Here is a 144,179-nt window from a genome sequence, read left to right as displayed (position 1 = left end):
TTAGGCCCTCCCCCGCAAATGAGGTCATCTTAACTATAACATCTGCAAGGCTATTTCCAAGTCAGGTTACATGCTAAGGTACTGGGGCTTAGGACTTCAACATATAAATTTTGACGGGATAGAATTCAACCCATAACATCACATATTGTATGATTCCATTTATATGAAATGTCTAAAATAGGTAAATCCATAGAGACAGAAAGTAGACTAGTGGTTGCCAGGGCCTGGAAAGAGAAGGAATTTGGAATGAGTGCTAATGGGTGTAGGGCTTATTTTTGAAAATGCTCTGAAATTAGTGATGATGGTTGCACAACTCTGAATATACTAAAACAACCAATGACTTGTGCACTTTAAGTGGGTGAACTGTATGGCATGTGAGATATCTCCAAAAAGTGTTTTTAAAAAGTAAAAAATAAAAATAACCAATGTACTGTATGTATCCTTGAAACTAATAATAAAATGCTTTAAAAAAGGATAATATTGGCCACTTTTTTGCCAACATAACCATATTAGGGTTATGTAGGTCATGTGACATATGGAAGTGAGTGTGTCTGGAAAACTGAAGACAACAGGTATAACCTTTGCTCTTTAGTTTTTAAATACCTTCAGCGTTTGTTATGCGTATGCCATGCTAACTATATGGTGAATTCCGTATTTATTCCGAACCTTTCTAATAAGGAAAATTTGAGCTCTCCTTCATAGCTAACTTCAACAGTCACTACAAGCTCACTCCCATATTACTCAGAAAAATATTTTTCCTAAACCTGCCCTGTGATTTCCACGACATGGTCATCCTTTCTAAACGAACATCTCTCTTTTACCACTGAATTTATCTCAGTGCAATCTCCGGACAACACCTTCAAGCCTTCGCATTTGAAGAGACAAGTTATTTTTTTTCCCTGCATCTGTGCTTTTGCCCTGTTGGATCACAGCTAATTCTTTCCCCAGAGGCCAAATAAAAGTTCATGAAACAGTCAGGGTTTCAGTGGCTAACAAAATCTTATCTCTTGTTCTCTGAGATGCCTCTGGGCATCTCTGCCCATCCCTTACCCCCTGGAGGAGCTGCACAGAGCCTTTGTATTCCTTAAGCATCATCCTTAGGGGCTACTATGTTTGTGGCCAGTCTGTTCAGCTGCCTCTGGCTACAGGAGCAATGGGTGTCCTCCCCTCCTTACTCATGATCTTGGCCGAGTGCCTCACGCCTGCCTCAGGAAGCCTGTCTCCTGTTCCGTGGTGTGTGGGACTGCACAAGAGCAATAGATTAAGTTCAGTTGCCGAATCCAACTTGACAATCCCTCCAGTGGCCTCTTCTACCTACCTACCAGCTGGAATGTATGCTTTGGGGCCTGATCAGACTGGGTCCCAATCCCGGCTCTCTGGTTGCTTTTGCTGTATGTCTTTGGCCGAGATGCTTAACCTCTCTGGAACTCAGTTTCTTTTAGTCTGAAAAAGGATAATGTCCCTTTTCTCATGAGGCAGTGATGAGGATAGAATGAGATTTGTCTGGTACCTACTGAGAGCCCGACTTAATTTTGGCTCTCTCTCTCCCCTACTCTCCCCCAGCCCTCAATGAATCTGACCTGCGGGGTCCATCTTAAATGAGAATTAAGAGACAGTGGAAAGAGCACTGCCTCTGAGATCAGACACACCAGCTGGAGTCCCAGCTCTGATGGTGACCTTAGGCAGACTGGTCTAACTCATACCTTCCCCTGTCATCAAGATTGGGGCAAGATAAGGAACACATGGGATCATGGACAAGAAACAGCTTAGAAACCCATGGGGGGCTGTGTGTCTGGGAGTCTGTCTTCGTGACTGCCCTCCTGGCAATCATGTGACCTGACGCCTTTCACACCCCTGACACCCAGGCTGCTCGTCACAGGGCCCCACACTCAGCTCCTCTAAAACTCCACATCTGAGCCCTGGTCAGTTTCCTGGCTCTCAGCGGGGCAGGCCCCAGGCCCTGCTCTGCAGCTCTGTTTGTTTTCCTTTCTCCCCATCCTCCCAGCAGACCTTTTCCTTGCCTGAGGCGGCTTTGAGGAGCCCTGAGCCAGCTGATGGTCATCTGCCTCACCTTGCTCCTTAGGGACCTGGCAGGGTCCTCTCAACCATTCCTCCCTCAGCCACTTAGAGCTGTGGGACCTTAGGCAGATCCCTCAAGTCCTCTCTGCTTTAGATGCCTCCTCTGTAAGTTGGGGATCACAGTAGCATCCCCATAAGTGGCTGTGGAGATTGAATAAGTCGTCACGTTTAAAGAATTTAGATCAGAGTCTGGCGCATAGTAACCATTCAATAAATATTTGATATTATTGTTGCTTATTCATTCATTTATTCTCTTACTGGACAGCTTCTCCCTGCTGGGTGCCAGGGACACAGATGAGCCAGATGGAGACCCTCATGGAGCTCCCAGCCCAGAGAGGCAGGTAGACAAGGCCCCAGGTCATTACTGTGCATGATGATACTGGGGTGGCTGCTGTGCGAACTACAGTATCAAGTGATAAGAGAGGGCGGGTGCTGGGGGCGGGGGGGGGGGGCAGGACCAGAGAGGCACTGACTCCTCCAGGGTGGGGTCAGGAGAAGCCTCACAGAGAGACACCATTTGGTTGGGTCAGGAAGGGGGCGTAGGTGGGAAAGAGGGCAGTCAGGGATGGGAACAGCATGAGCAAAGGCAGGGAGGCTGGGAGAACAGAGCCCACATTTGGAAATGAGACTGAGCAGTTGAGCAGCCCCTATCACTGCCCGCCCCATCCCCTCCTCGCTGGGAACCTGCCCGTGGCTCCTGCTGCCAGGAGCTATGACTCCCAGACTGTGGGCCTCCCGTCAGCCCAGCCGGGAGCAGGCCTCAGGTGCCCAGGAGTAAACACCCTGGGAGATGCCCTCAACCAAAACCAATGGGAGGTGGCAGGGAAATAACGCCAGCGTCCTTGTCCCTTGGAGAAGAACAACTCTAAGTGGCGTTTCACCCCACTTCCCAGAAGTTCCCAGCAAAATGGAGGCCCAGTTGCTTGGAATGGCACCTGCCCATATTAGTGCCTCTCAAATGCGCCAGTTAGACCCCAAACCTTTCTCAGAGTCTGCTTCCTGGGGAACCCAGCCTAAGACAGCAAGCTTCGTAAGAGCTGACCAGACAGGGTTACTTGTCCCGAATCCTCTGTTATCCACTGTGCTGGGCACTTGATTAGTTCTGGCAATTACTGAATATCCAATCCAACGCCAGCACTGGGCTAGACACTGAGGAAGATTCAAAGAAGTGGAGAAAATAGTCCCTCGAAGAACTATTTGAGGAAGTGAGACATATCTGTGGAAAAGAGTGAAATCAAAAACCGGAAAGGCAAAGTTCATTTAGGGAAGAGCAAGAAGTTGGGTCGGTGCCTTCGATCCCAGGCGAGTGCCACGGAGAGGGGCGGAATGCCGGCAGAGCAGACGCGCAGGGCCGGGGCCAGCACGTGGACACGGCAGCCTGGAATGCCTGGTCTGGATGCTTCTCTAAACTCGAGGCAGTGGGGGCCCCGGAAGGATTCTGAGCAGTGGAGGCTGAGGCGGTCTCTGTGTTCGAAGGATCCCTAGGGCTCGAATGCAGGAAGACACGGAGGGGGCGAGGCCGGAGTCAGGGAGGCCCAGGAGGAGGCTGTTGGAGTGGTCTAGGCTGGACTCGGCTGTGCTTCAGACTCCAGCTCAGTCCTGTCTCAGTCGGCCCAGGCTCCCCCGGGACCTCCCCCAAATTGGGGAGGGCCATCTTTTCATAAAAGCTCAGAAGGCTTCCTGCCTTCCCACCCTTCCTTTCAGACCTGTTTCCTGCTTGGCCTCCAAACCTATTCCCATTCCTCCTACCTTCTCCCATTATCTCTGACTCCAGAATGTTTGCTTTGGCTCCCACCATCTCCTGCCCGCGCTCCCCTGCAGCTAGTGGGGGATACTCAGCAAAATCGGCCCCTCCTGCAAGCTGCCCAGACTCATCGGGGCAGAGATTGTCTCCTCTCTACTTTAAGTAAACGGAATTGGAGCAACCTTGGCCTTGGGAGACAGACTTTGTCTTCTAACGACTTTCCTTCAAAACCACAAATGCATTTTGTCTGGATTTGAGGTGATGCTCGCCTCTCAATTCAGCAACCTCAGGGTGAGTGTGAAGCGGCATCTGGCAGCCTTAAGATTTCACAGTGGATGCTGTGCTTTTGTGAGAAGCCAGTTTCTCTGCAAACCAGCAGAGAAGGCAAAGACAGCACAATTCTCTGTCCATTCAGTAAATGCTTATGAGCCGGGCCTTGGGCTGCAAGTCAGTAGGTGAGACATCTGCTCCCCGGATCCCCAAGGCCTGGTGGGGGAGATAGACAGTGAGACTGGTCACGCGAAAAGGTGGTACCAAGTTCTGTGGGGGCTCAGAGGACGCACGTGCGGTCCACTCTGACCTTGCACGTGCATAGCACCGTTGCTCTGCAACCTTGGCCAAGTATCGTGCCTCAGTTACCTTTTCTACAAAATAGGGATAATGCGAGTTCTCCCTTTAGGGTTGTCACGGGGATTAAACGAGGGAATACGTAGGAGTTTAGCACAGAGCTTGGAGGATTAAGCACCAAGTCAATGCTAGCTTTTCTTTTTTTATTTTCATACCATGACATTCTCCCTTTTAAAGTGTATAATTTTAGTATATTCACAAGGTTGTGCACTCATCACCACTATTTCCTGAACTTTTTCATCACCCTAAAAGACACCCTGTACCCATTAGCGATCACTCTCCCGACTTCCTCCGCCCCAGGCAATGACTAATCTACTCTCTGTCTATGGATTTGCCTCTTCTGGATAGTTCGCATAAATGGAATCGTACATCTATGTGGCATAATGTTTTCAGGGTTCATCCATGTTGTGGCGTGTAAGCGGTCCTTGATTCTTTTTTTTTTTATGGCTGAATAATATTCCACTATCGTAAGGAGGTTTCGTTTATTCATTTATCGGCTGATGGACATTTGGGTTCTTTCCACTTTGGGGCTGCATGAACAATGCTGCTGCGAACATGCGTGTACATACGTCTCTATGGACACGCACTTCCACTCCTCGGGGGTGTTCACCTAGGAGTGCCATAGCTGGGTCACCTGGTGACTCTATGTTTAGCTTTTTGAGGAGCCGCTAGACTTTTCCAGCGCGGCCGCACCAGCTATTCTCGACTCTAGTTCTCAAAGCTCTTTCCCACATGCCGTCATGCCTCAGCCCCAGAGGGAACTGCTACAGCACCAGGAGGAAAAGCGTTATGCCCGAAGTCCCAGGGAAAATTAGTGGCAGAGCCAGGACTGGAGCCAAAAACTTTGGGGTCCAGATTCACCATGTCACCTCAGCACCCAGGCTTGACCACCTGGATTTTATTTTGCTCCCAGTGAAGGAGAGGTGGTAGGAGGCATTGCTCCTGCTCATGGCAGCTCACTTTCTGTCCAGTGAACTGTGATAGCCCTGGCTTATCTGAGCCTCCCAGACACCAGAAGGCCCTGAGCCCCACACCTCCACCCCTCTCAGCAGACATAGCCCTACCTGGTCCCCGAGGCCAAGAGGAAAAGTGGCAGGTATGATGTAGGAGTGGCTGTGCTGTACCAGACAGGTAGGTGTGTTTCTGGGGTGAAGGGGAGCCCTGGAAAGCTTCCCTACCCAGCTTTCATTTTTCCTGCCAGGATTGGAGCCCAGCCCTGGATCTCTGCCTTCCTGGTGGGGACCCTAGCCCCATTCCTCACCCACACCAGACTCTCCTCTTTTGTGACTCTCCTATTCATCCAGTGCCTTACCCAGACCAGCATCTGCCCATGGCCGGGCTCTCAGGCCCCTCCGATGTTCTGCTGAAATGACCTTGAACCATGCCTTAACCTTGCTGAAACTTGGTTTTCTCATCTTTCACACCTATCCCATAGGGTGGTTGTGGAAACAGCCTCAGGTACCAGTTAAGAGGGTGAGGTTGGTACTCAGACAAGGATTGGTTTGAGAGGAGGCACCATCCCTTTCTTACTAGCTCTGTGACCTTGGGTAACTCACCTTACCCCTCTGAGCCTCTCTTTCATACTTTGGAGAATGGAGATGCATGTAAGAGATGAGTAAAAACTCAGTAAAGGATGGCTGTGGTTATTATTATGCAGATAAAAGGGGATTGGCATGTGAAGCACCTATCAGAGTGCCTAGCACAAAACAGATGTTTCCTAGATGACAACTTAATCATCCCCGACCTCGTGCAGATGATTGGTGAAGGGCTTGAAGACCAGATGGAAGATGGCCTTGCTTATTACCCAGACACAAATGCAAACAGAGGGTGGACTCCAGGGCACAAGCAGATCAGTGGTCAAAGGTAGGTGAGCCCACAGGATGCTGGGAGCTTTGGGACAGAGCCAAGGGATTAGTGAGCTGAGCATGAAGAACTGAGTGAGACTGGTTGAGTGGAGAGTCTCCCATGAAAGCCAGAGGCAGGGGCTTTGAAGGCTGCTGGGCTAGTAGGCACCCAAATACTTGCTGTGTAAGTCACCAGACTATTTAAAGGATCAGGGACTGAGTCGCCCCTTTGGAGATGTCTTATGCTTCCTGGGCTGATAAGCAGCATCCCAGCATGCTTTGGCAGCATTACATGACACAGTGACAAAAAGCTGAGTGTGAGCTAGGGAGCCCAGAAGCCAGGAGAGATCACGGCAGGCTTCCTGGAGGAGCTGGCCTTGCAGAATACACAGGGTTTGTGGGGAGTGGAGAGGGCAGAGATCTGGGAGGGAAGAAGGCACAAAGGCAGGACCACAAAAGTTGCTTCTGGGGGAAGAGCAAGGAGCTAAATCTCCTTTTAAAAATGTAATATAATTTTGTTTTATTCAAAGAGATGAACTTTCACTGTAAGACATTTAGCAGGGGGTGGGATTGTGAAAATACAATTAAGTAAAGAAGGCAATGAGGCAATGAAGAAACTTCAGTAGTCTCACTCCCCAGAGGACCTAGTACAAACATTCTGGTGCGCTTTCTTCCACCTTTTTACTATGCATGTATATATTACATATATTATTTTTTAAGCAAAAATGAACTCATATAATACATACTGTTTGTGACCTACTTTTAAAAATGCATCATGAGCTGTGTTCCCTGTCATTAAATATTCTTCTTCACCACTATTTAATGCCTCTAGTGTACTCTCTCATATGAATGGAACATAATTTATTTAAGTAATTTTCTATTTTTGGATATTTAAGTGGTTTCCAATTTTTCAATATCATAAGCATCTTCTAAATGAACATTGTTGTGGCTGAAACTCTGTGCACGTCCTTAATTATGTCCTTGGGATACATTTCCAGAAAAGAAATTGCTAGGATAAAGGGATGCAGATTTGAAAGAATTGTAATATGCATTGTCAAATCGCTCCCCAGAAGCCTTGTACCAATTTACCCTCCTACTAGCACAGAACAGAGTGCTCATTTTCTAGTGTTTCCACCAACATTAGGTATGAATTTTCTTCTTTGTCAGTTTGGTAAGTTCAAAACCAGGATCCAAGTTTCCTGAGATATAAATTGGAGCTGATAATAATGATATCTATCGTGGGTTAATTGCGACAATCAAAACACATAGTGGGTATGATATGCTTAAAAAGACAATGCAATTTGCAGTTGTTGGTAATTATTCTAATTCAGTTATTCCTGGAATGAGGAAACTCTGTGAGTCGAGTTTGGAAAGATCACTGGAAGCCACCTTGGCAAAGAGCTTTATCTTCTCTTTATCTGCAAAATTGACATATCCTTGTAAAAATGAAAACAACCCACAGCTTTGATTGTAAAAATTCTCTCCCTCACAATTCTCCTCCTTCACAATTCTCTCCCCTCACAATTCTCTCCCCAGAGATTAGGTGTGTATCTTACTAGATCTTTTCTCATACCTTTATAAAACCTCTGTGTGTGTACATCTATGCATAATTTGTTGTTTTGCAAAATGTAATCCTACATAGGATTTCACTGTCATCTCATAGCATGCAGATCTACCTTATACTTTGTAACACCTCCTTGGATTTTACAGCTGGATAAAGCGTAATTTGCTTATTCTTTCCCCAAAATGCAATAACAGCCCATCCTCATACCCATACCCTCATACACTCGAGCTGGTATTTCTATAGTTTGGGTTCTTAGAAGTGGGATGTGAGGTCACAACGGTTGAACATTGTCATACTGTCAAGTCGCTCTCCGAAGACATTATATCAATTAATTTGTTCTCCCACCATCACTGAAGGAGCGTGTGGAGGGCTGGGAACGCCAGACATGGGAGAATTAGGGCAGCCCCTTAGGGTCAGAAACAGCACCTGTCTCCTCTAACCTGTTAACTCTAAACGTTCTCGAAGAAACCTGAAGCGAATCTGTTTCCAGCCTGGCTTCTTGCTGTCTTCTGCTGTGAAGCAAACCACAGAGGAATCTTTTTCTTGTTAATTAACTGGGGTTTTATTAAACACCTTAGCAGCTAGCCAACTGCTCTGACCTAGCTGTTCCTGGGAGACATTTTGATGAGAAGTGTTGCGTTTTAACTTGTATGTCTTCAATGACAGCTTTGGTGTCAAAGCATGTGCTCAATTATCTGAGAGAGACACAGCTCTCGAACAACAAGCACGTATGAAGCCCTTCCTTTCTGCCAGGCACTAGTCACTAGTCCGGGCGCTGGGGAGGTGGGTGTGAGTTCTTGCTGCTAAAGATGCAGAGTAGTGGAGTTGCTGGGAACTCATGCAGTGACAAAGAGGCGTGAACATGGTGTTATGAGGGCACAGGGATGGGACCCAAGCTCTTTTTCTTTGGAGAATTGGGAAAGTGGACATTAAGCTGGACCTCAAGGGCTTTGGAGGCCTTTCCCAGGTGAAGAAGGGAGAAGAGATTCCAGATACAGAGAACAGTCTGGGTAGATACTCTACATTTGAATGGAAAACAGCAAGTAGAAGTCTGGGGTTTATTTCTCTGTGATATAGGAAAGCAAAAAAGTGGGAGGAACTTAATATCTAAATTTGGGCAATCACTAAGTAATTTATGCTATAACTACATATTACACATATTAAAACGTGTTTTTAAAACAATACCTAATAGCATAGGAAAATTACTTCTCTAGTCTACAATGCATTTTAAACAGTATATAAAGCTATATAGAATATGATTCTATTTTGTGTTTTTAAATATGTGATTTGTTTCTAACCCTCTCTATCTGGGAAAAATCCACAATATTGTTAACTGTGGGTATCTGACTAAATTTTATTTTCTTCTTTACATTTATTATTTTCTAAATTTTCTGCAATGAGGATGTAGTGTTTTAATAATTATAAAGAGCAATGAAATTATGTTTTACATTAAAAAAAGGCAGAAGAAATCCATGAAAGTAGAAATGATGTAAATGTCTAATACACATGAAAAATATTCGACCATGCTAATTATTAAAAATGCAAACTTAATGCAGCATTGTGCTACTGTGTTTTAACTGAGCAACTTTAGAAGGAAAGTCTACTAGGATACAATACGTATTGGCAACAGTGTGGTTAAGAGAACAATTGTATACTGAAAATTTGAATATAATTCAGTTCAGCCTTTCTGAAGAGCAATTTGGCGATATATGTCAAAATCCTTAAAATGTGTCATTTCTCAACAACGTTGATTTTAAAGATGTGTAATTGTAGTCCTTGGATATATTGAGGAAATAATTAAGGGATTGTGTACAGGTGTATGAGCAAGAAGGCCTATCACAGCACTTTTTTGAGTAATGAGTTGTTCAAAATAATGTTATAGAGCTATATGGACATGGAAACATGTGTATAATATGTTGTTAAATTTTAAAATATAGATCAAAACCTGTACTTGGTATGATCTCTTAAATATATATGTATATATATTTAGGCATAGAAAGGGTCTTCAAAAATATACACCTGTTAAACAAAAACAATTAACTTCCATGGCTAAAAGTCTTTTCAAAAGAATTTATTAAGCCATTGCTAACAAGAGAAAAGACCGGTCTTGGGACATGGAGTCAAAAACACCAACGGCATGGCCAGGTCGGAAAGAGGACATGCCCCTCGTCCAGGAAATTTGCAAGCATTTTTATACATCAAATAGTGGGGAGAGAGATGTCAGCCATTCTGAAAGGATTTACATTAGCTCTGGACAGAGGGGGTGGGAGAAGGTGAGGTGGGGCTAGTTCTGGGATAGGTGCAGAGTCCAAAGAGGAAGTATCCACCCCTGTGGATTAGCTGTGGACAGCAGACTGGACAGTTCACGTGTAAATAAGAAGCAGAGGCTCCCGGGGTTCTATGGCACCTGGCTATTCTCTCTTTTAGATAATCGTGGAAATAGCCACCTGGAAAGTAATCCTAAATTCCAGCAGAGGTACAGGAATGTGAGAAGTCTTTTGCCGGAGCAGGTCCACAGCTATTAACAGGCTAACTGTTCTGTCTCTCACTCTCTGGCCACTGTAAGTTTAATTTTAATTTAGGACATCTCAGAATTCTTTTCTTGTCACAGCTAAATGCTGATATGGGTCATATCTGGGTAGGTGGGATTATCGCTATTTTTAGCTACCTTCAAAAAAATAATTTTAAAACCTATTTTTAAAATCTTTACAGATTTTAAAATACAGATTAAAAAAATTAAAACCCACCGGTTAACAGGCGGGCTGAGTGCTCCCACGGCTTCTGCAGGGTTAGCCTCTAGAAATAGTCTACAGCAGCCTCCCTGCGTGAGGGAGAGCCCTGCTCTCTTGGTTGATGGAAAAAACACTTGCTTCTATTTGCCTTCATCCTGGGGACCAGTCTGACCGGTAGCAGGATGGGGAGGCTGGGAGAGGCCTAGACAGCAAGAACGCCCAGGGCAGGCTCACAGTAATCTGACCCCTTGGAACTGCTTCCACCCCCTTTTGTCTGCTCCCCCTCTTCAAGTCCCAATCCTGCACTCCAGCAGTTCAGAGCTTCTTTCAGTTTCTCAGCTGAAATTTGCTTTTTCTTTCCATAGCTGGAAGGGTTCCTTCTCCCTGAAATATTCTTCCCTTCTCAGTCCCCCATGACCTGGCAACTTCTGGTTCACGTTTCAACTTAAAAGTCACTACTTACTTTTGGAGATGATAGTTGTGATTATTATCTTGATTGTGGTGATGGTTTATGGGCATAATATACATCAAAATGCATCAAACTGCACACTTTCAATATATGTGCATTTTAATGCATATTAATTACACTTCAACCAAGCTGTAAAAAAAAAAGTCACTTCCCCAGTGAGATGGGTCTTGGACTCGCCCTGTCCTCACCTCCAGCCCCCCAGACTGTATTAGCGTTCTCTAGTATGTACCATCAGTATGAATAAATGATTCATGTTCTGCATGGTGATGAATGAATGAATGAGAGCAAAGGAGGTTCAGCAGAGTCTCCAGGAGTGAGGAGGGGGCTAGCCAGCAGGGAATCTGGAGATGGCATCAGAACAAGTCTAGAGAGGTACTCAGAAGTTGGAGATCAAGCCAGAATCTGGGTGTCCCATCATTTGGAGGGGGCAGGTACTCTGCCTCAGTTCCCCCAGTCTTAAAATTGAGAATAATAATAATATTAATAGCTCTTGTATTGTTGAGGATTATTTTTCTGGAGGATTAAATGAGTTAATCCATGTACAGGGCTTAGAACAGTGCCTGACCTATTGGAGGTGCTAAGTGTTCATATCGAATAGCCTTGGTGATCAATAAGTCTGGGAGCCCGTGGCACAAGCCTTTGGTTAATCTGGATTCAGGTTGACAGTAGGTGGCCTCAGGGGTTGTCTCTTCCCCCTAAAAAGACCAGTCTTATCCCCTGTTCCCTTTCACCCAGGTGCTGGACAGTCTCCATGCCTTCAACCTTCCCTGCCCTGCTTGGAACCCCTGCCAGCTTCTCTACATTATTTTGCAAAGCTGTCTTTCTAAAGCCTCCTCTCCCTGAACGACAGGGAGGCACATATGTTGCAGCTTATGCTTCTATTTAGAGTTAGGAATTTGAAAAGAGAATGTGTGTACACGCAGATAAGCATTTGTGTGCATGCTCCTGTGGGCTTACGGTTGTGAACATGTGTGTGCCTGGCTGCATGTATGTGTTTGCATGAACCCTCAAGGTTGTGCATTTACACAGTTAATGAGCACGTGAGCTTCTGAATGACTGCCTGAGCATGTAGATGAGTATGTTTTTGGATGACATTTTACATACATGCCCATGACTGTGTGTGTTTATGTGTGTCTGACGTGGTTTTTTATGTGCATCTAGGTTTGTATGTATGTTTTCAGATGATGCTTTTGTGTATCTTGTGCATATGGTCTGAGTTTGCCTCTCCTCACACCCCAGGAGGCACCAAAGCAAGTGCAAACTACAAGGAACAAAGGAATAATCTGCATAATTTAGCCTTTGATCTCTGCCACCCCAGAAACATCCCTTGCTCTCACTCCAGCTGCCAAGCTGTTTCTCCATCCCTGTGGACTCAATCTTTGAGCTTTGTCTTCCAGAAGCCTCAGCCTCTCTTTGCCACCCCAAGAGGGGAACAGGGCTAGAGGAGAATAATGAGCATTTATTGAGCACCTGTGGTCACCAGGTACCTGGACCAGGTGCTTTACATACATTCTCAAATATTCACAGCAATCCCACAAAGTATAACCATTGTTCCCACTTGACATTTGAGGAAGCTGAGAATCAGGAGAATTAAGCCACTTGTCTAAGTGACGGAGCTAGAAATCAAACTCAGGACCCCAAAGCCAACCCTCTCTCCACTCCACCAAGTTGTCTTCCTAGAGCATACATAGCATCTAGGTACTGAGAAGTGAAAGCTGCAGCCAGAATTCCAGGGGAGCTGCCCTGGGAGACAAAGACAGTCTAATGTAGGACTGGGGGACGGGGTATGAGCAGGGAATTAGTCAGGTCCCCAAAAGATAGCATTTACTCAGTTTTTATAAGGAGGGCAGGATGGAGAAATCCCAGGTGTCAGAGTGGTCCAGGGATGGAGTGGGGGAGAGCAAGGGATAGACCAATAACAGAAGCAGCAAAGATGAAATAAAATGCATCATTTTTGCCACCCCTATCTTTAGGACTCTGGACAGGTGACATCAAATCTCTCAGTGTTCTCATCTGTTCAGTGTGTGGGGGAGATGGGTTATAGAGGGTTTTTGCAAGCTCTTGTTAAACTAGCATTTGTTGCTCTCTTACTGTGCCAACTCATGTAACCTCACACTCATTCCATAAGATAGTTACTATTATTTCCTCCTTTTACAGATGAAGACACTGGGGCTCAGAGAGGTTACATTGCTTGCCTAAATGGCAGAGCAGAACACAAACCTGGGAGCTTTCTGACCCCCAAGCCCCTATTAGGCTTCTCTGTTTTAAAATTTTAAACAAATAGTATGTAACATACGAGAAACAGTAGGCACTCAACAAATGGTAGCAGATGATGATGATGGTGGCTACAATGATGATGAAATTGTGCTTTTCTGAGTGTTGAAAAGGCATTAACTTCCTCAAGTGTCAAAAATTCTGGAAAATCCCACACCGTTAGTGATTGTTTTTAGAACAAAGATTGCTTTCCTCAGGGTGAGCAGTGATGTCTGTTCCTGTGACCGCCAGACCAGACTCAAAGCCCAGGCACCACTTCTTAGCTGTGTGGCTCTGAGCAACTTAACCTCATTTCCTTAACCATAACACAAGGGTAATAATAGTCTACCCTGTTCCTCAAAAGGTTAGACACAGAGTTACCGTAGGACCCATTAATTCCACTCTTAGGTGTTTACCCAAGAGAAATGAAAACGATGTCCACACACACAAAAAAACTTGTACACAGATTTTCATAGTAGCATTATTTATAACAGCTGTAAAGTGGAAACAGCCCAAATCTCCATCAGCTGATGAATGGATAAACAAAATACAATGAACTTTTATATTGCAACAAAAGAGTATAGTACTGATATGTGCTACGACATAGATGACTCTTGAAAACACTATGCCAAATGAAAAAAGCCAGCCATAAAAGACTACATATTGTATGATTCCATTTTCAGAATAGGCAAATCCATAGGCAAAGGCCACTCCAGAATAGGCAAATCCACAGAGACAGAAAGTAGATTAGTAGTTACCTGAGGAAAGAATAGAGAATGGCTGCTAGTGGATATTGGATTTCTTTTGGGGTGATGAAAATGTTCTGGAATTAGACAGTGGTCATGGGTACACAACTTTGTGAATACACTAAAAAACACTGACTCGTACACTTGAAAAGAATGAATGTTATGGCATGTGAATTATATTTCAATAAAAACAGCTTGATCTTGTAGGGCTGTGAAGTTTAAATGAAGTAATTTATGTAAATCTCCTAGTACAGAGCCGGCCTTGCAGTAAGCACTCATTAAGTGCTAAACAATTCAAATAAATGCTAGCTACTATTACTAGTATCATCATTATTATTCTAGCTAATGATTTTAGTTCCTAACCTCCCCAGAGCTTCAGACTCCTGACCTGTAAGCAGGAATAATGATACTTCAGTTAGTTAGGATTTCTTAGTCACAGGCAACAGATACCCACTCTGGCTCATGAATGGAAAGGGAATTTATTAGAAGGCTGCATGGCAGATGACTGACTTAGAGGGAAGGACATAAATCCAGGCTCAGAAAGAAAAGGTCCAGGGGACAGAACCTAAGGAAGACTATAACTGAGAAGCTATGAAGTTACTGGTGACACATGTGGTCACGGAGTGGGGCCGTCTGGGTTTGGCTCTTACTCTGCTCATAAAGGCTGTATGGCCTTGTGCTGTTGCCTCAGATTGTTCATCTGCCAGATAGAGAAGGTAGAGAGTGTATCAGGGCCTACTTTATAGGACTGTTGCAAGAATTAAATGAATTAATATCTGTACAACACGTATCACAGTGCCTTGCAGTCTAAACTCTCATCGAATATTATTGACAGGGCCTTGTCTCTGGGAGGATGATTCAGTTATACTCAATTTTTCTGACTGGGCCTGGCTCTGTTCGAAGTTTGTATCCCTAGAGAATGTGATGGGCCTAGCTAGGGTCACTCACATGCTCCTTGGCCAGGGGAAGGTGGGGCGTCTTGATTGACACCTAACCAAGACTTCAAGCTATAGGACCAAGGTGATACCCAAAGAAGAATCCAGAAGAAAGAGGAGAGAGCTTAATAGCAAAACCGACTCACATCCCTTGCAAATATCCTCACACAGGTTTTTAGGAGGCTCAGAGATAATATGTGTGACGTGCTTGGCACATAGTGGGCCCTCAATTATTGGAATTCTTCTTAGCTGATGATTGTTCTTTACCTGGGGCTCTGAATTTTTCGTTACCATTGCAATATAGGTTTGGGACGGATTGTGAAAGGCATTGAACGCCATGTTAAGGTACCAGCCCTTCATTCTGAGGAATAAGCAGGGAGGACCATCTCTTGACAATCCCGCAGCATGCTCAGAGTCCCCGTGGACTGTAGTCACATGCCGCAAGCCTCCCTGCTGGGTGACCGTGGGCAACTGACTTAACCTCTCCAGCCCTCAGCTTCCCTGAGCATAAAAGAAGGTCACGTTTCAGATTGATGAGGCTTAAATGAGATGGTATTTGCAATGTATTTAGAACAGTGTCTGGCCCAAGGTAAATGCTCAATAAATCGTAGTAGTCATTATACTTTAAGTGAAGTTAAGGAGCTCCACTCACCAGGTTGATGGGAGGATCAATGGGGATCAAAGAGGCTATGGCACTTTGCACACGCACGGAGCTCTCTCCGGGAAGGATGTTTTCTTGCTTGTGATCGCCAGTGACAGTAAGACACACTTTTAATCTAATTATTGTTTTTTTCTTTTTCATGAAATAAAGTAACATTAAATGGACACATGTAATAATAAGATGGAGCCCGATTTCAGAAACATTTAAATAGGAGAGGAGCGTGTCTTAGAATTGCGGAAATAAAGTATTGATAGTTTCGAATAACTAAAGAATGTTCTCATAGAGTCTATTACCAATTTCCCAAAACTTAGAACATAATATTGCTTACTTAATGCTAAAAGGGCACTGAGTATAATTTAATCTTTCCTTGAAGCTTTTGAATTTCCTTGAAGGCAAGATCAGCAATTTTAAAATACACTTTTAGATCCTCTGGCTCAATGGTTCTTAACCCTGACCACACATTAGCATCTCCTCTGGGAGCTTTTCAAAAATACTGTTGCCTGGGTCCCATTTCAGACCAATTGAATCTGAGTCTTAGGGAGGAGCCCGAGCACTGGAATTTTTTCAAAGCTCCCCAAGTAATTCTGATGCACAGAGAGTCTGAGAACTGCTCTTCCCAGCAGGGACCTACCCCACAGAGGGTGTCATCTGCATGTGGTTGAAGAGGTCTGCAGAGGCTGGATCATGGAGGGTTGCATATAGTGCAACACGGAGGCTCGGCATCATCCTGGAAGCTGGGGAGCTGCAGAAGACTTTTAACAAAACTGTTAATCCAGTGTGACTTCAAGTTAGACTGACCACTCTGGTGACCTGTGGAGTGGAGCTGGAGGAAGAGAATCTAGAGTGGAAGCCCCTGCAGCCATCCAGATGGTATCAGTTATCTGTTGCTATATAACAAAACAGCCCCCAAATCTAGTGGCTTAAAGCAATGATTTCTTTCTCTTGCTTCTTGCCTACGTTCCTTCATGCAGCTGCATTCGTTTGGAGGGCTGGCTGGGGGCTAGGCTAGCTGGAACAGCTGCACCTCTCTCCGCATGGTCTTACATCCTTGAATTCTTCTCAGCATGAGAAGAGTTCTTCTCTGCAAGAGACTGGTGGTAGAAACTGCGAGGTCGCTTAAGGCTTAGCCTTGGAAGTCATATAATGTTACTTCTGCCTCATTCCATTGGCCAAAGCAATTCACAAGGCCAGCACAGATTCAGGGGGTGGGGAAATAGGCTCCACCTCCTGACAGGTGGCATGGCAAAGTCCCATCGCCAGGGAGATGCATCTGATAGGAGGAATTTGTAGCCATATTTTGCAGTCTGCCACACAGATGGAAGATCCCGAAGCCTGGCCTAAGGCAGGGGCACTAGAGAGAAGTGAACTCATCCATTCAGTCAGGGTGATAGTCATTTATTCAATAATGTATTGAACACTTCCTGTATACCAGGCACTTTTCTAGGCACTGGGGATAAAGCTGTAACCGACAATGGCAGAGTAGTACTGCTTTTGTGGAGCTTACGGTCCAGAGGGTAGGGAGGTGTACAGTAAAAAGCAAATCAATACACCATATAATGTGAAATTCAAAAGTGCTGTGAGGAAACATAAAGTGGGATAAGGGATTAGAGAGGGCTATTTTAGGCCCCTTTATTGAATAAATAAAGGCTGAATGAAGTGAGGAAGTGAACCATGCAAATGTTTGGAGGGTGAAAATAGCACGTGCAAAGGCCCTGAGGCAGGAGCACACTTCATCTGTTTGAGAAACAGCAGGGAGTGTAGTGTGGCTGGGGCAGAGTGAGTGAGAGCGAGAGTGAAAGATGATGACGGAGGAGAGGCAGGCAGGGATCAGAGCATGTGGGACTTTGTAGAGCAGGATAAAGACTTGGGATTTTATTTCGAGTGTAAAGGGAGAAGCCATTGGGAAGTTGTGTGCAAGACTGAGCATGATCCTTTGTTTCAAAAGACTCATTCTAGCTACTAGGTTGAAAAAGATGGAAAGACCAAAGGTTGGAGACCAACTAGGAGGTCATTGTTTCAACAACTGTTGTAGAGAGAAAGTGGTGAATAGATGTCAGATTCTAGGTATATTTTGAAGGCACAGCCAATAGAATGTACTGAAATATTGCATATGGGTATGGGAGGACAGATTAAGAAGAAGTCCAAAGCTTGTGGCTTGAGTAACTAGGTGAATTTTGGTGCTTTTTACTGAGATATGGGGGACCCTGAGAAAGAAATAGATGTGTTGAAGGGAATCACGAGTTTGGTTTTGAATATGAGATGCCTTTTTGATCTTCAAGTGAAGATGCTGGGTAGGTGGTCAGCCATTGAGTCTGGAGTCCAGGTTAGGGTTGCAGACATAAATCTGGGTGTTTTATTTATTTGTTTTTCTTTATTTTTTTTTTTTATCGAGGCCTACATCAAACCTTAACACTGGATGGACCACTTCGGGAGTGAGTTTGATAGTAAGATCTGAAGACTGGGCACTTCCAACATTGAGAGGTAGGTCGAGGATGAGGATCCAGCTCAAGGAGATTGAGAAGGAGTGACCAGTGAGGCAGGAAGATGGGAAGGGGGTGTGGAATCTTGGAAGCCGAAGAAGAAAGGGTTTCCAGAAGGATGAGATCGCTGGTTTTGAACCGCGCCGAGCAGTCAGGTAAGTCGAGGCAGAGAAAGAACTGATTGGGTTTGGCAATTCGGAAGTCACTGGTGATCTCAGGATTAAATGGAGCAGAGTGGAGTGGGTTGAGGAGAGAATAGGATAATAGCAGAGAAATGAGGCTCTATGTGTGTGTGTGTGTGTGTGTGTGTGTGCGCGCGCGTGTGTGTGCACATGTGTGTGCGCACATGTTGAGAAAAAGTACAGAGTACTTGTATGTTGGTAGAAATAATTTACTAGAAAGGGAAAATAATCACCGATGCAAGTGAAAGAGGGACAATTGCAGGAACAAAGGGCATGTGATCTGGTGGACACAGGGAGCAGCTGGCCTTGGGTAGTGGGGAGGACAGTTCTTCCATTGTATCCAGGGGAAGGCGGAGCATATGGGCTCAGACGCAGGTGGATTGAAAGATTTGGCTTAGGAAGGTGTGGAAAGAGTCAGGAGGCATTTGCAAAGTAGAAGTGGGGAATGAAAGGATTTAAAGCTCTCTCAGTGACACCATCTCTTATCAACAACCTCTCCCAACATCCCATCGGTGCCAGGCACAGGGGCTCACAGATGATTCACGCAGCGTCCCAGCCGATGAGAAGTTCACGGTCTCAGAAGGGACACAGACCTGTAAACTGACAGCTTTAATACAACGTGCTAATAATAAAGACATGTACAAAGTGTTCTGAGAACAAAGAGGGTGTGAGTAACTCTGCCTGAAGAGGTCAGAGAAGGCTTTGGGGAGGTGAAATTTAAATTAGGCTTCAAGGAGGACAAGAACATTATCAGGCAGGCTAGAGGAGGAAGGACATTCAAGATGGAGAGAGTGGCAGGTGAAAGCCACAGAGATGAGAAAGATCCTTTTACTGCTTTTCTCACTGCTCCACCTTTTTTCTTACCCCTCCCCATTCCCAAGCTTCGAGAGGAAATTTTTCTTTTTGGAAAGTTTAATAAACTCCTGTGCAGCCTGTACTGAGTCATGACAAAGGTGTGTTTCACACTTAAACAAACGTCTCAGATGTTATTTTTTGCACTTGAAGAACAAGCTATTTTTAAAGAAATCCAAACTCGCTGGGATTCAGCAAGGACGAATTCTGTGACCTCTTTTTAAGAAGTGAGCTTTGGAAAGGAACATAGTGACCAGCGGTGGCAGAATCAGAGGACCTGGCAATTCTTTCCTTTAAATGTTTCAGTGAGTCAGTGAGTAGTCTCACCTTACTAAGTTGCACATTTTATCTTGGCTCTCTGGTCTTCTGGAAAACTCTCAGGGAGCATGCGGCAATTATCTGATAACAGAATGAGGGAAGCTGAGGCCACCACTCTCTCAGAGGTAGACTAAGATAATGGCGGAAAGGATGGAGAGAAGGGGATGGATTTGAGTGGGGTTTAACCGATGCTGTGAACAGAGGAAAAGCCATGTCCCCACTCTTCAGTAGTGTCACCGTACCCGTCTACGTAGCTTGTCTCCTCCCCGTATGGACCATCAGTTCCTTTTCTCCCTGGACAGGCACAGCACTCCTCCATGGGGCCTATACCTCCACCCCCTTGAATCTGTCTGGCCTATGTCTACTTTGACTAGTTGAACACAAGGAAAGTGATGCGGGCCCGTCCTTGGACTAGTCTTTAAGAGTCTTTAAAAGCTATCGCTATGAAAATCTCACGACATATGAAGATGCGACATATACGTAGCCTAACTGACATTTCAACTGAGCTCCCCAGCCAACAGCCGGCATCTTGGACGTTTAGCCCACTGGGCTTTCAGATGAATCCAACCCCAGCTGTCGTCTGACTGCAACTGCATGAAAGACCCCAAGTGACAAGCACCCAGTTAAGCCCCTTCAACCTCCGGGATCATGAGAAATAACAATGAATTGTTGTTTTAAGCCAGCAAGTTTTAGGGTGGTTTTGTTACACAGCAATAACCAGAATGCCATCTATTTTCATTGATCTTTGCTAAGACCAGGCACTGAGCTAGGTACTTTTCATTTTAATGCTCATGTCGACTTGAAGATTAATAGTATTCTTTTCCTTTTGGAAGATGAAACAATGTCAAGAGGTGTTCCAGAACTGACCACGTACTGCTCCAGCATATGTCCCATAGGTGCTACAGCTGGACACGTTCTCCCAACCTTGAGCATGCTAGCTCAGTGAGTGGTGCTATGCCACCCAGGCTTGTAGCCTGAAACACCTAGCACTGCCTTTGTCTGTCCACTTTGTGGAAATGAAAGCAGCCTCGATCCTGAGTCAGGAGGCCTGCAGTTGGGTCTCAGCTCTGCCACTCAGTCGCTGTCTAACTTTAGGCAACTCACCTCCCTTCTCTGGGCTTTAGTTTACTTTTCTGAGAATAAGGGAATTGGGCTAGACCACTGTTTCTCAAACCTGAATAATATATTAATTTCTCCATTTAAAAATCTTTTATTATGAAATTTTCCGAACATACTCAATCGTGGAGAGTACAATGGAACTTCATGTACCCTTTATCTAGTTTCTACAATCATTTCCATTTTGCCATACTTTAATTTATGCCCCCTCTTTTTTTTCTTCCTGAATATGACATCATATCATCTCACTCCTAAGGATTGCCAGATTCAGCAAATGAAAATACAGGATACTAAGTTAAATTTGATAACTATAAATAATTTTTAGTATAAGTATGTCCCATGCAACATTGTATTTTATCATGCAACCCCATTCTAAATACTTCCGTGTGCAGCTTTAAAAAAGAAACTTTAATCACATAACTACAAGGCCATTGCGACACCTAACATCATCAACAATAATTCCTTCATAGCATCTACCGTATAGTACATATCCAAATTTCCATGATTGTCCAAAAAATGTCTTTTTACTAGTAGTTTGTTCAAATGGAGATATAAGGACGTCAATTATTTGGCTCTTAAAGCTCTTAAAGTTACTTTTAATCTAGAATAGTCCTTTCTTCTCCTCTCAACTCTACTTTTCTGTTTCATACTTTTTACTTATTGAAGTAGCTGGGACAGTTGTTCTGTAGAAGATTCCACATTCTGAATTGGGCTGATTGCTTCCTTTAGGTGTCATTTTTACTGGTACCTCTAGCCCCTATACTTCCTGTAGATGATAAGTTTTATTTAAAGAGTTTATTGGATTCAGGTTAAACCTTTTTGTTCAGGATAGAGGTGCTGTGTACTTTAGAGTGTGTCTCATCAGGAGGCATAGAATGTTCATTTCACTTTTTCTTTATGCTAACAGTTATCAAAGAATTTAGGTGGTGACACCCTTATTTCTTCATTGAAAAGTTTCCTATCAGCCTTTTGTTCAAAGGTTTTACTGTCTATTGATAATTGTTGCCTTAATCAGGTATATTATTAGGGTCTGCTAAATGGTGATGATCTAATCTTAGTATTCTTTCTGATTTATTAGCTGAAATTCTTCTGTATAACTTTTCCTTATCCTCTAGAGATAGTTGGTTCCCCTGAAATATAGATCATAATGGAAGGCAGAATAAATGCTTAATATTTTTTAAGGAAAACCCTCCAGTTTTTATGATATTTCCAAGAGAGAATTGAATAGCAATGTTGATAGTTCTAATTCAAATTTAAGATTATAAGTTTTTTACTCAATTTCTTTGATATTATATTTGTATCTCTTTTGTCTTGAAAATCTTGGGTCCTAACAATGTTGATGTAATTTCTAAAACGTTTTATCCCATGGTAGACATTTTTTCATATAGCAGTAGTACTATTGAGAGAAGTTTAAGATGTCTTGTTGTTGTTGTTTTTTTTCCCCCTTTATCCTTAGAATATATTTCATTGAAGATATGTGGTCAAAATACTTTGTTTTAACATCAATTGGAATAATTATTTTTTTCTGCGTGGTCATGTTACTAACCTCACATAAAGTTATGTTCTTGTTTTGGCTTGTTTTTTTCTAAATTTACGGATTATTTTAAATTAACATGATTTACTGATTTAAATATTTACATGAATCATTTACAAGATTTCTAAGTCGAAGCTATCTAACAAAGTTTCTTTCAAAAAGCCTCACTTCCAATCCTTTCTCCTCTACTCTGTTCTCTTTTCTCACGTAGAAATGCTGCTAAAGTGTGGTTTCTCAACCCCAGCACTATTGGCATTTTGGGCCAGATGATCCCTTGTTATAGGGGAAGGAGGGCGGCGGGAAGGTGTCCTGTATATTGTAGGATGTTTAGCAGCATCCTTGGTCCCTACCCACTAGATGCTAGTTACAACTAAAAATGTCTCCAGATATCGCTAAATGTCCTGGGGTGGGGGCTGGAAAAAAATGACCTGTAGTTGAGAGAGAGCGTTTTAAGGGAAACAATCTCTTGCTGGCTTGAAACTTTGACCCCTAGTCTTAGCATCTGCATTTAAGTTGCACTCGTCACTTCAGGCAATCTCTTTGCACCAACACGAACACTACATTTTGGTTGCCAGGAATCATTTACAAGGTGGCTGTTCTAGTGATCCAGAATATGCTTATGTTATTATTACTTGTAGATTGTAACTGAAGCCAAGATACGTGTTTAGAAACTTGTGGACCCTGAAAGTGTGTCCACCCAGAGATCCAGAGACCTCATAACTTTCCCTGCTTTGCAGAATACTAGGGCTGAGTAATTTCTTAGAGCCCTCCTGCTGTCTGAAGGCTTTCTTGTTTACAAAGTCTAGAAGCTGGCTTTTCAAACTGGGGTGGACAGCACAGTGATTGCGAGCACTGAGTTGGGTCCCAGGTCTTCAACTTATCAGCTCTGTGATGTAGTGCAAGTTACTTACCTTCTCAAAGCCTTAGTATCCTCGCCTATAAATTAAGATGAAAATTGTATCTACTTCATGGGATTGTTTCGAAGATTAAAGACATAATGCATGTTAAGTGCATAATATACCACATGGCATACAATAAGTGCTCAGTAAATACTGGCTGTTAGTATAGTTACCACCAGAGCTAGTTAGTGATGTGCTAGCAAATACTCGGAGTCACAGGATAAGGAAATCTTCCTAGAGTGTGAGTTTCTGCTTGAAGAGTTAGAAAAATAGGCTTTGAATTTTTCTCCTAAAGGGATATCATTAAAAACATTATTTTCTTGTTAAAACAAACATGTGAATAAATGGTGAAGTTGGCATGGATTTTAAAGATAAAATATGAGACTTCAAAGAGATTTTATGTGCAAGGATGATGGATGAATTTGGGCCTCAGCCCCAGACGTACAGGGAGGCTGCCTCAGACTACTCTGCTTGAGAGAACTTTGGTGGGACAGTTTTAGAAGTAGCTCTGGGCTGTTTTTTATCTTGCACTGATTGAAGTATCAAGGATAATAGAAGAAATTCTGTAAGAAGTGGGGACTTCCTGACCAGGAACCCCTATTCTTGTCAATTCCTTTCCTTCCACACTGCATTGGGTTTGTTACTTGAGAAAGGAGAATGGGAAGATCGGCTGGGTATTCATTCAATAAATATTTATTAAGTGACTCTTATATACCTGGCGCCATATTAAGGGATACAAAGAAAACAAAACAAACCCATTCTGCCCACATGAGACCTTTAGTCTTCTGAGCATTCAATATCTGTAGCTATGACAGCCTCAATAAGAGAACTGAAACGAGAAACAGTTGGGGAAATGGGTTTGGGGTTTAGAGGAAAGATCTGGCAGTTAATAGGCAGCTGAGTAGCGTGTGAAACATCCAAACAAATCCTGAATAGGCCGTTGAATGAGAGCCTAGGGCCATAGTTTTTACTTGGGGCTTCTGGACATTCGTGGTGGAGTTTGGGTAGTCATAATGGCATTTATTGGGGGTAAGCCACAAATGCTAGATGTCACACTGTGCATTTATGTAGGTGAAAGTCCTATATACAATTATCTGAGCCTAACAACTAAGTCCATTTTTCATATAAAAACAAAATACATTCTAGCATGATTTTAATATTTTAGTGAGGCAAATAGTATGCAAAGTGATTGAAAATTATATTTGTGTTCAGTCGCTACCAAGAGTTTTCCCCCATTTCAGAACATCATGTCAGCAACAGCAATTCTGTTCTGGTATCTGAGTCTCCAGTTGGCTTCTGTAGCTGTTGATTTTAGGTCAGTGCTTCTCAAACTGTACGGTATATGTGATCACCTGGGTATCTTGTTTCTTCCTTCCCTTCCTCCCTCCCCTCCCCACCTTCCTTTCTTTCCTTTCTTGAATGGAAGACTGGGTAATAATAGAAAGGGAAGGAGAGGCTGACCATAACAGAGAAGGGGCAGATTAAGGAGTGAAGTTGCTTAGAGGGTAGAAAAGGAGGGCATCCAGGCACAGTAAAAGCACCTGGCCTTTGTTGAGAGGAGCTGGTTTTTGTAAAAGGGGAGGAGGAGAGAATGGCTAGAGATGTAGGTACATTTAGAAACATGATGGCAGGAAGTTGAAGGATGTCACATCCCTTATGTCCTATCCCTCTCCCACAGCAAGACTAGCTACCTTTCTGTCTTTAGCTTCTTTCTATAAAGCTGGTTGGGGAGGGGTGGAGAAATGAAGGGAGACCATATCAACCTCTCTACCTCCCAGAGAAAGTGCTTTGGAAAATAATACAGTAAGGTATTACTACTATGACTACTCTATAATTATTATTATGTTCCTCTAGGTCAGCACTGGCCAAAAGGACTATCTGTAACAATGTTTTATATCAGAGCCATGCAATATAGTAGCCACTAGCCATACATAGCTATGGAGCACTTAAAACATGTCTAATGCAACTGAGAAACTGAATTTAAAATTTTATTTAATTTTAATTAATTTAAATTTATATAGCCACATATGGCTAGTGTCTCTTGTACTGTATAGCGCAGCTCTACATGTTTTCTGCCTGTCTCGATGTCGTTCTTCAAAGATGAGCACCCTTTAAAAAGGGCAGTGTCATTTGGGACCAAGAGCACTGGACTAGAAGTCAGACGAGAGTCCAGTTTCAGCTGTACCCTTTCCCGATCTGGTAACTTTGGGCAATTCACTTCCTTCTCTGTGCCTCAATATTCTTTGTTTTCTTCTCTCCAGTGGGGAGATGAGAAGATCAAAAGAGCTAAGCATATGAAGGCACCGGGAACTGTGAAAGGCTGCACACTGTCATGCAGGAGAGCCAGTCCACGTCCCTTTACTAGATGCCTTTTATAAGAATGGCACAGTTCTGTGCCAAGGATATGCTCCAAAGATGCCTCCTCAGAGCGCCTTTAAGGACCCTACCTCCCCACCTCCATTGGCTACTCTGTTCTCTGTAGGCCATTCAGGGTTATTCTATGATAACGTACGTCTCTCCCACTGGCCTATAGCCCCACAAGGGTAGGGTTGTGCAGTTGTTTGCTTGCTTTTGTGTCCCTAGGGACTAGCACATAGTAGGCTCTCAGTAAATATTTGTGCAATGAAAGGATGAATCAAGAACTGCTAATATTTGAATTTAAGTGTGATTTCAAAGCTCACTGAGCTCTATTCTAGAACTTTACAGAATCCGTTACCTTCCCCTGTTTATAATAGTGGAAATACTAGAAAAGACCCAAATACCCAACATAGGGGCTTGGTTTAATTAAATGATTCTTAAGGTACAACATTATGTAAAAGAATATTCAGTGACACCAAAAGAGGTATATTTACTTTATATTATTAAGTGAAAGAAATCAAAACTGAAAGTATGTTATAATCTCACTTTGTGAAAGTTATTTATTATATGCATAGGGAAAGTTTGAAACAATAGATGCAAATATTAACAGTGATTACTATCCCTGGGAGGGATTAGGATGATACTGTTATTCTTTTTTTTCTAAAACATCTATTTGAAGGGGGGAGGGAGGAGGTAGACAGAGTAAAAGGGGTCAAATATGTGGTGACAGAAAGAAATCTAACTATGGGAGGTGAACACAATATAAATATACATATACCTTACTGTTAAAATGTACAGCTGACACTTATCGGATTTTGTTAAACAATGTCACCATAAAAATAGATTAATTTAAAAACCCATCTATTTGATTTTTTTTCGAAAATGTATTTAACATATCCAGAAAAAGAAAACGTATAGAGACAGTAGATTAGTGGTTGCCTGTGGCTGGGGATAGGAATGAGGATTAACAGTAAATGGGTATGAGGGAATTTATGGAGAATCTGTAGAATGTTCTAAAACTGATTTCTATTGATGTTGCACTACTGGGTAAAGTTACTAAAAATCCTTGACTTGTACACATGAAATGCATGTATTTCATGATATATAAATATACCTCAATAAAAATTTGAAAAATGTTATATATATATATGTATTCTTTAAAAAATTAGAACAATGCAGAAGTATTTAGTCCCCCATCCTACACCCAATTTACTTTCCAGGCAGAACCCCTTTCTGACTATCTTTTATGCAGAATCCAGGTATTACATATACATTAATTTTCTGCAACTTCCTTCTTTCTCTGGACATACGTTGTAAGACATGAAAAACTTAACACTAGCTGCCCTGGAAGGTGGGATTAAGGGTAGAGGGTGTTGAGTGTGGTGTGAGGGTGGGGCAGCAAAGGAGAGGCACACAAAAGGAATATTTACTTTCTTTACCTTTGTATCATTTGCATGTTTTTGTCAGGAATGTTTAGAATTATAAACACAATAAAGATATTGGAATAAGAGGTACCATTGAATGCTTAATGCTGTGCAGTCTTCCTGTTTAAAAAACTTTTTTAATTTTACCAAGTGCCAGGCACCATACTGAGTGCCTGAGATATATTGTCTCATTGAATCCTTATAGCAATTCTACGACGTATACAATATTATAGTCTCACTTGACAGAGGAGTAAACTAAGACTGATAGGGAGACTGACTTTCCAAGGTCCCACAGCTAGTCTGCACTGAACCCAGATCTTGATGCTGCGGCATCTCTTCTCCAACAGATTCACGTTCTCCCTGTAAAGCCCATCTATAATGACCTCATCTCAAGTGCATGTGTAGTCCTCCCCTTACCCACTCAGGTAGGAAGATGACTCTGTTCTCAAGATGCTTACAGTCCAGAGAGGAGACAGACAGCTAAACAATTACAATGTAGTGCCATAAGTACATAGGTTTAACAGGCTATGTGCAAAGCAGAGGGAGTTTAGATAATGTATCAGAGGTAGCCATGAAGCTCCTGAGAGAATAGGTCCTGAGCTTGACTGATAAGAACCACAAGGAGTTTTTCAGGAGGGTTAAAGAAAGGTGTGGGTGGTTGGAGTTGGGAAGAGGGTGTAGAAAGGGATTTGGGGTTCAGCAGTTGGCTCAGGAGGCTCAGAAGTGTTACAGACCCGGCAACTACACTGAAGTTCATTCAGTGTGGCTGCAGGGTCAAGTTGGCCTGAAGGAGGGGCAAAGGGAAAGGCATGTACCTTGCAAATTAAGGCCAGTACGTCAAAGCTTTTTAAGTTGAGTTAGTGTTTATACTTTACCCAGTGAATGAAGCAGAGCTGTTAAAATATTTCGGTCTGACATGTTAGAAAGATGGGAAGGGGCCTGGAAGGGGCTGTTGTTGGAGATCTCTCCTGGACCCCCAGCTCTCCCAACCCTAGGTGGTCAGGTTGTTTCTGCCCCAGGCTGGCAATTCCTTTATGAGAATGAGAAAGGACTTTTCTCATTCGTTTGTGCATCCTAGCACAGTACCTGGCATACAACAGGTACTCAGTAAAGGCCACACTATTGGCAGAATGCTGGGTGGGTGCCAAGAAGGTGCTGGCTAGTGACTGTAAAATAAAAAGCAAACTTTCATGTATCTTCCCCAGCACCACCCAGGTAGGTGTTTAGCCAAAGTCTGACCCAACTATAAGGAGGTGAGAGAGGCCTGGCCCGAAATTCAGTTCCAGGGAGGTCCATTAGAGGTGGGAGAAGAGGTGGTTTACTAAGGTGCAACTTCTGTTCAGTGCCTCCTATGAGCTAGAATTCACACGCAGTGTCTTTTTCCATCTTAAACTGGAATTATCGTCCCAGTTTCCTCGACCAGGAAACTGAGGATCAGAGTGGTTCTGTAATCGGTCAAGGTCACACAGCTGTTAAGTGTAGTGGGCAGAGGCTGGGATCCAACCGTTTAACCCCACTGGCCTCCCCCAGTCCTCCACCTGGGGAGGCACTGCGGCACTTACTCAGTTTGCGTAGCCGCTGGGGTTGTAGGGAACCCCGCTCTGGGGCGTGAGGCCGAGGAGGCCGGCTCGCGGAGGCCGCGGGGAGCCGCTCCCAGATTCGGAAGTTACGAAGTTTCCGTTCATTTCGCTTGCTTCCCTGCGCGGCACGTCCCCACTCCGCAGCAGTTACGCCACTAGAGCAGCGGGGCTCAGGTGCTGCAGCGGGGCGGGAGCCTGGCGCCGGGAGGAAGGCGGGGACGCAGTTTACGTAAGCGTCCGTTCACAGGTGCATACGGCCGCCACTAGCTTGTGCTCCCTGCGCGCTCCCAGGTGCGCAGTTGGCGCAGGCGGCGGCGCGGCACGGCGGCGGCGGGCGCTGGCCGGAGCTCTCAGGTGCGGCAGATTGCGCGTGGAGGGGGCGCGCGGCGAGCGAGGGGGCGGGCTTTCCGTTCCCCAGCAGCCGCGGGGCCCGCCCCCCGGCTCGGCCAATAGGCGCGCTCGGCGGCGTCACGTGCTCGCCGCCGCCGCCGCCGAAGCGGAGACCGGAGCCGCGAGCGCCACCAGGGCAGCAGCCGCCGCAGCCGCCGCCGCTGGGCTGAGGAGCCAGAGACGCGGGCTGACGAGGTGGCGGCGGCGGCGGAGCGGGAGCGGGGACCGGGCGCGGGCCGAGCGCGGCGGTGCGGGTAGGCTGCGGCGACGGGGCAGGCGCCTGCGCGGCGGGCCGTCCCGGGCGGGCGGCGGTTAAGGCGGCGGTTGAGGCGGTTGGCGGAGCCGGCCCGGGCCCCGCATTGTTTGTTGTGCGTCCTTAGCAGCGGCGGCAGCCGGGGCGGAGAGCAGGGAGCAATCCCGGGCCCCGTGGCTCTGGCATTGTGGCCGCCGCCGCTGCGGTGCCCCGGCCGCTTCGGGCAAGGGCAGCCTTCCTCACCTTCGAGGAGACGGGGTCCGGCCCCGAGCGAGGGGAGGGCGTGGACAGTGTGGGGGGGACCGGCGCTGGGGAGTCTCGGTAAGCTAGAGGGCGAGGGGTTCTGGGCAGGTGTTGATGATTGGGGCAGGGGCCGGGGGAGAAATTTCGGGGAGCAGCAGTGCGTGGACAGATTTGGGGAGAATGAAGGGTGGAGGAATCCAGCCCAGTGGAGGGTGGAGGGCCCCGGGGCGGCAGGTTCAGGGGCTTATAAATAGGGGCGAGCGCGAGAGGACCTGATGATCATCCGAGGGTGGGGGCAGCGACGGGGTTCCGATGACGTGAGGAGATTCTGGGGAGAGCGGTGAGGCAAAACGCGACGAACTTGGAACATGATCTGGGGATGAACGAAGAGACCTGGTTGAACAAAAAGTGATAAAGGCAGGAGTGGGAAGCAGCAGCAGAAATAATAACTGATCCAACGAGTTAAGAAAAATGCAGGGGGGGGAATGATGGGCGTGAAACGTGGAAGGAGAAGGAGCAAGAGTGTGGTGACAGGGTCTAGTGGTGGTGATAGGAAATGGAGGGTGCAAGAAGGAAGATAAGGTGTGTGAGGGCATTCTGTAGATGTCAGGACGTAATGGTGGATGGGCGACGGGGATGACGTCTCACAGGATTTACGTAACACGACACGCAACGAGGATATTTGAAAGAAAACGGAGGGCGTTCCGGAAGCAGTGATTAGCCGGACATACGACGGAACTTTGATGGGAACCCAGGCTCGATTTGATAACGCCAGCGAGGGCGAACAGTCCTGAGCTGTGACTGCAGATTGTGGAAGGAACAAGTTTTATTGCCAAGTGTGGGAGGGAAGTCAGAAGAAGGAAATAAGAGGATGGGCGGTGTGTCTGCGATGAAACCGGTTGAGGGAGGCAGTAGGGCAGTGGCAAAGCCAGAGCAGGGCTGCACACAGTGTCTGGAGTACGATATGGAATGGAGAGAAACAGCCTCAGGGTGCCAGATTCTGTCCCATTGGTTGGAAAGATAGGCTGGGCCCGGCAGGAAAGGTGGAAATGTGAAGCCAAAGAGTTTAAAATATTCTAGAGCAGGATGGAAGAATGCATAGTTCCTATAATGGGATGGTCAGGGTGGGGATGTGTGTGGGTGCATCTGTGACTAGAAGGGATAGGTGTATATTGGATAGGGGTAGTGGGGGGAGTAGGATGCCCTTAGGTCAGGAATCGACTATTCAGGTGGAGAAAATTAGGAAAAAGGTTGCTTGAAAGCCTGGAAGGATCAGGGTTGCCAAAGTGTTGAGAGAGATTGGAAAACTGAGTCTTGGGAGATTAAAGGGGCCAAAATTTTTAGGTCATTGAAAGTATAGGAAGGGCAGAGTGCAGAAGTTGGAAAAAAATACTAAAGGGAAGGGATTAAATTCCAGATTTAGAGGAACTGAAGAGTGTGTGGGGGAGTGCGTGTGGATCATGGAATGATGTTAATGGAAAATGGAGGACATTAAGCTCTGTACTGTATCTGAAAGTTCATGCTTCTAGGATCAGAGAGATCATGAAGCTTGATTTTAGTTCCAGAACCCAGTGAATGGGGAAGGGATAAGGGAGGGCTGAGTACACATTCCTAAGTTTGGAGGAGGTATGTGATGGGATATCGGCCTAGCACATTGGTCTGATGAGTGGGCAGATAGAAGGGTCATACACAGTCATGAAGAGTACACCAAGAGTGAGTAGAAATAGGATTGCAGCAGGTGCAGGGCAGATGTCTTAGTGAAGATACTGTAAGAGAGCAGGGCTCTGCGTCGGTAGCGTTGAAGGGCTGTGTATTAGGGCGGAAGGGATACCTTGGTGCAGTGTCTAAGATACCCTGGTGCTTTCTGGGTAATGGGGCAGTTTTCAGACATTGAGTGATGTAATATCTGAGTCCTGTGCTAGAGGCAGAGATAATGTACATCCAGCACCTAAAAATGACAGGAATGGAGCTCTTCGATTCTCTCTTTCAGCATGTAAAAACTGATCCTGGGATGTTGGCTTTTTCTCCCAAATAGTAAAATTTAGTTCAAGGCTTTTGGATTTTCTGGTACTTTGATTTGAGTCAGAGTGTAGTGTTAGCTTTATTGAGGAAAGACCTCTGGGGTTATATGGACATATGGCCATCAGCTTGCCAAACACATAGGAAATAACCTTTAGCGGTCTGAGTACAGATATTTTTCATTGCAGGTCTCATTCAGTGTTCTGTAGCTTGTGTTAGATTTTTTGAGGCTTGAAAGGATTAAGAAAACTGCTTTGAGACTGCCTCAGTATGCAGGGTTTTCTAGAGTCTTGGAAAATGTTTTCTCTGATTGTTGAAAATTTAGTCTTGTCTGATTTTTCAAAAAAAATTTCACCATGTTGCAGAAATAACATCAATTATTGCTTTGTGGGCTTCATGTAGTTTATAATGTGGTACCTAATATTTCAAATACAAGGTCCACTTTGGTACCTTGGGAAGCTTTCTGGGTTGATTTGTTTTCTTTTGTCAATTTTGGAAGTATCTTAATGTAGCAATTGTAAGTTCAAATAATAAGTTTGAGTGGAAGTGGGAATCTTGCCTAAACATAATAAAGGCTGAGCAGAATACCACATTTTAAGCGATCTGAATCTGTAAATATAAATATTTAAAAATAAACTGGAAGCAAATCATTTTAAAATCCAAATTTGAAGTCTATCACGAAGGCAACAAAATAATGCTCTGAAGGCATGCTATAAGGTTTTATTTTTGGAGGGAAAGGTTTTTAGAGTATAATATGCCTTTGATTGAAACTCTTAGCAGCATTTTGAGATTTAATTTATGTAAAGAATAAAATTATAAGGATAATGTCTGCCCCTTTGGCTCCCTGGCAGAGAGTTTGAGCAGTAGGGTATAAGATGAATAGAGTGACCTTCAAAAATACTCTCCAATATGGTCATTGTTTCCTCTTGCATTTTTGAAGTCCATTGTGTTAGTTCACTTTATTGATTTGGGGCAAGCAGTATTTACTTGCTCAGAATACTCAATTCTGACATAGTGTCCTGATCATTTGTATTGTTCTGTGAAATTCTATGGTTTGGGATAATTTGTAGGCACTTGAAAATATTATCCTAAGTTTATGAACCAAGGAAAGAAGGTGATTTAGACTTTGTAGGCTAAATAATTGGGTCTGGTTTTATTTTCACTGGGGCTTGCTGGACAAGAAACTTAATCCCTTTGTGCTTGTTTCTTCTCCAGAAACCTGACTCTTTATCTACCTCTCATGAGAATTGAGATGGTTTATATAAAACAAGTTTAAGTCTTTCAGGAAGATTAGGCCTGTGTAAATATGGGGAATGTTTTTTCTTTAGTTCCTTTTTTTCCATTTAGCCTAGTCAGATAATAATTAGTACTTCAGATTTTGCCATTAAGTGGATTAATTTGTAGTGAGAAACATGGATAGAGATGAAACTTCTGTGAATATCAGAGATGTCTGCAAATTGAAGTTTGTTCATTCTTTGCCCCAGTGTCTGCTTCTGTTTCTTGTTTCATTTCTGCAGCTGAGTGTTGGTGTCTATTTGAATTCTTGAGTGGAGCAGAAGCTTGTGAGAGGTATTCTGAGTTCTAGCTTTAGCCCAAGATTATTTCTAAGCCTGAATTTGCAGAAGAGGGTACTTCTGTCACTCAGTGAATTCAGTTCTTAAATCGGGAATAATAAATATAATGTATTTTAATATGTATTTTGCAGAAAATTGTATTTAATATGTTTTTTGCAGACTAATTCTAAGTGACAAACATAAAAATAGAGCTACCCCTTTCCTGAAAAAGGAAAATTTATCCTTTTTTAAATTTATTGAATACTTTTTCCTTTTTTCAATTAATTCCCCATCCATATGATATTTCCAAGCCCATTGACAAGTTATGCTCTATTTAAGGAGGAATGATTTTTTAAATGCTTTTAAATATTGTGTTTGGTTTATTAGTTGTAAAAAGCTTCCAGATGCTGGTTATGATTGATATTGCAAAAATGTAAATAGTAAGTTGCTTTATTAGACATTAATTTGCTTGAGCTTGGTACCCAGCCGTGATAGTAGTCTTTCTGTGCTAGCTGATCTACTCTTAATAGTTTACTCTCTTATATAATGTGTTTGGATACCGTTACTCTTCTTACTGCTCTTCTGTTTTTCATTCCCTATATTGGAAAATTGGTTGTTTTAAAAAAATTTGTTTAGCTGTAGAAAATCTGTTTCTGACAGGTAATTATGAGAGACTTCATAATCCAGTCTAATTTTAGAAAACTGTTTACTGAGAGATGTAAGTTAAATTTCTGTGTCAGTCAAAATAGAAAGGAATAAGATATGAGGCCAGATTAATGCTGATAAAAATATTAAAATATTTGAGCCTGGAAGATCTACAAATCTTTAACTTTTAGGTCTTGCATTAAATAGTGAAGGTAAGTAAGTGACTTGATTTATTACTTTCATATCTAATTTGAATGATTTCTTGTCCTAAGAGTCCTTTAAGTGTATTACTTTTGAGAAGTATGGTTTCTGTCACACAAAAGACATTGCATATATATGTGTTGTTGATGAATGAATCAATCTTAGAGTTTAGTTATTTCATATTCACATTCTCTTAACTTCTGACATAAGTAACACTATGTAGAATGTCTGCTTTCTTTAGTTAACTTTAGCACAATTCAAAAAGGTACAGTTGATTATATCAATAATAAAATCACAGCCTTGCATCGTGTGACTTCATGGTTGATTTCCATTTGAAAAGCGAGAATTCTGCAGCAGGTTGTGTAATAAATTCTGAGGCATTTCTGGGTCATGGATAAGATATAGTTTCTTACTGCACCTGCAGAATTTCCTGTTCTTTGCAGTTTTCCAGGTGCCAGGGCATTTCACAATATCCTATTGAGAAGATCAGCATTTTGTTTATGAATTGAAGTTAACCGTATTAATACTATTGACATAAAGCAAATAGTTATTGTTCTAAAAGACTAGATTTTTTAAAGTATGCCTTTTGACCTGTTTTGCCAGTTTAATTCAGCAGACATGCATTGTCTTTAGGTTCAAAGGCATGTTTTGTTCTGGACCTGAGATATCTTAGTTGGTGCTAAATAATATTTTTTGAGTAAAGAATAGATCATTCTCTAAATAAATTTATCGGTCCTTAAGGTGAAAATGGAGTCTATAACTTTGGTTACCTGTGTTCAGTCAGCCTCACTGAAAATCAATACACTTTAAGACAGGTAGGTAGCGACCTGATAAAGAAGTGGTTTGTTTTTAAGTAAGGTGGAGGCAGTTCATTCTTATGATGTTTCTAATTCCAAGTAAATCTGAAACTCCTCAAACATTGCACCTAATCATAGACTTTTGTACAACTTAGGCAGCCTACATTTTAATCTAATGAAGTATTGGGTACTGGGTAGCTCTCGACTTAAGTAACTCTGGACAACTCAGTTTTAGTTAGCAAAGCTAGTGAGCTAGAGGGGAAGGGTATTAGAATTTTGATAATGTAGGTTAGCAGCTGGAGAGAATAAACATCTGGAACTTGTAGTATGCATATTTTCAGTTTTTGAAGTAAGCTTTAAATAAGCTTATAATGTCAAGGTTAGCATGAAAGAACAGATATCAAACATTAGTGATGAGGCTTTTAAAAATATGGTATCTTAAAAATAAGTATTAGCTGTGATGCTTTCTGATATGCTAGCTCTGTTATAAATGTGGAACTATACAAAATTGGCTTTTGAAATTGGTCCGTATTATTGTTTAGTAGTGTCCTTTATTTCTAGAGCTTAGGGTTCACATACTTGGACTTTGGTTCCTATGATAGCTGTGTAATGTAGGTGAATAACAGTATTACATTTGGAGAAACGAGGCACCGAGAGTTGTCTCTAGAACAGAGATAGGTACCCTTTCAGATGCTGTATCTCAAGTTGCTGTTAGTCTCCGGATTTGGCAAGGAAGTTGATGGCTGGGCAAATTTAAAACCTGCCTCTTTTAGTCAAGCCCTTCAGTACAAGTCTTTTCAAGGTCTGCCTGGAATAATGCTTGTCCTTCCTAGGAAGCTCAGTCCTAGGATTATGTAACAGTAATGAATCTGAGGAAAAGATCTAGCCCTTGGTGGAGTCTCCTCATAGGTATGCCCAGGATGACTGTATACTCCCTGGATTGCTGTATTGGCTACTAGAATCATGTTTTTGACAGTGGAAGACTTGGTTTGGAGATCTAATACTGCTATTTACTGCTTGTAGATCTCTCTCCTAATGTGTAAAATTCGAATAAAACCTCTAATTTACAGAACAGAGTTACAATGAGGATTAAAGAAGATAAGAAAATTGTAAGCTTTGAAGAACATAACATTTTTTTGAAGGGAGGATTGAGCAGAAATTAAAGGTAGTCTTTGGAGTAATAAGAAAATTTGACTGGGAAGGACCTGGGTTTTTATTTTTTATCATGGCACTTTAAAATGTACATAAAAGAAAAGTACCGTGAACTTTCACATACCCGTCAACCAGCTTCAACAATTACCAGCATTTGCTGCTCTTGTTTTATCTGTCCCTCACTCGCAATGACTTTTTGTTGTTGGTTTTGCTGGTGTATTTACAGCAAATCTTGAGCACCATATACTTTCATCCAAAAAGTACTTCAATATGTATTTCCAATAGATAAGAACTAAAGGAAATGTAACCACAAAACTTTTAATCCCCTAAAGTAACAGTTTCTTATCTAATACTCAGAAGGAGATACATTGAAACATAGCTGTACCACTCACCAGCTTTGTGCATTAATCAAATTACTAGCTCTCTCTGAGCTTCTAGTTCCTTATCTGTAACAAATATAATACCTTATGAAGTTATTTTGACCTTAAATGAAATAATATATACAATGCCTAATACAAAAGTTCTCAGTAAATGACCCAGCCTCTCTTCTGAGCTTCCTATGGCATGTGAATTCGAATTTTGGGTTGTCATCCACCCTTCTTTAGTATTACAAAGAGTAACAGTACTCTGGAATTATTGCCTACTAACCTAGTGAAATTTCTCTTCATTGGACTATTTGACTCCTCTAGTGAAATTCTATAGCAGTTGGAATCATATTCATTATCCCCTTCTCTCTTGCAACATCATTTTTCTCCTGTCTGCTGGCTCATTTCAGTCAGCATACATCTATATTTTTAAAATAATCCTTTATTGACTGACCACACTTTCTCTTCTAGCTACAGTCCAGTTTCCCAACTTCTTGAAAAAGTTGTCTCTACTCATCTCTAGTTCTCCTGTTCTCTCCTGAACCTACTCTAACGAGACTTTGAACCCCATCACTGTACTGAGACTGCTTTTGTCAAAACCATCAAGTTTAATTCTTACTTAACCTATTAGCAGCATTTGGTGCAGTGGATGCATCCTTCCTTGAAATACTTTCTGTGCTGGTTTCTAGGACACCACACTCTGCTGTTTTTCATTCTACCTCCTTGGCTTCTTCTCAATCTCCTTTGTTGCGTCTTCCTCATTACTCTTACCTCTTAATACTAGACTACCCCATGGGACCTCTGCCCTTTATTCTCATTCCCTTGGTGATCCTATCTAATCTCATGGTTTCAATACCATGTACGTGTGGAGTCCTAAATTTTTTTAAAATTAAAATTATTGGGGTGACATTGGTTAATAAAACCAAATAAGTTTTAAGTGTTCAACACTACGTCATATGTATATCGTATTCTGTGTTCACCATCCAAAGTTAAATTTCCTTCTGTCACTAAATAGTTGACTCTCTTTACCCCTATCTACTACCTCTTCCTTCCCTCCTTCCCTCTGGTAACCACGAATCCACTGTCTGTGTCCATGAGTCTCTGTTTATTTGTCATGTTTGTTTGTTGCTTTCAGTTTTATAACTCACGTATGAGTGAAATCATATGGTTCTCATGATTCCTAAATTTTTATCTCTGAAACTCCAGGTTCATATATTGTATTGTCTACTTTGACACTTCAAATTTTATTGGCATCTCAAATTGAACTTGTTCCAAACCAAACTCCTGAGCTTTATTTTATCCTTTCTCATCTTCCCTTTGGTCCTTGTTGTCTTCCGTGTCATAATAAATAGCATCTTCCTCCATCTTTTGCTCAGGCCAAAATTTAGAATCATCTTTGACTTCTTCTCACACATACCACATCTGACCCAACAGGAAATCTTGAAAGTTCTATCGTCAAAATATATCCAGATTCTGACTGCTTTTCATCACCTTTACTGATTAAAGTCTGCATCAGCTCTTCTGAATGATCGTAATAGCCTTTTTTGTTGTTGTTGTTCTTGCCCCCCTCCCCTTTAGTCTGTTCTCAATACTGTTGCAGGAAAGATCCTTTCAAAAGGTAAGTCAAATTTTGTTTCCTTCTGGTCAGAACCCTCCAGTGATACGCCATCTTGCTTAGAGTAAAAGGCCAAGTCCTATCAAAGGCTTTACGTGCTTGGATCCCTTCTTTTTTCCCTCTCTGACCTCATTTCTTTTTTTTTTCGCTTACTCCATTCTGGCCACAGTAGCCTTCTTGCTGTTTCTTTAACATGCCAGGCACATTGCCCGTTTCAGGTCTTTTACATTTGATGTTTGCCCTGCTTAAGAATCCTGTTTCTCAGATATACATGGCTCCATCTTTTCCAGGTCTTACGCATCTCTCCCCTTCCCAGTGAGACCATCCCTTACTGCCCTTTGAAATGGCAGCTCCTCTGTTTCTGGTTGTCCCTGTGCTCCCTTTTCTACCCTCTTGTTCTTCATATCACTTAAACCATTTAGCTTATATATATTTTGCTATTTTATTTTGTTTATTGCCTTTTTCCCTTCTTAAGCTCCATTAAGGCAAGGATTAATGTTGGGTCTGTATTTTGTGGATTCTAAGCACCTAGAACAGTGCCTGGCAGTGCCACTAAATATGCACTTGCGTATTTGTTGAATGAATTGTTCTTTTATTAGCTGTAGTCTATTACTTTGTAAAGAATGTTATAGCTGTAGTGTTTTAGTTGGAATTTTGTTTTTTCCTATGGAATACTGTGCACCTTGAAGTCTTTATGATATATTCCTGTTTCTCTTCTTCATAAGCATCCTTTCTCAAGACTGATAAGAGGTTTTATTATTAATTTATTCATCACGATTTTGAGTCATTATTATGTGTATAATCTGTGTTGCATTGGGGGATACAGATAAAGTATACATAGACTTTGACCTTTAAGAGCTTATAGTTTATTGGGTGTGTGTGTGTGTGTGTGTGTGTGTGATAATATGGTATATATACATATATATATATACACACATATATATATGTGTATATATATATATTTAAAGGTAAGTATTAAGAGAAAAAAGTGGTCCAGGAAATCAGAAGAGCAAGAAATTATTTCCAGCTAAAGAAAATAAGGGAGAGACTTCAGAGAGGGTGTGGTTTGTAATATCTTTGCTGAGCCAGGAAAAACAAGTAGGATTAGATTATGAGGAAATGGGGAAGAGAATTCCATATGGAGGGAATTGCATTAGCAAAAAAAGAATGCTCAATATTTTTATGGGAAAGAACAAGTGGCTCACTTGGTTAAAGAGAAGGGAATATGAAAGGAAATGGTAGAATATAAGTGTAGAGGGGAATGTTGGAGCCACTGATAGAAGGCCTTGAATGCAAGATTGAGGAATTCAAACTTTAGTCTGTCAACAGTGAACCTTCATGAAATGAAAGGTTTTTGAGCAGGAGTGGAGGAATGACATTACTAGGGCTGTCTTTATGAATTGGACAACTTTATGTGAAAAGAGAGACTGAAACAAGTAAAGTAATTAAGATGCTGTTGTAGTAGTTTGAGAAGAATAAAGATAAAGATAGTGGAAGTGGGTATAGAAAGGATGCCTTAGAACTAATGAAACATAATAACTGGATGTGAAGGCTGAGCGACAAATATACAAGGTTTTAAGCTTAGTTGACCAGGTGCACGGGGTACCCTGAAGAGGTGGGATCAGGAGGTAAGTTTAGTTTTGGTGTTGAGTTTGCAAGTATGGTGACATCCAGGTGATGATTGTTCTCATAAAAAGAAAATCAGGAATCTTTTTAGAAAGAAAATCAGGATGTGCATCTGTGGCTTTATGCCTTCATTTTGATACAACTAACTGCCAGAAAGAGAAGCGAGACTTAATTGCTGAATCTGTTACTGAGGTCTGAATCTAGGTAATTGATTTGAGACACTTCTGTCTAATAAAGCATCCAAACTTTTCGTTTCATTTGTAAATGGCTCCACTTGTTCCACTAAGTTTGTTAGATAAGTTGCTCTAGGTTGTAAAGCACTTCCTGTATTCTCAACTTGATAAAACTTAAATGTTATCCTTAGAGCTTTCCTTTGCTGCTTCATTGGCTATAGATCTCTAAGCAGTATCTGTCTTAGTCCTTTGAAAACAGCAGATGAGAATTCCTAGCTAGTCACCTTCATCACTGTTGAGGTCACTTTGATCATGCCATACCTCTTTTTTTCCCCTTAGAACTTAGACAAGCTTTATACCCTAATTAATGGTAGTTAAGGTGTTAGTCGCCAAAACATTTTATTAACAACTTGCTTAACAAAATACCAGAAGATATCAAAGGATTTAGCCCCTATTCCAGACAAATTCAAGAACAGAATAAGGTTCTTTTGGATTTATATCCTTCTCAGAGCCTGGTAGCAGGAGTTTTTAACCTGCAAGTTTCTTAAAGGACAAGAGAATTATTTGCAAAATAATATTGATTATATAATTTTTATAGGCTACCTAATGCTGTATGATATACATTTTTATACTTAATGCATTGTTAAATAGTTGGATAAAAAAGACATTATTGAGTTAAAAACTTAAAGTTTACCACCTTGGTTTAGAATGGTGATCGTGAGCTTCCCCATAATTTTCTGAATTACGTCTTTTCTTTTGTGCTTAGATCATGTTGGTCAATATGATTTTGGCACTGACATTACAGGGTCTGTTTTTGTTTTCTAGTAAATAGGAGTTGTTAAGACCCAGTCAGTTACCCTGAAATGAGAAAATTTTCCTGTTTAGGACAGCATATTTTCAGCTCACTGGAGGTGTGGTAGCTTTTTGATTGTCAGATTTAGCACATATTGTAGTTTAAAAAAATCCTTTTTTGTCTAGGTGATTTTATTTCCACATAAGTTAGTTTGCCAGGAATACAAAGTATAACATCTTAAACTTGTGAGAAACCTGTAAGATTTCTTTTAACCCAGCTTTGGTCTTCGATGGGTGTAGAACTTAAGATATATCCAGAGTGGTTAAGGGGCTTGTCCAAAATCATACACCTAACTAATGGCAGAGTTGGGATGAAAGATGGATTTTCTGACCTACACTGGGGCTCTTTCCACCATGTCAGGCTGCTGCTTTAGCGATGTGAACCAGAAAACCTTTAATAAACTTAGTTTAATGAGTCACCTGGTGATATTTAACAGGAACAATTAGGGTATTTTTTCCCTTGTTCCCTCTGAAAATTAATTTTTTTAGACTATTTTAAATTGAACAGTCTAGTTGCATTTAGTACATTTGCAATGTTGAATAGCCACGACCCTACCTAGTTCCAAAACATTTCCTTCACTCCAAAGTAAAACCCCTGGCCCATTAAGCAATTTACAGAATTTTAAAGCAATTAAAAATCTTTATTATGATAAGGTCAATGATAACAGGTTTGTATTAGAGGTCACCCCTTGTGCTTTGCCACCCATCTTTGATTTGCCAGTGAGAAATATAGAGAATCCTTTTTGTTATTTAGTAGTGGATGTATTACCTTACAAACAATGACAGCATCGAAGAAGAAAGTGTCAGGGACATAATGACTAAATACTAATAACAGATATGTATTATATATTATCTATAATATTTGCACTAGCTTTTCAAAATGGTGGTTATATTTCAGATAAGAAAACTAAGGCTTGTTCAGTAAGTCCAGAATCACTTAACTGGTAAGCTCTGCACCTGGGGTTTGAATCCATGTCTGTTTGGTTCTAAAAGTTGGGTGTTCTCTTCATTGAATCTGGGAGTAGACAGGCAAAAAGCAGCAGATAGAAGGGATCATCGTGTATGGGGTCTCAGTATAGGTCCTGGGATAGCAGGACAGTACGTAGGGGAAGGGGAGTTTGAGTTTGTCGGTCCTGGTGGTATCTACAGTAGTAGCCACTTTCTCCTGACGGGTTGTGATCCGCATTCCGTAGAGGAAAAATGAAATAAGAAGTAATCTTTGGAACCTTTGGAACTGTCTAATGGACACAATGAAAGGAAATGCAGTGTAGCCTCTGTGATTTGTTCTTAAAAATTCTCTATTTCTATTTTTTCTTTCCATTTATTTTTAATTATTTGATTTTAAAATTAAACATTGATTTGCTTGAGTAGTTAATGATTAGTCTTAACAGTATTGTAACTTGATTGATTTCCCATTTTGAGATACTGTTAAAAAGTGGTGGTTCAATTCTATAAAGAATAATAACTCAAATTGTATGTGTTGAAGGGTTTTGTAATTACACTTTTGTCCCTATTAAAATCTCATTTTAGCTTTTTGAAAGTTTGAAAGAACTTTTAGTAGGCCAGTTTTCAGTCATTTCTCTAAAAGTGGACAGTAAGTCACCTCCTAAACCTTGTCATTTTTCTACTGGTTTGAATGACTCAACTTTCTCTTCTCCTGAATAATAGCCACTAGAGTAATTTGCTTCAGAATCTTGGGTTTTAGGTAAAAAGGATGGTAATCATGTAAAAGACAGCTTCCTGGCTACTTTTTACAAAATAGGTCTTTTTAGGTTATGTGAGCATAACGAGAATATAAGCTATAGCAATAGCAGCCATTTCAAATGTCCTGAGTTTAAGTGTGTTGATAGTTATCCAAAGAAGTATATAGATTTTGGCAGTGACCTTGTGACTTTTGCTAATATCTAAATAGTAGATACTTCTGTAAATGGATTTCAAGCTTTTAAAAACTTTAATTTTTTAAAAATGACCTTGTAACTTGGCTCAAATATTACACATTATTTTTCTGTTTTGACCTAGGGATGAGGTTTTCATTCTTTCTGGAACCAGAAAAAAGTGTCATGAAGAATACAGGCTTTGGAGTTGGTCAGATTAGTTTTCAGATCCTTTCTTTGCTTGTAATATCTGTAAGACCTTTTTTCACCTTTTAAAATGAATATAATGCCTCAGAACTCTGCAGAGTAGGATTAGAGGGTGATGTCTGTACAGGACTAAGCATAGCGTCTGGCACATACTAAATCATGTTCAAATTGTAGCTGTTATAGGAAGAAGTCTAAATTTTGGTAACCTAGACAAATATCAACATAATGTAAATACAGTAAAACCTCATATATAATGCACACAATCAATACATTTCTCTTGGATTTTTTTTTTTTCTGTGTGTTGAAGTGCCATGTGTCATTTTTCACTATTTCCTGTAGCTTGCCCTTCTTTTCTCGAAAATGCTCGGCAAATATTTCCATTGATTATTGTATAATTACCTTAAAGAATAGATGGTGCTTCCTATACAAGCCAATGATGAGGCATTTGCTCCCCTCAGCAATCCTTCAGTTAGGTGTTCCCGTGTTGCATGCTAACAAGTCTTACCACCTTCAGAAATGTCTGCTGGCTGAATGCCCAAGCTGTGTCAACGAAAGAAGCTCTGGTTGCCTGGAATGAAAGAAGTACACAATGCCTGCTTATCATTTATAGTATGTTTTATGATGATTGTTAATATTAAAGTATGAAAAGCTACATACTAGTCTATTAATTTTACTCATTACTTCCCCATTACTTGTATCACTTCATTTGTTCTGTTCAGAAAAGTATACAGAAGGCCTTTTACTCTAAAACAGTAGGGTTGAAGTTGTGATGAATCATAATCCAAGAATATCAGCTATGAAGGGGACTTTGGAGATCAGCTAGACTAACCCTCTTATCTAGTAAATGAGAAAACTGGCTGAGAGAAGTTGTGACTTGCTCAAGGACACAGAAGTGACAGGTCTGATTTCCAGTCTAGTGTTAAGGTAATCTGGTAGAATGGAGAGAGCTCTGGACTTTAGAGTCACACAGTCCTGATTTTGAGTCCTGATTTTACCATTTATTAATTGTGTGACCTTTGGCAAGTACATCTTGCTTTTTTTTTGTTTTCAGGGTTGTGAGGATTATGAGATAATGTAAAGAAAGCATAGTGCCTGACATATGCTATGGGCTCAATAAATGCCGTGTCATGTACCGATTTTCTTGATTGGTTAAAACAGGTCATTTGGCTAAATGATTATTCTTTATGAAATGGGAATCAATGAGAATGGTTGATGTTTTTGCCAGATTCTTTCACTGAAAATCTAAGTGGTTGTTCATTATAAGATGACTGCTTACTGCAAAATGAGTGCAAAATATTCGTCAGGACTTTGTGAATACTGTGCCAAGTTGTACAGTGTTGACATGATTTCTTCTTGGGAAATTTCTGCATTTCCCAAGTGAAGTGGACATTGTATGGGGAACCCCAGTCGACCTGCATTTAATTAGGCCAACAGTTCTCACACTTTTAAACTCAGGACTACTTTACACTGGTGAAAATATTGAAGACCCCAGAGATCTCTTGTTTATGTGAGATATCTGTTGATATTTATATTATTAGAAATTATATCTGATAAAATTTATACATTCATTTAAAAATAATAACTTGTATGTTAACACAAGTTGTATACATATGTGTATAAATGTATATTTTAAGATTTTATTTTTAAATTTTTGTTTTCAATTATAAAAGTAATACATATTAAAATAATACAAAATCAAAGTAAAAAATGAAATGATTTCACTCCTTTCATATGCACACTCCAACCCCTGCAGTCAAGAGTTTAGTGTGTATTTTTCCATAACTATTCCTGTGCAATTATAAATTCATGTTCCCTCTCTCTTGCTCTCTCACTCCCCACCCCCATGTTGTTTGGTGACTTTTTTAAAAATAAAAATTGTATATATTTAAGATGTACAACATGATGTTATGATATACACATACTTAACGAAGTGATTAGCTGAGCTAATTAACATGTCCATCTCTCATATAGTTACCTTTTTTTATTGTGGCAAGAGCACCTGAAATCTACTCTCTTACCAAATTTCTAGTATCCAGTACAGGATTATTAATTGTAATCATCATGCTTTACGATAGATTGCTAGGCTTATTCATCCTACGTAACTACAACTTTGTACCCTTTGACCAGTATCTACCCATTTCCCCCACTTCCCACAAATGATTGTAATGAAAAATAGCCATTTACCAAAACAGAAAAAAACAGTGAGAAGAATGGTCATTGCTTTACATTTTTGAAATCTCATTAATGTGTGGCTTAATAGAAGACTGGGTTCTGATAGCTGCCTCTGCATTTAGTGTCTTGTGATATGTTGTTCTGGTTAAAGTATATAAAGAAGAAAATTTGGCTTCACACATATTTAAAATTGGAGAAGGGAAGGAGTATTTTAATAGCTTTTTTTCAGATAATTGTGGATTTTCTTCTTCGATACTTTACCAAAACTTGACAAATGGTGGTTTCTTAATGGAATCCACCAGAACCGGATCAGTGAACTTTTCCTATTCTGTTGTATTAAAATCCTTTGGTTGCATTTTGAGTGGATCTTTTATCTACACACGATTTTATATCATCATGCATTGGCCATTTGGAAAATGTCGATTCACTGAAATTATGTTGAGCTTCCAAATGTGACACATTTAATTACATAACATCTCCACACATTATGTAGCCTCTGGAAAACTCTCCACTTGTGAGAGAATGAGAGTTAAGACATGTAATGCTTTAGTACTACTGTGAAAATCTTTTTGGCCTTGTAGACTCCTGAGAGGGTGTTGAAGACTTCCAGGGATCCCTGAACCACAGAGAACCATGGACTTAGACAAATTGGGTAAACCGAAGGTAGTGACCAGGTTTGCAAACTGCAGCTTTAATAATGGGTAATATGGAAATTATAATGGAATGGTCATTATATAAGCCTTAGTCTTAGAAACCATCTCATTCTTTGAAATAAAAAGTGGCCTAATTTTGAAATGCAGTGAATTGGTTATAGAATATCCAAGTGCTTTTTATAGATGAGACATTGTTTTAAAATGCTACTAAAGATATGTATTATGAAAAAGGATTCCTTCTCTCCACTTTGGAGTTGAGCTGGAGAGGTAAGACATAATTTCATGAAAAGATAACTAATGTGTTCTCTATGACAAACGTGACATGCAGTGCTGGGCAGAATGAGTTTTAAATAGGTGAGGAGAGAGGAGGCTGTTGTCTTTATGGGGGAAAAATGCAGTTCTTGTTCAGATGGATGTTAATTATGTTAGGCTAGACTGGAGAATTCCTAGAGGATAATTAAGCTAGGCTTGCAAAATTAAGTTGCAGTTTACATTTTTATTCTCAGTATTGTTACTCAATATGTATAGAATCGTATGGTTTCCAATATTTTTTTACAGGTTCTTATTTGCCTTTGTAAAAACAAAAAACAAAACAAAAAAATCTAATTCACCATGGTATGGGTAGGAATAGTTATCTATTAAACATCTATCAAAATATTATCACTATTTGATGAGAAAACAAGATTAGGTAAAATCTGCCAAGAACACATAGATACGAATAATGTTATCTGTACATGTTAGAATATATAAAGTTTCAGAATAAAGTAAAAAATATGCAGATCCTCTTTTTCGGGGAAAAATAATACATATGCATATTCAGAGTAAAGCTCTTCACTCAAGACTTTGTAAAAATATTTTAATTTTCATAAAGTACCTTGTGTATACCTTGTGTTTGGTAGTTTTCTGGATTGTTAGTGATTTTTAAAAAACTTAGAAAGTGCCTAACGGAAGAAGGTACTCATATGGCAGCTATCATCGTTTTTTGTTGTTATAGCCTTCTTAACCGAGAGTTACCTCTAATATATTAGTTACATAGACATACAGTGTCTCAACATTTTGAATATGTTGACTTGTCCATTTGTTGAATGTAGTTATTCAGCTGTTCTGGACTCCGTTAATGGAGTATTTGTTACTGTGTTTCAGGCACTGTATTAAGCACTTTACCTACATTGTCTCTTAAGATCTTACAACAGTTTCACTGCGAGATGAGTGATGGTGTTTTCATTTTATAAATGAGAGAAACGAGGCCTGGAATGGTTAGCTGCTCAAGGCACTTGCTAGCTAAGAATTATTATATTTGGGATTCGAACCCTCATCTGTCTCCAAAGTGTCTTTTACCTTTTCATTTTGCGATTTTTCAAGAGTAGCTGTTTTGTGTGTGGTGTGGTGGGGGCGGGGAAGGAGGGAGTTGAGTGGCTATTCTCCCCTTTAAATGTATTGATTCGTATTTGGATTCCAAAGCTTATTTTATTATTGAGGCATTTAATTACTTATTTGTTTGATGAAATTATGGTAAAAATAGTAATGAATTAAAAATTTCCAGATCTCTTTTTCCAAGGTGACATTTTACTGTATGGGTGAAGAACAGTTTGTGGGCTTTTACAGCTTGTTTTAGGCCAAGAATTGACTTACCTTTGCTGTCTAATATATTGCTCTTTGATTGAATAATATGGTTATAGTCTTTTGAAAGAATATTGTGGCTTACAAAGCTTGTTTAAGAGAAAAAAAATTCATTTGTACTGGCAGTCAGCCAATATTTTATAAGCTACAATTTTCTTTTGAATAGCTGGTGGTTTGTAGCTCCATAATTTGTGGTTCTTCTGAACTTGTAAAAAGATTACACATATTTAAAAATGACCTTATCACTTTAATATTTTAAGCAACATAAGACTGTCGAATTCTGTTAATGCTAGTGTTCTTGTTTTCTTTAGTTAATTTCCCTGGGCTGAGACTCTTAAATTAATAATTTATAGAGTGTAATTGCCCCACCCATTCCCCAAATAAACCTCTAAACAAACCTAAAACCAAAAACTATTTTGGTAACGTAACAGGCCCGGTTAAAGTCAAAATGTGAATCTCTCTATATTAGTCAGCTTGCCAAACAAATCCTAGCAGTATCCATGTTATTCCATTCCTTAGCCACTGCTGCCCGGATGTGTTGAATTATGTGGTATGTGGGTTTGTTTGGGTGTGTTTAGTGTTCCTGCATAACATTTAGTTTTAAATCAGGTTTTTTTTTGTTTTTTTTTTTGTGATGCTGCCACTGCTGCTGTTTCACATGCAGGTAGAAAGGAGCACTTCATTTGAAATGCTTCATGTTCTGTACCTTGTTCTCATGGTTTGCATGTAGGTAGTTAAATTTGTGAAAGTTGTGAGATTATTTTAAATCTTTCCTTTTGATTTTAAGTTAAATTTTAAATGGAATATGGTAACCTTTTTGCTTGAAAGATTTTGGAAAGCCAGATTAATAGTTCCATTTTTATATTCATAGAAGTTTCATAGATAAAAATGAACCTAGCATTCAACTTCAGTAACAATCCATCCTATATAATTTAGTCATTTTAAGAATGTTATATAAATGGAATTATATAATATGTAACCTTCTTTCACTTAGCATAATTCCATTGAGATCCATCCAAGTTGTGGCGTGTATCAGTAGTTTCTTGTTTTATAGCTGAGTAGTGTTCCATGGTAGGTAGGTATGTTACAGTTTATTTAATCTTCACCTGTTGAAAGACATTCGTATTGTTCCCAGTTTTTGGCTTTTAGCACTAAAGCTGATGTGAACATTCATCTACAGGCTTTTGTATGGTCATAAGTCTTCATTCCTTTGGGATTAATGCCCAAGAGTGCAACTGCTGGGTTTGTATGGTAAATGGATTTTTAGTTTTGTAAGACATTATCATATTTCTTCAGAGAGGCTGTAGCATTTTACATTCACACTAGCAATGTATGAATGGTTCAATTTCTTCACATCTTCACCAGCATTTGATGTTATTACTTTTTAAAGAAAAATTAGTAGACTTTATTATTTAGAGGTTTATAGAAAATTGATCAGATAATACAGAGTTCTCTATATACCATCCTCCTTTGCTAGCTTCCCCTTTTATTAACATCTTTTATTAGTATGGTACATTTGTTAAAATTGATGGACCAATATTGACACATTATTATTAGCTAAAGTCCATAGTTTACATTTGTGTTTTACAGTCTGTGAGTTTTGACAAGTGCATATGTATCTACCATTAGGTATCATGCAGAATAGTTTCACTGCCTTAAAAAAGTCTCCTGTGCTCCACCTATTCATCCCTCCCCTACCTCCAGTCCTTTGTAACCATTGATCTTTTTCCTGTCTCTACAATTTGCCTTTTCCAGAATGTCGTATGTAGCCTTTTCAGGTTGGTTCTTTCACTTAGCCGTATACATTTAAAGTTCCTCCACGTCTTTTGATGGTCGGTAGTTCATTTTTTTAGGTTGCCGAATAATATTCTGCTATGTGGATATATCACAGTTTATTTATTCACCTATTGAAAGACAACTTGGTTACTTTGAATTTGGGGAAATTATGAATAAAAGCTACTATAACCATTTGTGCATGGGTATTTTATGGACATAAGTTTTCTACTCATTTGGGTAGATAACCTAGGCGTGAGATTCCTGGATTGTATATTTAGCTTTGTAAGAAACTGCCAAGTGGTTTTCCAAAATGGCTGTTCTATTTTGCATTCTCACCAACAGTGAATTATTTTTTATTTTAGCCATTCAGATAAATGTGTAGTGATATCTCCTTGTGGTTTTAATTTGTATTTCTCTGATGGCTTATGATGTTGAACATCTTTTCATGTGCTTATTTGCCATCTATATATCTTTTTCAGTGAAATGTTTGTTCATGTCTCTTGCTCATTTTCTAACTGGATTGCTTGTTTTTTTACTGTTCAGTTGTGAGAATTCTTTATGTAGTCTAGATAGAAGTCCTTTATTGGATATGTGTTTTGCAGACATTTTCATCCAGTATTCAGCTTTTGATCTTCTTAACTAGGTCTTTGATAGGACAAAAATTTTTAATTTTGATGAAGTCTATTTTATCAGGTTTTCCCTTTATGGATCTTGCTTTTGGTGTCAGGTCTAAGAACTCTTGACCTAGCTTTGTGTCCTGAAGATTTTCTCCTAAGATTTATTTTCTCCTAAAAGTTTATAATAGTTTTACACTTAAGTGTATGATCTCTTTTAAATTAGTTTTTTGTATCAGGTATGGGGTTTAGATCAAAGTTTGTTCTTCTTTATTGACCTATAGATGTCTAATCCTCCAGCATCATTCGTTGAAAAGGCTATTTTTTGCCCATTGAATTGCTTTGTACCTTTGTCAAAATTCAGTTGGGCATGTTTGTGTGGATCTATTTCTGGATTCTCTTTTCTGTTCCATTGATCTATGTGTCTATCCTTCTGCCAACACCATGTGGTCTTGATTACTGTAGCTATATAATGTCTTTAAATTGGGTGGAGTGACTCCTTTTTCTTCTTTTTCAGAATTGTTTTTAGCAATTATAGATCTTGTGCCTTTCTGTATAAATTTTAGAATAAGTTTGTGTCTAATAAACCTTGGTATGAATTTCATAGATCTATAGATCAATTTTGAAAGAATTGACAGCTTTACTGTGGTGCATCTTTACCATTGTATTTTAATAGTTTGGAATGAGATTAGAGAGAAGTATTTCTGTAGAGAAAGTACTCAAAACTACTTAAATTGGATAGACATTTGTTTATAACTAGCAAAATGTTAACTTTTCAAGGCCTCCCCCCCAAATGCCATTAATAGAGCAATGGAAATGGGAGCGATTGTTCATTTATTTACAAATGTATTCACTCAGTATCCTTATGAGTATCTGTTGCAGGCCAGACACTGTTGTAGGCACTGGAATACAGAGGTGAATAAGGCAGGCAAATCCCTGCTCTCACTGATCTTGTGTTCTTGTGGGGAAATGATAAACAAATAATCAAATATATTAGTTAAGTGCTATGCAGAGAATTAAAATAGTAGGTGGATATTAAAATAGGAGAGTGGCCACTTGATTGAATTACCAGGGAAGGCCTCTGAAAAGATTGCATTAGTGGTTAGATTTGAATGTTAAGAAAGAGTCAGTCTTAGGAAGAAAAGGAAGAAGACATTCCAGTCAGAGGGAGCAGCTGGTGCAGTGGTGCAGTACAGGGACACAACTGATATGTGGGACAGAGTGATTGGAGTGTAATGAGCGAGATGGAGGGAGGATGAATAGACAGACAAATAGACAGACAGATGGATGTAGGTAGGTACAGATGAGTTCAGTGAGTAGCGGGGGCCAGATCAGCTGGGACTTTGGTAAGTGGGGTGTGAATTTTATTATGAGGATAATGAGAAGCCATTGGAAGACTTTGAATAGGGGAGTGAAAAGGTTTGATGTTTTAAGTGATGACTCAGTTGTTTTATGGAGAAAGGATTGTATGTAGGGGCCAGAATAAAAGCAGGAACATGAATTAGGAGGCTGTTTCCGCTTACGTGAAAGATGATGCTAGGAAAGGATTCAGGCTATATTTTAGAGGTAGACTTGATAGGATATGTTAACAGTCTGTATGTCAGGGCTGAACTTTTTCCTTTTAGAGCTTGGGTGGATGGTTATCGGTTTTTAGTGAAATGGGTAAGACTTGGGAGAGGAGTAGGTTTTGGGGAAAAATTTATAGTCCTGTTTTGATTACTTTATTTTCATTGATGTCAGTCATCAATTGGATAGACAAATATAGAGTCCAGGTAGAAAATAGGATTGTAGATATAGTATGGTGATCTGAATATAGGCATTATTTAGAGTCACGAAACTGGAATAGGCCACTTAGAGGAAAACGTGATCAAAAAGAGAGGGGGGCTTAGGACAGAACCTGGAGCACCGGAGCTTTATGAGGTCTGGAAGTGGAGGCAGAGCCAGCAAAGACTAAAGCTTTAGCCATCGGTGCTATGTCTTTTTAGTTTGCCCCCTTGAATTCATAGACTTGATAACAGAGAAAATGGCAGTACTTCTAGATTTTGGTGTGGTGTGCAAACAGTATTTAGAATTTTTATATGTAACATTAAGAATAGTTTCATTCAGAAAATTGAGTACTCTGGGCCTAGCGTAGTGCTAAAATTGAGGGAGGTAATAAAAGAAGTGTGAAACATAGATCTTGCTGTCATTGAACTTTGGTGAAAAGAGAAGTAAAAAAGAAAAGTAAAATGTAAACTGTGTGGATGTCAGCTATTTATGTATTCATGTGCATATGTGGGATGCTAGGATGTCTCTTTTTGTTTTGGAAAACAGTGCCATCAGCGTCAGCCTGTTCTGAAATTGGGTTGTCTTAATACAATGCACTGTTCTCTCTTGGTCAATGTAATGGTTTGTAAATAGCCGGATCCTGCTGCCTTTATGCAGCTGTCTTTCTTGGTTACTGGAAGTTAGATTTTTTTAATTTTCTGTTAAGGGAATGTAAGTTTAATTGCATATCTACTAGAATACTTTCCTCACCACCTAGTTTATAGAGAATTTTTGATAGCATTCCAGTTGTCTTCCTTATTGATATATGATCAGCTCAGTGAAATTGTGCAGTATTTTGATGAATTTTATAATTTTAATAATAAAAGCTAACATTTACTGAGTATTTTTGTGCCATGCACTCTGCTAAGCAGATTTAAAACACAGAATTGTTTTTCCGTTTAAGTGTTCCCAACAACTCAATGAAGTGAGTGCTGCTTTTATCCCCACTTTACATGTGAGACAGAGGTTAATTTTCTATCCCAGGGTTACACACTTATTAGCAAGTGGTGGAGCAGGGATTTGAACCCAGGCAGTCTGATTTTAGGGCCTTTTCTCTTATCCACTATTGCTTTACAATCTTCTCGGATAATCTCTTTCTGGGAAACTGTCATATTGGGAATTTTATTTTACCTTTTATGTGTTAACTTGTGTGAGGGCATTGGAAGCTTACTAAGTTCTTATTAGGGATTTTGTAGTTGTACTCATCACCTTGTGTGAGGGGTTGGCTAGTGTATTAGTTAAGTAACCCTAGCTGTTGAATTAGAGCCCAGAGCTACATTGGCTGAAACCCTAAAATACAGTGCATAATAGTCCAGAGCAGGTGTCCACATCAGTATGTGGCTGTCCTTCATATAAACATTTAGGGACCTCAGGCACTAGGGCTGATAGGGAGTCTATCTTCAATGCATGGTGTCCAAGGTTGTTTTGTTGGAAGTGCAGGGTGAGAGATTTTTCTTTTAAGCAGGTGAGATGAAAGTTGCAAATATAATTTCTGCTCATATCTATTGATGAAGGTTTAGTCTCATTGCCTTATCTAGCTGCAGAGGGATTGGGTAATGTACTGTCTTTTCTCTTTGCTAACACTAGGAGGTAAGGTCATTCTCTAGTGTTTTGAGTATTTCATCAACATCAAAATGTTCTTGGGAATGCATTTTCAGCTACAGAATGTGAAGATAGGGATCCTCATCTGAGCTGCAACTCTCTTACTTTGGAAGAAACAGGGTGGATTTGGATGGATAGTTAGCAGTTTCTGCAGTGTTATAATGCTGTAGATTTCAGTAGGAATGCTAAAACAGCCCAGTGCTTTGTTTACAAAGAATGATCACACAGATTCAACTCTTGATTCTTTTAACAGTCCTGTGAGGTAGGTGCATAAAGCAAGTAGTGATATTCCCATTGTAGATGAGAGAACCGAGATTGGGTGATTGATTAAACATTGAAGGAAACCAGCTAGGAAGTTGTAGAACTGAGACATAACATCCAGATGGCATGGCTTCCAAATCAGTGCAGTTCATATAACACATCATTTGTGGGGGGCAGAAAATTCGGTCCAACAATTTTTATGCTTACTGTCATCACTTCTCATATCTTAACAGTGTGTCGCAATATAGCACTATTGATATCCAATATAATATAGTGACATTATTGATGTAATTTGGTCTTATTTTGAAAATTTAGAAAGTACTTTAAGAATTTGCTTTGCTTCATAGTCATCATTACATTCATAAATGACATCATACTTTAGACATGCCAGTTAATGGAATACCAGGCAACAGGGATTTTACCCTCTTTAGAAGTTGCATTTTCTAACCCTCTTCCATTAGGGAAAATAACGTGTAAAATGAGCAAAGGACGTAAAAAATAGAAATAAAATAATTGCAGCAGTTATGTTTTCTCTTAGTAAATAAAATATATTTCTTATGAAACTCAGTGCTTATCTATGTAATTTCATAGATAATTGTGCTGTATTTGCTATGTAAAAACCATTTTAGTTCATGCTACTCGAGAATTTGGAAACATTTTCTGCTTTATAATACCTGGAAGCATCCCTGCTGACACACTAGGAGGTAAGGTACCATTTCTTAGTATTTTGAGTATTTCACCAGTATTGAAGTGTTCTTCGTGAAGTGCATTTTCAGTAGCAGAGTTTGTGGTAACCTGATTTAGGGTTTGGAAGCTGTGGACTACGGCAGAATGTTAAGTATTTGTACAGATGGATTATTAATCAGAAAGTAAGTGGAGACTTCTACAATTCCCATGTTAATACAACAGAGGCATCAAGCTCATTCTGGTTGACTTATTTTTGATTTTTTTTTTTAAACTCTATCTTGTTGAGCACTCTATTCTTAAATTATTTCAGAAGAGGTGACTTTAGTACCATTGAATTTTAATAGATAGAAGTATCATGGTTTAAATTTATTTTCCATATAAAAATATCCTTTTGACATTCCTTACAGCTTTAGTTTTGCCATGAAAGTGACAAAGATCAGACAAAGAAATACCATTCTTTTTGCATCTGGTTGGTGACCTATATATATAGCTCTCTGGGATAACATTATATTTTGCTGAAGTTGTACCTTAAGTAATCCAGTCTTTTAGATTTTTTGTTGTCTGACAAGATATCAATAGAAATACAGTACCTGCATCATAAATTCACTAAAGCCTAATTAGATCTTTATACAACACGGACTAGCATTCTTTGAATGCTTTTGCAAGAATACAGTTATCTACATCTTTGGTAATCCATTATGTTAGCATATACATTCTGAATTTAAAAATAGACTAAAAAATAGACTGAATTAAAAAAGTTTTACCTTCCAACCTCCTTAGCTTTGAGTTATTCACTTTTGGGAAGAATACTTGTAAAACTTTGACCTTCTACCACAGACAAGAAATGCAGGCAAGTGTACTGCCACAATTCTGTGCCTCTTTATTTGCCTAAAACAATTCGACAGCACTTTCAGGCCATTTTAATGTAGTTCAGTTACAGTGAGTTATAAAGTATGTCATTTGAACTCTAGTCATAATGTGATTCTCGTATTCATTTGTATTTATAACTTGAATGTCTAGTACCAAAAAAATTGAACCAGTTGGACAAATGCAAAATATTTAAGCTGAGATGAGGCACGTCACATAATATTACTCTTCAGCAAAACAAAACAGAACAAAACTGGGGCGGGGTATCTAAAACTACAAAGGAGGATGGAGAGAGCATCGGGCACTTTCAGTCATGAGCCCGGGTTTGAGACTGAGACTTGCTAAAAGTTGTTTGATGACCTTGGGCAAGATACTTCCCTCTTTGGGTCATAGTTTTCTCTTTCAGAAATAAAGATCTTGTAGTATCAATTTTAGCAGTCTGTGATTCTATGATTCTTATCTCCTAATTCTTAATCTAATGTGTTTTTCTTTCTTGTCAAGAGAAGGTTAACTATGTACCTCCCAGCTCTTTTTATTTTGTCTTGATGGTCTTGATAATAGAATACATGATTTGAATTATTCTAACTTTAATACGTTTTCTAAAACTAGTTTTAATGGAGACATGAAATTGGAAGTGTTTAATTTACATTTTAATTGTACCTCACTGCTGTCACTATAAAACAGGCTTGTGAACTGGGAAGACAGACAAAAAACACTTTGAAAACCTAATTAGTGAAAAGGCAATCACCTAGGTACCTATTGTGCCTATTAAAGTCCTTTGAATTTCTATTTTAAGACAGAGGCAATAAAATCAGTTAATAAGTATGTTGCGTATGGACTTTTTACATAGAAGACAGTGCAATTGCTCTTATGTTCTTCTCTCAGCATTTTATTTAAAAAATTTAAACATACAAAAAACTGTACAGTAAACACCTATATATTCTACAAGTAGCTCAACCTAAACAACTGACATTCTCTTTTGTTGCTTTATCACATCTTTCCATCAGTTCATCCCACTATTCATCTATCAAGCCATCTTATTTTTTATGTATTTCAAAATAAGTTGCAGACATCCTTACAGTTCACCCCTAAACACTTTGATATGCAAATAGCTAGAGTTCAATACTTGTTTACTTATTTAAAGTTAAAATTTACATGCGTAAAATGCACAGCTCTTCTGTGTGCCATGGATGGCAGTCATTAAGTGGCACTTGACATTTTCCAGGGTCTGTGCTAGTCTGGCAGACAGATGAAGACACAGCTTCTGCCTTCATGGTGTTTATAGGGTACTAAGATATGTGTGTAAGGAAGTGAATTTAGTATTGTACTTGTACTTTCTAGTTGCAAATAATAGAAACCAGCAGTATCTGAAGATCAGGTCTTGCTTTCAGAAGTCAAGGAATGGAATTCACAGAGGCTTTAGGAAGGACTGGAACCGAGAACTGGAAAGCCCACAGGACCGTCTCCTCTTACCACTGTTTCCCTTTGCTCATCTATTCATTCTTTTCTCTATTTGAAGATCTGCTTTATCCTCTTTTTAGTAATATGGTAGAATATGGCTGCTCCCCACAGCCTTTCTTTTAAAATGAACAGTTCTCAGCCACACAGACACCAATTTTATTTTTCTAATTTTTATTCCAAATTCCTGAGAGGTAGAATCTGGTTGGCCCAGTCCTGGTTCAGCTGTGGCTGAGGTCAGGGTTTTGAAGTACATATCTCCTGTTGGAAACCTACTTTTTAAAAAATTGTTTATTGGGGTAACATTGATTAATACGATTACATAATTTTCAAGTGTACATTATAATTTGACATCTGTATACTCTATTGTGTTTATCACCCAAAGTCCAGTTTCCTTCAGCTACCAAGGAAACCTACTTTTGTGGATGGAATGAAGTAGGGGGGATAGAACAGACAGTTCCCAGAGCAAGTTTGGGGCTATTGTAAGTGAGGCTGACACTGGAAAATGTTTCTAACTACGAGTGTGGTAAATAATTCTATAGATAAGAACAGGATACAGAAATAGCATAGAGGGAGAGTCAATCACTATTTAGGGATGTAGCGGGGTGGTTTGGGACAGCTTCCTGGAGAAATGCATGGCTGAGTTGGGTTTTGAGATAAATTCAAGTATAGCAGTGGTGAGGAAGGAAATGTCCTACAGAAAAGCAGCAGTAGAAAGAGAAAATGTCACAGTGTGTTTAGGTAATTGTAAGCATGTTAGTACATTTGTAGTATAATTTTTAAAGTGGGCAGGTTTGTTAGAGGGGAGAGAGAGAGGGAAGCAGTGATACATATCAGGGCCAGTTCATAGAGAGCCTTACCTTCTAAGACATGGGAAGGCAGAGGAGAAGGTGACAGATTTGTTTCTTTAAGAAATCATTTCATTGGATGAACTGGAGGCAGTTTCCTCCTCTTGAGATCCTGGGCTAAGAAAATGGCAATGAAAAAGAAGAGGGAAGATACATAGTGAGTAAAATCTTCAGTACTTGGGATTTATTGGCTGTCTGGGAAGAAGGAGAAATCTTAAAATGATACCTACCCTGATCTTCTGACCTGGGTGACTAGATGAATTGGGACACCAGCCAAGGTAAGAAATATAGGAGAATGAGGTGCTATTAGCTGTAGTTGTTGATCTGGCTTGATACCTGTAATTACAAGGACACTTTTTTAGGACCATTAAATTGTTCTTATATGTATTTTATGCATTTTTCTGTATGTAAGCTATATTTTACAATATCTAAAATGTTAAGGAACAAAAGAAACAGGAGAAAATACATTTGAGAAAAATATACTGACTTTAGGATTCAGCATTTGTATTTGGGGTGTTCATGCGATCCTCCAGCTGGAGAAGTGTATAAGGCAGTTGGATATGAAATCTGAAGTACAGGAGAGATGTATGGGCTGCTGATACAGATAAAAGGATTAGATTAGGTCTGTAGTTCTCAAGTCTGCCTCTATGTTAGAATTTTCTGGAGGTTTTAAAAAAATACTGATAACCTAGATCCTGCCCCAGGCCAATTAAATTGGTTTCTGGGGGTGTGAGGGCACATCTAGTATATAAAGGTCCCTGTGCCTCTTATTCTAATGCACAGAAATGAGAACCACTGGGTATAGGAAGATCACTTATTACCTACATTCTGTGACTGAGAGGTGTGCCAAGAGTATTTTGTAATTGCATGAGAACTCAATATAGGTTTCTCTCTTTTGGACATAATTCTTATGCCTTTTGTGCATTCCCCCCATCAATAACGGAAATTTTTAAAAAGTATGCTTTTTGTTAAAATAATGACGTACATGTGTTCTTGAAGAAAATATATGGAAGATACAAATTGTTTTAGTTAAAACAATTTTAAAACAGAAGCTTTCCTTTGATGAAATGGCTGTGTCTTCTCTAATTTCAATTGCTAATAGTGTATAGTCTTTGCAGCCAAACATAGAAAATTGCCTCACCAGCTGCAGTGTCTTTGAATAGTAAATATGAAGGACAGTGATTGGTAAATTAATTGTGTGTGTATTGTAGTCTGAAAGGCAGACAGCTGTAAATGGTGAGAAATTGTCTCAGATGTTTGTGATAGGGAAAGGACAGTTGCTCACTTATCTGTCTTTTCATTCCCTCACTGCATGGTTTTATAACTCATCAAGGTCCTGTATCCATCAAAAAGTCTTTATTAACACCTGGAATTTGCCCAGGAGTATATTAGTAAATTTATATAAGTTACTAAATAAATAAAAATGCATGGGACCTGCACTAGGAATGCCAATGTTTGAGTGGAGGAGGGAGTATAAATGACAGCTGAATGCAAAATCATTTGATAATTAGAAGAATCCATTTGCTGTTTAGAAACTGGAATGATTTCTTGAGCTTGAGCATTTAGGGATGACTAACACGTAGATGATTGTTCTAACACACTAGCTTCTGGTTACTTGAACTCTCCTCCTCTAGTGATCTTGTGTTCCATGGATGCCATTTAGACTATGGACCTCAGATCTATTGATCTTGCCACTTTTTCACTGTTTATCTTCTTGGTGTTCTCACTCCCTCTCTCACCCAACTTAAATTCCACGGTTGGTTATTATACATATTCCTCTGGCTATATCCTCAACTCCTATGCTCTTGCTTTATCAAATTTACTTGGCAAAACTTACAACCCTGGTTAAATCTGACTTTCCTACTCTGTACTTGTATCCGTGCATCTGAACATAGCTGTAAAACACATGCAAGCACATGCTTGCGTGTGCGCACGTGTATACACACACACACACACACACACACACACCCCCATGCTGACTGATCTTATTTTTAAATTCATGACCTTGAACCTCGTGGGTCCTTAACGTTGCAAGGCGATCATAGTACGTAGTCCATTCACTCTTACTCCTAGACAGCTCTTACACACCTTTCTCTTTAAACCTATAACACCTCTCCCACTTCACTAAGAAAACTGAAGCACTTGATACCCATGCATTCTGCCCTCACTCCTGTTATCATAGATGTGCATCTATCAAAGACAGTCGTTCATTTGTGTACTAGATACCATCCCTTCTCAACTAGTTACGGACACTGCTCCAAGAATCGCCCCCACTCCAGTTTTCCTGCATCATGGTTTTGTTTTCTACTGGATCATTCATCAGCATATAAACTTATTATTTTTTCCACTTTAAAAATACTTTCTCTTCACCCCACTTTTACTGCCAGGCACTGTCTCATTTATTTACCCTCCTTTGTAGCAAAACGTCTAGAAATAGTTGTCTGTATTCAACTGTTTTCTAATTTCTTTCCTCTCATTCTCTTTATTGAGATAGAATTCACATACCATAAAATTCACCATTTAAAGTGTACAGTTCAGTTTTTAGTATCTTTACAAAGTTGTGCATCCATTGCCACTATCTAAATAGCACATTTTCACCATCCCATAAGAAACCCTATACTCCTTGGCAGTCACTCACTGTTTCTTTCATCCCTTATTCTATGGCAACCAATAATTCTGTTTTCTGTCTCTATGGATCTACCTGTTTTGGACATTTCATACTAATGGAATCATACAATACATGGCGTTTTAGTATAACATTTCCAAGGTTCAGCCATGTTGTAGCATGTACTTCATTCCTTTTCATGGCTGAATACTATTCCAGTGCTAGACATGTACCGCATTTTTTTTTTTTTTTTTATCTATCAGTTAATGGACATTCGGGTTGTTTCCACTTGATGGCTATTATGAAATGCACTGCAATGAACATGCATATTCAGGTTTTTGTGTGAACCTATGTTTTCAGTTCTCTTGGGTGCATACCTAGGGGTAGAATTGCTGGGTCCTATGGTAAGCTTATGTTTAACATTTTGAGAAACTATCAAATTTTTCCAAAAGTGATAGCATTTTATATTACCATCAGCAATGTGTAAGGGTTCCAGTTTCTCCAACTCATTCTTTAAGCCAGCTTTGTTCAAGCTTTTTTCCTGCCCTCAGCTGAAACTGCCCTTGGCAAGGTCATTAGTAACATCAAAGTACCTAAATTCAACAGTCAATTCTCAATCCTCATTGTGTTTGACCTATAAATAGCATTTGACATAGTTGATTACTCATTCCTTCTTGGCACACTTTTTTCACTCTTGGCTTCTAGGACACCACACATTCTCCTCCCTCTCCCCGCCCCCCATTTTATTGATCAATCCTTATCAGTTTTCTTTGTTGTTTCCTACTTTCTCCTTACTTTTTAAAAGTGAAGTTCTCATTGGGGATCTTATCTAACTTACACATCTTTTAATGTTCTTCGTACACCAGCTCCCAAGTTGATATCTCTAACCGAGATTTCTTTTTTTGTTACTTTAGAGTCATATATTCAACTGCCTACTGAACTGGGATGTTTAATAGACATCTTAATAGAACATGTCTAAAATCAAGCCCTTTTCTTCTCTTCATAATATGCTCCAGCCACAGGTCTCCCCATCTTTGATGAAGACAGTTTCATCCTCCAGTTGTTCAGGCCAAAAACTTTGGCATTAACTTTCACTCTTTTCTCACATCTCACAAGGTAGTCTTGTTTGCCTTATGTTCATAGTATATGCAGTGTCGTAACACTACATTTACTCTTCCCATCATCTTGGTCTGATCATCTTCTACCTGAATCTCCGTAGAAGATTCCTACGCACAACCCCTGCCGTATATATGTACCTTTGCCTCCAACAGGCTAACTCAACACAATAGCTGGAATAATCCTTTAGGAATATATCAGATCACATTCATTTCTTGCCCAAACCCTGCATTAGCTCCCCTTTTCACTCCAGTAATGGCCAAACAAGCCCCTGTTTCATCTGATTGCATTACTTGTCTGACCTCATCTGCTGTCATTCTCATCTGGTTCACTTCATTTGCCTCCTTGCTATTTCTTTAATGGGCTAGGCATGCTTTAGACCCAGGGCCTTTGCATTTGCTGTTACTTCTGCTTGAAATGTTCTTTACCTCTTTCAGATCTTTTCAAAACTTGTGAATTAAACTTACTCTAATTATCTTTAGTTCTGCAACCTTCTCTTCCCACACTCTGAATTCCTCTTACTTTGCTCCTTTTTTTATATTTATTTTTTTTATTGTACTTAACTTTTAACATTGACTGCGTTATTGACTTATTTATGATATGTTGCTTTCCCTCCCAAACCTCTGCTAAGCTGAAGCTCCATAAGAGCAAGGATTTTTGTTTTGTTCACTGATGTGTCTTAAGTGTTTAGAACAGTGGATGGCACATAGTAGCCATTCAAGAAACATTTGTGGAATGAGCGAATGAATAGATGGCTATATGGTAGAGGTAGTGTCTGAAGCAGGCCTTGAAAATTTCGATAAGCATGGTTTTGAGAAAAAAGAACATCTTGGAATCTTTTTTTCCCCCCTCACTCACCTCTTCTCTGTGCCTTTAGCCCAATCTCCTTATCCTTCAAGGCATGGGTATTTGAATTAGGACCTGAGTTTGAATCAGCTTCTTAACTGTATATATTGCCTTCAGTAAGATTTGTGGCCTCTCTTAAGCTTTTTTAAAAGCCATTTTTATTGATATATACTTTACATAGAGTAAAATTAATCCTTTATGGGTACACAGTTCTGTGAATTTTGACAGACTTATTTAATCATGTAATCACCACCACAATCAAGATATAAAATACTCGCGTCATAACAAGAAGATCTCCTGCGTCCCTTTGTAGTTAGTCCCCTCTTTTCACCTTCCATCCCTGGCAATCACTGATCTAATTTTTATCTCTATAGTTTCGCTTTTTCCAAAATGTCATATATACGTAGTCATTAAGTATGACTCCTTTTTGAGTCAAACCCCTTTCATTTAGCCTAATGCTCTTGAGAGTCATACATGTTGTTGCATGTATTGGGAGTTGATATCTTTTTATTGCTGAGTATATCCAGTGAATGGATATAGTACAGTTTATTCACCAGTTGATGGATTTTTGGATTGTTTCTAGTTTTTGGCCATCATGAGTAAAACTGCTACAAACATTTTCATGCATCATATATTAAATATATTAAAACACTTTTTGGAGTGTGGACATATGTCTACATGTCACTTGGGTGAATTTCTAGGAGTGAGATTGCTGGGTGAATGGTAAGTGAATTTAACTTTATAAAAAAACTGCCTAACTTTTTCAATGTGGTGAGTCTTTATTTTTTACATTTATCAAATAGGGAATTAGGACTCTTTGTTGCAAGCAACAGATATTGACTCTGACAAGGAACTCATAAATAGGATGTTTTTAGGTGTCTCACAGAATCTCTTTGAGAGCCAGCGAGACATACTCAGGAGTTCTGTACCTAGGGACGTTATCCTAGCAGACACTGGAGTTTGAACTGCCAGCACTGTGAGGGGATGCTAGACACTGTAAGTAGAACTGCTGTCTCCGGAAACCAAATGAAGCTGCTATGCTGCTAGCACTTGCCAGAATGGATGGATTCTGCAAGGACCCAGCTTCTTTGAGTCATTACTTTTGAATCACACTTTGAAGGTGGGCTCCGCCTGCTCTGCCTCACACGGCTGGGGAGTCCCCAAAATAAAGCAGGTTCAGATAAAACAATTTCCATGTGTTTAGAACTTTCTAGGTGCTTCCTACTTAGTAGAATGTAAATGCTAGTTTACTTTCCTGTCTACTGTTTTTCCATCTGTCTTTTTAAAGTAGTTTTTATTGAAGTATAATAAAACGAAGTACATAAATCATAAGTATATACAGCTTGGCGCATTTTCACGAAGTGAATTCATCCTTTTAACCAGCACTCAGAAGAAATAGAACATTATTAGCACCCCAGGAAACCTCTCTCATGTCCCTTTTCTGGTCACTGCTCACTACCCCCTCTGCCAGTAACCACTATTCTGACTTTGACTAGTTTTGCCTGTTCTTAAACTTTATGCAGTCAAAGCTGTGTGTTATGTTTTGTGTATATGTTTCAATATTTGTGAGCTTCATCTATGTTCTTGTGTGTAGCAGGAGTTACTTGATTTCACATTGTTCCATTGTATGATTATGATACTATCCGTTCTACTGATGGACATACGGGTTATTTCCAATTTTTGACCAATACAAGTAAGTGCTGCTATGAATATTCTTGCACTTGTCTTTTGGTTTACACATGCACACACTTCTGTGGGCATATAACATGGAATAGAATTACTGGGTCATGGATTATGTGTATGTGCAGCTTTAGGGGAGAATGCTAAAAAGTTGTCTAAAGTAGTTTTCCTACTTTACACTCCTATCAGCAACACATGTGAATTCTAGTTGGTCACATTCTGTCTTTTGACATCTTTGTCCTACCTGTGTAATATTTGTTTGACTCTACCTAATCAGTTGTATCTTTCTGTTATATTAACTCTTTGACATGAGATTCCATGTTTTATTTATTTCTATACTCTTAGTATTAATTACAGAACATAGGATACACATTCAATATACCATTCAACTTAAGTGTTGAGATAAAGGATATTCACATAGGCTCAAAGTATCTCATCACAGATTACTACTTACAAAAGGAAATAATTTTACACTGTGGAAATCTGACATTCCCACTTAACCAGGTGATTAAGCTTAGGATCACTAAGCTGATGACAGGTATTCCTTGTCTTGATGCAGTAAAAACTACATAACATCACTTCTGGTCATATTATTGCCAGAAATGAGGCAACAATCAGAGAAATTGTAATGTGGGGCATTCCATAAGACAGTTGACCTCAACTCCTAAAACAGGCTGACATGAAAAACAAAAACAAATGTGAGGAGATTGTTCTAGCCTAAAAGAGAGTCTCAAATGAGAAAAATGCAGTGCGTATGAATCTTGATTGGGTCATGGATTTAAAAATAAAATTAAGAAATTTTGGAAACAAGTAGAGGAAATTAAATATGGCCTATATTTTGGATATTGTTGAGTTGTTAATTTTCTTGGGTGTGATAATGGTATTGTGGTTAAGAGAGATAGTGATCTTATTCTTAGGAGATGCAGCAAAGTATTTAGAGGCAAAGTCACGATGCCTGCAACTTACTTTCATATAGTTCCACACACACACAAAAAATACAGCAAATGCAGCAAAATGTTAACTATTGGTAAAGCTATGTCAAAGGTACATAGATGTTAATCGTAATATTCTTTTAATTCTCCTGTTGGTTTTAAAGTTTTCAAAATAAAAGATGGATTTAAAAAAATTTACCAATTAATAAAATATGAGACCCTGAAGGGTCTCAAGAAATCATTTAATTCAACCCCTTCTTTTACAAGTGGGGGAAATGAGGCCCAAGAAAAGGAAGAGTCTTGTTCAAGGGCACACAGCTGGTTACCAAAAAAGTTGATGTTCACTATTCTCCTGATCACTGCCACCTGTTGCAGGATGTAGGTGGCAGTGTGGTTGTGGTCGGGGAGTATAGAGGAACTTTGGGTGGAAGGACTTGGTGGAGCCATGGCAGGAAATGGGGGACCTCTCAGTGGAGTCACTTTGTGGGTCACAGCCACAGTCTAGAGCGGCGGAGGTTCTATGTGAAACACAGGCAGGCCCTGGAGACCTAGGACTGCACCCCGTTCAACTCCTTTTTCTCTCTCCTTAAAATTCTCTCCCTTATTTTCTTCTTCCAGCCTATTCTCTTCTCTCCATAGCTTTCTTTTCTTTTCCTTCCTTTCTTTCTTTTTCTTTTTTAAACTTATCTCTTCATTACATTGTCACCTGGTCATTTTGCTTTCTCCACCAAGAACATGACATCATGGAAATACACGTTTTGGAACTAGACAGACCTGCTTTCAACACCTGGCCCCGCCCAACTTGGGAGTTACTTAACCTCGTAAAGTCTTGGTTTCTTTATCTTTGCAAAGTTGCTGCTTCCTACCTTGAAAGGATGTCGCATTGTGCCAGTGGTATTTTTTCATAAATCATTTTCTCCTAAGTCATCCGCCCACCTCTTAATTACTTGGGAGTTTCTACAGCCTTTTTCAGTTCTTTTTGTGGTTTTCTTAAAAAATTTGATCAATACATTTTTGACTTATTAGAATCTATTGTTAATTGATACCATTACCCTTGATCCTGACAATATATGCATCTTTACCCTCATCTCAACTTATATGTTATTATAGTTGCGTACTTTTCTGTGTAATTAAACCCCAAAAATCAATATTTTATTTAATGTAATAACCATTAATATTCATTTGGATTTGCCCATATATTTATCTCTTTATTTTCCTAGCTGGATCTCTTTTATCTGATAATTTTTTCTGCTTGAAGAACAGCCATTAGAATTTCTTTTAGTACAGGTCTAAATTTAATTTAGAATAACTTTAGAATTTCTTTTAGTACAGTTTGCTGGTGGCAAACTCAAATTTTGTTTTTCTGAAAGTGCATTTATTTGCATTTATTTTCAAAGGATATAATCCCTGGATTTAGAATTCTGTAATTGGCAGTTATTTTCTTTAAGCACATTGAAGATACCATTCCTCTGTTTTCTGGCTTCCATTGTAAATATTGAGAACTGTCAGTCTTTCTCTCCTTTGAAGGTAATAAAACTTAAATTTTATAACAACTCAGTGAGGTAGAGGTTTTATTTTTGTAAAGATGAGAATAGAAACTCAGGACAACTTGCCATTGTCAAACAGGAAGGTAGCAAATGGTAGATTAAAATTCAGGTTTATTGACATCAGCGCCTATACTTTGTCAAAATACTTTGCCTTACTCTCTCTCACTAAATAAAAGTACATGTTCATCTATTCAACAATATTTACGAAGCTCCTGTTATATGTATAACACTGTGCTGTGGACAGAGGTGGGTACCGGATTTTGAGGCACCGTTCTGACCTTTTTTTATAGTTTAGAGAAAAGCATGTCAAAATAATTCAAGTTGCAATATGAGGCAGTATATGCTTAATAACAAAAATGGTCATAGCTTGCAGTAATTATTGAAAGAGTTTATGCAAAGGGAATTTCACAGTTAGTTGGAAGTGTCAGAGAATGTCTCATGAAGGAGGTGGAACTTTGAACTCTGGGCAGAATTTGAGGGTGGGGATTGGAGATGCTGTTTTAGGGGAAATAACATGAAACAAGGCATGGAGTACTGAATGAGAGGTTTGGGAGATGGCAGCAAGGTTGATTTAGCTCTAGCTGAAGTTTATAAACGTTGTTGGACATAAGATTATATGTGACATGGTACTTCAGTAGGAACCATAAATTCCACTTCTCTATCTTTTAGGTCCCAGAGAGTCCTTGAAGAGTTGTTTGGGGGTGGAGTGATAACAGCGAAAGTGGAAAGTATTACTTAGAGGGTAAGAGTTTGGCTTGACTCCATATTGCAACTTAAATTTCAATTATGGCTATGTCACTTCTTCATTTATACTATGAGTAAGAGCTTTTTCAAAGCCTCATTTATGAATTTGAAATAATTGCACTTCATAGGGGATTAAAGGTGAGGATTAAATAAATTAACATGTGCGGTATACTTAGAATAGTACCTGGAACGTGGTAAGCACAATTTATATGTTAGGCATCATTTTGTTATTATCGTTGTTATTATTAAATGAGATTATATATGTTAGTAACCAATGCCTGGCACATGGTTAATCAATTCTGGTCATTAATAAAATGTGTATAGGATAAATAATATTGACTAAATTATATTTTCATACCTCTGCACCTAGGTATAGGGAATGTAAAATCTTTAAAGTTGTATTAATGTATAGACAAGCTATATAATTCACTTAGGTTATTTCCCTATTGTATCATTTTTATGATTACATGTTACATATCATTCCTAATCCCCTACTCAGTTAATTCATTTTATCAATAAAATAATAGTGAAGAGAACACTATGTTAAAAGTCTGTGGTTAGAAAAGAGGGAATGAGGTAAGTTAGTTAAATGAAATAGTGTATCATAGAAGGGAGCTGTAAATATGCCAGAGGAAAGTTGTAGGAATTGTGCTGTTTGCCAAATCTAGAAACATTATCTCTGGGCTCTGTTTAATTTGGTCTCTTCAGGAAATTGTGTGTAACCTGAGGATGCTAATTAAGCGTCCACCATAAGTATAAAGAATAAAAAACTGCTTTCTCTGTTAAAATTTTATTCCAAAGGAAATTGTATAAAGCCATTGAAACATCAGGATTGACAGGCTAGAAATGCATTTAAGTCAAGTCTCATTAATCTTTCAGAAGTTGAAAAGCAAACGTGTCAGAGAAGCAGTGTGGATTTGGAATATTAAAATGCCAGTGTCTTTAAATATTGTCATAAAGGAGAATGGGAAATAAGAATGGACACCACTTACATATTTCTTTTAAAGTTAGAACAGTTAGAATAGCATTAAATCAGATGCTTTAGTGACAACCTAACAAGTAGTTAATTGTAACTTTAAGTGAAGTTTAACTTTATCTAGTGACTTTATTAAAAATCGTGTAGGTATGCATTGTAGGAATGATTTCACTAGAGAAATTGCCTTTCAATACATGTGCTGTAAGTCTAGAGGAACTAAAGACATGGTGCCGTTTCTTCAATTTTATTTCAGATATTCTGTGGTCTAATTACTAATGGTTTGAACCTTTTTGTTTTAATTGGCAACTTTTTTTAAAAAGAGAATTCCTGTAGATACTGTCACATTTTTCCTATTTTCCATATGCTGTGTGTTTCTCATAAATTGGCAAGGGAGTAACTTTGCATATGGTCTGTTGTTGTTGGAACGAGACTTTTTTCTCTCATCCTTTCTTTCTGGTCTGCTTTTCTAACCTTTAACCACCCTGTTAACAGATGGTCATTTTATTCTTCTACTCCATCATTTTGAATAACTGTTTTGAAAAAGGCCAACTTCTCGTAATAACTTAAATTTTCTCACAGCAGTATAATTTAGGATTGTATAACTTTTATTCTTTACAGCAGTTTTGATTCTTGAAGCTCCTTTTATCTTCTGTGTTGAGTTTATATCGGTATATAATACTGAATGGGAAGCCTAACGTCACATTTTGAGTTACTGGATGATTGTCTTTTCCTGACCCCCTAGCTCAGTTTTTAGTTGATTGAGACCACCTTATGAAGCTGATGAGGCAGGCATCTTTTTCTTGAAAACTCTTTAGTATAGCAGTTCACAGGTTTTGGCACCTAACAGACTTGGGTTCAAATTATAGATTTGCTCTTATGGTGCCTTTGGATAAGTTACTTAACCATCTGAGTCTCAGTTTTTCAACCTTAAAATGGAGACCGATCATACACTATTTACTTTATAGGGTTGATGTAAATATTAAATTAGAGGGTTAAAGTATCATGTACATGCTGTGGAACATGGGGGATCAAAAATGAAGTCTTAACCAAGGCGATCATTTTACAGGATTGGTCATGTAATTATGTATGATATGATGGCAGTATTTGCTGTTTATATCAGCAGTTCCCTGAAATAAATTATCTGAGAAAAAAGTACCTTTAGAATGAATCGCGATCAGCATCCTAGTTGAAGCACACTCTTATGAGCTTGAATTTGCTCCTCAGTAAGCAAAGGGTGCACAGTAGCTGTGGTCATAGCACCTTGCCTAGAGCCCGGTAGAGAGACAGCTCTATGGCAAGACTGGTATGAGTCTAGCTGTGTACAGCTATGGAGAATGATGAGGAGATGTACCAAGACAGAGTCCTAATTAGGTCATCAATCATTTATTCATTTATTTATTCATTTGATAAATATTTGAGTGCTTACCATCCAGGCACTGTGGTATATATTAGGAATATAGCAGAGAACAAAACAATACCTTCCTTCAAGGAATAGTATGTGGCTATAGAACTAGTCAATGGTGAAACATGAAGGCAACTAGTGCAGTGGGAGCATATGGGAGGGTTCATTAATTCAGTTCAAGCTGGGTGAAGGGTTGAGAAGGTGTAGAGGTCAGGGGTGGCACTGTCTAAGCTGAGTGCATGGTCAGAGTGGAGCATTTAAGTTAAGGATGGTATTTGGAAAATGTCATTTCAAAGGTTAAGCATCTTATGTACGAGAACAGGTTACTGTTCTTATGCTTGAATCTAATTTCCAGAAAAGGTGTGAAATCAGATTTCAGAAATTCTTCCTTTCTCATCATTATTGGGAATGGTGGCAGGGATTGGGGAGTAGACCTAACTTTGTGCCCTGGAAAGACCAGAGTCCGGAATCTCACATGGAAGATGACAGGCATTCTCTCTCATGGAATTATAGAATATTACCAACAATGAATTTATTCAGCTTTTATAATTTTGTTACAATAAATATGTATTAACTGAATTGGCATGGTTCTGGTTCCCAACTCACTTCAACCTTAAGAATTGAGATCTGAGAGGCCAGATGAGCTATGTAGATGGTACTGAAAACATTGGGCTTTGGAGTCAAGTGGCTGGCTTGGTCACATAGGTCATTAAACATGAATTCATATCTTGGCTCTGTGGTTTTGAGCAAATAATGTTTCTTTAAGCACTTTAAAGAAATTCTTGTTTGGTTTCAAAACAAGTCTTGTTGAAGTAGATGATTCCTTAGGGATGAGGAACCCAAGACTCAGATAAGTTATATGTTTGCATTTTTGTACATATATGTGTGTGCGTAAGTATGCGTATGTATGTGTATCTGCATGTATGTCAACATTCATAATAATGTTAATAGATTTTCATGTTTGTTCATACTGCATAACATAAGTAGGTAGAGGTGTCACCAGAGAGGAAATGAAATGGTGCTTTGTAGGAAGAATTAGTTTTATACTTGGGTTGGGATGAAGGAAAGGCTTCCTGAGAGGTAGCATTTGGCTGGGTGGGCTTGCTTTATAGTAGTGAGTTATAAAGAGCTCCAGCTCTATAGACAAGTGGTCTAGTGTGAATCCTGCTTTGTCCACTAACTAGATGCTTGATTTCAGATAAGTTACTTCACTCCTCTAGACTATTGTTTCCTCTGTAAAATTGATATACTTGTATCTCCTACAGAGAGCCTTTGAGGATATGGAGTAATGCATGTAAAATACTTAGCTGAGTGCTTGCCATACTGCAGGCACTTGCTATCATTACTGTGGCATCATCATTATTACTGGTAGGGGTTGGTGGAGAGGCCTTTTCAGGGAGAGAGAATTTAGTCTGTTCTCTTCTCCTGTCTTATAAACTCTCACGTTTCGTTTAAGTGAACTCAGTGGTTTTATTTTTCCATTTATGAATCACACATCGAATAACTGAGATTTAGAATTCTTTTTGAACTGCAGAATTTTTTGTAGACTGAAAAAATAACAGTCACAAGACCGTGGTATTGTATTGCTGTCCCTTGAGTTCAGGACTCGACTATCATTAGGTTGGAAGACTAATCTCTCCCCATTTATATAACACTGTACTTTTCAAAATACTTCATGACTGTTAGTTGATCCTTACAGTAGCCTTGTGAAGCACATAGGGTGGGAGCTATTATTTTTCAGGAGGCAGAATCCACAGGTCCAGGGGAATGGCTGTTAGTGGCCATTCTAACGATACAATTATAGCCCTGGTCCCCTGACTTCAATTTTTTTTCTTTAGTTTTCTGTGAATAGAAGTCTGTCAGCAGACCTGAGTTTGCATGTAATTGTTACCACTTACTAATTGTGTGATTTTATAAGAGTTGTTTGAGTTTGTTGTTCTATCTGTCAAATGTCGAGACTTTGAACAACTACACAGGATTGTCTGTGATGCTGAATTTACTTCGTGTTATGCTTTATAAGAATTGCTTTGTATAATGTAGGGATATGTGTATTAAGATACAAGTTTATTCACTAATCGGTGTCATCTGTTTAGTGATAATACAAGTAGGAAATATTCCTAGTTCTATACTGCCTTTAATTTTCTTATTCTGCTTATTTGAGGGTAACATTCTGGATGGTGATGTGAAGTCTCTGTCTTGGGAAAATATGGGAAATCTGGGAGTGTTCAACAGATAAATAATAACACAAATAACTGAATCCATTTTTCACATTATTTCTTGTGCTGCTTGGTCTTTCCCCTTTCTCTCATTCATTTTTTTGGGGGAAAGGGGTTGGTGTTGAACAGGGGCTTAGTATTATTCAGATGGTTGGACAATTTAAAGCTTTCTAGCTAATAAATACATCATTTTAGAAGTGTGAAGTTTGTTTCCCACTGGAAATTCAGACAAGGGGACCCTTTTTATATATGATCATTCTTCATGTGTGTTTATCAGTTATTTATACTATATTTTCCTCGTGAACCTCTGTCAGAAGTAGGTGAGTATATATTTTTATATATACCATATTAATTGGAAGTTACAAAATGCTGAAATTGAGTATAACAGATTGTTTTTACAGTTATTTTTTCTGAAGTGTTTTGTATATACCATAGGCATTTATTTATTAAGTGGTTGAGTTAGTTGTTACGAAAACCCTAATTTTAAGTTTTCCAATAAGAAAATCTGCATTATGGAAGAAGTTTTGCATTTTACTTGTTCTTTTTTGAACAGAAGTTTGGGAAAAAATACTGAGGTTGACTTGAAAGTGTCACTTATGAGTAAAAGGACTCTTTTGAGTTGGCGTCTATAATTTAAGGGTCAGGTGAGAAACAAGTCATCTTGTAAAAAGGAAAGATATTTTCTTTGGGTCATGGAAGTTTTTGTTTGCTTTCTAGTATTTAGCAAGCTCAGAGTACTTATTAAATTGCAGTTTCATGAATAGTGTTGTAGTAAGTATACCATGAGTCAAATCACAATATGTGACTTATATTCCAACATAATATCGTTTAAGATACTATATCAGCAATTTGTATTTTTTAAGTTACCCACATTAGGAAAATAGTATAACAGTTGTTTATAGTTGATTAGATTTGACATAAATAAAAAAATTATTTTCCAGGAAGACCAAAACTCAATTTAGTAAAAAATTTAACATAGACTAAGAAGCTTTTTAAAAAATTGAATGTAACGTGCATAGAATTGGATAATGAATTAGCCGTAATCTTTGTTTATAGCATGCTCTTACTGGCCCATGTGTAGCCTGTTTTTATTTTATTTTTAAAATGTTAATAAGCCCCTGTGAACCCACCATCAGAACCAAAGGTAGGTCCTTGATAACCTACATCTGACTTCACAGGCTCCCCCAGCCATCCTATCCTCCTGTTTTCAGTCTACAGCCTGAATTCAGCCTGAATTCTGTCATCATTATTCCCTTGCTTTCTGTTTTTGTATAGTGTTATCACATCTTTATGGATTTTTAGAAAGTATATTTTTTAATTTTGGTTTTAATTTTACTAAAAAGATACTCTATATGTAATCATTTAGGACTTAGTATTTTTACTTAATATTTTATTACTATTATTTATCCATATCGTTGCATGTAATTGTAGTTTCTTCACTTTACTGATTAATAATCCATTATGTTAATATATTTAATATAGCATAGTTTATTCATTTTCCCAAGAATGGACATTTTGCATGTTTTCCAGGTTTTTGCTATTGTGAACAGTTTTGCTTTGAACAGTCTAATATACATGTCTCCTGTACATGTTTATGTTTCTCTTCATATATACTTAGGACTAAAATCTCTGGGTAATAGAATATGGGATTATTCACTTTGTGGAAATTATGCCAAACATTTTTTTCCCCACCATTAATCTATAAAAGACCTTGTGGATCCATATCTTTTGAACACTTGGTGTTGTCAGACTTTAAAATTTTTTCAGCTTGATTGGATGTAAAATGATATTTAATTTTATTGTATTTTTCTGATAACTCTTGATATTAATATTTTTTCACATTTTTATTGATCTTTTTTCCCCACCCTGTGAAATGCTGATTCATGTCTTTTTTTTCCCTCTTGGGTTGTCTTTGCTTTTTTTTTTTTTTAAAAGATTTTAAGTCATCCTTATGTATTTTGGATACTTTTGTTGGATGTATGTATTCCAAAAATCTTTTCAGTTTATAACTTGCCTTTCTACTTTCTTTAGGGTGTTTTTTGAAGACTAAATGTTCTTGATTTTAGTATACTCAAATATATTTTATTTTATTTTATAGTTATCATTTGTGTTTTTAAGGAATTGTCGCTTTCTCATTTTATATGCCAATGTCTGTTAACATTACAGCCGACATTTATTTAAAGGCCTGAGATTGCAGTGGTAGAATGAAAAAGAAGGAAGAGAGGACAGTTTAAGAAAATGAAAGCAGAATGAGAAGTATTTTAGAACATACCACTGTATATAACTACTCATCACTCTTCTCCAACACCCAATAGAAAATAAGCCTTTGTTAAAAGCTGGATTCACATTTGTGCTTTAAACTCAGGTACCTAGGGTAAGGTTCACTGGTCTACTAGCATGACTTTTCCCTAAACTCTTACCAGCCTGTATGTTTCTTGAGTGATTTACCCTTTCTCTGGACTTTATTATTTATTTATTTATTTATTTATATGACTATTGCTGAGAAAATGATCATGACCTTTGTGATCCATTTAGACAAATATTAAAGAATTATTTAAGTTAGAAATTTTTCTATTCTTGAACTTTAAAATAGTTGGAATAAAGCCATATATATGTTTAACCTAAAGAAATTTGTATCAACATGTTGTGTAAGAAAACATTTTCAAAAATTATTTTTTTACACGCTGATTTTAAATTTCAAAAAAGTACTTCACTTAAATGCTCTTCTGCTATTCATTCAGCTTATCATCAACATTTGTTTGGCAGTTACCCATATCTCCTACCACTTCTATATATGCAGTCTGTTCTCTAGCAGATTTGAATTCTGGAATCCCCCTACCCTCCAGAGCGCATGCATGCACATGCACCATGTTCCTTCACAGCCACCGTTTTACATGTGGTTTCTGCTGTAGGGAAAACGTACATTAATAAGGGTGTGATTATAGCCATCACAGAATAACTTGGATTTATGTAGTGCTTTATCAGGTGTGTTTTTATGTACATTTTCTCAACTTTAATCCTTAACCCGAAACCTATGTGATATACAGGGCAGATTATACTCCTACTTTAGGCTGAGCTAATACTGAGGCTCAAAGACAAAGTCAGGACTTAACTGGTACAGTAAGATGCCTCAGTAAGTATTTATTGCATGGCTGTTCTCACCATCATGTCCTTTGGATTATACCATAGCTTCAGATTATCTATGCCCTAGCAGAGGTTTTGATATATAGTAGAAACTAGAATGTTTATTGAGTATTATTCCATTTCTGGCTATAATGGAGTAATTGATTCTGCCATAGAAAACCATACGAGGCAGTTCTTTCAGGCTTTGGGCAAGAGGCCTGTGATCTCGCAATTCATGAAATGAACCCCACGAGTGCCCCTGCTTTCTGCCTGAGAACAATTTCTCGATATGGAGTCCCAAGCAGAGCATGGTGGCCTAACTGTGGTGAGCTCAGAATTTGGGACAGCAAAAATAGCTAGAAGCTTCTGGGTAGAACACTGGTGAAGAGGAAATTGTGTAGGAGGGGTTTCCAGATGTCTGTGTTTGAGCCCCTAGTGATTCGTGGCAGAGGGTTGGGCTGTCCATGAAGGAGAAAGACTGGGAGGTTTATTAGAGTGGCTGTCCCAGGGGTGAGAATGAACTGGAGGTTGTATAGCTGGAGGATATTGGAGTTCTGGCACAGCCAGAATTGAGAGACCTGATCGACACCCCTGGCATCTTAGTGAAACACTAGAAAGACCATGACTTAAAGCAGGAATTGGCAAACTATGTCTTTCAAGTTTTATTAAAACACGTCCATACCCATTCGTTTACATATTGTCTGGCCGCTTTCATCCTGTAATGTCGAAGTTCACTAGTTGCTGCAGAGACTTAGGGCCTGCAAACCTCCAGTGTTTACTCTTTGGCCCTTTAAGAAAAAGACATCTGACTTCTGCCCTCAAGTAAAGCCTTCTCTAGACCTTCCCATAACAAAGCCTATAAGTCAAATCTTGACAAAATCTGCAGGAGAGACATTTTGGAGGTTGAGTTCTGCCAGATTAGAGAGACTTGAGAAACATCTTGGGCTTTCCATAGACCTGCCCTAACAAAAGTATTTCTTGACTTTTTACTTAAAATTAGGATGTTTCTGGGCAGTATTATCTCCTGCAGTGCTTTGGGACCTTCATAACAGTGACAGTGACTTTAGCTTGCACTCTAACATTTTGAACATCTTTGGATGATTCTATGTCTCATTCTACTTAAGAACAAAAACCTTTACGGTCTTCTTTGATGGGGAAAGTTTCTTGTGTCTTCTATTCAATATCAATATTTAGTTTATATCAGAAAATTTGCTAATCTCTGAAGGCTAAGACCGGGGCTAAAGTAGTTTGCTGCTTAAGAGGACAAAGGTTCCTTTGGTTTCTGAATATTTATACTTGTGGACATAGTTTTAAATATACTTTGAAATTCTAAAGTATTTCAGGCATATAGACAAAATAGAATACGATAAATTACTTTATACTCACCACGCACAGTTTTTTTCATGTGCTACTGTTTTGCCAAATTTGGTTCAGATTGTTTTTCCCCTAAGAAACTGTAGTTCAGATATGGACCCCGTGTGTATCCCTCCCTGATCTGTCGTATTCTTTCCCCAGTGATAACCACTCCTGAACTTTTTGTTTGTCATTACCTTAGATGTTTTTATCCTAAAAGTATGTGTGTATCTATAAATTATATGTAACATCTTTTTGCATTTTTAAGCTTATATAAACAGCATCACTCTGTACATATTATTCTGCATCTAGCTTTTTCACTCAACATTGTTTTGAGTTTAGACAAAATGGAATATATTACTGTAGTTCATTAACTGCACAATTTATATCTCTATTCTCTTGTCGATGGACATTTAGGCTTCCAGTATTTTAATATGAACAGTGCTGTAGTGCACATTGGTGTTATTTGTCTTACTATGTTTATGTATTGGGAGTTACTCTAGATAATGTAACAAGAAATAATATTGTTGCTTGTAGGATATCCACATCTTTGACTATTAGTTGTTACTAAATTGTTCCCCAAGATGCTTTTATCCTTTTATAATTTTACCTGCTTTGGTTTTGTATAATTACATAATGGATTCTCTAAAGGAGAATGCACCTAAAGAAAACATGACATATGAAAATTTCATTTTACTACAGATAAATTGAAAGTTGGTTTGTTAGATTCTTATTAGTAAATTTGTTCTTGTTTAAAAACCTTATGGAAATAGTCAAAGCACAGAGAACCTCCTATCATCAATTTTCAATAAGTATCAATGAATGGTCAATCTTATTTACTCTTCCTCATCCCCTCAAGTAGATTATTTTAAAGAAAATCCCAGATTTTCATATAATTGCATCTGTAAATAGTTTAATATGTTTCTCTAAAAGACATGAACACCCCTCCTCCCAAAAGAAACCCATTATCATCCTCCAGAAGCAATTCTATGTTATCAAAGAGTCAGTGTTCAAATTTCCCCAATTATCTGGTTTTTAGTTTTATCTACAATATTAAAAATCTGATTACATTGTAAAAACACACTTTAAAGGAATAAATTTAACACGTCTTACATAAAATGGACTTGAAGATTTTTGGTTTATCATAGGTTCGTGTTTAAACAGGCAGTACCTAAAAAGTAATCTAGGTATAGTCTAACCATTTTGCTTTATAAGTGAAGGAATTGAGGCTCAGAGAGTTTGAGATTTGTTGAAAATTGGCCAGCTCATTAGTAGCAGAGCTGGAATTAGAATGCAAATCTTCTGACCCTAAATCTGTTACTTTTGCATTAATTACATTGTCATGTTTTTAAGTCCATTACTTCTATCACTTTTCTAAATCTAGTGTTTTTTTCCCAATGGCTTTTCATAAATATCAGTAATACTAATCTTGTGATTTACATCAGGGTATATTTTAAAAGGAGTTTGTGAAAGGGTTGAATTATAATATCAACAGTTGTGCCAAAGATATTGAGCTATTCTGAAAAGCTGTTTGTCTTTTCTGACCTAGATACACAGTTTCCAACTGTGGCAGAGGATGCCAGAAAAGGGAGAATGAGCGTTGGCAAGAGTCCGGAAATTAAATTATTGTATTACTGAAGCATCTAATATATTTCTTAATTTTTAGCACTGTTGTATATGACATATTTTCTGTATTGATGTAATACTTGGTGAATTTATGCATTTTCTGTGCAGTCAGTACCTATTGTTTATTTTGCCAAAATGAAAACAAACTGACTTTTATTCGTTTTAAAATCGGTGAGTTTTAATATTATTGCTTGTTTATAACTAGGTTTTAGGTTCTGAGGTCATTTTGTAAACTTAAGTAAAAGAAATAATCGTGTCCATTCTGTCTCCAGATAGGGTTTCTTGGCCATGCTCTATTCTGTAGAATGGCAACAAAAAGTCTTTTGAGAACCAGAGACACCTTCTGAAGCTTGTTTACCAAGGTGCTGGTTTACCCTTTGGTGTTAAGTGTGCCGCAGTGGGCACAGAAGACAGAGAATCTTTGAATACTTAACTGTTTTTTGCCCCATTACCCTGTTTTCCTTTTGATCAGAATTGTCACAAGATCTGTACATTCTAAAGATAGCCCGATGACCTCTAAGAGCCTTTTAGTGAAAAGAAAATAAGTACTACTGAGGCATGTACAGTTCAGGTGCCAGTTCCAGTTTGTGATTTAAAGGACTAGGTCTCACGTTGAGCTTTTAAAGATCACTATGCAAAATTAAAAATACACCTGCTCTTTGATTTGCTTGTGGAGACAGTGATGTGAATTAAAAAAGGTGCTAGAGACCCGACCCCAGTTCTAGAGATAGTCTGCCATGTGTGATCATGGACACATCATTTAACAACTTGGTTATATTTGTGTTTTGATATTTTCAAAGATTATAGAAATATTTATACCACTTATTCTTTTCCCCACTACTTTTCAGGGATGTTGTGAGCATCAAATGTGACGTGGTATAAGAAAATATTTTGAGAAATTCATTTGAGTTTTTCCTTTGTGCCAGGCATTGTTCTAGTGGTATAAGACAAAGAGTAAGCAAAGATATCATGTCAGATCCTATGAAGAGAAATAGAACAAGATCAGAGGTATTCTAGAGGAGGGGTTGCTATTTTATATAGGGTGATTAGGGATGGGTTCATGATTAGGTGATTTGAGCAGACACCTGAAGAAGTAACAGAAGAATTTATATGGATATCTGTGGTGTAAACTAACAAGTGTAAAGGCTCCAAAGTGGGAGTATAAGTAAATTGTTTGAGAAGTAGCGAGGATACCAATGTGGATTGGAACACAGTGAGATAGTAAAGAGATTAAGTGTGAGGACTTGTATCCTGAGGTACTTCAGCATTTAGAGGTTGTGGAGATAAGAAAGGAAATGGCAGAGTAATTTATGCAGTACGGGAACTAAGAGAGTGGTGTCCTTGGTGGAAGCCAAGGGAAGTAAAATGTTTAAGTAGGGAGCAGTTGAACTGTGTCACCTGTTGCCGAGAGGTCAACTGAGATGAAGATCGAGAATCGCTTATAGCGTTAAACACCATGGACATCTTAGGGAACGTTGACAAGACCTGTTTCAATGGAGTATTGGGGTGAGAGGCTGATTGGGGTAAATTTCAGAGAGAATGGAAGGAGAATAAATGGAAACTCAAAAGAATTTTGTATGCCCTAAAAGGGGCAGAGAATCAGGCTGTAAGGGGGTCAAGGGAAGTTATATGAGAGAGAGGGGAGGGAGTGATTCCTGGAGTAGGCAAAAGAGTTTGAGTTGAGAGATTTGAATTAGACAGGAGTTGGGACGATTTATTCATAATAACAGGAAGAAATGTAGAATATATGGGAAAAGATGCAGCAAGGTTGGTATTTTGATTGAAATAGAAAGCAAGATGATGCTTGAAGACATAGGAGAAGATGTGAAATAATCATTAGGAAAATGGAAAAGTGAATAAATATTTGTTTTTGTTTTTGTTTTTTCAATGGGACTCCTTGGACATTGCAGGATGTTTAGCATGCCAGGGTACCAGATGCCAAGATTACCCACCATGTGACAACTACAAAACTTCACCTCACATTTTCAGATCCCCCAGGGTTGAAGTACCACCACTGTTTGAAAACTATTGATTATTGGGCCTTTTTGAGGTTAGATCATGAATTTAGGAAAAAGATTAATTAGCACAACCTCTTCATTCAGTTGTCCAGGGTGACTGGTGTGGTGTAGCTAAGAGAGCTGGATTTAACCATGGTTAGTTTTTCCAGGAGTAAATAACAAAGGGAAATGCTGGTATGAATGAGCGATGGTAAATGATGGATTGTATAATTTCAGTTGGATAAGGACAAATGAGGGCATGCAAAGGGTGAGGGACTGTGAAAAGTAGTAGGATTAATAGGTTATGGGCTCTGGTGAGGAGTGGGTGTCCAAGGTAGGAAAGGAGATGAGAACATTGGAGGAAAGGAATGTAAGGAATGCAGAGGGCAGAATTTTAGAAGGGTCATTTATGTGGTTATTGCAATTACTAAGAATAATGCCAAGAGTAAAAGGGAATGTATGTCAGCAAGCTAAATAGCAAAGGCCTGAAGGGAATGACAGAGGGTTTGAGGAATTAATCCAAGATGGATAAAATAAGTCAAACAAAATAATGGAATTTGTGCTTATGGAGGAAAAGTCAGAAACTCCTTATAAGTCACTGTATGATGACTGCCATGGAAATATATGGGAAGAGATGGTGACCTTTCAGATGAATCTTCTTCGATTCTGCAGTTATGGTACTCTCTAAAGAAAGATAAATTTAGAATTGAATTCAGAGTTTTATTGAGCCTCTCCTGAGTGCAGGGCATTGTACTAGGTGCTTTGGAGATAAAGATTAAGTCATTTTATTAAGGAGCTTATGATAAAAAGAACTAAAACTGAGTAATAGAAATGTCATAAAGGAAGTTGATAAAGTGCTGAATGGCTCAAAGAAGGAAGAAATTATATTAAAGTCAAGTATTAGGCAAAGCTTTTGTGGAGGGGTAGATTTGAAATGGACATTTAATGAATGGAACAATGACAAATTATGGTAGAGGTTGTAGCAAAAGGTTAAACTTAAAACTTAGCGGTAGTACATTGTGAGGTGTTCCAAGCAAGAGTCATAATCCCCATTTCGGTTGGAACTACCGTGGTCAGAGAAATGCCAGAGAAAATTACATTAACGTTGTATTATGGAAGACCTTGGTGCCACACTTAATATCTGAGCAGAATGTCAGTTGCTTGGGGTAGTGAAGTCATTGAGGGTTTTTACCTGATATTCTCAAGGAAAAGTTTTCTCCAAAGATGGGACGAAGTGGGGATAGAATAGTATGGCAGAGGATAAATTTATATAAATGATTAAAACTACACAGTAATACACAAGACTTCCAAATATAGGTATCTTTGAATCATAAACATCCTTAGTAGGAAAACGCAGACTAAAACTCAGGATTTCCATTCTCATGCTGTATCTCGTTTCCTGTTTTTAATTCAGAGAGCTCGCCTCATGAGTTTTCTTCACAGCAGTCTTAGTTTCCTTCCTACCTCTCAGGCCACTCCTTTTGTGACTGTAGTCGTGCCTCCTCTGCCTTTTCCCATTCATTGGTACACCTACTCCCTTGGTGGTCTGGTGGCTTTACATGCTACCTATATTCTAAAAGTACCAAATTTATACTCTAATCCAGACCTCCCTTCTAAACTATAGGTTTATCTAGTTGTCTACTTGAATACCTAATAAATACCTCAAATTCAACATGTCCAAAATGGAATTCCTGATCTTAATCCTAAAACCTGCTCTCCCTGCACCTTCCCTAACTCATTGCTCAGGCTAAAAAACCTCAAAGTCACTCCTGTTGCCCCCAGTTTGCTCCCACTGCACATCCATTCTGTTAGGACGTCCTGTCATCTTACCTTCAGAATATATCCAGAATCAGATCTCTAAGCTTCCTAAGTACTCTCTTTCCTTCTACCCTTGCCCTCTCTATTATGTATTTCAACATAAAAATCATAGTGACCTTTTAAAAATATGAGTCAGATATTGTGCCTTCTCTGCTCAAAACCCTCTAAGGGCTCCCCATCTCACCCAAAGTAAAAGCCACAGTCCTTAAAGTGACCTGTTTTAGTTGACAGTTATGGCCCACCTATTTTTGTATGACATGTGGGCTAAGAATGGTTTTTACATTTTTAATTGGTTAAAAGAATCAAATATTGACATTTTTGTGACACGAATATTATATGAAATTGAAATTTCAGTGCCCATAAGTAAAGTTTTACTGGAACACAGCCACACTCATTTGTTCATATATAGTCTGTGGCTACATTTGCACTACAAAGGCAGAGCTGAATAGTAGAGACCTTATGCTTTGAAAAGCCTAAAGTGTTTAGTATCTGATCCTTTAAAGAAAAAGGTTGCTAACCTCTGCCCTATATGATCTGGCGCCTCATTCCCACCCCTCTGTCCTTGCTGCCCTTCTCTTCTGACCTCACCCTACTCCAGCCATCCAGCCACATTGGCCTCTGTGTTGTTCTTCCACCTGACCAGGCACAGTCTTCCTTCCCCTGCCAGGAATGCTCATTCCATAGATATCTGCTTGGCTAACTCCCTCACCACATCAAATCTTTGCCAGGTGATACCTTCTCAGTGCAGACTGACCATCTCTTTATAATTGCATTCCCCCTCTGTATGGTACGTGAGTGTACTTGTGTGTCACCTGCTCTCTCTCTCTCTTCCATAGCACTCTACACCTTCTAACACGCTGTTTAATTTACATAATTTTATCTCTTTTTTTTTTTTTTTTTTTTTGGTGGTTTTTCCTCCACTGGACTTAAACCCACAAGGGTAGGTATTCTTGTGTCTTGTTCACTGATGTGTCCTAAGTGCCTGGAACAGTGACTGGCATATTACAGGTGACCAACAAAGATTTATAGAGATGCATTACATTATTGGTTCTTTGACCATTTAACTGTCTGATACAGTTCTGTCACAAAGCTGTCAAAGATTAGAAAGGGCTAGTGTCCCTTTATTTCAGTGAGGAGATGTGTTTTCTTGCTACCACTTTCTGTGATTGGACATTGATAACATCCTTTCCATTTTACTCCTTGAAAGTAAGTATTCAGAAAGCATTCTGGTTCCACTTGGCTGGTTTGTACAGTGCATTTTATGTTAGGATTACAGGCATTGTACAACTTTCGTTTAAACTCTTAATCGAGAAAGAACCTTTTGACCTGAGTCCAGTGTTGTAAGGTTTCAGATGATATGGTGGGACTGAGCTTTTCTATCATTGTAGGTGTTTTGGGGTAGGGATGAATAGCTGGATTTTGGCATAGGTATGTGTAATCTATAGGTTTTTCAGTTGAGCCTTCCCCTATGTGCCCTTTTTTATATAGAAAATATAAGGAAATTTTTGGAAGAAAATACCGAAATCCAATTCTTTTCACATTAGTATTGTACAGAAACTGAATGCCACCATGTAGAGAAAGTTTAATCTATTTGAAGGGATTTGGGGGAGTACTGAATTTGTATGTAGTATTTGCTCTTCTCTTAGTATGTCTGAGTTGATTCATCTTTGTATTTCCTGTACTACCAAGCATAGTACCAGATACAGAATAGGCAATTAATAAATATGTAGTTACTTGTAAATCTCACATAATTTATTTTAAATTGAGCCTCTTGTGATATCAGTGAGGTGTCTTTTTCTAATTTTATTTTGTTTTTCTTTAATATAGTGGACATGTGATTGTTCTTTCATAATGGAGAAATAAAGCCTGGATATTTTATTTTTATATAGCCTCTTTTGGAGAACTTGCATATGTTAGTATTGACAAAATTTAAAGTTTCCTATTGTTACTATTTTGAGAGTAAATAATTTCCTGAATTCTGTATCACATTGTTTGCAAGACATAACATGGGATCTCTCAAGAAAGTAAGTATATTAAATTATTTTTTTTTGCCTTAATTTAAAATATTTTCTCCCAATTGTATTTTAGAGAAATTCCTAAATATTTGACTAAGTTTTATAGCTTGAGTATAGAGGACATAGTCATTCTTCAGTTTTGAGATTTGCTCCTAGGAAAAGGATCTAATGTTCACACATATAAAAACCTAATTTTGCAGACTAGATATCCTGACATCTAAAGCCTTTCACGTTTAAAGGTCAGTTAAAAAAGAGATACAACCCAACCAAAAGAATGATCCATGAAGGAAAAAGTTGATAAGTTGGAATTCATTAAAATTTAAAATTTCTCCTCTACAGAAGACAAAAGACACTGTCAAGAGGATGAAAAGACAAGTCAGAGATAGAGAGAAATCTTTGCAAAACACATATCTGATAAAGGGACTGGTACCCAAAATATGCAAAGAACTTCTGTAACTAAACAACCCAATTTAAAACTGGGAAGAAGGTCTAAATAGACACCTCATTAAAGAAGATATACAGATGCAGATAAATATATGAAAAGATGCTTAACATTGTATGTGGTCAGGGGGTTTCAAATTAAAACAACAATGAGATGCCATTACACATCTATTAGAATGGCTCAAGTCCAAAACTTTGACATGACGAAATGATGATGAGGATGTGGAGCAACAGGAGCTCTTATTCATTGCTGGTGGGAATGTAAAATGATACAGCCACTTTGGATGAAAGACAGTCTGGAAATTTCTTATAAAGCTAAACATAGTCTTACCATATGATCCCATGGTCATGCTTCTTGGTATTTACCCATATGGGTTGAAAACTTATGTCCACACAAAAACCTGCACACAAATGTTAATAGCAGCTTTATTTATAATTGCCAAAGCTTGGAAGCAACCAAAATGTCTTTCAGTAGTGAAACAAACTTCGGTATATCCATACAGTGGAACATTATTCAGTGATAAAAAGGAATGACATGGAGGAATTTTAAATGCATATTGCTAAGTGTAAAATGCCAATTCGAAAAGACTAAATACTATATGATTTTAACTATATGGCATTTGGAAGAGGGTGGGTAAATAGGTGGAGCATGGGATTTTTTTAGGGCAGTGAAACTGTTCTGTATGATTCTGTAATGGTGGATGCTTGTCATTATACGTTTATCCAAACCCATAGAATGTGTAACACAAAGAGTGAACCCTAAAGTAAACTACAGACTTTAGTTAGTATTGTAATAACATTGGTTCATCAGTAGTAACAAAGGTGCCATACTAATGCAAGATAGTAATAGGGGAAGGTATGTGTGTGGTGGGGAGAAAGGAAACATGGGATTCTCTCTACTTTCCACTCTTTTTTTTTTATAAACCTGAAACTTAAAAAATGTCTATTGTAAACTCTAATTGGAAAATAAAAATTAAAAAAAAAAAAGGTTTAAGACAAAAAAAGTCTTATTGATAATAAAGGTGATCCACATGTACGCACATGCCTATACATTTAAATTCCACTTGCTCCATAGGATACACTTAATAAGTAGAGCACAGCTAATATTTTTCTAAACTTTGTTTTTCAGAGAAATGTACACATACCTGATGTATAAACAAAACATTTTACTTGATATTTGAGGGTTTTTCCCCCCAAGGCCATTTATCGAGTTTATACTTTTTGGCAGATGCTTTTCGGTATTCTCATATCCTGTCTTATTTAGTTTGAAGTAGACACTGTCACCCCATTGCACAAGGGAGAAAGCTCTGGTTCATGAGTGGAGTGGCAAAGTTGCTGGTACAGGCGTACCGCAGAGATAGTGCGGGTTCGGTTCCAGACCACCACAATAAAGTGAGTATCGCAGTAAAAAGAGTCGTAATCTCTGTTGGTGGAGGGTCTTGCCTTCAATCTGTAAAAAAATCCATGATATCTTTGAAGAGCAGTAAAGCAGAGCACAATCAAAGGAGGCATGCCTGTACTTGATTCTAAGCCTGTCTGACTCCAAAGCCTGTGTTCTGTCATACGGCCTTTGTAATTACGTATTTTTTGAAATAGCTAAAGTTTATTCCCTAACATAAGTGTAAGTGCCTTTAGAGAAAAAAATATTATTGAAAGAGGTTTGAATCTTGGCTCTACTGTATACTTTTGCTTTGTGATTTTAATTAGGTTATATTCTTTATGCTCTAGATTCCTTATTGTGTTAAATGAGACAGTAATTGATGAGGTAGTATATGAAAAGCTCTTAGAACAGTGTCTAGTACAGAATTAGTTCCATTAAATGTTAGCTATTAGTAGTGGAATATTTTCTCATTTTATAGATAAAGGAAACTGCGACTCAAGGAAATTAAGTGATTTTCTGAGTCATATAATTTTCTAAGGTCACATAGCTATTAAATGGCAAAGTTGAGGGGTTTTTTTATTTTTTATTTTTTTAATTTCAAGGCCAGAATTTTATCCACTAAGTTAACCATTTTTTAAAAGAGAAACTCTTTAAAAATGTGTTGGAGTTTTTCCCTATCTGCTTGCAGTCTACCATATGTAATTCAGCTTTTTTTCTCAGATTGATACAGTAGGGGGAAGAGCCTAGGGCTATGATTTAGGTTCTGGATCAGGCCTTGTCCCTGATTAGTTGTGACCTTAATATTTCTGATTGTAGTTCTTTTCTAAACTGAGGAGGTGGGTGGAATTGGGCCAGGTGATTTCAAAATTCCTTTTATAGTACCAACAAAATAGGATTCTGAGCTACACTGCTTTTATCATGAATTACCTCATTATAATACCCCGAAGCTCCCAGGGCTTCTTGATATATGTGTAGGGATGGTTACACTGTGCTAAATGACTGAAGAGTGCTATACTTTTTATATTGATCATCCACAATTTCTCTACCACATCAGCTTTTTCTTAGCATTCTTCCTGCTTTTTCTGCTTTCAGTCTACTTTCTTAATATGATTTATTTTATTGCCTTCACCTTTTTACAAAGTGAAGTTTGTGGACTTTCAGTCCTCAACTGAACGTATAGCAATCCTTTTTGGCTGCTAGATTCACGGCTAGTTACTGAATGGTTGAGTCCCCTAGAATGGAGTAGGGTTGGGAATGAGAAATACCAAAGACTAAATTAAATTGTGTGGTACAATCTTTCTATAGAAGGTATAATTTTAGTGACAAAAGATCTTTGCAATGTCTCGTACCGTGGGGTCATGCTTTAGTTTGTATCGTTATTGTATAAAAGGATCCTATGACGTGGAGTGTGTTCACGATCCCTCTTTACCTTGATGTGATATGTGTAATAAAGTAGGTTCCATTAATCCAGTTACATAACCCATTTGTTTGTTTGTTTTAGTCAAGCTTCACTAGCTTACTTCAGGTGGCTTTTTAAACCAGTGTCAGGGAAGTTGGTTATAGGATATGAATAGTTTTGCATGTAGGTCAGAGCTGAGTATCATTTGACTATAATGGTGGGTCTGTTTTTTCATTTGCGATATTGGATAGAGTTAAATGTCATACCTGTAACTTTCCTGGTCCCAAAAATTCAGAAAGGATTTTTTTCTTTAAGAGAGTATGGACTGCGTTAGGAAACTTATAGAAAAAGAATAAGGGGGTTTCTTTATTTAAAGGGAATTAAAGAAAAGATGCTGAAATGAGGAGGAAACTGTTTCTTTGTGAATTTATGTACTCTGTGGTGTGTAAATTACTCCTGATACCTACATAGTTAAAGCATGTGTTCTATTTTGATGGCCACTCTCTAGTTTTTATTTTGATTTTTTTTTGTAGGTAGGCTTATATAAGGATTTCATCAATGATTAGAAGAGTTTACTTTTACCCTATCTGGAATAAAATCTCCTAAAGATGGAACAAAGGAGTGATGAAGCCTTTGGACAGAAATATACAGTAGGATCCTGGCCATAGTCATCCATGGGTGATGAAGTCAGATCTAGTGAATATGCAGGCATCTGACATAACAGTGTATAATAGGTTGAGGGGGAGTAGGGTCTCAGGAGTTAGGGGATCAGAGCCAAAAAAGCCTTCTGAATTTTAGGCCTAAAAATGATTAAAGAGAACACTTTGTGCCAACATGTGCTGTCTGTTTGATGGCAGTATCAAATGGAAAAGCCTCATGGTTACAGTCAGTGGTGATGTTATATTTTCAGGTGTCTTATCTGATTTTTGGATAGGTCTGACTAATGCTAATTTCAAATAGAAAAATCTCAAGGTTAATTGTAACATTACTGCCAACCATAGCAGTATTACTTTTTAAGGTGGTACTTTTTTACTAAATCTGTGTTTGTTAATATGTATTTATCTTTGAGAGGAGTTAGCCAGCTGCCACATTGTGACTACCCAGGAGGGTTACTTTTCTGGCCATATCACTTAGGCTCTTTCTTGAGCCCAGACCTTTAAAGGATATGTTAGCCTTTTGTTTGAAATGAGGTAGTTTTCCTTTATAAAGATTGTTACTTTTTGATCCACAGCATGTTTATAGGCTCCACACTCAGATACGAAACGAATTGTGAATAAGCATTTTTGAAAAGTTATTTTTCTTTTTCTCTTGTAGGTGTAATCCAGAGAGCAGTCTTCAGACATTTTCGCTGTATTGACTCTGAGGTGTCAGGGGACTCAGGCTTATGAGGAGGTACTGTCACACAAAACAGTGTCTAGTGAAGACCACAAGGAAGAGGGGAAAGGATCGGAAAAAGAAGCTAAAACACTATAGAAAACCATGGTAGGTTATTATTTGTGTGTCTTAAGTTACAAAAGATCTCAGTAGTTTCAGATTGAAAGTGTTAACAGTGAGGTCAAGTGAAAAACAATGGTGTTAACTTTTGGCTCCAGTGCATCAAATAAAGATGGCACTCTACTGTTTAGGCGAAGCAGATGAGTTCAGATTTATTATGAGCCCTTTAAACCACAAGATGGAGCCCCATGAGCCTGCAGGCCATAAATTATTAAATACAAAGGAGGGAATGCTCATAAATAATATTTTCTAATAAAACCGGCATTAGCAAACTGATACAAATGGCTAAGGTGACCTTGAACTTGAAATTATGTGATTTTCTTTAGTCTTCTACCTGAAGTTTAATTTTTTCCCATGGAAATTAAAAATCCTGAATCAGTCTTTGGTACTGTGAATGGCCGTAGGAGTTTATAAAATGTGTATTTAATTTGAAAAGCCACCTTTTCCCACATGCTTTTAAAATAATAGGGTCAAATTGGTGATTGTAGTGGGTGCTTTTTGTAGAAAATTCATACTTTGAATTTGAGATTTTAGATGAGGTCATAACCTGGTGCCTAGTTTTTTTTTAATTGGTAAAACATACTGAATTTTTTTCTTAGTATTTTGGTTCTGGAGGATGTTGTGTGAATTTTTTCCCTTAGTATAAGTGAGAAAAGGCTTAAAAAAGATGTTATAAGTGGGAGAAAAAGCACAAAAATATTAATCATCATTATGTTTGAAATATGTTGTTTAGTAAGTCTGATGGTGTTTCTTTAAGTGTTGTTTGATTTTTAAAAAATTTGTTCTAGAGATTATAACAGTTTTCTCTTTAGAGAGAAAATTCTAATATTTTAGTTTTGGATGATGGGGAAAAATTTTAACTCGAGATTTTCTCTGTCATTTAGTTTTATGGTGAGATATAAAAAAATGATGCTGACTTGTTCCCTCCCATGTGAATTATTTGCCTCTTTAGCTCATTTATCTATTACAGTATTGATACTCTTATAATTTAAAGAAAAGCTTTATACGTATTATTGGTCATAGTTGATGAAAATTCCTTTCCCAGTTTACTTATATGTTAAATTTAGCTCAGTTTTTTGGGTCTAGGAATTTTATGTTTTTACATAATTTAATTGTTTGGTGGATATTTTCCAATTTCTCCTATCCTTAGGTCTCAGATTCGAATGAGAACGTTCTGTTTCTGCATAGTTCTTCCAATCTGATTTTTTAATACTTAAAAAAAAATCTACTTGGAGCTTATTTGGGTAAATAAGATCACCCTCCATTTTTTTAATATTGTTTATTGAGTTCTTTCACCATTGTTTTATGATGCTGTCACATCTAGTCAATTCTTGGATTTAACGTTGGCAGTCAGTGTTATTTGTGAGAGAAACACCAAAGGTTTGTGTTATGTAGCAACATGTAGTTTAATTATGGTGAGGCCAGTGTGCGGGGCTGAGTAATTTAGCTGACTAAGTACTTTAGTAACTCATCATAAAACTAAATGACAGAGGAAATTTCAAGTTAACATTTTCCCTACCATCCAGAACTAAAATATTAGTAGAATTTCTTTTCTGAAGAGTAAACCAACTAAGAACAACCTAATTCATTATATGGCTCTCTGGTTTTCTTGTTATTTGTTTTGAGATAAGTGAGTAAATCTCATGAAGTGATTAAAGTTTGTTTCTTTGTGGCAAAAGACTCCAGCTGGGAAACTTGTTGTGGCCTTGGAACAGGAAAGAAATCTAGACAGAGATGACTTTTATCTAAGAAAAAAGGAAGTTTTGTTTTTGTTTTTAGTCGTTTTATTATATAATAATTTAATAATTCAGAGTTTCAAAGAATTGCTTGCCTTTTTAGTTATAGTTTGCTCATTTTATAAGGAACAATGATACTGTGCTATTAATTTTCTAGTGTCCAAATTAATATGATTTTTAAAATATTGATATTCAAACAAAAACAGAGTAACACTAATAAAGAATTGTGAACATTTTGGGGTAAAGACTTTAAAAAACAAATATTTACCATTTACTAGCACATAATTTCATGTAAGTGAAGACACTGTAGCCACCCTTTAGATGGAATACTTTTTGGCTTTATGGAAACTCACCAAATTATCCTTGTTCATTTCGCTTTTTACTGGTATAAGTGTCTTCTTGGTATTTGTAAATTGGAAATATTCAAAGGTTTTGACATGTGACTCATGAGTGTAAAGGATCTACTCTATTAAATTTTCATGAAATTCATTCTATTTCTAGGCTCTAATCTGCTTCACTGACTTCTGAGCCAGCATGTAATTTTAATTATTGCTTTTTAAACTTTCAATATTTTGTTTTAGCATAGTGATACCACCCAACCAACTTTGTAGAATATTTCTTGATACTTTTATTGATTTTTTCCCCCCAAGTGAGCTTTAAAATTATTTTCGTTGCATATTGAGGGGATTTAGATTGAGAATGTGATGCACTTGTAAATTAGTTTGGGAATTTGATTCTTCTGCAATATATATTTTCCCTGTTCTGGAATTCGGATTGTCTCCTATTAATCTATTCTAAAAATTAAAGCCTCATGCCAAAGTTTTGAATGCCAAATAGTAAACAGCATTCTCACGTCCACAGTTTTTCTAGTGTTCATGCATAATGTTGTATTTTGTATTATTATTGTATTATGAAAGCTCAGTTTTTCCAGGTACAAAAATCTCCAACAGTTTAGAAAGGAGGACACTGAAGACTGGGTATCATGAGTCACCATCATGCATTTCCAGATATTCTATTCAAGCTAGGAAGTATCTGTTTCTCACCGATGATGTGTGATATGGGTGACCTTTTCGAAGTGGTATTCAGAACACATAGATTCAGCTAAAAGGTAGTGTCTACATACATAATACCAAGTGCGAACTGGGTGAACTTTGCCAAAACATGAATGAAAGATCTCTAATTTCCTGGTGTGTTTACCAGAATGGGGTTCACTTCCTATTACTGAGCAATTTTTTACTGTCTCAATGTTAACTATTTCACAACAGTTTGACAATTAATGCTATGACTTAAATATAGTTGTATGTCATCTTTTTCAGGTAGCATTGTTTAAATTTTAAGTAATTGTTTTCTTTTTCCTTCTCGACAGAGATCTATTAGATCCTTTGCCAACGATGATCGCCATGTTATGGTGAAACATTCAACAATCTATCCATCTCCAGAGGAACTTGAAGCTGTTCAGAATATGGTGTCTACCGTTGAATGTGCTCTTAAACATGTCTCAGATTGGCTGGATGAAACAAATAAAGGCACAAAAACAGAGAGTGAGACAGAAGTGAAGAAGGATGAGGCCACAGACACCTACTCCAAGTGAGTGTGGCCTGACCTTCATGGCGCTTTACAGTAGCGCCTAGAAAAGTCCAGGGTCCCATCCCACCGGGTTTCATTTGGTGTATGGTATTCTTTGGGTTTTCTCATTTATATGATTGTAAACAAGGAAGTAAATGTTTGTGGAATTTTTGAGTTAAATTTGAAAGGAAAACAAGAAAGGAATAATGATTAGACCAGAAAAAGATGGACTTGTGCAAGATGCCCTTGGAGAGTGCACCAAACTGTTTAAAATCTTGTCTTTCGGAGGTTACGATATGTCATCTTTTTCATGTGTTGGTTCAGTCTCCTCAATTTGGAAATAAATAGTGTTTTTTGTTTCTGGGACAATCATAAAATGTCATTTTGCCAGGTATTTTAAAACACTGGTGTAGAAGAAAGAGTGCAGGAAAATGTATTCTAAAGATATTTTTGACTGTTGTTTACCTTATTGATTCCCAGGATCCAGCTCGCTCTCTTCCATATAGTGAAATGAAAGAAGGCCTAATGGGAGCCAGACCCTTCAACAGTTATAGCAGAAGAGTCTCAGTGCTATAACAATAGTAAGAGATTAGTCAGATGAAGCTGGTGATAACTGGAGTCAGATCATGAAACTTTTTATGACATGCTAAGCTTAGAGTTATTGTTTTGAGCAATGTCACTAGGATTAGAATAAGTGTATGATTTACTTTGAAAGATGAAGCTCATTTAACTGTGCTGTATTAATAGGATTGAAAACATTGACTAAAACTTGTAAATTGAGGATAGAGGTTACAGAAGTTTTTTTCCAGCTTTAATTCTAAATCAATGTGATAAGTAGATAATAGTAGGAAAGTATTGGTAAATTGATTTCTTCACAGAAAGATAGTGTAACCTTTTCATTTTCAGATGAAAGATAATCAGTATCAGTTTTCAGTTGAAGGACATAATTCCTTTACTTTGTTAACTATTTATAGGTAATATATACATTGTATCTCATTGTAGTTTTGTCACTTTCAAGGTCCTTGGCAGTAATTCAGTTTTTCTGCATATGATGGCTTTAAAAAAGATACTGTCAAAATTTGGAGTTGTTGTTAACATTAGCAGTATTGTCCAGTAATCTTGTTCTGTATATCCCAGCCCCCGTGCAAGTAAAATAGTCATACGCTCCGTATTTAAATTGTACTTTGGAATCGTTTATGCCCTTTAAAACTTTTTGTGTGTGTGTTATAAAATATGTAACATAAAATTTGCCATTTTTATCATTTTTAAGAGGAGTTTCATATTTCAGTGGAGCTCAGGCCTTTTTAATACATCTTCTGTGGTTCGTTCTCAAGGTTGGGCAGACTTTTGGAAAGGGCTCCGGTAGACTTTTGCTTAACTGGTTCAGGTTACTGTGTTTTAAAGGTTTTTGTTTTAAAGATTTCAAAAAGATAATGCACTGCATTATCTATGTTCGTTTAGATTTTTAATTATAGCTCTATGTGTGGATGCTCTTGATTGTCTCTGTAAAGTATCTCCAATTTGTGGAACAGTCACAGGTTGAGCGCTTGTCTGATTCTTCTCACGTGGTAGATCTCAAGTTGTGCAGAATTGTGCCCTTATTTGTATAAACCAGAGGCAGGCACATCTTCAGGAACAAAGCTATGTTTGATAATAGATGTGTATTGCACTCCTGGTATATGCTGAGTACTACAGAGGGCACAAAGACAGATGACGGCTAGTTGATATTTATTAAGCACCTTCTATTGCCAGGCACTGTTAGACAGGTTTCACCTGTGCACTCTTATTTTACCTTTTTATAAACTGACTCAAAAGTCAAAGTGCACAAGTTCCCACCATTTGTATTGTTAGGAATATTAGGACTCTGTTATGAATTTAAGTAATTGTCCGTTTTTGGGTCGCTTGCTTTACAGTGCCTTCTATATTCAAATTCGTTGTTGAAATACGGGAGTAAATCAGGACTTAGTTCCTCTGCTCAGTCATGCTGTCTTCTATATAAGACCATTTTTTGAAAGAGGGAGAGGGAGAGTCCCTCTCCCCTCTCCCCTCTCCCCTCTCCCCTCTCCCCCTGTATAAGTATATCATAATTATACAGAATTTAATAAGTGAGCTAACAATGGCTAGTTAATAGCTACCATTTCTTGAGTGCGGCTACTGTACTAGATTACATTTCACATTATTGTACAATAAACCTAGTCTCTGTTATTATCCTCCTCTTCTGCCCCCATTTATTTATGAAATTTCCACTTCTTCAGATTTGCTTATGGAAAAAAAAAAGTGACTCAGAATCTTAACAAACTTTAACTTGCTTAAGGTCACTGAGTGTGTGGTGGAGCCAGGATTTATATTCTAGGCTGTCAGACTTCAGATCCAGTTTTCATAGCATCTTTGTTTTAATTTCCCGTAACTAAAATGAAAGTACAGAGCAGGGAGATATGCTGGTTCTAGGGGTCAGAAAAAACTTTATGAAGGAGGTAGCATTTGTGGTAGGCTTAGAGGATGGGTAGGGGTTTGGCAGGCAGTGCAAGTAGAAGAAAAAATCTCAGTAAAGATCTAGGCGTGAGAAAGTGTAGAGACCATTTGAAGTATTAATAGCTATTGTTTATTGAGCTATTAATATATGCAAGATTCTGGGCTAAGTTCATTACTTAAATGATATTCTCAGTACCACTTTGAGATGAAAGTATTATTACCTTTTTACAAATGAGAACGTGGGCTGAAAAAGTCAAGTAATTTGTCCAGCAAGTAGCAGAGCCAGGATGTAAATCAGGAAGTCATGCTGTCTCCTAAATTGCCTCCCAAAATGCTAAGTATCTAAATGTGCAGTGGGACACCAGGAAGATAATAGGCAGAGTGCCATCTGTGTGGTGCTTTTGAAGATTATTCTGGTTGCAGTCTACTGTGTGCAGTAGACTGGAGATGGCAGAGGTTAGTTGATAAGGCCAATGAAAGGAGGTTATTGAGGTAGGTTAGGTGAGGGGTAATGTGAGCCTGAAAAGAAACCAGTTTGAAAGCAGCGGTTCAAGGGTGCTGTGGATGGGGAATTTATGAACTATTATTCGATTTGGGAGAATGAGAAGATGAGAGGACAGGGATGCAGAAGAAAAAAAAAATCAAAGATGACTGAGTATTCTTAATATCAAATAAGTCTCTACACTTGGGTCACTGCTTTAAAATCCTTTTTATTTCTTTCTATACTTTTACAGCCTTATAGTTTTTCACTGATTTATGGTTTATTGAATCTCTAAGGTGTCCCAAGCACCCATCCAGTGACTAGATTTCTTATAATTTACTGTGTTGTTTCCACAACCACAATTCGGTTCTCTCTTCTTTCTCTAGTTCATTCTCCACTCCACTGACTTCAGCCCAACTCTGCTGATTCTTTACCTCCACTTAGACCTTTCTTCCTACTAAACAAATCAAGGCTCTTCTGAAGTCAGACTTTCAGGTTGCTTTGCTTGTCCTCTCTGCTTTTAACCTTTTCCTCTTCTGAACTTGGGATGCAACCATAATAATGTAAAGAACCTGAGTTGTGGTCAGACCAACTAGAGTTTGAATCCAGGCTTTGCCATTTTACTTTCTCTGTGAATTTGAACAATTAATTAGCTTTTCTGAGATTCTTTTTTTTTTTTTTTTGCCTTTCAGATGAAGGTTTATTGTGAGGTTTAAATGAGAATCGTGGCGTGCAGTTTGTTCTTAGATGTTACTTTCTCTTCCCCTTTTAAGCAGGTTACTGCTTAACTGCTGTGTAAGGCTCAGGAGCAGGAGAGATTGGATATCCTTTCTGTACTCAGACACTTGCTTACTTAACTGCTCAGCTGTTAATTTTCACTTGTAATTAAGGAAAATGAACCAATAAGAAACTTTTAGTATTGAAATTAAGGATAGATGTTAACATTATTCTTATGCACCACTTATGACTTGATGTCCTTTGAGTGCGTTTGTTCTTTTAGCTACGGCTGGATTTGGAATGCATATTCTGGCCAATTATCTTTGGTCTGTTCCTTCTTTCTTCACCTCTTTGCTTTTATCACATTATTCTGCTTTCCCCATAAACTTTCATGGACTCCTGGAATGATACAGCTGGAAGGAACAAGCCAGGGCTCACCTAGCTGATCGCCATTTGACAGTTATGGATACTGAATCAGCAGGCACCACTAGCAGTAGAGTCCAGGGCTTTTAGAGTTCCACCCCGATGTTCTTTGTCTGTATCCTGTGGTATTCATGTTTCTCACAAATTCTTTAATTACCAACAAAAAGATAATAGCAATTTTTTACAAATATGAAAAAGTGTTTAAGGGGATACAGTATTTTTGGATTTTCCCAAGTAATATAGATATAATGAAAAACGGAAAGATCTATAGTCTGAAATATGCTCCCTATTGATTCCTTGGGGAATATTCTTTATGAGGCTTAAATCAGAGACTTAATTTTGTGGAATTTTGGATATCTAGATTTATATATTTCCTTATCAGTTTGTAAGGATATCCAGGTAGCCAAGTAATGATTAAGTTTTAATTTAGGAAATAGGTTGTAAAAGTAATCATTCAGACTTTTATTTTTAGGGATCAAGGTGGTCGGACATTGTGTGGTGTAATGAGGATTGGCCTGGTTGCAAAAGGCTTGCTGATTAAAGATGATATGGACTTGGAGCTGGTTTTAATGTGCAAAGACAAACCCACAGAGACCCTGTTAAATACAGTCAAAGATAATCTTCCTATTCAGATTCAGGTGAGTACAGTTCAATTGCACCTCTAGGAAAATTTGTAAAAAAGGTGAAAATAGGTAGTTTCCTTGATGAATTCAATAACAAGAAATAGGTAATAGTAAAAGATAGATACAGACAAAAGGATTACCAGTACTCTGGGTCACTGACTCATCTGTCACATTTCTGGAGATTAGTACTCAGGATATATTTACCGAATTAAGATGGCTATCAAGGTACAGCCTTACCATTTTCAGGTGTATCTTGATGAGAGTCTTCATGTTTTCCAGGCTAGGTCTCTCAGCATTATAAAATGCCTGGAAGGGTTGGTATAATGCAGAAAAGAATTTAATGATCAAAAAAAGCCTGGACAACTGGAGACTTGCATAGATGATAACTTTTAAAATTGAAGAAGCAGTTAATTTAATAATCGCCCATTCGTTCCGTTAATGGAAAATCACTTTAATTCTTTGTTTCCAAACCTTTTTCACGTTGGGATGCATTTAGAAAAATTTAATATTGTTATGCTTCCTGGAGGATGTTGCTGAATGCTACAAGCACCTCAGGGCTGCAGGCAACCAGTTGGTCTAGGACTGTGGTCACCCTAGGACCTGCTCTGCCAGCTGCTCCGAGGGCCAATTTCATCACAATTGGGAAGCCGTGATCATCTTTCAGTTTCAGATGTCTTATCTCTGGTATAATTAGCTTATAGCTTTTTGATGATTTCATTTCAGTTAGCCCTCATATCCATGTCACATAAATAGATATTAGTCCACAAGGTCCAAACTGAGTTGTTGAATGCGCTCTTTTATTTTGTTGGTTTCTTTTATTTGTATTTCTTCTAAAAAGGCTCTTCCCCCCACTCCCAAGTAATAGGAATTTTAAACTTTTTTTTTATTAGCTGTTTAGTAGATCATTTTCTTTCATGTTCAACTGATTTTCAAAGCCATCTTCCTGATTTCTATTGTCTGTCATTCTTGACAGTCAGATTTGTGTTACTTGTTGACATATTCCCCTATATTAATTTTTAGAGCACCTGTTTTATCAGTCTGCCTTAGATCTTAAATTTTTTTTTTTAAGTGAATAAATGAAGAAAATTTTCTGGACTTTCATAGGATTGAATTTCTTAAAAATTTTAAAAAATACTTTTGCAATCGTATCGGGAGGGAAAGTGGAAAGCAGCATAGAGTACAATCAAGCTTAAGAAACAGAACATTTACTTAGTAACCGGTTTCTGGCCAAGTATACTTTTTGTTGTTTAGAATGTTAATAATATTCCTTTTGTTTTCATTATTTTTAAATTGCTTTAAAATTTAATCTCTATTTCTGAATTATAGTGAACGTTGTTACTCTTAAATCTATAATAAAGTAATAATCAAATGATTGGACATATTAGAGGCTTTTCAACCATTTCACCCCCCTTTCTGTTCCCTTTCATTAAGTCCTATTTCTAATAAGAGTGGTCATAGTCTTCATGTGTCAGTGTGGGGAAAAAGGCTGAGAACCAGTGGTGTAATAAATCGTTCTTATTCTGAAAGTCTGTCATATTTCTCCAGTATTAAAGATGCAGGAGATTGGGCCAAGCTTTCTCAGTGCAGATCACAACTATGTGCATTTTTTTCTCTCCTGAGTGAGAGTGTATTTCTGGCCACCACAGTTTTAAAATGCTCTTGTCGAGCTAGCAAGTGTTCAAGGGAAGGGTGCAGGAGAGAGTGCAGGCTGTGTAAACCATTTCAAATTTAAAGAGATGAGGGCTTTTTAGGCTAAAGAAGATTAAACCAAACACAGATATCTTTAGGTTTTTGAAGGGCTTCTTGTAGAAGGTTAAAGAGGCCTGAACTCTTAAGATAATGGAAATTATGAGAAACATGTTTCAATTTAATATAGCCAATAGAATTATCTAACAGTAAAACCAATTGCCTTGTATGATGGTTAGATAGATCCATTACTAGAGATATTTGGGTAAAGGTACCCAAATAAAATGAGGATATAATTGTACACCCACTTCAGATTAAATTATATACATGTACAAACACATATGCCCACATACATGTAAGTTAACACATTTATTCTTACTAATAGTATTTTAGAAAATTAGTTTAAGGATGATTTCTGCCTTTACTCTCTGTTTACCCTTTGTTTTCTTGACATTTGTAGGGAAAACCAATTTCTGATGTGATATGATCTTATTTTCCTATGAGTTAAAAATCTTTTTTTTTTTTTCCTGAGCACTTACCAGAGCAAAACTTTCAGTTATCTAAGCACCTTAATTAATTGAAGTTGTACCATTCCTTTTCTCGACATATTCTTTTCAAGAGTAATTTTAGAACTTCCTTGAGCTAGAGAGGAGAAGGATGACCCAAACAAGAAATCACTTATAATTAGGCTAGTCCAGAACTCATACCATCTGTTTATTACTTTGGATGTGTCTTATGTTGATCTGCCTGCATAATTGAAAAATTTAGTTTGACTCGTTCTCTGATGGACATCTTTAATTCTCTAATAGTCATAAAACGAATGTGGGCAGTTTTCTCTTTTTTCTCTATTCTGGTTCTGGTTTTCCCAGTCACTGCGTATCCTTTCCTGGCCTTGGCTTCTATTCACAATTAGATAATAAATTTTCTATTTTCTATCTTTTCTATCTTTTTAATTGTAAAATGTTATTTTTATGTAAATGGCTCTGAATTCTTTTAATGCACACTAACGAACAGAGACCCAGTAGAGTTTCCATTCAGCTATTTAGGTCAGGTAATAGATACTAAATTTCACCACCAAGAAAGGCCCTGTAGAATTTATTAAACTATATATTCAATGTATAATAATATATTAAATATAACTTATATGACTCTAATTGGTGATTGTGGATGGCCCTTAAATTATGTGTATAGTTGTGTGTTGAATGAAGCAATGCACATTTCCCTATGGGTGTCAGATGACTTGTCACATATAAGGATAGGTCTCACTGGAATGATCTCTGAGTCCTATCGTTAGAAAAGGGAGTTATTTATGCTCTTTTTTTTTTTTTTTTTCTTTTGGCCAATGAGTGACTGTGTAGAGATGCTTTTTTATTCATTCTTACTTGATTCTCTTTAAAAAATCTACATAATCTTAAATTTGTAAGTCCTCAGTAAGTAAGAGTTCCTTTTTAGGCTGTCTTATCAAAAAAGGTATTGGTTTAGAGTGCATTCCCAGTGATTTATTTTTCTACATTAGTTCTCTGTAATAATTTATCCTTTATCACATAATGATGTTGGTATTTTACTTTCAAATATTAGAAAAAATGAATTTAAATACTGTTAGTAATTGTATAGGTAGTTGACATCATGGTTGCTTTCTGAAGGATGGAGAAAGAGAATTTGCTGATAAGGTGGGAGGGGAGAGAAATGTTACCCCTAAACTAAAGAACTGGTTAAGACTGTTGATCTCCTGGGACAGTATAACTAGTAGTTAATAAGTTTGGAAAATAAGGGGCAATCATCCTTTTTTTTTTTGAGATTTTAATCTAATTGGATGTTTTTGAAATCTTGGTGACTTTCAGAAACTCACAGAAGAGAAATATCAAGTGGAACAATGTGTAGATGAGGCATCTATTATAATTCGGAATACAAAAGAGCCTACACTAACTTTGAAGGTGATACTTACTTCTCCTCTAATTAGGGACGAATTGGAGAAGAAGGATGGAGGTATACACACACATATATATGTACATATATTTGTTTTGTTAACTATGCTTTATGGATTTAAGAAATAACTGTCTTCATTTGTTTTATGCCACTCATAGTATTTTAAACAGCTTATTACATAAATCAAAATATTTTGCAAAAATGTATACATTTGAAATATAAAATATGTTAATTCAAAAACCTGTGCTTATCATGTTGGTCTTAACTCTAATTTTTATACTGTTCTTGTGTTCTGTTTTACTTTGTATAGTATTCCATTGTTATTGGTGTCATTCAATCTATTCTATGTAGTTTGGCTTAGGTCTGATTTTAGGATTAAAAAAACAGTATTGTTTTCAAATTTATTCACTTATTTCAAATTACTCATTTGTACATTTCTCTTGACTTCTAATAACTAACCTTATAAGATTTATTCTCTATCTAACTGCCCATGTGTAAATATGTTTTATAATGTAAGAGTTATAAATTGGGGGATTGATTTTTTAGAAGTAAATAATCTTTAGTACATTTTTTTCTAGGAGGTTTGTGATCCCGTGACCATTTTGAATATGATATATGTGGGAATCATGCCTTAAACTAAACTCGCTTCTGAAGTTAAAAAGAATTCCTGTATGGCAGTGCCATCCTTGTAAAAGTAGAGTGAGAAATCTGTTCAGTTTTGAGAAGTAATGATGGAACTGGGCTTCTTTTTCTGATGTTTTTATCCTGTCAATTTGCTTGTTTCTGCCTCTCAGTCCTGTCCCGAGAAACTTGGCGTGTGATATTTCTCCTGTGTCAGACCTTTGACCAACTGGCCCTTCTCTGTCATGACAGTTTAGAGGCAGTGTGGCCCATCTGGGCCAATGGAGACGCCCTGTTGCTGTTTTTCATCACTAGACGTTTAACAAGTCCCATTGCTTTCTCCCCTACCTGAAATACCAGTGCAGTAAGAAATATTGGTCAGTTTCTTAATTTATTTCAAGTCTATGGTAAAGGTAGAAAAAGACAGCTCCCAGTGATGTTAGAACTTCGTGTTTTGGCAAGCATGACTTGTTAGGATCTCTGAAAGTAAAAGTGATAGACTCCTTTTAAAAATGTTTTTTGGGGATAACTAAAATCAACCATACCAAACCTAAGAGATGTAACTAGATATATTTATGAATCATAGTTTAAAATTAAAATGCATCCAATCTATAATTGGGTTTATGCATGTACTTTTTTTGCTGTATACAATATCTCTAACACCTCTGAAGAACCAATTTTAAATGGCTTAATTTCTTTAACAGCTTTTCAGTTCACCATTAACTGTAGAACTATAAAATGATTTCTGAAGTATCAAGATAATTCTGTTAATTCTGGTAAGCTGTGTTCTACTTGACCCCCTGGTGTAAAACTAACCATTTCTAAGTATAGTTATAAATATAGGTATTATTACAGGTTATTTGAGTATAGAGAGATGAGAAAGACTGAAGTTGCCAACGACTAGATTAATTATATGCTTGCTTGTAGCCATAGACATCTCTTTGAAAGTATTAAGAAAACATCAGGCTTCGTTTTCTTCATGGTTTTGTTTACTTACATGGGATTTTGTCAGAGTTTTCAGTGATACCCTTAAGCTTAGTCTGTTGCCTTTATAACTTTAATTTCTGTTCAGAGAAACAGAAAACAGATCTTTACTAGAAGACTAGTTATTATAGAATGGAATTGTGGTAAAGTAGGAGTCTGTTTGAGATGTTTGGGTTACTAAAGAATCTCAAGACCTCTTTACAAGCTGGATCTCATCAGCTGGTGTTAACATGATTCTGTGGGATCAGGTAAGGTGAAAGAATCAGCTGGGATCTAATGTTTTATACATGTTACTTCCTGTCCTTTGGAATGGCAGAAAGACTTGCTTTGCCGTTGTCCTTAACCTCCCAGCCCTGTTGACTCTTTTTATCTCTTATGATTTGCTCATTTTGTCTAACCTGGGCTTTGTCAAAGACAGTTTTTTGATATGCACTAGCAGTTTTGCATATTTCTTGGCAAGTTTGAGGATCCAGCATAACTGAGTATTTGAGATCTGGGCTGAAGAATTTTGTAGGGCTTATTACCTCACACTAGACAGTTCCTACCCCCTTGATTCAGTTCTTTTCAGTTGCATGGGGCGAAAGCACAAGATTGGTTAGGGTTCCAGGAATTTCTAAGATATCCCTTTTTTAAAAAAAATCACTCATTTGCTTTCTCAAAGTTAAAAAAATACATTGTAACTTTTTTCAAGGAGGTATATTTCTATAGAATCTCAACTCTCCCTTCCTCATGAAACAGACCATTCACAAAATTTATACACCTTACATCGTTCTCTTCCCTATCTTCAGTTGCCACATAGTTAAAATCTAAAAGAGGGGAAAAGGTGTGGTTGAGAGCAGAGTGCTGGAGGCCTGGGGCACGTAAGGGCATCACACCCTCTCCTCGGGGTTGCCTCTGTGGAAGAGGATCTAAGTACTCATTTAAAATCACTGTTTACATTTTCATTGGCCAGAGTACATAGTGAATCTCTTTGGTATTGTTTACTATGTCACAGGTCAGATTTCTCCTGCGCTCAGTCATCTCTCCATATTCTGACCCTTCATCTGTAGGTCCTGTAGAATAACACTTCCACATTACCACAGGCTTTCTGCTAATGGAGGCGTAGGAGAAAAAACACAGACCTTGGTGCCTGGCAGGAGGTATATGGTGCCTGGCAGGAGGTGTTTGATTCTTAATTCCATTAGATACTATTGCTGTGTGACCTTGGACAGGTTTCTTCTTCGTTTTAAAATGTGAGTAATAAATACCTTAGAAAATTGTTTGAGGTTAAATGAGAGTTTATGTAGTGCGACCTGTACGATACCCAGCACAACATAGTTGCTCAGTAAATGATGGTGGTCACTCAGCTTATGAGAAGAGTTCACAGAGCAAACTCACCTACTCAAACTGCCTTGAGTTCACAGTGAGAGCTTGTGTACATGACAGGTCTGGAGAACTAAACCTAAACACCCAGTGAAGTGTAGTATTGGAATCAGGATTCTGTTTTTGCTGCAGTGCTAATTTATGGGCTGATTTGTTATATAGCCTATGATTCATTGAGGGCAGGTGTCTTGTTCCCTATGCCCATCCTTTTTCCTTAGCACCTGGAATGGTACCTAATACATAGCAGGCAATCCAAAATAATCTGTTAAATGAATTTTCGTAGCCAGCTTATTGTTTGATTAAATAGGACTGGCCCGGTGTGTAAGAAGCATTAACAGCGGGTATCTCAGAATTCAAGCTGTTAAGATATTTTATAACTTACTGTTTTATAAGCAGTTTCTCATACATGATTATTTTAAGCCTCACAACAGCCCTATGAGGTAGATAATTGCCCTGTTTTATAAATAAGGAAAGTATCACATTTTACCCAGTGTGCTGGGTAGGTAGGGAAACTGCAGAGACTCTTGTGGCTTAGGCTAAGACAAACCTCTGTTCTCAGTATTGGGGGAGATTTTCAGGAGTTCACAAAGAAATTGCCCAAGAATTCCTTTTCATATATATATATTGGTGCCAGTACAAACTTCTGACATGTCTTGACAGAAGTTTGCTGGTATGAATCCTGCTAGGCGAAGGCGTTCGCATAGTGCGGAGATCACAGCTGGGATTGTAACAATGCTGCAGACTTTACTTTCCTGCCTTCCCCAGCTGCAAACCTTTAGCTAGTAACTTTCCAGTGGCCACCTTGTCTAGTGAGCCACTGAAAAAATCATATGAGTGACATTTCTACTGTAAATTAGAACAGTGCTCTCTTTGACTTACCTTACTGCTACGTTCACCTGTGCACAATTGCCGGATGTTTTGCATGGACAGTGGCTTGTGGCATAATGCCTACTCTCCACAAAGCCCCCAGGAACTGGGAGAGGGGGCTGCCAAGAATTTTCAGGCTAACTAGAAAATTCTGTCAGCATGAACTCAGTAGCTCAGCTTCATCCAGATTGTCAAGGAGGCATTCATGATAACCCAGCTCAATTATTTTACCTTCGAAGAGCCCAGGTTCCAGACATATAACTGCTGTTTAACACAGTCATGCGCTGGCTTTTCTCCACCCCATGTCCAGGCTAGTGTTTTTGCTAACAGGCAGAGAGTTAGAGTGCATGTAAGGAATTAAGAGAAACTGACCAACATTTCCTGTAGTACGGTGTGTTTCTGGTCACTGATCTAACCTCTAACCAAACAAAGTTAGGCATAATAGACTTCTTTTCCAGTGCTTCCATTGTTCAGAATGTTTTATGTACCTTCATGCCCTGATGCCATGTGACTGAACATTAAATTTTTAACAGCTGTTTTTCTTTGCTTTTGGCATTTTTGTTATTTTCCAAGTCCATCATCCCTCATGCTATTTCTTATCTGTTTTACTGGTCACTGCTGAAAAAAAATGAAATGGCTCACAGTTTAATTGTTTCTAGTTTAAAGACTCCATGGTGCCTTTTTATCAGAAAAGTTTTGTTTCCTCACAAAATTGAAACGCCTCCATTAAAGTTCATACAGAAATGTTTAACTTGAGATTCTGCTATGAGAAGTAACAATTCTATGATTGCCACATTAAGTAATTTATTTTTCTTAATGAAAATATATAAAACTATATTATTAATATATAAAGGAAACAGGGAAGCAGGGCTTACCAACAGTACTGTAAGTGCCATGTGAATTTTACATTGTTTTAAAATAAGAAACTTTGAAGAAGATAAAATGAGATGAATTATTGGATCTCTTCTGTGTCCCACCTCATGAATATTGAAACATTCTGGATCTTTTGACTTCTTGACTATCAGCGCATGAAGAAACATTCTGAGGGTGATGTCAAGGGGAGTCCGGTGCAAGTCTTCTGTTCACCGTTGTCCCTTCCATCTCTTAGTAGAAGCTACTGTCTCCAAATGTTGACTGTCTGTAGCAAGCTGATGCCTCTGTTGTGTTTTTAAATAAGAGTTTGTGGTTATAAGTGTGTGGGGATGAAAGAATTTAAATACTTTTTCTATTGTCCCTCTTTAAAAAATAACTTGTTATGAGGAGCGTAAGGTGTTATTTCTAAGCTCTGACCGTTGGACGAAAGTACCAGAGGTTATAAAAGAGTTTTGGTTTGCCTTGTCTTTTCCTATCTAAACCTCCTCTGCCTCACTCCTCTCTTCTACTGCCCCCTCTTCCTGACACTCCTACTTGGTAAGATGATAGAATAAAACTTAGCTTGTCTGACTCTTAAAGATTGAAATCTTAAAGGATAAATATGGTCCATATCTTTTCTTGGGATTACAGTACTTAGCAGTCAGTCAACCTTTGTCATGTCTAACTTTTAAAAGATTCTAATCATTTATAGTAATTTGTTTTATATGGTATGTGAGCTTTACACAGATGCTTGTATTGACCACATTTAAAACATTTTGACATAAAAACATTAAAATGAGTTAGTTGTATGTTTCGTGACATTATAAAGACAGAATTGAGCAAGTCCAGGAACTAGGTCACCTATGAAGTGAATACCCATAGTATATTTGTTCACGTTTGTAAACCCATATTAATCATTCTTTTTGAGGCTTCTCATTTTCTGAATACAGGGCAGTAAATGAGACCCTGTGTTGTGAATTTGTCGGCAGAGGTTAATGTGAAACAATGCAAATATCTGGTGTGGAGCTCGCCTGGTCAGAAAATAAGTGTGTAGCACTTCAGCCTTTAGCGCCGCAGCCAATAAAGAGAACCCAGTTCTTCCTCTAATAGATTTGTCTTCTGTCAAGCATTATGTCTTCAATTTTAGTTAATGGCAGTCTATCAATTAGAATTTACAGTAAATTTGCTGTAACAGAATCTCGCAGTAACTGAGGAAATCAGACAGTATCAATTATCTTGTCTCTTATTTGAAAGCATTTAGATTATATCAGTTGTCCCACACAAACATACTACCAAGTCCGATCGTCAAGATTGTACTAGGAAGAAGGGTTGGTGGACCCTGACATTAAGAATTCTTAAAAGAAAATGATGAACCTGACTTAATTGGATTAGAGAAAGAATTACTCCCCAAGAAACATTTGTATATGTTGTAGACATTTAAATAATAATGCACCAAGTCTTCACAAATTTTAAAATCCCATTTCCTAGTAGCTTAGAGGAAATACATTTGGCTCTCTGAACTTGGATTTAGTACCATGTGACATCTTCTCAAATACGGATATTTTTTATTAGTCACATGTTAATTTCTTAACTTCGCTGCCATTGGCCATCTAATCAACTTTAAAATGTTAAAGCAAGTCAAATAGCTGTAATTAGCTACTATTCTTTGCTGCCTTTTTTTTTTAAAAAAAAGTTTGTAAAACTTGAAATGTATTTTAATGTGTTTTATATTTGTAGTTTTAATAATTTGGTTTAGAAAAGAAATAATGAGGGAACTCGAAGGTGACACTTGAAGTGCTCTCATCAGTGGGGTAAAGTTTCTATGTAATGGTTATCTTGTTAGACAAATTTATTTTGTTATAAAAAATAAAATTGCCATGCTCAATGTAGTCTTAGTATATCTCAAATTGATTACATTAGAGAGCCCTAATTTTCCTTAAAAATTGATTACTGATTAAGATTCCTTCTATAAAGAATAATTATTATTGCTATTGGACCCACATTTCCACTTTTTGCACCCTGCCAAAGGAAGAAGTGCTATGTACCTATTTTGTGCCCTTTGATGTTATATATATGCTTAATAAGATCCCAGATTGTATGTAGCAGTGGTCAGTGATTTGTTTACTGAGCAAATGCCTTGGTGCTCCTCATGTACTCGTGACTGATGTGCTCTGATGACTGCTTACTGAGTAATCAGAGTGCATGTAATTTTTTTAAAAAGCAACAAAGCTAAATCATGAAATCTTCTGGGAGTCTTATTAATTTACTCAGATGCTTCTCTTCTTTTTATTTTTATTGTTTGGTGTTTGACAGGAACCCCTTGGTCAAATTGTATCTGTCTCTCTCTATCTCATTTTCCCATTAGAAAAGGTTGCGATGAAAGACCCTCCGGACTTATTGGACAGGCAGAAATGCCTGAACGCCTTGGCGTCCCTTCGACATGCCAAATGGTTTCAGGTTGGCTCTTCGTTATTATCTTACTGTTATTGTAGCCTTGCGCAGGTTTCATTTGGAACACCTGCCACTTAGTGTTTTCTTAATGTTTAAAAGAAAGAGGGGGTACTCTCTACCTTACGTGGTTATGGTAGGAGTAAATGAATTATTTTAGGTAAAATGCTTAGTATAGCTTCCACTATAGTTGATGTTTAGTTACCATATAATCCTTTTTTGGCTTAGTGCTCAGAATTTCAAATGATGGCTTACAAAATACAAATAAAGGCAAGAAAAGTTAAACGTTAAGATAGTTGCCTGGAATGGGCTGCCATGAGGCTCTATGAGCAGTTTTAATAATATGCTTCATTTATTTTAAAACCCACCTATCTTTACTGTTTTTAATAACTTGATTTTTTAGTTTGTTTGACAACTGATGACTGACTGTCTAATTAGTATTCACTTTAAAGAGCCTATCCATGATCAGTATACTTTAAATGAAGAATGGATTTCAAAGAGATATTGGAATCATTTTGTTTGTTTTAGGCAAGGGCAAATGGATTAAAATCATGTGTAATTGTCCTTCGCATTCTTCGTGATTTGTGCAACAGAGTCCCCACATGGGCACCGTTAAAAGGATGGGTAAGTACTTAAATACAGTTAAAAGCAAATTCTGAAGCTATAGTCAGAGGAAATCCTGTAGAAATCACATGTTAGTATGAAGTAGCTATATTCTAAGTTAGCTCAGGAATGTATTGCTTATTTTTGTTCTGGAAAAAAAACTATGCATTTTTTTATATGAATTCTTTTTAATGCATATAACTTGTCTCTTCTACCATCTCACGTTTATGTTACAGAGCCTGAGATACTTTTTCTGACAAAAAGATTCTATACCTGTTAGAAGTGAATGCCTTCCTGTACTTTGTACTGTTCACCTACTGCCACGAAAGCCTCCTTGACTGGCACATTCTCTTTCAGTGCCACTTGTATTTAAAATACAAATTACCTCAAATGTCGATATAAGGCTCCTGTACCTTCTTTTTCTTTCTATTTGAGTTTAGACACTTAAAAATAAATCTATGTTAGTAATTAAAGTCAGGCGAACAGTACACGTAACTTGATTATGGACATAGTTTATAATGTATATTGCAAAACTTACTTAATTTGAAAATTATGCCTGACCTAATTAAGAACACAATTAAGAGCATTATAAAACAAAGCTGTAAAGGGTTACTTTAAGTTAATTTAGCAATTTTTACTTTAATATAGTATCAGTTTTTAGTTTATTAAATATGGAGATTTGGTCCTTATTTATTCTAATTATAGTACTCGGGGCAGGCTGTCTGAAAGGAAGTCTGGTTGTGGTTTGAGTGCTTCCCAGGTTAAGTGGGAGATAGGTGGGCTGGATTTGAACATTGATTAGTTATTAGCTATTACTAACTTACATGAAGGCTTGCTGAATTTTATCAGGTCCATTAGATGACCACAATTTCTTAAGTGAGCCTTTCAGGTTAACCGAAAGTAAAGTTTTTGTAACAAAATGTCCTATGAATATATTATCTCAAAAGAGGTTGATTTAAAAACACTAGCTGGGGTAAAAGTTGATAATCAAAGGGGAAAAATAATTGGGCCCTAAAATGTTAAATTTACTTTAACTCTTTTGGCCTTCATGGTAGATAGAATGTCAGCTCACATTTAACTGGAATCCTTTTAACACTTGATGCATGTACTAATTTGTAATTTAATATCTTCTAGCCACTAGAGCTTATATGTGAAAAGTCTATAGGTACATGTAATAGACCTTTGGGCGCTGGGGAGGCCTTGAGACGAGTAATGGAGTGTTTGGCATCTGGAATACTACTTCCTGGTAAGGGTTTCAAACTCTGGAGGCAGAAGAATCAAAAAAATCTCATTTTCGTTTATTTTCACAAATATGTGTTAAATTTGCCCTCCACAAAGGAAAATGATGTGTAGGAGTTGTTTCGCTTGGAATTTTAGCAACTAGGATGTTTGAATATTGGAAAAGTGCTATAAAACAGTCTCTTTCAATAATTGTAATTTATATTTTATATATACTAACATAAAAAGTACTAATAAGATTGTGTCTTCTATGAATTTGCTTTACCTAGAGTTCTGAATTTGAAAATGCAGATGTTTAATTAAAATGTCTGAAGTTCATTCTGTTTGCAGTCTGTTGTTTAATTTGGAAAAATTAAACTTTGTCTTATTTTCCATATGTAATCCCTTTAAAGATTTGGGATGAATTATCATGCTGTTTCTTAATTCTCAGATTAAGACTCAATTTTGACCTTAGATATACAAGTGACTTCCAGTAAAATGAGGACATTTAAGTGCTAACATATGAAAAATGAGAGTGTCCTTTTTACTCCATTTAATTGAACATAGTTTCTCAGTTTTTTTTCTCTCTGTTCCCCTCCCTCCCTCCCTCCCTCCCTTCTCCCCTCTTCCCTCTTCCCTCCCTTCCCTCCCCTATTAGATTTTTGAATTCTAAACTCATTTCTAAATGGCACTTGTGTTTTTCTTTTGCCTCTGCCAAAGGGGGTCCTGGTCTTCATGATCCTTGTGAGCGAGACCCAACAGATGCTCTGAGCTACATGACCATCCAGCAAAAAGAAGATATTACACACAGTGCACAGGTAGAAGATGGGGCATGCCACTGTGATCTATTAGAGGGATAGCATCACTTTATTTTCTGAATTGTTCTATTTAACCACTTTTTGCTTAGGGACTTTTGCCATCATAATATTAGCATTTAATGAATGTCTTTTTAGCTTGATGTTCTAAGGGCTTTATGAATGGCTACTGAAATTTGAATAAATATAATCTTTTGTTCTTCAGCATGCACTCAGGCTATCGGCCTTTGGCCAGATTTATAAAGTGCTGGAGATGGACCCCCTTCCATCTAGTAAGCCTTTTCAGAAATATTCCTGGTCAGTTACAGATAAAGAAGGTGAGTGCGAAATTTTTTTATTGGGGTTGAACGTGGGCAGTGGTGGAGATGGTCATGGGATAGGGAACTTAATAACTGTTAATCCGATGTTAACTAGACTTATTATTGTGATCATTTCATATATACAAATATCGAATCATTATGTTATACACCTGAGCCTAGTGTAATGTTGTCTGTTATACCCCAATTTAAAAAAATTGTTAATCCAAGTCATGTATAAGAAAATGTATTGCTTTCCTTCCTGACTTTCTTCTCTTCTGTCCCATCAGTGACATCAGCTTACTAGCGATGTCTTAGTAGCAATGAACTCATATGGCTATGTCGGGCAGACGCCATTACCGCGTAGATGTAGGGACCGTACTTTGAGAACCCCTGGTCTAAGAGAGAGATAAGCCATAAGCTTGGAGGAGATGTAACCACTGTACTTGAAACTGTTACATAATCAAGAAAGAGAAAACAAAAATATAAAGGAGGAGAAAAGTATGTTGGAAAATTCAGGACTATTTTCTATTTGTACTAATCTGTCTGAACTCAGTTTCAACAGAAAGAGCCCAGGCTCTGAGGTCAGTACGACCTGGGTCCCAGTCATAGATAGCCCCACTATTTACTAGCTTTTGGCTTTGAGCAAGTAGTTCATCTCTCTCCTAGGGCTGTGACCCCCACTGTTATCAGGTTAAAATGCCCGACTTAGTGCAAAAAAATTTTTTTGCCCCTTTATCTCCTGTTATATTAGAAGGTGGGATGTTTAACACCAGTTATTCTTCATCTGGGGCCTAACCCACCTCCCACAATTGATATTCTAATAATTTTTATTTGACAGATTAGTGCACTGACCCAATCTGTTTATTTAGACAACAGAAGTTGGGTCTAGAGACTTTCTAGGGAGTTCTTAAGATAAAAACTTTTATAATACTTAGGTATTTTTTTTTTGCCTTAACGCTTTCCTGAGTATATAGATTTCCAGAGGCTACATATGACATGTGATAGCATCATCGTTCTGTTGGCTAATGGAATGTTTATATATTCTTATGTAAAAAAATTTGTTTAAATTTCTAATACGTGTAATATTGATAGATATTTTCCACAAAATACAGCTCTTTGGGTGCTCAGTAATTTTTTAAGAGGGTTGGTCCTAAGATTAAAAAATTGAGAATCAGTGCCACTGTAAACTCTTCAGAGGTAATGAATCCTCCAGATCCTACCATATCATTATAACAAACTAGTGCTCAATAAATGTTTATGAAATGAAAGCTAGTTTCTTCAAGAGGGTGCTCACATAGTGGCGAAAGTTTTTTGAAAGAGGGTCACATAGCCATTTGACAATTAGCACTGCCTGTGGAACGAATGGTTGAATAAAAAATTCAAATATGTAGAGATTCTTAAGATTAGTAATAGAAAATTTTGTTTCAGTCATTGAATTCATAGCGGCTCTTTCGGTTTTGTATTTTTTCTTTCGTTAGATAGTAAAAATTATCTATTGTTGTGTAACTTAAATTCTTTTTTAACTTTAAAGGATTTTCTCAAAAGTTTGGGAACTACTGGTCTGTCACTCTATAGCTTAAAATAGAACAGACTGTCAGCGTTCCATTCAGGCTCTGTCGGTTACTAGCTGCATGACCTGGGCTAGTCACTTAGCTATTCTATGCCTCGGCTATAAAATGAGGGAACCAAAGGCCATTGCCTCTAAACTCTTACTATATTCTTGCTCATATTTTCCTGTTTTTTAGCACCTAGCTTCCTGGCATTGGCATTTAAGCTTTATTCTTGCAATTCTTGATGATTTCAATAATTTTTTTCAGATAATTTTTTTCAAAACTCTGACTTCATTCCTTGACTTCCTCTCCCATAAATATTTTTTCTATTGCCTTACCTCAGGTACCCGTTCTGTGAACGTATCCTAGACCTTGTCTTTAATAACTGTACCCACTCCATAATCTCATTTTTAAGAATCCCACTTTCCAATCACCTGTTGTTATCATCTGTTTAGTACCCCTACTCCAATTATTGAGGCTCAGCATTGATTCTATCAACTTTTGATAGCCTTTTACCTTCTTCATGTTCTCACTTCTGTTCCTTCTCTATATTCCATGAGCCATCATTATGATCACTCCCTAGTATATACCTTCACTTGATTCTCTTCCTGGCAGAATTCTAACTCTTGGTTGAAATCTAACTCTGTGCCTTTACCAGGTTGTTGAACATTGCTGGAGAAAAAATAGACACTCATCTTGACTGTTTTTCTTTTAAGTCTTGACTCTCATCTTGACTGTTTTTCTTTTAAGTCTTAACCTCAAGTAGACTATTTGTATTGTCTGGCAATTCTTCTCTAAGTTCTAGAGTGCTCCAATTTTCCTAGATCACTGTTTCACATCTTCTCTCATTTCATACTTCTTGCAATCCCTCATTCTCATCTGATAACCTTTTTTGCTCAAAGTACTCACGTACTTTGCTTTCCCTTTCTTGACTGTGGGTAAACTATCTGGGCTCTTAAGTCTAACCTTTCTGCACTCCAATATATCACATCCCCCTTTGCCTACAGATAGACATTATTCCAGCAATTCTATCTTTTTCACCAGTGACAATTCCTCCTTTTCTAGTAGATCATTCTCATGAGCATGAAAACCTGCTATAATATCTGCTATTTAAGGCAAAACCAGACTCTCCCTTGATTCTTCAGCTTCTCCCAACAGAGCCCCATTTCTCTGCTCCCCTGTATAGCAGTATTTTTGGAAAAAGTGGCCTGTTCTCTTTCCTTTTCCTTACTTTCTTTTAAATTTATTCTTATCAGGCTTTCTTCCTTACCACTCTGCCAGTCTCTCTTGTGACCTTTGCTTTTACATGAGATGAAGACTGAAAACTAAGCATTCAGTGCTTAGTTTTCAGTCTTCATCTTAGCCAGCTTTCCAGCAACATTTGACGCAGATAACACTTTTTTTCTCCCATATTTATTTTGTTATGAGATATTGCACATACATAGAAACTATAAAAAAATGCACCATTTAAAAAATAATTTTAAAATTTCATTTGATCACCACTCTGGTTAAGAAACATTGTTAGCTTGTCAGAAGCCATATATTTATCCCTCTACATCACCTCCCTGCCCCGTGTACTACCATTTCTGACTTTTTGATAATCATTTCCTTGATTTTCTTTATAGCTTTCCTACCTGTGTATGTTTTCCTAAACAATTTAATTTGATGTTGCCTAGAACCCTATAGAAATGGAATTGTACTGAGTTCAGTTTTTTTGTGACTGGCTTCTTTTTGCCCAGCATTATTTGGGATACATTTAGGTTGTTGCATATAGCTATTGTGTGTTCATTTAATAGCTATATAGTATCCATTATAAACATACTACAACTTACTCATTCTACTTTTGAAGGACATTTGGGGTCTCTTCATTTTTTGGTGAACAGCTATAACGTTGCTAAGAGCATCCTTGTACATGCTTCCTGGGGTATATATCTAAGAGTTAACTGTATGCCAGTATATGACCTAGCAAATAATTATATATATCAGTTATTCACAGCAGAGTGTGAAACTTCCTGTTGCTCTATATCCTCAATAACTTTTGGTATTGTCAGACACTTTTCTGACATGATATACTACTTTTCATCTGACTTCTAGGTCGTTACTTTCTCTTAATTCTTCTAGCCCCAGTGCCTTCTCCTCAACTGCCTTTGTTTCTTCTTACCCATCTTCCTGACTTCTGCATATTAAAGGGTCCCAGGTGCAGTCTTCAGACCATTTCTCTTTATTTATACTGACTCTTTACAAGATCTCATCTAGTCTCTTGTTTTGAAATACCTTCTGTTTACTGAAGATTCCCAAATTTATATTTCTACTCCAGATTACCAGCCCTTGACCTCACCCCTAGTTATCCAGTGGCTCTTTAGTGTCTCCACATGGATGTCTAACAGACATCTCAAACCTAACATGTCTAAAATCCAAACTCCTGTCCTTAACTCTACCTCCAACCTGTTCTTTCCACAGTTATCACCATCCCAGTCATTGGAAACTCTGTTCGTCTGCGTATGTGCTCAGGCCAAAACCCTTCACCCTTGTATCTTTTCTTTTCTTTCACCCATCTCCAAACCATCAGCATATCCTTTGTTTTACTTTCTAAGTTTGTCCAGAATTCAGCTATTTCTTTAAATTCTTCACTGCTACCACCCCGGCCTCAGCTGCCATCTTCTCTCACCTGGGGTTTTGCAGTAACTTCCCTCTCTGCTCTTCCTACTTCTGACCTTGCCCCTAATTGTCTATTCTTTCTTTCTTAACTTTTTATCTTAAAATACAGACTCACAGAAAGTTGCCAAATTAGTACACAGAAGTCTCATGTACACTTCACCCAGTTTCTCCCACTAGTCAACATCTTATGTAGCTATCGTACAGTATCCAAAGCAAGAAATTGATATTGATACCATGTGTATGTATATGCTTCATGCCATTGGGTTGCATTTGTAGATTTGTGTAACCACCATCGCAATCAAGATACAGACCTATTTCATCACCACAAAGGTCTTCCACGTGCTGCCCTTTTATAGTCATACTGACTGTTCTCTTAACCATCCCTAAACCCTGGAAACCACTAATTTTTCTTTATCTCCATAATTTTGTCATTTCAAGGAATTATACAGTAAGTGATCTTTTGAGATCTCTCTTTCCACCCCCCAGCATAATGCCCTTGTGGCCCATTGAGGTTGTTGTATGTGTCAATAGTTTGTTCCCTTTTATTGCTGAGTAGTATTCCATGGCATGGATGAGCCCAAGTTTGTTTAAACCATGCACCTGTTGTAGGATATTTTGTTTGTTTCCAGTTTTTTGGCTGTCACACAGATAAAGCTGGTATGAACAATCTTTTGTAGGTGCTTGTGAGCAATTAACAGAAACACAGATATTTGTGTGTTAGATTGGCCAGCAGTTTTTGTTTATTGTAATTTTGTCAAATTTTGCCTCTAAGGTTATGCTGGCCTCATAAAGTGAGTTAGAAAGTGTCCTTTCTCTTTTTTGTTCCTTGGAAGAGTTTGTATAAGATTGATGTTATTTCTTCCTTAAATGTTTGGAGAATTTATCAGTGAAGCCATTTGGGCATGCGGTTTTCTTTGTGGGAAGGTTTTAAATTATGGATCTAATTTACTTAATAGGCATTAAGACTATTATCCTCTTAAGAGAGTTTTGGTAAATTGTGATTTTCTAGGAATTTTCCATATCATCTAAATTAAAAAATAGTTTTATAAATTTATATAATCTTATAGATCCTCTTATCTTTTTCTCTACAGTATCTATAGTGATGTCTTCTTTTATACTTTGTCCCTCCTTTTTTCCTTGATCATTCTCACTAGAGATTTATCAGTTTATTAATCTTTTTCAAAAAAGTCAACTTTTGGCTTTGTTGATCTCTTCTAGTATATGTATCCTGTTTCATTGATTTCTGCTCTTATCCTTTGTTTTCCCACCATATTACTTTTCTGAGTTTAATTTGCTGTAATTCTTTTAGCTTTTTTGAGATAGATGAATACATTATTGATTTTTTTTTAGCCTCATCACATATTCTATGAAGACTAAGTTTTTCTTTAGGCTCAGATTTATGTGCATTATACATTTCTGACATTAGTATTTTCATTATCATTTAGTTAAAACTATATTTTCCCTTGTTACCAGTTCTTTGACTCATGAGCCGTTTAGATGTTGTCATTGCTTAATTTCCAGACAGATGAGGATTTTCTAGTTACATCTTTTTTTTTTTTTGAGTTCCTGCTTTTCTGTGATCAGAGAACATGCTTTGTATGATTTCTAGCTTTTGCTATTTCTTGAAACTTATTTAGTTTTTGTAAATGATTCGTGTCTGTAAAAGTATGTTTATTTTGCAGTCGATGGTCAGAATGTCCTTTACATGTCAAATCAGATTGGTTCATTGTATTGTTCAAAACTTATACACTTTTATTTTTGTTGTTTATTTGTTTAAATTACTGAAAATCATATGTCAGTTCCTCTCTATATTGGATTTTCTGTTTCCCCTTGCAGGTCTGCCAGTTTCTAATTTATATATTTTTCATTTCTAGGATATTGGCTCTTTGTTTTAGATTTTCTGCCAGAAATAATTCTTGTTTTTATTTTTTGCTTTTTATTTTTTTTAGCATTCTAGTAATTTGTTTTAATAAAGTTTGTTTTTGCAAGCTGTATCATCTGGGTCTCTTTATGGTCTGTTTCTGTCGTCTGCTCTTCTTCATTTCGATCATAATATCTTGTCTTCTCATGTACCTGGTTATGAGTGCTGGAGATTTAAAATGAAAAATTGTAGAGCATTTAAAGTCTAGAGTAATGATATCTTCTGCCAAGTCAGATTTATATTTGTTTCTGGGAGATGGCTAGTAGAATTTTAATGCAATCAGGGATTAAGATGATTTGAAGCTGGCTTCAGTCCTTATGAGAGCCCGACGGCATTTCCACTTCATCTTACCTTTAGTATATTGTATTGCAGAGGCCCAACCCACAGTGTGGGGGATTCTCCAGGGCTTCCCTTCTTGGTGGTCCTCAAACTTTAGTTTTTGGTCTGCTAACGCCTGGATGCCTGTTAAAAGTGCTCTGTTCAGTTCTTAGTGATTAGTGACTTCTTCTGGATTTGCAAGATGCCCCTAGGAGAAATGTGGGCCCCCAGTGCAGGGCTTCCTTCATCTCCCAGGTCTTGCTTCATAGTCTTTATGGTCCTGGAACAGATATTTATTCTGTATTTTGTCCAGCTTTTCTAATTGCTTGCATCAGGAAGCGTTTTTAATATTTATTTACTTTCTCATACTGGAAGTAGAACTTCAATATTTATAAAAGTTCCTCTGGTGAATTAGTGGCAGCTAGATTGAGAACTACCTCCTCACCTCATCTTCGGCTGCCGTCCACTCCTCATTCATGCCACTCTAGCCCACTCTAGCCCACTCCATGCTCAGGCCTTTATGCTGTTTCTTAGCATGTTCCTGCTTGTGACCTTTGCTGTTTTCTTTCTGTTGGAGGCTCGTTCCCCCAACAGTTGAATAGCTCACTCTTTTACTCTCTTTAGGTTTTCATCAAAAGGTCACCTTATCAGCAATACCTTTTTGACCTTTATGATGAGCACCATTGATAAAATAACAATACCTCCTTCCCCTTAAGCCTCTTGTATTGTGCTCAAAACCGTATATGACATGTTCTAATTAGTTTCTACTACAGTGGTGGAAACTAATAAGTTCTTTGAAACATTGTTTTGTTCTCTATGTCCAGCACCTAAAATTGTCTTGCATGTAGAAAATGCTCAGTTAAATGTTGCTGAATGAAATTATGAGGATGATAAAAGTTCAGGCTCCGCAGGATGCTCGTGATGAATGAGTTAACACGTGTAAGATATTAACATTGCCAGGCATATGGTAAGCACTTACATGTTATTTTAAAAAATAATTACTGCTCCCAATCTGGGAGCCCCGAAATATGTGAAGCAATTACTAACAGAACTAAAGGGAGAAACAGACCAAAACACTGTTATAGTAGGGGACCTAAATGCCCCACTGTCAGATATGGACATATCATCCAAACAGAAAATCAATAAGTTAATAACATCCTTAAATGATATATTAGACCAACTGGACATAATTGACATTTACAGAGCCTTCCATCCCAAAACAGCTGTTTATACATTCTTCTCTAATGCACATGGAACATTCTCAAGGATTGACCACATACTAGGACACAGAAATAGCCTCAACAAATATAAGAGGGCTGAAATAATACCAATCACATTTTCTGATCATAATGCTTCGAAACTAGAGATCAGCTGCAAAAAGAAAATGGAAAGAACCACAAATGAGATTCAACAACATGCTACTGAAGAATAAAAAATAATTCCCTCTCAAATGGTCACTTCTCATTTCTAGATATCGTAGAGGTTGAAAATGACTTGCTTATTTTTATGATTAGCCCCAGATTTTATAGCTCTTTCCCAATGGCTGAGATGGTAGAGTGAAGCTTAATCCATGGGACTCTATATAGCTGGAAGATATAAGAGAATAGATCTCTGTGTTTAAGCCAGTTTGTGATTTTCACGTAATCAGGAAGCAGCTTTTAATGTAACTTAATGAGTGATTGAATGATTGAATAGACTTTGCTCCTTTTTAACTTGTATCTCTTAAAGACTGCATTCTGGGAGACTGGCACACTTAGTTTAATGTAATGCAAATGAAACACAGTAATGAGCAGATATGAGTAGATAGTGCCTTCTGTTGAAGAGAAAATTAAGATTGATTGACCTGAGGGGTAAATATTGACTCAAGCAAATACTGAAGTCAATGTTTACCCCAGGGGACAATAAATTTTCATGATCAGAGAATATGAAATTAATTTCAGTATTATTACAAGATTTCCTCAGAAGTATCCGGAAATCCTGTGGCATGAATCTCTTGAGTATAACTTTCCTGTAGGAAAAACCCAACAACCGATTTTTAAGTTGAAAATAGAGTTCTGTAAAATGCTTGTACAGGTTGATGAGCTTTTCTGTGATTGCTTTTAACTTGGACAGCAGAGCTCCTGCCTTATGTTTGACAGCATTATTAAGTAGCTGCTTTACCCAAGAAATTGATTATCAGTTTCATTAGTTTTTGTTTCATACCCATTATGTTGTTTCTAAGTCTTGTGTTTTTAAGATTCAGGACAAGGACAAACTGTCTTTGAACTTCATAGAGCACTAAGGAGACACAGGATCTCTATATAAAATAGGCAGTGACTCAAGACAACATATGATACTATGTTTCTGATATCATAGAAACTCTTTAAGAAGATTGAGATGAGAGAAAAGTTGAAAACTTCATGGAGAAGATGAACTGTAAATAAAATCTTGAGTAGGATTTGAGTAGGCGGATAGGAGAATATTTTGTAGTGTGAGAAATAATCAGATTCCCAAAAGCATAAGATTTAACATGTGGACTTAAAAAATTTATACAAGTAATAATTGTTAAATTATAGAAATACTTGAAAAGACATAATTAAAAGTATGTCCTGCCAGACAGAGGTAACTACCTTTAACATTTTGATATATATCTTTCCAGACTTTTTTCTGTTTGTGCCTATACAGATGTAAATATAGGCCTGGATACATTATTTTTATGTATGAATAAATGAGAAAAATATTTATAAAAAGGGATAATACTAAATTGTTTTATAAAGATTAACTTAAAAATTTTTTACTATTACAAAATTATAAATTTGGTAATTTAATTGATCTGAGAGTGTCCAGAGGTTCTTGTGACTCCTAAGGTTTCCCTTCCTGACAATATTAGATACATTTGGTAAGGTAAGTAGAATCATTGTTTTGACTGATAATGAATCTCTTATAATTCTTTAGGTGCTGGGTCTTCAGCTCTGAAGAGGCCATTTGAAGATGGATTAGGGGATGATAAAGATCCCAATAAGAAGATGAAACGAAACTTAAGGAAAAGTATATAAAATCTTTATTTTTTCTTTAAAGAAAAAAAATCTTTAAGTTCTGACTTAGGCATAAAATTCATTTATATACCATGGTTAAATTTATAAAAATATTAACACTGATGTTTCAACAGAAATCTATTAAGATCCTTTAGAAAAATTATTTAAAGAAACAAAGCAAAATCTTTATAGATACGAACTAGAAAGGATTTATAGTCTCAGGAAAATAAAAATTACAAAGTCGAAGAATTTGATTTGAATTGGAATTTTCAGAATAGATCTTAACCGAGAAATTGATGATTGAATAACTTGTTTCTAGTCTTCATTCTAAGATATATTAATATCGACAAACTAAAATTAATATATAGATAGCGTAATGCATATTTTACAGCGATGTTAGAATAGTAATTTAAGAAGTAATTTTAGAATTACTTATGAAGTTTATTTGTACATGTATTTTGAAAGTCTTGCTTTTTAAAAATCTGGTGAATTAACAGTGGTCACTAGGAACCTACAGATGTATAGATTAAAGCAAAATGGTTTAATTTCTGATCTCATTCTTCTTTAACAGTTCTGGATAGTAAAGCAATAGACCTTATGAATGCACTAATGAGGCTAAATCAGATCAGGCCTGGGCTTCAGTATAAGCTTTTATCTCAGTCTGGCCCTGTCCATGCCCCAGTCTTCACAATGTCTGTAGATGTGGATGGTACAACATATGAAGCCTCAGGACCATCCAAGAAAACAGCAAAACTTCATGTAGCAGTGAAGGTACTGTATGTCTTTTACTTATACTTAGCAGTGCTTTGTTGTTTTCTGTTTTAAATATGATGCTTATTTTCCTATGGTAAATTAACGGAACTTTTCAAGATTTTAATGACAATAACATAAAGTTTTGTCATCTCTGGATCACACAGTTCTTTTTTGGTTGTAAAATAGTATGTATTGATTATACAAAATTTGGAAATCACAGAAGAAAAGAAAAACAAATGTCAGTTGCATATCTCTGGGTTGCTCATTAATATTTATATATAGTATGTTGGTTTATTTACTTCCAATTTTTTTTCTGTTTTGTTTCCTTTTTTAGATTGAGGTTATAGTGTAGATGTATTTTTATCCTCTGATTTTTTCCATTTAACATGTCATTAGTGTTTTTCCATTTTATTAAAAGCTTCATAAATAAATTTTAATAGCTATATGAGTAACATGATATGGGCATACTGTTACTTGTTTACACATTTCCCTATCATTGGATATTTTGCTGTTCACAGATTTTTTTCTATCCTAAATCAATTTGATTATTATCTTTATGTACGGTGCCTTTTCTGTATTTCAGAGTATTTCCATAGTAAGATCCAAGATTGAACCAATCAATTATGCATGTAGACTTGTAGAAAATTCATAAATATCAGAATCTCTTTATGAGTGCATTTGACTTCTTGCAGATAAATGTGAAAATGTCAAAGATCATGCAGACTGAAGATCAGTTTTTACTTAAGAAAAATTCTGTTTTGTAATAGTATGGCATAAGGTATAATTAGTTTGTTTTCATAATTATTGCATTATTAATGGAGATGCAAACATTATCCTAGATACTAAGGATACAGCAGTGAACAAGGTCTTTGCCTTCTTGGATTTTGCATCCAAGTATGGTAGGATGGGGAGACAGACAACAAATATACAAGTGAATAAATTATATGTCAGATAGCACGAAGAACAATGCAGAAAAATAAGCTGTAAAAATATAAAACAATATATTATTAATGTTCTGTCTTATTTACAAAAGAATGATGAAAAGTGAGTTTAAAACAAAGCAGAAAAAAACAAGAATAAAGCTAAAAATAGATTTTGATAACTTAGCTGTGATGAATGCTGAGAATGAGTCACAAATGTAGATCTAAGTTCCCTGGCATCTGACACAACAAGCTTGTGAAATATCAATTCCCTGTCTATGACAGAAGAACAGACAGTTGATTGTGATAGTCACAGTTGTTTTGGTATAAAGATCAGGTTGGGGATTCTCCTTTGGTGGGTCTTCATAACAAGGGATAGCAGTGATATCCTTTAAAGACGTCTGTGATGCAGAGACACAGTTTGTGGGTTGTTTCTTATAAAAACCTTTAATATAAATTAGAGGCCTCATAGCAAGTTGGAATTCAGTAAAACTTGGGCGAGTTAGTAGAGTAGCATATTTTACAATATGACAAGATTTAGATGCTATTCTCATAATAACCATTTAACATTTTGGTATGTATTTTTCCAAATCCCTGCCCCCTTTAACCTGCAATTTCAAAATTCAAAAAGTGCTGAAAATGAGAAATATTTTCCTAAGTATGATGCAAACTCACTTGATGGAAAACCTAACCTAAATTGATGTAGGGCTATTTTAAGGCTTTATTATTCCATTTAGTGCAAATATTTTATATATTTCTTTGTACAAACATGGGATAGCACCTTAGATACCACTGGGGATTTGAAAAATACATGGTAAATACATTATCTATCTAAACTCTGAAAAATGATCAATTCTCAAAACAATCTGGCCCTAAGGGTTTCAGATGAAGAAATGATGAGAGTTACAAAGTATATACTTAAAGCAGGGTCACGTTTTCTTGGTTCATCTAAAAATATATTATGAGTTTTTTTATAGTTACAAATACTGTTCTCATTTTTAGTAATGGCCTAGTATTTTATTATTATCAGTCTACCATACTATTCACTTATTCTTTCATATTTAGATGCTTCAAGTTGATTGCTTTATGTCTTTCTGAACTAGTCTGATTATCTTTTAAGATATATTCTAGAAATAGAATTACTAGCTCAAGAAAAAAGCCTCTTTAAATGATCCATTAACTCATTAAATATGTATTGTGATTTCTCTTATGTGTCAGGCATATATTGCCAAGTTGCCATCCATAAAGGTTATACCACACGTTACAGGTTCTGTATGAATTTGAGAGAGTTTTATATCCAACATGTGTTTATAAAAGTAGATCCCACTTAATAAAAATCCTTGCATTCCTTACTCAGTAGCTTGATGTAGGGGTCTGTACCTGTTAAGACAAATCATACCAGTAAAGTCAGATGAAAACAAAACAAGAAATCAGTTTCCGCCAAAAGAGCCTGGCTGCCCAGCAGCAGGCACCCTAACGTGTTGGAGCTTAGTGGCCAATCTTCACTTTCCTCTTCTACTCCTCTTTCCTGAGAGTTCCGCACAAAGAGCAGTTTTAGGGACATTATCAGCTGTATTCCATGAAAAGAATCTTAGTCTTTGTGGGGAAAAGATTAGCTAGAAGGGGACAAAGAGCGAGGGCCCTTTGGATAGGTGCTTGGAGCTCTCTATCATACAAATGACATGAATATGACTTTTGAGTAGAGCTCCATGAGGTGGAATGTATTTTCATGTGTTTTATTTTTACTCTTGGCCCCTAGTCTTTGAGGGTAATACATCTTTCTCAGCTTCCACCCCCTCTCAGAAGAAAAAAAGGCATGGTTACACTGGATTTCCCAGTCACCTTTTTTCTAGGAATCATCCTGTGATTTTCAGCTCAATTGATGTGTGTACTAGGTGTATTAGGTTTGATTTGTTTCCTAAACGTTTGAAACTCTCTTTTCTTTGGCATTGCAATCCCCCCGCCCCCCTTTAATTCCCACCCCCTTCCACCCCTGACCTATGGATGTTGCTGTTTCCCCTTAAGAACTAGATCTCTGAAGACGGGATGTCTCCTGCCACATGCTCATGGCATGCATCTGGGGCTTGGCGTGCACCCAGGGCCTGGCACCCCGGTGCACTCGGGGCCTGGTGCACCCGGGGCCTGGCTCACCCAGGGCATGGTCTGTGGCTCCACCTGGGGCGCAAACCCAGGATCTTCTGCGTGTAAAGCAGACATGCTAACCACTACACTATGGAGCCACCCCCTGGCATAGCAGTTTTTTGGCCTTAATATTTATTCCAAACAAATTTTTGTTCCAGAGGTCTGAGAACTCTTTTTCCTTTTGCTTTTATACTATAAACTAGTTAATAATCTAAATATACGTTCGTAGAAAAATGACCAAATTTGGAATTTTTAGTTATACTGTGTCCGTTGAGATTATCCATCAGTTATATAAACTATTTATAAATATATTGAAATATGTTGCTACAATAACAAATGAATGAATCTGATATGTGAGAAAAGGGCAGAGAGAAGTGGTGCTAAATAATTCACTTGAGACTCTTTGTGTTAAATTGAGGAAAGCTGCATGTCTCTAGTTTTTATTAGAATAAACAAATCAAATTTATTTGTGACTCTTGGCTTTTGAGTCGCAGCTTGTTAGCTAGTATTAATTCCAGACTGATACCTCTTCTCTCAGAGATGAGATTTCTCAGGGAGAGTATATTTGCAGGACTCAGTGGAGAAGGTGTTTTCTTTATAAAATATTGATGAGGCTATAACCAAATGATGTTATTGTCTTAATATAAAGTGCTACCTGACTACTTTCAGAACTCAAGATGTTAAAATAGTGTTCTTGGCTTTACTCACAATGAACAAAAGGAATTTTTTTGATTTGAAATGTTCATCAGAGTGCCATATTCTCCATATGAATTGGGTGAATTAATTTTAGTTCTCTTGATACAGAGTTTTACTTATACCTATTTTTTTGTTTAGAGTAATACTATTTTATTTATACTGACAAGATGCCATTGTTTATGAAGGCTAGGCCACCTAGCTTCTCATTTGTGTGGCTATCAGAATAGATTTGTTTATTTTTTTAAAAGCAGGTTTGTTGATTGAGGTATAATTTATATACAGTAAAATTAATCTTTTTTAGGTGTATGGTTTTGTCAGATATTTATGATCATGTAACCATCACCTCAGTCCAGATTCAAAATATTTCTTTCACCCAAAAAGTTTCTCTTATGTCCCTTTGTAGTGAATCTCTTCCACAGGCCCCCAGCCCTTGGCATCCTCTAATTAGGTTTCAGAGTAATTTTTCCAGAAACCTGTTTGATATATCTGGGATTGTAAAGAAGTAATGATGTTGCTTTTATACTCCAGCAACTTAAAACATTAGTGAAAAGCTGACAAATACAGGAATCTTTAGGAACCTATCTTTATATTTTTTGATATGAATTATCAGCCTGTTTAAAAGAGGCTTATAAAGATGCTAATGAACATATTTTCTTGTAAATTAAAAAGCAGTATAACCTGGAAGGAGGTTTTAAAAGGCATGCCTGTGTGCGTGCACACACACAAACACACAGTTCTGAAAAACTTTTTTTTTTTAAATTTTTCATTCAATTCCAGTTGACATTCAATATTATATTAGTTTCAGGTGTACAGCACAACGGTTAGACATTTATATAACTTAGGAAGCAATTCCCCCCCATAAGTCTAGTTACCTTCTACCCCGACACCATACGTATTTATTACAGTATTATTGACTATATTTCCTATGCTGTACTTTACATCCCAGTAACTATTTTGTAACTGCCAGTTTGTATTTCTTAATCTCTTTACCATTTTCGCCCACCTCCCCAAACACCCTCCCACCTGGCAACCATCGGTTTGTTCTCTGTATCTATGAGTTTGTTCCTGTTTTGTTTATTTTGTTTTTTAGATTCCACATTTAAATGAAATCATATGGTATTTGTCTTTCTTTATCGGCCGTATTTCACTTAGCATAATACCCTCTAGGTCCATCCATGTTGTCACAAATGGTAAGGTTTCATTCCTTTTTATGGCCGAGTAATATTCCATTGCATATATATACCACATCTTCTTCATCCAGTTGTCTGTTGATAGACACCTAGGTGGCTTCTATATCTTGACTTGTAAATAATACTGCGATGAACATAGGGATGCAGATACCTTTTTGAATTAGTGTTTTAGGTTTCTTTGGATAAATACCCAGAAGTGAAATTGCTGAGTCATAACGTAGTTGTTTCTGGCTCCTTAGTATAGAGCGTAAACCTAGAGAATGAATCTTTTATTTCAAGTCTCAATTATGGTTTAAGGTAAAAGCAAAAGAGGTTAATAGTAGAAAGCTTCAGATGTTATTTTGTAATTGATGGACCAATTGATTCCAAGGTAAAGAAAACTTAGGTGCCTTTCTGTGCTAATTTTTCCTAATGGATTGAGTCATAGAATTTAGAGCAGGGGTTCCCGGCCCCTGGGCCGTGGACCCGGTACCTATACCTGTTCATGGCCTGTTAGGAACCGGGCTGCACAGCAGGAGGTGAGCCATGGGTGAGAGCGAAGCTTTTTTTTTTTTTTTTCAGCCACTTCCCAGCGCCAGCATCACCGCCTCAGCTCCACCTCAGATCATCAGGCATAAGATTCTTATAGGAGCATTGGTCCCTGGTGCCAAGGCTGGGGACCGCTGATATAGAGAACAACTAATCAGTCCTCCTCTTTTGCACGCCGGAAAATTGAGGACCAGAGGAGATATGGGGTTAGACCCTCACATCTCTTCCTTTCTGGTCCAGTGTGCTCTCTCCAGTGTGCTCTTCTCCTTCGCCCCACACCTCTTTGGTTGAACTGGCTGTGCTATTTATTTTCTCTACCTTTTACCTTCAAATTAAATGGACCAGGAACAATCTCAGGTTTGCATTTCCATCATCCTTTATCTAAACCTAATTACTCCGAGGAAATTTTTCCCATTTTCTATGATTGTACCCTGGTAGGTAAAACTTGCTTAACCAAGGATTTGTAGATTTAGTACCATCTTGCTCTTCCTTACAGGTGTTTTATGGATTCAAATGTCATGGACTTGAAACTGTTGTTCTAACTATTTCATCTGTTCTTTGTGGTTTCTGGTGTTTGAATAAAAACAGAATTTTAATGTAATTTGTACAGGTATTGCAGGCAATGGGATACCCAACAGGCTTTGATGCAGATATCGAATGTATGAGTTCTGATGAAAAATCAGATAATGAAGGCAAAAATGAAACAGTGTCTTCAAACTCAAGCAATAATACTGGAAATTCCACAACTGAAACCTCCAGTACCTTAGAGGTATGCTTACATAGTTTTTCCTTAGAAAATAAGTAATCTGTTTTCATTGTAGAAAATTTGAGAGATGGAAAAGTATAAACAAAATCATATAAACCTATATATTCTAAAGGGTGCCATTATTAATATTTTGATTTATTTCTATTCAACCTTTTTTCTATGAGTATTTTTATAAAAGCAATCATTTTAATGTAGTTTTAGATCTCATTTTTTTCACTTAATTCTAAAAATATCTATAAACATAACTGTTAACTGCACAACATATGAATGTACCCTAATTTAATTAGCATTTCCCTTTGGCTGTGAAAGTAGTATTTCCAATTATATTAAATAAACAAAAGATCTAGTGGAGGAAATTTAGTATCATTCGAAGACTGGCTCTGGGAAGGCGCAGCTTGACCTCATGTGTCCCTCACACCTGAGTCAGTCCTGGCCTGTGGGCATATTACCACAGACCATAGAGTGGGCCAGAATCCAAGTACTGAGTATTCACAGCATCCTTGGGGATTTGTGGAGCCCTTGTCTATCGCATTCTAGGTAAGGAAAATTGGCTTTAAAGTAACAGCAAGAGCTTACGTGAACATTTAAAAAATATTTTGTCATTTGTAAGAATGAGTAATAAAGGCTTAGTTGACTATTAATTTTTTCAGTCTGTAAACCCCTTTTAGTACCTGCTTACTGCCAGATGCTGAAGAAATTGTGTCCAGAGCCTCCAGATGCCCTCAGGCTAGAACGGCAAAAGAAAGGCATGTTAGTAACCAATTACAATGCAATGCAACAAGTGCTGTGATTGTAAAATGAGCATCACGATGTAGCATCTCCAAGGAGGACGTGATTGTGAAACTTACATATAAAATCAGCAGGAGTAAAATGTGAGCTAGGTTTTAGATGATGAGTAGAATCCTTTTTCTTTTTTCTTTTTTTTAGGACAAAGGTAGAAAGAAGGCATTCTAGGTCAGGGGAATATTAGGTATAAAAGATTTGTGAAAGTAAATGTTAAGAAGTGCCAAGTAGGCCAGTATAGAGGGGACCGATGGGGACTGAGGCTTGTAAAAACGATGCCTGACTCCTTGTGTGATGTTGTGGAGGATAGAAGACATGGCACTTGGCTTTTGAGAGACCAGTCATTCACAAGCAATAGTCGCAGGTAGGACAAGATGTTTTGCTGGCAGTGTTATAAATGCTGAGGAGAAAAAGGGCTCATTAATTATGAGACTCAGACCGTTAAGTTCAAAGAGAATTAGGAAGAGAGAGAGCAGTGTGGGCTGCACTGATAGTGGCCACATGTGGAGGTTTTGGTAGTGAAAACATTGATGCTTTGTTTCTGTATGATGTAATAATGGGGGGCAGTGCCCTTATTCTTCATTCAAAATAGTAACTGATTAGAAATGCAAATATTTTTGTGTCTTGACTCATTTTTATGAAAGCAATTTTGGATTTGGAAAGCAGGGAATGATTACCATAGACTTAGTTTCAAAATTGACTCATTACCTTTTAAAGCTGGAGACTCGAAATTTGCCTAGAAATTTAAAAAATGTAGATTTTCAAAACTCTTCAAGAAGGGATGTTTATTACAAAAGACTCAGAAATGGTTGTTAAATTTGTCTTTAAAAATTGTCCAGCGTTTCATTTCTACAGCATCAACCACTTATGAAATCAGAGGATCTTGTCTTCCATTAGGTTTATAAACATAGTAATTCTTTTGGGCATTCATTTCTTTGTTCAGCATTTCTTGAGCTATTACTGTGATGGAATTAAAGACATAATCTCTAACCTCAAAAAGTGCTCAATCTTTGGGTCTTTATTTTCTCACAATTTTAGTTGTAATATTTTGCAATCGGTTTGATTTTTGGTGCTAGCTTCTCTCTTCTTTTGAGCCTCACACTCTTACACAAATTACTTTTCTTTCTTCCCCCTACTCTTATCCTTCCTTAAGTCAGTTCTTTCTACTACTCCTAAAGTAATTTTCTACAACACAGGTATAATCATGAACTTTTCCAGATTAAAGTCTTTCAGTGGTCCCCCCACTGCCCATGATAAAGTCACAGCTTGTGCGCCTGGCATACAAAGTCCTTTATGATTGGGCTCCATCAAGGGTGTTTCTAATCAGATCCTCCCTTACTTTCCTCACCCCTTATAGCCAGATTGAACTTCCTGTTATTTCCCAAACAAATGTTCTCTTGGGCCTTTGCTGCTGCTTCTGTCCAGAATGCCCTTCCCCTTTGCTTCTTCCTTATGATGGTCTGGTACTTCCCTTTTAAGGGTAGGTTCACATTGTCACTTCCAAAAACTAACCTGATGGCCCTAGTAAATGATTCCTTCTACTTTGTTTCCATAATTTACATCCGTTCTATAATACACGTTGTTTTACAGTGATTATATCTGTCCCTCCCACTACACTCTAGCTCCTTGAGGACAGGGAATGACTACTTTTATCGTTATTTTAAAATTTCAGAATCCATACTCTGTACCCCTAAATCTAAGGTGCCCTAAATCTCTTTAGAGAGACTGAGAGATGTGAGGGGGCATTTTCTTCCCACCTCCTAAATTGAGAGTTACTGCTTTCTAACCTTGAAGATGAAAATAGTAAACGCTCAGGTGTCAGGTGAATCTCAACTGTTTGGTCCACTTTGCTAGTCATTTAGATTATTATTCTTAGACCATAAACACTCCAGACCGGACCCTAGAGTGCCATGTAATGGCAAGGCTACATTGCTCTTGAATACTGATCTGTTGAGACAGCTTTGCTTCAAAGGCATGCTGGCCAATGACTATGATGTTTATTGCTTGTAGAGTTTCCATACCTTTACAGATATTTTGTTATTTGTATATAGACGTGATCATGCATCCTAGCCCCTAGGTGCTTTAAAGTACAGTTTTTGAGCCTCTTTTTCAACAGAGACATGCTTTTATTAATAAGAAATTTAATACTCTAAAATCTTACTCAATTGAATCTCCTTTTAGGTAAGAACTCAGGGCCCTATCCTCACAGCAAGTGGCAAAAATCCTGTAATGGAGCTCAATGAAAAAAGAAGAGGGCTTAAGTATGAACTCATCTCGGAGACTGGTGGAAGCCATGACAAACGCTTTGTGATGGAGGTACCAAGATACAAGCCAACCTTATTCTTCCCCTCAAAGACATAGGATATCCTGAGTTTATATGTAAAAAAGTTTTAGACTGAGTCAATTCTTGTTGCACTGTTTGACTTTTGGTATTTCCTGTGTTACATAGAGGAATTGCATGGGATAACTGCAGAGTGTTGTTCTTGATTTTAGGTAGAAGTAGATGGACAGAAATTCAGAGGTGCAGGTCCAAATAAGAAAGTGGCAAAGGCAAGCGCAGCGTTAGCTGCCCTGGAGAAGCTGTTTTCTGGACCCAATGCAGCAAATAATAAGAAAAAGAAGATTATCCCTCAGGTATGAGTTAGGCATTAAACCTCTGTAATCCCTTTGAAAAATATTATCAGAATTAAGGTTCCTTTTTCTGTCTTTATGCCATTTTAGCTTTTTCTGAAATTATTTTTATTGGATTTAGCAACCTTTTCTTTGGGTTTGGTCATGAATAATATAAATGTGTCAGTGGTTCCCTATTCTGTGGTCATTCTAGGCAGATCATATATTAAAAAAAAAAAACTATTAGCATTATTCGGGGACTTTAGGTCACTCTTGATGAGGTTGGGTGCTAAGGGATCAGATTGTAATGAGGTGTCAGCATTTGTTTAGTTTAGGGAAGCTGTCAAGAGTACTTGGAGCTTGCTTTCATCAGTCTGTTGAGACTCTTCCATTTCTTTTTCAGTTTTGAACTTTTACTTTATTTATTTTGGGTTTTCTCTTGGGGCTGCACCATAGACTTGACGCCGTGTTGCTTCCGTTCATTGGGAATGTCGCTGCTGTGGAAGGGTTGTAGCAAGGTGTTTAGAAGAGGTGGCTTTCTAGTTACATGCTGTGGGTAACAGATTCTTCCATCCGCTCATTTATGCATTCAGAAATATTTCCTATACATATACCATGTGCATGATTGTGAGAGAAAAAAGATACATAAATATGAGACACGTTCTCTCCCTCATGGAGGATCTGGTGTACTAAGTCTGAATATATTATATGATAGAAATCAATTAAAAATATTTTGACTAATAGAAGGAAACTTAGATTATTTAAGATTCTGTGATAAAGTTTCTTTTATATATGCCAAGACCATTCATTATAGGAGGGTAGAATTGATCTCAATTTATAGATTAGGAAACAAGGCCCAAAGAAATGAAGATACTGCTAATGTAGTTAATAGGTGGTAGAGGTTCCCTTTAAAACTGGATTCTTCTCCTTCCGAAAACCACGGGCATTCTACTGTTGCACATTAGAGCCATCTTAGAAATTTTGTTTTCATTTCAGCTTCCTGTTTTTACTATAATAAACTCTAATTAAATTTGAGGATTGAAAATATAAACAAATAAAACTAACTTTTACCGAAATGAAATAAAAATAAAGTGTTTAGATTGCAGAGGAAGACATGTAGAGAGAACAAGTGGATTTTCTTTTCCTAAAATCTTCTAGAATATGTTCTAAATTAGTTAGAAAGATAATTGTTACTTTGTTAATTTTTATGTGTTTTTCCTGTGGGTTACATCTTGTATTTGGTCAGTTAATTTTATGTTTAAAAAGCCTACATGCAGAGACTTATTAGGTAAGTTGGGTCCTAGTAGACATGAGCTTGATTTGTGTGAAGTCACTGTTGCCACCAGATTGTTACTTCCTGACTACTTTTGACTAAGCTGTGTTTAAAAAAAAACAAAACTAAAACTGCTTGAGGTTCACTCATTTTTAGAAATTTTCCATACTAGAAGCTATAAAACTCCTGTGCTCAATGTGCTTGACAGCCAAGAAGCAGTCTATTTTGGATTTGTGGGTTGGATTTTTTTTCAGCAAAAAAGAAAAATGGCAGTTCCCTGTGTTTGATACCTTCAACCTTGAAACTGACTTCTGCCCAGTCATACTGGCGGTAGAGCATAACCTAGGAGGAGCAAAGGATGGCGATGTTTCAGTGTGAGAAAAGCTAGTGTGTGCTCCGACTGTAGCTGCCTGAGGCACTGTGGACTTTGTCATACAATGAGTCTAGAGGCTCTGTGCCTCCTCCCCGGGCCTCCTCCCCTGTGCCTCGCTTATAGTAGGAAATGTTAGGAGTTTCTCACTGGAGTTTTTGTTGCATCTTTATGTTAAAAAATAAGTAGAGTATTTAAAACTAGATATCCTTTGATTTTTCTTCAAATTTCCGTTTGGAAAAGGATGTTTTAGCGGCCCTGTGTATTGTTACTCCTTGACTTACCTAGGATGCTTTTCAAAGTTTTATATATGTTTTCTCAGTTGCTCTTTCTACTCTGAAGTAAGGAAAGCAAATTAGGTATCTTTATCCTCATTTTACAATTACTGGGGAGACTGTCCTAGAGAGATTATGTGACTTTACCAGAAGGGACTTTAGAGTTGGTATTTTTTTTTAATGATTCACACACACAGAAGAATTAGGCTCAAGGAAATCACATCACCTTTGTGAGGTCTCAGGAACTTAGAGCAGGAGCATCCATATCTTTGGTCTTCCTGTCTTAGTCCTTTTTAAAAAAAAACCTATTCAGATTCTCAGCTGATTCTAGGTGGTTTATTGTTGCAGTATTTTTGTCCATGGGTGGTGAATTCAATAGATTTTGAAACTGGGTATCCAGTGTCTACAATTATTTTAGTCAGGCCTAAATTGACTTCAGATATAATTTGACTACTGAAATTTGTAAGTAGAAAATGAACTCTTCTTGGGTAACCCTCACATGAAAACAAGAAGTTATTCACATACTTTTATGTGCCCAGCATATTCCCCAGAGCAACTCTGTAAGGTATGTGTCATTTTCATTTTACAAATGATAGAGCGAAGGTTTAAGGGATAAACGACTCACTGTCTCCTCTGCAGGCCCAAGGTTGTATGTGACAAAGAGTGATAGAACGGCAGTTCTTATTTTTCTCAGAGATGAAAATGTGTTGTTTTCACAGGCCAAGGGCATCGTGAACAGCGCTGTGTCTGCAGCAGTCCAGGCGGTTCGGGGCCGAGGAAGAGGAGCCCTGACTAGGGGAGCTTTTGTTGGGGCCACAGCTGCTCCTGGCTACATAGCTCCAGGTACAGTGCAGCCTGCGAAGCCTGGCTCCTTGTCTGGGCCAAAGTATGATGAACAGCATTTCCTTTGCTTTCCAGGGTCGTACACGGTCTCTGCAAATGTAACATGGGTATAAGATGCGTGAGCACAGAAACTGAAAAGAAGGGAACCCACAGAATGTCATAGGTTTTCTCCTGAAATCTGCTGAGTGACAGATAAGGGATATTGCACTTGGTTGAGGGGACATATTTTGACAATGAGGAAGTTAAAAGATATTCCACAGATTGAGGAGTTTGGACATCTGAGCAGGGTGTGTTCAGGGGGGATAGAGAAGACAGGTTGGGTGTAACAAGATAGAAAAATAGCTGATAAGAGACTAATTGGAAGCCATCAAAGACTAACGAAGTACAAAAAGAGAAAAAGGGGAACTTATTTACCCAGAGCTTAGTATGTACCAGATACTTTCATGTGAATGATTTCGCTTAATTATTTCTAACCTTCACAGTGTTTCCTCAAATAGAAATTATTTCCATCTTCCAGATGAAGAAACTAAAGTTTAAGGAGATAAGGCCCAGTGCGAGACATCTAATAAACAGCAGAGCAGAGTTGAATGTAGACGTTTGCAGTTCGAAAATTTATATTCTTTTCATTTTAGCACATGGCTTGAGGGAGATGGAAAAAGATGCCTCCTCTCTGCCTTCGGTTCTAATCCTTAAGTCATTTTAGCAGTGGATTAAAATCAAGTTCTCTGCAATGCTGAAAGTATGGAACTTTTACTTGACAAGTAAACTGCTCGTAGTTGTTGGTCAAGATGAAATTGTCTTAAAGGTTGAGTTTATCCAGTCATTATTTTTTAATGTAACACTCCTAAGAAGTTCACTTAGTTTGTGATTTTTTTTTTCCCCCATAAGAATTAGAATAGGCTATTTGGGAAGTTGTATGGATGGTGTGACTTTAGAGTTATACTTCTAAAAGTTGATCTCAGTAGGGGCATATCTCAAAGGTGTGTCTTATAAAGAATACATTTGCTCATTCACCATATGTGGATTTTGCTCTCATGTAGTTTATGGTCTAAAGGTGAGATATACTAATCAGATAGTCACAATTATAAACCAAGATGATTACGATGAAGGAGGACATGATACTGTGAGAGGATGTAACAAAGGAACCAGATGTAGTCTGTTGAGTCCCTGAAGCCTCTGAGAACAGTTGAACTGAGTTTTGAAGACTGAGTAGGAGTTAACTCAGAGAAGAGTGGGATAGAAGAGCATGCGCAGAGGCCTCGTGGTGCTGGTGGTAGGGAACTCGGCTCATTTAAGAATTAGAGGCCAAATGTGATGTGGAGCGCTTCAGGGCTGGGGGGATGAGGAGTGATTTGAGCTAAAGCGGGATGCTCAGTCCCCATCTGGGAGGCTACGGTTTGGATTTTGGTCTTAGAATCTTAAGTGTAATGGGGAAGTGTGAAGGATTCTAAGGAAAGAAGTGACAAGGATTCTAAGGAGAGAAGTGACGAGATCAGACTTCATCAAGATTACTCTGGAGTATAAATAGATTTTAAGGACAAGTGGGCATGATGAGACAAGGTTTGTAAACTAGTAGCCCAGGCAAGGGACAATGAGGTGTCTCTAGCAGGTGTAGAGAATTAGATGGCGTGACAGCAACTGAATAGATTGGAGTCTTTCAGAAGCAAAATTGATAGATTTAATATGGAGAATTAAAAAGGGAGAGTTAAAAAGGATTTCAAGGATTCCCTAGGATTTTCAGCTAGAGGAACTAGATTGGCTGATTGTGCCATTTAAGGGGACAGGGAACACTTAAATATGAGTGCTGCAGGGGAAAGTTTAGTTATAGTTTGATACAGTTTATGCATCCAAAATTAAGACATTCTTCTGTGCATCTCGCTGTTTCTCCTGAAATTTAATATTATTTTTTTTTGCCTTATTTAATGCATTGTTTATAGGGAGCAGCTTTCACTTATTAATAATAAGCAAGTTATTGAGATGAGGTAGACTTTGATTATGTGTTCTGTTGGGACTCCACCCGTTTTTGTCTGTGGTTGCTTATCCGGGAACGCTTACCTCCTGCTCGAGAGGAAGCAGCCACTGTCCAGTGACTGTAACCGTGAAAGGGATCATCCTTGTCTGCTTGTTGCCAGCCTCATCTGCTCTATAATAGCTTCTCTCTTATGTCACCACATTGGCCTCTGTGAAAGGCCTGTTTCCTGAAGCTTTTAAACACGAATGTTTTTTATAGCCTAGAGAAGATTCAGGTGAGGTCGATTTAGATTATGAATAGGTCATATGCCATTCGTGGAGTGTATTCCATGCAGCAAGGACTGTAGTTAAGTATTTTTACATATATTATTCAGTTACATTCCCCCCTGCCAACTCAGTCACTGCAGAAGACTGTGAGGTTTGGAGAGATTAAATAACAGGTACAATTCAAAGTCACCTTGCTTGTGAGAGATGACATCGGTATTAGAGCCCCAACGGTCTGTTCAATGTCCAGCTTAGTAGTTTAGTTTCATTTCTCTCGAAGGAGGTTTTGGTAAAACCCTTGAAACTGGAGCCTTAGCCAACCAGCTACTTTTTCCTGGATTTGGTGTACAAATTTCTTTTTTAAACATTAATTTCTCTTTTGGCCTCTGCTACTTTCCCACTGCTTATTTCCTACTATTTATTTCAGCTGCATTGTATCCTCTTGAAATATGCTACTGAGCATCGAAGACAGAATAAGACCAAGACTAAGTTGTATCTGACTTAAGTACAGACTAAAAAGTGATAATTTTTCATCTCTCAGGAAATGTTTCAGTTAGTCCCTAAACCAGTTTACTTGTTCAACATGCATTTGAGTGTTTTGTGCCAAATAAGAACTGGGCGGTCAGAGATGGCCAGGACCGAGCATCTGCCCTAGTGCATGCTTGGGCTCAGGTGGGTAAGAGTGGACACTTGAGCAAACATCACATAATACAATGCAAGCTGTAACATGGGTGGACGAAGGAGTAAGCAGCAAGTCTGGGAGACTTCACAGAGGAGGTGATATTTGGTCCCAGATCTAAAGGATGAGTTGCAGTTGGTCTGTTAGAGGCTGTGGGGAAAAAAAAATTCTGAGCAGGAGAAGTGATTAGAAATAAAAGGGCTGTGATGTAGGAAAGCTTTCTTTGTTTTGGATTCAGTGTGAAGGGCTTGTGTAGATTTTGTGCCCTTCTTTTTTAGAAACCATTTTTTTCCTAGAGATTTACCCATGTGATTTAGTATTTATATTTTTAAAGTTGTTTTACTGAAAACTTAAAGAGTGTAGCTTCTCTTAACAGTATTTCTAATCTCTACAATACTATAAAGTAGTTTGGAAGGCTTCCCGTTTTACAGATGAGAAAATGGCAACTCAGAAGTTATATGTCTCAGGACGTATAAGAAACTTGTGCCAGAACCATCTGGTTGAAAATCTTCTGTGTTCTTTGTTGTTATTGTTGGGTTTTGTTTTTGTTTTTTTTTTTTTTTACAATATGAGCCTTTTTTCACAGGCACCAGATGCTAATGTCAATTTCACCAGTATTTACTGAGAGGCCCTGTTCTGAGCCCAGGAATTCGGGTATCAACAAGACAGGGACCCTGCCCTCAAGCCCACAGTGACCTCTTGAGTGACAGTCGAGGCTTCAGCCTGCTCTGTCGCTGCTTTCTGAAAAGAGACTTGGAAAGTTCTGTTTTCCAGCTTTGAGAAATTGGTAATTTGAGTGATTCTAAGTATTCCTTTGTTCAACAAATTGTATTTAGCGAGCAGCTACTATATGCCAGACATTCTGCTAGTTCAGGTGATACATAGATGTGTAAGAGTTGGTCTCTGCCACGCTCGAGGGGAACACAGACAGGGAGTTGATCATTATAATATAGCGTGGTCAGCAAATTGGGGGAGAGAGATGGGGTGTTCCAGTAGGTCAGGGACCCTCGTCGGCTGTGGCGAAAAGCTTCCTCTCTAAGCAGGCCCGGAGGGATCGATAGGCTCACCAGCATCGGAAGAATCCTCAGGACCTGGGGTCCTGGGTCTGCTGGTACTTGTGAATTGGGCCAGTGCCAGCTGCCCTTCGTCCTGGACTGATCTGCTTTCTTCTTCTTTGCACCAGGCTATGGGACACCATATGGTTACAGCACGGCTGCCCCTGCCTATGGTACGTACAGCGTCTTACCGCTTTCCCCATGAGTGACTGTCACAGCAACCCCAAGCACAGCTTGTATCTAGGGTTTCTTTAAATGAATTGGAGGCTCTCAGACCTATTCATTCTAGTGACCCAACTTAAATTCCCTTTGAAAATGCCACAACCTTGTGGTTCTTGGTTTGGTTGGAGTTGCTCTTCTCTCCGCTTTGCCTGATTGAAGGGCTGCTTGTTCTAATTGCCTGTTTCTGACCATACTGAAATTAAGTATTTTAAGTAGTTCTTCTTACAGCCAACTTATACTCCATTCAAAGGCTACTGAAGGGCCATACGCAGTTTCTAGCTTGGCTGCCTGCCAGTTATGCAGTAACTTTTAAGTTCCTGGTTTGAAACTGTGTGAACTGTGGCTGATTTAAGTTAGAGATAGGAAATGCTCACCTCAAATTTGTAACCGTCACCCTTTTCCATAAATTTTGCTCTAGAGGTGGAGTAACCGGGCCCTAGAGAGCTGGTCGGGGGCAGTGTTACCTCAGCGCTCACTGAGGAGGTCTGTAGCACATGTCAGAAAACCACAGAGTGTCTCTTCTCCTTCCCAAAATAAAAAATAAAGCAGATGCAGAAGCGAACCTCAGTGGCCCTTTGGATAACTTTTGAATGAGGTTTATGTGGCAATGGAGGCAATAGGTTTGGAGTCAGTGATATGCTCTCGTAGACATTTTTCCTAACTCAGGTGCTACATGTTACAGAATCGGCCATCTGCCAGGATGTTTGTCTTTGAGAGAAGAGAGCAAGCGTGTGTGCGCGTGTGAGGGAGCGTGCGCGCGTGTGTGCGATTCAGAGTGACCCCGGGCTGGGCCTGCATGTGCACGGAGAGGAAGCCCGAGTGTGTTGCTGCTGTGGCATCAGCCCTCTCCCTGAGCCGCAAGACTTCTCATTATGCTTTTTCTCTTCATGCATCAGCTTTTCCATTTTTGTTTGGATGAAAATCATGGGTCCTTAAGACACTGCTAAACTGAAGCTTCATCTGATTTTATAGGAGTAGAAATAAGTAGAAAGTGAACAGTTTGATCACCTTCCCTGTTAAGAGAGACAATTTATATCCTGGAGAGATGTGGAGAAGCAGATAGGGTCCAATATTTGGGTGAGTTTCCTGTAAGGCAAAGTGCAGAGTCTGGAGTTGCACCCTCTACTCGAATGTCTCCTCTGGCATGCTCTGGTTTGGTCAGGGTTTGCTTAGTCTCCCCATGTTCTCAGATATGAGGCGATTAGGAGCTGGGGACTCATGCAAGAGTATGCTTTCACCCAGAATGGCCTCTAAATTTAAGTTCGCTAGCTCCTTTTGATTCGGCCATTGGCTTTTACCATTCAGCCAACTTCCGGATATCCTGGCCACCTCATCCTTCCTGTGAATTAGGTCTGATCAGTTTGTCCAAATCCATTTGACTCAGTAGATTAATTGTAATATGTCTGTGCGAGCACCAGAGCATTTGCCTTCTGGGGTAGTTCTTACATTTCTTCAGTGTTTTTCTTTCAGACATAGTAAGTCGCATATTCTTTAGTACAGGTTTGCTAGAGCTTTATTTTTCCCTTTAAAACACTTCTCTGTCTAGGTTCTAAGCTACATTCACGTTTTCCCTCAGTCTTTTTAATTTTTCTCTCTTTTTCTGCCCTCTCCTCTAACATCATACTTTCACCCTGCGGCCTCTGAGCCCCCACTTCAGGATGCCCCTCTCTTCTATGTGCCATATAACTGACTTCCAAAGCTGGTGAAATTTGGTGCCCCCATTTTTCACATAAAAGATTTGGTTTTTAAATGTTACTGTGATGCCAACCTACTAAAACGATGCTTTATTTTGGCTGTAAGGTAAATATGTCTTTTGGCCTTCGTAAAGCTGTTGCATGTGGGGTAATTTCCCTCTGATCATCTGGTGCTCTTGAATACCTGCTGTTGCTGCTTTGTGATTTCTCCGTAGGTTAAAGATTAGAATAGAAATAGAAGCAGATTTCAAATCCTACTTGAGTATGCAGAAGTTTGTGAGGCCACAAGAACTCATTAATTACAAAATTAAGGAAGTAAATTAATCTTTCCAGATTTGCCATGCCAATATTGGCAGTAGCCATTAACAAGATACGCGCCCGGTCACTGCTCCACTTGGAGCTGTCTTTCTGGGGAGCTGAGGTCTGCACAGAAAGATGTGCTTTGGATCTTGAAAGCCCCTGTTTCTCCTGTAACACGTCATGTGCCAAATTGAGAACCGTATGGATTTCTAGAGTCACTATAGGATATTAATCGGTAGCGTTGCTTTTGCTCTTTTAGAATTCATGGCAGCTCACTTGATATTGCTTTCTGAATATCATTCTTCTTGTGATGTAGCCATCTTAATTTTGAGTGGAAAAAAAAAATCAAAATATTAAGAGCAATTTCAAAATTGGAGGTCTGTGAGCGATTTGTGGGCCTCTTCCAAAATGGTACATGTTGACTGACTAATCTGGAAAAGGTTAATGATAATTATTGTAAGATTTTTTTTACCTGAAATTTTTATTGGATTATCAAACTTATTTGGAGTCCTCTCCGTTTCTTTTCTCTGTAGGTTTACCCAAGAGAATGGTTCTGTTACCCGTTATGAAATTCCCAACATATCCTGTTCCCCACTACTCATTCTTTTAGCAAATGACAGAAGCTAATTCCTATTGAACAACAATACAGTACAATACAGAATGTTAGAGAAAAAGCCTTTTTATCTTGCTTTCTTTGAACACATACTTGATCAAAATTATTTGTAAAGAACATCTTTCCTACTTTTTGATTTTAAAAAATGCAAATTTAGTTCTCTAAAACTTGAAAACAAACAAAAAAGAAACTAGTTCTGTGAAACGGTACCTCATTTCCGGAAAATAACTTATACCAGCCCTTCTGTTGTAGGGAAATAAGTCTAGCAGTTCAAAGTTTAAGGAGAGTATCAGATTATGTAAAATTAAATTTGTGAAGGATGTATAGAGTCTCAAACACTGATCACAAATAAACTGCTTTGTTGTAACAGAGTACTGCCTGGTTCCTGACGCAGCCACCGATTCTTAGCTGATTGACATGTGTTTGCCCCAGGGCACTTTAACTCGGGCTGTAGTTATTTTTTTTAATACAACAGAGACTTTTCATTTAAACTTTAACTTTGTAAATATTGAAGTGTGTAATTAAAGCCAATAAAATATGGGTTTGAATATTGTTTTAGCTTATTATTTTTGATATGTTTTGGTATCAAATTACAAGGAATTGAAAACTAATGATAACTTTGCCCTAGAAACCCATTCATTTGTAAGCCAAGTGCTAAAAAGCAAGCAGAGGCGGTTGTCAGTCTGAGCCAGTCTACTCTGTAAGCCCTTTGTGCTCCTGCTGTACGAGGGCCTCCCCACGATCAAGGTATATTCTGTTGTCCGAGCATCGCTTACTAAAATGATGACACTACCCAGAGATGGGAAAGGAGGAATGTGATTATTTTAGTAATTTCCGAATTTCCAAGTTTTAAAAAGTAATAAATTAATCAATCACCCTCTCTTGTTCTTGTGGCCTTCTTCACTCTGTAAGATACTATGTTCACTCCCTGGCTTTTTTCATGCAGATAGAAGATTAGTAATTTTTCTGGGATTCATTGAAGGGTCTTCTTTTCCTCTTCAATTATATCAGAATCTAAAGCAGCAACAGGGTCCCCATAAAAACTTGCTCTTCGATTGTCCCAGTTCTTGTTGAGTGCTGCTGTGAAAAGTGACAGGTTTCAGCCATGGGTCAGCATTTATTTTTAAGACACCTGAGTAAGCTGGTGAACAGTGACGGGTCGGTAACATTGTGCTGTTCTGTAAAGGGCGCACACCTAAGTCTTCCACCTGCGCTCTCACCTCGTGCGGAAAGCCTATGATGTTACTAGAAGGTAATGGTTTTATTAAGGTGCTCACCCCCACGAAAGCGACAGCGTGGTCCCCTGTCCATACTCCCAAGTCACTGTGTTTTAAAAATGTCCTGTTTTCAGTATGAATTAGCTTTCCTCTTCCATCTTCAATTCTGTTTTCAGAGCTGAGCATCGCCCATCATCAGTGAGTGGGCTTCACAAAGTATGGCAAATTTATGTAGCAGATTTCTTTGGGACCACTAAATGAGAATGAAATAGGCAATTCGAAACAAATGTTAGTGTCACTTCTCAGATGTACATTTATTACACAATGGTTTGTTTGTTTGTTACTTCTGCTCCCTGACCTTTTGTCTTTATTAGTGGTGGGTGATAACTTTAATAAAACCTCATCATTTGCTAGAAATAGCTGTGAACTTATCATTCTCATCCTGTGCATTAATGGCTAGACACAAACGAGGCCCCATTTCAGCTGGGAGTTTTCATGTTTCATTGATTCGTTCTGCTGACCTATGGATGAAACGGAGCCATCACTGAGAAGAAAAAGCATGGCTGATAGTGTCCAGTTTTTATTAAATATTTACAATAGTCCTCTTTGTTTTTGGAATACTATTAATTGGCAGCTGCAGCTGTATTGTATTTGAAATTGATCGTCAAATTTGCATTCCAAGTTGGAATCTCTCTGGAGATTTCTCTTTAGAAAATTCTTTTGAAGTAGCTGACTCAGCGTCATAGCTCAACCCCTCCGTAATGGTGAAAAAGGGAGCTGTGCTGTTTTCCAACATGATGGCAGTCATTTCAAATGGTTTCTACCAAGTCCTTTATTTTTTTTTTTTTAATTTTGTTGTTTGTTGGAAGTTACTAACCATGTTGTAAACCTGCCCAGTTGCTGCAAACTTTTACATTTCTCTGCTTTACTTAAAATAATTGAGCTGTCAGTCCTTTGTTAGAAGTGGTAACCATGCAAGTTCAACTGTTTAAATTTTGTAATGAATTAAGTGACCCCCCGCCCCGCCCTTCCCACCCCTCCATTTTGTAATGAAAATTCCACTTACAGCTGAAAGAGCAGAGAAATATAAATGAAGCTCTTGGCTTCACCAAATTCTGTGAAATTAACATAAAGTTTTGCTTCTCTGCTCTTTTCCCCACTGTAGGTGGTTTTTTCATTGACAGCCCCTATTGCCAGCCTCTGAGCGTCGCACCATTTATTATTCACTTGGGCCCTCAAGATTTCTTCTCTGACTTCTAGAACCATCAGGTTGTCTGGCTTGAAATGGCAATTTCTATGTCTTGGTCTTAAGAGCATTGTGACCCCCTGAGGCTTTCCAGCTTTCAAATACACCACTCTGACACCTTCTTTTGGAAAGCAATGACTGAACATTTTAAAGAAGAGCAATACTTTACTCAAAGCCACGGTGTCTGTTTTAAAACCTTTCCTTTGGAAACCTAGCAATATCTGTACTTAACCCCTCGCAGCGTAGTCTCTTGTCAGGGAGTTTACAGACCAATGTAGAACTTAGAATTAGTGTGTGAGTTATGCTATCTTCTGACAGTTTTTAAACTTTTTTAGCACACAAATTGAATAGTTGCATTCCTGACTGCGTCAGTTAGCGCTATTATAATTTCTCAGAGATAGGGGTCCTCCTTGAAGCCATATTCTTTGCATGGGAGCTGGCACCCAGCCAGGGATGTGGCCTGCAGCCTCTTTCTTCAGGTTGCAGGAGCACCCCGTCTCTCGTGCAAGGCCATTGGTCCAGTAGATTCCCAACATACCTCATGCCGACTAGATGCAGTGCGCGGTGCGGTGAAGTGAGGGGTCCTGAAGTCATTTGTAGTCACTCAGATTGTTAACCTGGGGGACAAAACACTGGTAGATTTCGCTGGTATTAGCCTTTTCTTCTTTTTTAAAAATTTGGGTGAATGTTTGAAAATCATGAGTCAGTCACCGTTATTAATTGAAGAGCTGGGAATACCTCGTTAATGTATTTTTAAAACTGGTGTTGGACCCTCTGTGTATTTCAGGTTAATACTTTTAAGCAGTTTTCAGCACGTTTATCTCACTTTATTCTCGTTCTCCTCGGACCTTCGTAGCCATATCACTTGTATAAAATAGGCTGAGATATAGTGACTGTAAGCTGTGGTCTCAGTATACAAAGGTAAGCTCTTTTATTTTCTGATTAAAGAGAAAAGTAATTAAAAATCAATGAACACAGCATGCATATATGACAATCATATATGATGTATTTGATCTCTTAGGTCTTATGTCATCACATTACCTTAAAAATTTTTATGATCTAAATGTAAAATATTTTCAGCATTTGTTTTAATACCCTTGTGATTACTATTCAAGAGAGACATTTCACTTTGCTGAGTGTGTGTGTGTGTGTGTGTGTGTGTGTGTGTGTGTGTGTAGAAACTTATATATGTGAATTACACACAGGTACCTGTTTAAATAAAAGAATTCGGTGGTGGAAAGCGTTCACCTAAGAAGGTTTAACGTCAGGGCACTCTTGTGGCCAAAGTGCTAGAATTTCTTAAGCAGCGAGTTTGGTGACAGTGCTGGTGGGATCCATTTACGTGTAGCTGTTACACAGGCTGAGGATCGAAGTGCCAATTTCTCAAGGAGAGAAACTTCTCTGAGAAATGAAAATCTCTGATCTGTGTTGTATGCCCCAATACAACAGCAGTAAGAAGCCATAAAAAAAAAAAAAAAAGCAATAGACAATGAAAAACCAAAATATTAAGGTAACTATGGTAAAAATCTATAATTGAGTTAAGCTAACTATTCGCAGAACCAACTTTGGCAAGACTCAGAATGGTGAATACCTAGTCTGCAGAGACCAAATAGACTTAAGGCAACTCATCTGTCTTTTCTAGGTTGGGTAGCTAGATGATTTATTTCCCACCATCATGACATTCATTTCAAAGATGCGAGGGTTAGGCCAAATATTTTAATAAGGCTTTGCTGCATTTAGTGTGTCCCATATATGCACTTCATATGTGTTAGATGGTCTGTGCTAAGGCTGTATTTTATATATATAGATTAAAATGAGTTTTATGTTTTATATTTGTCTCTAAGTAGCAGTTTTCTTTTTATTACTAACTTTGAAAGTTGCTGGAACAACTTTCTTTCCCGTACAGAATCTGTGTGTGTGTTAAATGTGGCTTTGGCATCTATAAAGGTTGTATGAGGTCTGGCTAACTAGTACCAAGTACATTCCAGTCTTGATCAAACAGCTGAGTGCCTGTTATGTGCCGGACCCTCCTCTGGGTTGGGTATTAGCAAAGCAGAGACTCTACCCAGTGGGAGCACTTTAAGTCTGAGAGTCATCTTGTGGGTTGAATTGGGCCTATTTTAAATATCCTAGGTTGGAGACAAATAATATGTTAGCAGTGTCAAGATATTATTAACTTATTTAAAAGTTTATTCATAAATTATTTAATAATACGGGCCTTCTGACATCACTGAAATGGGCATTAGTTGGAAATTCAGTCATTTTAAGTATTTCCCTGGCAGTTTTGACAGCCTGAAACCAACTCCGGTTTATGTTCATGGTCTTCTGTCCAAGTCAGTGAACCGAATGAAATGAAGAACGAACACCCCAGTCCTCTTAAAGCCGTTTTTACAGTACACTAAAGAATAAACTGGGTAATTTAAATACTTACCACATTTTTTTTTAATGACAAATGAGGGGAATTTTACCCTTATTAGTCATTCATCATAACGTCCCCATTTCTTGGCTCTCATTAATAACTGCAGTAGAGGTGAGTTTCTAGTAGTGAGTTAGGGGAATGAACGAAGGGGACTCCCCACCCCCCAGCAGTTAGATTTCTGGTGGTCTGGAGCCCCCCAAACCAGGGACATTAAGAGTGGTTAAAGCTGAACATCATGTGCTCTGTGAACAGTCTCCCCAGTGAGCCTAAGCCTGTGCCCGCTTGGTGGAGGTGCAGGGGAGTCTGTCTGAAGTCATCAGAATAAGAAAGTGTTTTATTCACACTCACATTCTGTAAACGGTTTGATGCCATGCCACCAGTGACCATAGATTTCCCAGTGTTACCAGGAGGCCTGGAAGGGAGGTGAGCGGTACGTGAATAGCAGCTGCAGACCAAGAAACTGTCTCCCGCCGAGGTGAGTTTCAATATTGATGTGTTTCTCTCTAGTGGTTACTTACAGAGCATAGAGCTCATACTTCTTACATGAGTTCCTTTCCTAATAGCATCTTCCAGAAGGACAGTTTTAAGTCTGGAATTCAAGTTGAGTTAGTTGTAAGAATAGATATTCTTTCCCACATTATCATGTTAGGTGGGAACTAACAGCTTCCATTGATGCTTGAAGTGGTGATCTTTGGAGATTTTTAAAAATAGCACCATAATGCAAATTCGGTTATGTAAAGCCTTACAGCATGG

General features: G+C 38.0%; 1 protein-coding gene across 8 annotated transcripts; it reads left to right on the top strand.

The window, feature by feature from the left end:
• Positions 1 to 28,879: 28,879 nt before the first annotated feature.
• STRBP (spermatid perinuclear RNA binding protein) lies at positions 28,880 to 142,540 on the top strand. Of its 8 annotated transcripts, none has more exons than XM_039861484.1 (19): positions 28,880 to 29,041; positions 66,122 to 66,194; positions 87,258 to 87,425; positions 90,540 to 90,760; positions 95,305 to 95,470; positions 98,983 to 99,127; positions 106,119 to 106,210; positions 106,730 to 106,825; positions 107,939 to 108,050; positions 108,743 to 108,840; positions 109,043 to 109,154; positions 118,518 to 118,610; positions 119,169 to 119,368; positions 125,437 to 125,595; positions 128,557 to 128,691; positions 128,869 to 129,009; positions 131,623 to 131,746; positions 135,844 to 135,888; positions 138,465 to 139,097. In XM_039861484.1, exons 3-19 carry the CDS (start codon positions 87,423 to 87,425, stop codon positions 138,539 to 138,541), a joined length of 2,019 nt encoding a protein of 672 aa, XP_039717418.1. In that variant the 5' UTR covers positions 28,880 to 29,041; positions 66,122 to 66,194; positions 87,258 to 87,422; the 3' UTR covers positions 138,542 to 139,097. The 8 variants fall into 8 exon arrangements, with proteins under 8 accessions (XP_039717418.1, XP_039717424.1, XP_039717422.1 ...); XM_039861490.1 differs by lacking the exon at positions 138,465 to 139,097 and adding an exon at positions 141,795 to 142,540 and having other exon boundaries at positions 28,886 to 29,041; XM_039861488.1 differs by having other exon boundaries at positions 28,886 to 29,041; positions 138,915 to 139,421.
• Positions 142,541 to 144,179: the final 1,639 nt, after the last annotated feature.

This window comes from Pteropus medius, unplaced genomic scaffold (assembly GCF_902729225.1).
Source record: "Pteropus medius unplaced genomic scaffold, Ma_sr-lr_union100, whole genome shotgun sequence".
NCBI lineage: Eukaryota > Metazoa > Chordata > Mammalia > Chiroptera > Pteropodidae > Pteropus > Pteropus medius.
This window is presented reverse-complemented; position numbering and strand designations above follow the sequence as displayed.

Bases quoted from the DNA above. Each gene is read 5' to 3' on its own strand.
- STRBP (XM_039861484.1), top strand. The intron at 119,369-125,436 runs GTACTGTATGTC...TAATTTGTACAG, and splicing joins AACTTCATGTAGCAGTGAAG to GTATTGCAGGCAATGGGATA. The intron at 129,010-131,622 runs GTATGAGTTAGG...TTGTTTTCACAG, and splicing joins AAAAGAAGATTATCCCTCAG to GCCAAGGGCATCGTGAACAG.